This window comes from Vanacampus margaritifer, chromosome 1 (assembly GCF_051991255.1).
Source record: "Vanacampus margaritifer isolate UIUO_Vmar chromosome 1, RoL_Vmar_1.0, whole genome shotgun sequence".
Taxonomy (NCBI): domain Eukaryota; kingdom Metazoa; phylum Chordata; class Actinopteri; order Syngnathiformes; family Syngnathidae; genus Vanacampus; species Vanacampus margaritifer.
The window spans coordinates 61,023,241-61,167,419 of NC_135432.1; the positions used below are offsets into that span (position 1 = coordinate 61,023,241).

Sequence of the window (144,179 nt, forward strand, 5' to 3'; positions counted from 1 at the left end):
TCCATGACACCCTACCGCTTGCATCGAAACCCTATTTTAGAAAAACCTAGCCTTTCCTATCATAACAAAAAAAGTGTCTATTTGGGAAGAATTTATTGAACTTGATTACAGTATTGATAAAATGAACTAATGTGGTGCTATGTTGTGTGCCATTCTGGCAAGGTGCAATAGATAAATAAAGGAGGATATTTCAAGGTTGTTGTTTTTTACGACATTACAACTGTATACAATTATTGTAACGTTAATAAACAAGTGTAAATGTAATAAAACATTTTAAGAGTATGCATGGCCAAGTTTTGGCCCACCCTGGATATTCTGTGTTGACACTTGAGGGGCATGATGTGCATTCCTGCGCAGCACGCGCGATTGGCCCTCGTTCATATCAATCAATCCTCGCTACGAGCCAGACCCGCCTCTAGAGGCCTCAGCCCCGGACGCTCATTGGCTGTTCCATTAGCCAATGAAGGTACACCGGCCAATCGCAGGCGAGGAAGGACGGACCCGTTCCGGCGGAACAGTCCCTCGCGCCTACAGTGGAGGAATCGAACGTCCCCGAGCGCACACAGTCTCCACGAGCGAAAGGAAATAACGCTTTATTTTTTTCCCCTCCTCCGCCGCTCAGACACGAACACAGCGAGCCTGCAACTATTCGGGGAAACGGGGGGCATTCCAGAGTATTGTTCTCACGAGGAGAGGAGGAAAGCGAGGGATCCGCAAGTTTTTTTTTCTTTTCCCCTTTCTCGCTTTTCTTCGTTTCGCCCCCCACCCACCCCCGAAAAGAAGGATTCTGTGTTCGGCGGTGCTTCGCGTTCCGCTCTCCCCGCCGCAAAGATGATGGTCGGAGAGGTCGAAGTGAAGGAGCGACCGAGGCCGAGTCCCGACTATTTGATGCAATTGTTGAACGAGAAGAAGCTCATGACCAGTTTGCCCAATCTCTGCGGCATATTCACGCACCTCGAGCGGCTTCTCGATGAAGGTAAGCGGCGGCGTGGTGGTGGTTTTACCGGGGAGGGAGGGAGGGAGGCGACGTCCGGCGGCCGCACGGTTTCGGCTGGGTGACCGCTCTGCTGGCTATGCGTACACACAAAAACCACCCGTACTAACCATATCCTCCCTCGCTTATATATATATATTTAATGTACTATAATTGCAACATGTTGCAAAGAAGAGTCGCGAGTGGTTGGTGTTATCTGAGTGGCAGAGGTTAGTATTGTTGACTTTGTGACTAGACAAAAACTTTCTCTCACTCTGGTTTTCACTTTTAAACACGCCACGATCCGCGTGTTTGCGATTTAACGACCTCCAGAGTGCGTTTAATATAAACTTTGGGTCACTTAAGAGGCTCGTGGTATTTATTTAGCCGGGGCCCTGGTTCCACATGTTCCAGTAGTTTTAGCTTTGTGGGGGTTAGCCACATTTGCAAGCTAGCCACAACGCTCGACTTTTTTTTTTTCCTCACATGAAACGCGTTACAAACAGCCAGTTGTGGGATATTGGACTAGACGGAGATGTGAATGTGATATTTTCGCTTTTCTGAGTTCTTTGGAACGTTGTGAGAGTTGTTGCCCAGCGGGCGAGCTCAAACCGCGGAGGAATGTTGTGTGCGTCTTGCCCAAACAATGGCCAGTCGAGGCTTGGAAAGCCTCCGCAACTTCTCCTTCTTCTCTCTACCCGCATTCGTCCGCCAACTGCGACTTCAGATGAAGCCAAGCGAGGTTTTACTTATGTTTTTATTTCCTCCATTTAGCTGCGCCGTTCGTCGTAATAAAAAATAAAAAAAAAACCTTGGCTTTTTGTGTGCGCCGAAACATGCCTGCCTGCCATCTTGGCTAGTTGTTGTGATGTGTGTGTGCGCGTGTTTTTTTTCTTCACACAACAGTGGATTATTGGGAGCCCGATGTCGGTAGTATCAACAACCTAAGCCGGTGTGAGAGGCAGGGCGACGCGGGTTTTATGTAACCGAGCAGGGGACACTAGAGAGCGCCACAGCCCCCTCGTGATTGAAGCACCACGCCGGACGGTGACTCTTGGTGTTAAAACAGCTTCACATTCGCATACGATATAAATACACAAAACCAGCTTCCCGTTTCATTCTTTCATTATTATTATTTTTTTACACGACGCAGTCCGGAAATAACTAGCATAGTTTCAGAGTTGCCCGGGTTGCGTAGGCGCCCGGGTATGTAAGCAGCTAAACCGGTCTGCACAGATTCCTCATCTCCCTGAAAGATGGTGGATGATAAGCAAAAGTTACAGAAGAAGTTGACCTGCTGGGGAAAAAAATGTCCTTGTACGTGTTGCACAATGTAACAAGGTTCATACTGTTTCTCTTCGGTGTATTATTTATCATAGAAAGCTTGTGTTTTGAGTGTTTTGGTCAATACCTGCTCGTGGTGACTCTAAATTGAAAACCTCTCTACACACCCAAACTTAAATAGTATACATTAGGAAGTATAAGTTATTACTGCACTACTAAAATGTTCAGAGAAGATGGCATAATATAAGCTCAATTGTATGTTTTTTTAAGTAACTGATGGAGTAGTGGTATATTTGCCCGACTCGCATGCAGGCAGCGTGAATGGTCTGTCTCAATGTGTGTGTGATTGTCGGGCGACCAGTCCAGTTGTGAAATCAGCTAGGTTAGGCTCCAGCTCCCACCAACACCGCGCACGTTGAGCATTATGGAGAAGGGGTGTAAGTCCGTGTAGTTTGTTACCAGCGAGAGAGAGAATCAAACGTCAAATCGATAGCATTTAGGTGATGGGCGGGAACTCGCACACAACTCTTGATAAGTTGTCTACGAATTTGATGGAACACTTTGACAATTTTATTAATATATTGTTGATTTTGTATCGGCCAATATAACAATAACCTGTTAGCACTCAGAAGTGTGCGGACCTCCCACGGCCTACTTCTTGAGAAGCAGATGACAATGTCCAGATGTGCCTTGTAATTTCCCGGACTCTGCCTTTTACTCAGAATCCAAATCCTCCTAAATTAGCCCACTAGTTCTGGGTAGTTTATCTTCTTCAAAGAGTTATTTGGTCCTAAACCTGTCCTCTTTGTTCCAAGTTGTGATAATGGGGCAGCTGGGAATGGGAATTTTGCTCGTATATTTTTATGTTTCTTAAAATAATTTTCAATTTTACAACCATATTGTCATGTTTGTGGAACACGGTGGACTGTATGCACAAAAAAAAAGTTCTCTTCAACCTTGTTCAAGAAATAAATGACGCCGCATTTACCACTCCCAAGCCTCACTTTCACCCCCCTTGAGATGTGCTGAGGTTTACGAGGGGTTTCCACAGCACCAAGCCAAATATTACCCCAGCGCCAGAAATTACGTGTGCGCGCTATGAAAGTCACCCCGGTGCCGAGGAGGCCGGAACGTCTGGATCCCGTTAGGGGTTGTTTGCTTTTTCTTGCCCCGCCGTCGAGGGGCTTGCCGTCCTGGTGTGACATTCGGGCCTCTGCTCGCAAGCCGGGGCTCTGATGTAAGGAGGGCCCCGCCCATGGCGAAATGGCTTGTTTTTATATTGAGCACCAACTAGTTAACCAATTACATCTGAATCTTATGGTTACTTTTTTTTCTTCTGAAAGTGTTGGTCTGAAGTATGCTAGGCTGACAGCTGCGTGAATTCCCCTGCTTCGCCTGCCCGTTTTTTTTAGTGCATGCCTCCACAGCTGCTACTATGATGAGGGGGAAAGCAGACCCCACACCCTGCTCCAGCGGACGCCCGTCCATGCGCACCCATTTTATTGCTGACATGTATGTAGTGCCTCAAGGTCATTGTGGCAGATTGACAGACCCGGCCGCCCCCCCCTTTGGAACGGCCCTCCTCCCCCCTGCGTTTCCAGTTGTCCGTCTCCCTCAGGTGACACCTGTTTTGGTTTAAATAAAATAAAACAATCAAATATTTATCTTTACAGCCTGCCAGCAAACGGGCAGCTTCAAATCGATGCATTTTCACTTGGCGGGAGAAGACAGCCAAAATAACAGGCAGTGATGTTGGGAAGAGCAGGATGTTGTAAGTTAGCAGAGCATAAGACGGAAGGGGTTTTTGTTTTTGTGGCATTTTTCTATCATTTTCCAAAGACCCGTATTGATTTTGAATTGTTTAATCAAAGCAAACCAACTCCCCGGGGGATTGTTTTTAGATGTGTTTGTTTAATAGATCTCGTAGGCCGCTGTCGACTCGCGCAGCGGGCCGCGGCGGCGCAGCGCAATGTGCGGCGCCACTCGTCCGCCTTTGCATCTCCACTATTGCCTGCTTGTTTTTTTTCCTGACTTTCCCTGGGGGAGCTGTCGGCAATTGGAGGACACCTTTTTAGATGCAGGCCGTTCCTTCGGGAGCGCTTGTTTCGAGAGTTTGACAAACAGGACAATGTCATATGTCCTCCAGTTGTTTTATTTTATAAGCTTGCCCCTCATTACTGTCATCTAGCTCCAACTCTTGTTACGGTTTTCTACACCTCGATAGAGTGAGCCCGTTTTCTAGGTTAACTGTGTGTATTCGGCACAGGAAGAGACCCACTCTAACCTCTGACACACAATCAATGCAGTATCTATTAGGATAGAGCACCGCGCTGCTTAGTGCACCAATAGAGGCCGACAGAACGAGTCAATCGGGATATTTTGCCGGGCCATCGTCGCAAGTTGAAACCTGTTTTATCCGCCATCAAGCCCCCCCTTGCCCCTCCCCTGCATCATTTCCCCAAGCACCACTTTATAAGATGGGATTTAATTAACGAGCGCCATTCTGTGCGCCGGTTTACTGAGCCGAGGCTGCTATTGTTGAAGTCGAATATGGAGGCTTTGTGCCGGGCTTGTTCTGGCTCCTCGTGTTGCCCTGATACCAATATTTTAAGAAGTGTGGTCCACATGGAAACCTAATTGGTCTGCGGTCTCCATGAAACCTTAAATAATCCTTAAAAGCGTCAGACTTTGAAATACTGCCAAGGTAATGAATCGGTAACATTCGAGCACACAAGTATGATTGTTTTTAGTCAAACTTTACTAGACTAAACCCTGTACAGACGCTCCCCACCTTACGAACGAGTTACGTTCCGGACGATCGTTCGTAAGGTGAATTTGTTCGTAAGTTGCTTCAGTGCTATATTTTGTATTATAATTTATGTTTAAAGCCTATATAAGTATATTGAAGGTTTATATAAGTATGTTTAAGGCTTGTACAAGTAACCTGCATTGGTTTGTACTGAAAAAAACTTTTAATAAAATGGAGAGAATACGTACAGTACTGTACTGTACTACGTATGTTAGAGAGAGAGAGCGAGACACACACACACAGTATGTACATGTACGTAATAAGATAAATAAAATGAAGTTTAACTTACTTTTGGAAGTTGTACTCGATGCTTAAGGAGATGATGGAGGAGGAGGAAGAGGAGGATTTTATATCATGAGAGATTCTTCGTCGTCGCTGGAATCGGCTTCAAAAGTTATTTCCTCCTTCATGGGGACCGGCGTTTCTTCCTCCTCCTCCTCGACACGTTGCTGAGCCTCCAATGAGCTCTCACAGCGCCAAGCGTCGGTATTAGCGGCGGAAGGAAGCATTACGCGCAATACAAAATCTAACTTACAGCATCTCTTTCCGAACATTTTTCGACATACTGTACGCGCAAACATGTTCGTATGTACCGTTGTTCGTAACTCGAATGTTCGTAAGTAGGGGAGCGTCTGTATCTTGGAGTTCATTTTTCAGTTCTTCTATCATGCTTTCTCATTTTCCTCTTTTGCTTAGAAGTGTTTCCCCTGTCAAAGGGCGTGTACTCAAACATCACTAAGGTAAATGCAATAATAAGAAAATGTTGGCTAGAAAGCAGGAGAGCAGTTGTCTTATCCTGGTCTGTGGACTCTCATTCTACCTTTTTATATTCCATTTCCCTTGGAATTTCAGGTCAATTTCCTGCTTTGTTGGATTGATAATCCGTTCCAACATCAGTTGCACCACAGTGTGCTGTTGGGTATTTGCCAGACTTGTTCTTTCTTTGCATATTTGGAAACTTAGCAAAAAAAAGCAAGTCTTGCTTTTTCTGATACAGTGAGAGAAAAGCTATTCCACACATTTGCTATTTTAGTGTAATTGAAGCATAGTTGTTGGTGATGAAGGCAGGACTCCCCCTTTCCCTCGCCTAGGGGTCTTAGCGCCACCACATGGCCCGGTTGAGCTTTGGCCCCCGTTGCACCCTGATCCCCGGCATCAGCGATGGCACCTCCCAGCAGGTGCTGTGTGATAAAGTCATCCTACATCAGCTCCGGGGCTCTTATCACGGGCTTCAATCCTGCGAGTGCTGGGGCCTCCTTATCCACCGCCGCTTCTGCTCGGCCGCCTCCTGTCTCCGAGCGTCTTTCAGGGCTGCCTGCGTCTAAACGCTGTTCTGCTTTAAACACAACAACAATCAGGCTGACTGCTCAGTAATCCAGAGGAAATTTTGAGTACAAGTCGTGATCATCTGTCCGTCTAATATTGGGACAAGAATACAACTCGTATTTACGCCTTCACCACAAGCCGCTGATCCACCCCCCCCCCCCCCCCCCCCCGTCCTTGGCTAACGTCATGTCAGCATGTAAAAAAAAAAAAAAAGTTCTTCCGTTTTTATTTGCGTCTCATTGCGAAAACATTTACAGGAAATGACACAATTTGAGACTCTGGAGAAGCCTGTGGTTTGTTTTCCCTCTTTGGGAATCTGTGTGACAAGCGATGCCTGTTCTGCGCCCGCCCTCTCCCACCATGGCGGAGTTGTCGCTACAATTTCTTTTTGGCTAATTGAGATTGCATAATCAAGCGGGCTCTCAGCCACAGGTTTGTTTGTCTGTTATCTGGTGTTTAAGTTCAGTTGGTTCTTTGTACTACTGGGACCACCTTCCCACATTTTCCCCCCATCATAGTCACTACCTAGCATCTTCAGTTAACATTGTTTTTTTTTAAGTCACAGAGACTCTCGTGTGTAACGATTCAGTAAAATATGAATCACACTATTTGGCACCACTTCCTGTCTCCTCCCCTTTTATCGTAGGAACGAGGCAAGGGGGGGGAAAAATGAATGTCTCGCTGTTACCCGCCCAGCCTGGCTGCATTAATTTTCTCCGCGTCTGAAACAGTGGAGGACTAGGAAACAAGTTTTGGCAAACCGCTATGGAATTTCTGCTTAACATCCTGCATATTTGTTTGTTTTGCACAGCTGCGCTCTCTTTCGTGGCAGGTTTCACCACGGGTACTTGATATACGCTGACGTGTGTTTGGTGTTTCACAGCATGTCAACTCCTAGCTACTTAAAAGTCCACTAATGGTTCTCTAAATTTGTCATATGGCAGATAAATTCTATGTTAATCTGACTTCATCCCGGTCCAGAGTCTTCAGTACTTTGGCCTCCCTGTGGTTCGGAAGCCTTTGCCGCGGCGTCTTGCTCGCTTTCAGCTGGCCGATAAATCAAAGATGAATAATTTACCCGTCCTCGGCCGCTTGTGTTTTTTCTGTGAGACCTGGCGAGAGCATGCGGGGTGGCAGTCACCTTCTTCCGCGGGGGGGCACGGAAAGTGCGTCAGTTTGATTCGTCTGTTGCTCGCTGTCATCTGAATATGAAGCGGCGCACACTGTAACCTTGCTGTCATCTGGTCGCCTCAAAATCCGTGGCACCGCGTCACATCTCGTGTTTTTCTGCTCGGGGCAATCCATTGCTTTACTTGCAATTCAATTGGTGACGCTGTCAGTCCAATTTGGCCGTCAATCAAGCTCAGTACGGTGTGATTTTTGCTTTAATCCATGTCTGTGTTTGGACTGTATTTGGATTCACTATCAACATTCCATGCCTGGATTAACCAAAGCCTTGAGACTTCTGCTGGAGTTGTCTTGGGAGTCAAACAATAGTCTTGCAGCTCAAAATCTGTCGTGGCAATTGTATTTTTTTTCCCGTTTTGTTACTTTTCCACAGGCTGTCTGCATTTAACAAGCTTTATATCGGCAACGACTGCATCTGGACATTGTCCGTTTAGATTTCCACAGTGTTGCTTTGAATGAAATTGACATAGTGTGTGAAAGTCTTTCTAGCGTGACTGCCACCTTGGAAATTGCTCCTAAGCACTGAGGACGAAAGACGGACTCCCCGCAGATCTTACAAAGCCTGGAATTGACGGTATTGTTTGGTTCAGCATAGACGAACGAACCAGTGTGATTGTGGAGTTGTTACTGCAATGGAACAGTGAAGGGAAAAGAAGTATCTCAACAAAAGGGATTGGACGAGATACCCTTGTTCATTTTGGATAATGCCATCCTTATAAAAAAAAAAATAGTAGAGTCATAAAATATATGGTTTTGATTGCAAGAACTTGACTATAAAAATGTTGCTGGGTCACTGGTGAAGGTATTATTTGATTACTATATTAAGTGTAATCTTTGCGTGTTCAAAAATAATTGAAAAATGAGATCTGATGAAGAAGCCTTCTTTATAAAGAATTTATTTTAAGAGCTCTTAAAAGACACAAGAGTAAATGCCTACATTCCAAAGTGATGTTAAGCCTCGAGTGTGTCAATATGAAAACACACTGTCGTTTTATAGATGAAAAAAGCATACTCCTCCTCTGAGGCTGGACAAAGGGTTAGTAATTGTAATAGACAGACAAGTGATTTACTGACATGTTTACTCCAGTTCCGTCCAAAGCCGGAAATATATGATTAGACAGGTAATGCCATGCGACCTAGACTCCCTCAGACCCACAGTGTTATCACCATGAGAACTTGAGAACATGACTCCCATGTACATTCCTATCTCACCAGTTGGAAGGGAGTGAAAAGTGTTATTCATTACAATACACAGTTATATTCCAATATATTTCACACAAACATTATCACAGTTATATGGCATCTATATACTATAAGTAAATTCATAAACAGTAAAAATATGCATAGAAAATGTTAAATGTCTTCACTGGACAAAGATTCTATTAACCTGTTATCCTTCCAAACCGTCTCAGAAAGTTCATCCACTGTAGATGTAATGGTCAGGGTTCCCAGTACTTCGGCCCATGTACTTCAACTGCAAGACCTTCATTCAAATGCTTGTTTCATAGGCAAGTCCAGCATTTCTTTATAGATTTGTGGCCGTGTTAACACCTGCACCACCGCACATCACTTGCAGTGGTATCTAGAGAGAAAGCATGTGCAGATTTTCTCCCATTGCGCACACTTTGTGTTCACGCAGGTCATTAATCCACGGTCCCACCCGTCCAGTACTTAGTCAGCAATGTTTCAGTGGCAGCAACAGGGACTTCTCTGCCTCAGCAACGCCATCTCACACACACAGCTGCAAAGCACAGACTGTTTGTGTTTTACACCAGTTTCTCCTGTCTTGCAGTCTTGTCGTGCTGCAATACTAAACATCATACGCGTAGTAAAATGTTCCAAAACTGACCACGCAAAGGTAAACAACCTGTATTAAAAAGGGGTGTTTTTATCTCTTTTATTCATTAATTGTTTGACCAAAGATGCCAAAATGTTTACTATTCCCATAAACACCAACTGCTTTCTGAAAGATAATCTTCTAAATACTTGGTTGAAGCAGTGGCTCCTTTAACGTATATTTTTTTCCATCGTTTATCAGTTAAAAACTGCAAACGTGGCAGTTTTATCCCAGTGCTGCTGTTGCATGTCCCTGTTTGTCGTCTTGAGAGCTGCACGTTCTTATCAATGTAGATGTTGGGGGGGCAGGGGGACTGTAGTGCCAGAAAAAACAAAGGGGGGCGGGGGTTATATGAAGCGGCATTAATCGGCAAAACAAACAAGCCTATTTAGCACAGTTTGTGACATCGAAAGAAGAGCCAAGATCCGTTGCCCTTTTTATGAAAGTTAGTTCGCCCGAGCTACTCGCTTGATGAATTGTTCTCGCCGAAAGTCGGAAGGCGTGTCAGGCGAAGGAGGATATTAAGTATTATAAAGAACAGTGGTAGTTGTGGGAGGGGAAGAATTCCTCCCATGTGATGTGAATGAGGTCATCTTGTTTGCTATGGGGAAGGTTATTGACCCCTTGCTCAGCTCCACACGCCACCCCGAGTCCCAGCCTTCCTCCCCTCTACCAATGACACACACACACAATGGGCTTTTTTGTGCATTATTGGGCCAGACACGGCTGTGTGGGTCCTTGCACACAAGTGATGTCTATCTACCACAACCTGGCACATAACTATGCACGTTCGTCTCTGCTAAAGCGGGGTGCACATTTGCTTTAGCTACATTGTTGAGGAAAAATCCGTGAGTGAGTGCTTACTGTTCTTACAGTGTACTCGATGATCAACAAGCACACTACACGCTATTTCCTTCGAAAATGGAGTCTCTTCCCCCAAACCTGAAGTCTGGTATAGTACCAACACTGACCTGTGAGAGGCAGCGTGGTGCCGCATGGCATCCTTCCAGACTGCTTGAAAACACAAAGAAGAAGCAAGAGTAGGTGCAAGAAAAGCTAGTCTAACAGTTAGTTGGCTGGTGTCAAATCCAGGTCCAGAAATTAAAAAAAAAAATCCCGCCAGAGTTTGGCTTTAGCCACAGATGCTTCTACACTAACTGCTCCCGGGAGTTTGTTTACCTGCCGTTTGAGTGGAAGCATCTGTGGCTAAAGTCAAACCGGGGCAGGGTTTTTAACTTTCTGGGCTTGAATTTGACACCTCTGGTAACGAGCTCTGCCCGTCGTTTATATTGTGGCGAATGACTTGGGACATTGTAAACAAACACTCGGCACAACACAATTAGTGACTCCGCTGATTTTGTTTGTGTTCAGTTTCATGTCACAATCAGAGATTACATGACGATCTGCCATCATTTTTTATCAATTTGATCCATAGGGAGGAAAATGCTCAAATTGTTGTAGACTGCTTCATGGGTCAGAGCAGTTGGAAGGCGTCACAAAAACAAGTTAAGTATGGACTGTGCTTGATTACATCGGCTGGTGTAAATATTTCCTTGGAGGAGGTACATGTTATGACAAGCTACAGATTAAGCGATTCTGTCAGGAATAACATGGTATGTTTACTTACACCACTGGAAGTCATATTGCCTGAAACGAGTCCACTTACTTTGTGTTGTAGTTCTCGAGATCGGTCTTGGTCTCGAGTCAAGACCACCTTTTTAAGTGACTCAGTCTTGTCTCAGAATCAAAGGCATTTGTACTCGTGTCTTGGTCTGGGACAGGGTGGACTCGAGAGATTTTTTTTTTTTATCAAGACTGGTTGATCAGTACTACTGTGATCGGTGAGAAATGCAGAATGCAAGGTTTCTTTGTCAAATGACATAAGTATGATTGCATAATTTGTAGATGATGTAAAACCACTTAGAATTCAGATTTGTTTCATTGTACTATTTCGAAAACATGGCACAATTTGTTTTTGGTGCATGCATAATAGTGAAAAAGATACGGGTCATTTTGTTCTTTTTTGGACGTCATTTTCTTTGCGTCTGTCGACGCCCTGGTCTCAACACTCTCTAGTCTCCATAATTACAACACTAAACTTACGACACATGGTGTCCATTTGTCTTCTTTACTTGGGGAAAAGTGTTCTAAAAAAGCAAAACACAATCTTTGGGTGTTGGCTGAAATGACATTTTGCGAGATTGCGCCAACGTTACACATTTTGATGACATCTAAGGCCATTTTTGATACAGTTTCAACACGATTCGGGGTTCCACTTGTAACTAAGCAAAATTTGTCTCCAAGACAAAGGTACGTGCAGCTACGCACCGCACCTAGCCGCAGCCTGGACAGGTGCGCGCTGGCGCAAGCTGTCAAGATGCCAGATGCTGTCGACACCTTAAGGTGCTAAAGTCTTTCCAGAGATGGACTTGTCTCTTAGTCTTGCTGTCACCTCTTATTCGTCTTTCTCACCCATCACTTGCTCCTCGATTGTATTTACTCCGTCATGTTCACCTCCCCCACCCATTGTATACTTTCTAGAAACGACACAAGCCTTGTACCAGCTGGTGGGCACTGTAGCGCTCGACACGTGGCAAGTTCCGTCCTTGTCATCATGTTTTCCAAAGAAGACAATCAATGTCCCAAGAGTGACTCATTTTCCTGGCTTTGTCTTTGTTTTAACATTTGCACGTTGACCGGAACGACTCTCATCCCCCCCCCCCTTTTTTTTTACTCATCTGTCTCTTCATCATCTCTTCCTCTGCGTTTCATTTTGCCCTCTTCCTTCCATATGTTTTCTTTTTGCAGCCCCCTTTCTCCACTTGTGTGCGAGATATTCCGCCCCGAGGCTCCTTCGCCTCATCCATGTGAGGACCAGTGGTGACGTTAAAGGCCCGCAACGTGGCCTGTCGCTTCGCATCAGCCAGAGCGCTGGCCCGCCCGGGCTCGGGGATGCTAGCGATGCGCGTGGCTCTTGACACAATCACTCGCAGGCTTAAATGTTGCTGGAGAACAACACGCTGTCTGCAGTTTCCCTCTCGGATTTGCAAAGCTCTCGTGTCCAAGTAATACTTGGTGAAACCTTGAGCGTGAAAAGGCTTTCTTATGTTTTTCTTCAGCATGTCTTTTTTTTTTGACATTATAAAACGGCACTTTTGACCCCAGACTAGACAAAACCGACCCACCAGACAAAATATATGAAGATTAATTGAGGGAGGCAAGGATGTATAGCCTTCCCTTTCGCAATAAGCAACCGTTATTCAGCATCTTCCGAAAAAGTTTGTAGCAGTTCTCAGCAAAACTATGGTTTCTTCTAGGAAGGGGTCACTAACCTTTTTGAAGCCGAGAGCTACTTCTTTGGTACTGATTGATGCAAAGTGGACCAGTTTGATATACGTTCCTGGAAGAAAAAAAACTTACCTTAATGTTGTTATTAAGGGTGTGAATTGCCTAGTACCTTTCGATTCCTATCACGATTCATAGGTCACGATTCGATTCGATAAATTGATTATTGCGCGCTGTAATATCGCGATCGATTTTTCTCTACCACCCCTGGTTGTTATTAATTAATGATATTTATCTATTTGAAGAAACTGATCATGTTAATGATTCCCCACTAATAATCTTTTTTTATAGTAACAAGAGAGGAAATTGCTTAACATCATTATGCAACATTTCTTAAAATCTCCATGTTTACATTTTCAAATTACGACAACTACAATCTTCCTCGGAAATCACAATGCCCCATCTTCATTGAACTTCAGTGACCACAGGCACCACGTTGGTAACCCCTGATTTAGGATATTATACCTTTGACTTGTTCCCAATGCATGATACCTCTTCATGTAGACACTGCCATAGATTGCTATTAACATTTTTCAAGGCCGCTTTACTAACTGGTTGAGTAAATTCGTCACGGTCAATACTCATGCTAACATTAGAGTAAACTGTTAGCTTTAGACCGTTAGATGTAGTGCTTCATATTAATATGCTGTGCGAGTAGTACAGGCGCTCCCCAACTTACGAACGAGTTACGTTCCGAGCGATCGTTCGTAAGGTGAATTTGTTCGTAAGTTGCTTCAGTGCTATATTTTGTATTATAATTTATTTTTAAAGAGAATATGTACAGTACTGTACTACGAATGTTAGAGAGAGAGAGCGAGAGACACACACAGTATGTACATGTACGTAATAAGATAAATAAAATGAAGTTTAACTTACTTTTGGAAGATGTACTCGATGCTTAAGGATTTGATGGAGGAGGAGGAAGAGGAGGATTTTATATCATGAGAGGTTCTTCGTCGTCGCTGGAATGGGCTTCAAAAGTTACTTCCTCCTCCGTAACTTCAATGTAGGAAGAAGTTGAGGGTCGCGGAGAAGAAGATGAGGGTTGATGAGTATCTTCCTTGGAGGATTTACTAGAAACTGGCCGAAAGAAGCGATCAGATACGATTGCACAGTTTTCTTCTTTTTTCATCATAAATGATGCGGTAGCACTGTATGGCATCATTCAATTGATTTGCAACCTTTGTGCAACGTTCAATATTTGGGTCTTGCTGCTCGAAGAGTGCGATGGCTTTATCTATGAGCGACAGGCGTTTCTTCTTCTTCCTCCTCCTCGACACGTTGCTGAGCCTCCAATGCTGGGTGAGCTCTCACAGCGCCAAGCGTCGGTATTAGCGGCGGAAAGAAGCACTACAGTACTCGGAAAAAGGTGCGCAATAAAAAATCTAACTTACAGCATCTCTTTCCGAACATTTTTTGACATGCGCGCAGACATGTTCGTATGTACCGTTGTTCGTAACTCGAATGTTCGTAAGTAGGGGAGCTATATAGCAATATGTCTCGATTTGTTTAGTCCAGTTCTAACATTAAAGAAACACAGTAGTGTGTAAACACTGTGGTGCGAGTATCTGTTACACTAGAACCTAAAGACAGGAGCAGGAGCTGCAGGCTTCAACAGGCCTTGTAACGAGGGAGGGCGGGGGGAGCAAAAAACACGGTGCGAGCTCACACTTATACTTGTGATGTAACTTGTCTTCTGTCTAAGGCCACCAAGATGTACGCAATGAAGCATCGTTCCACTTGTCTGAGGGTGGCGGTTGACACGCTACCTCACTATTCAGGAGCAAACGTCTGCCCTTACACTCGTGCGATTTTGTATCTGTCGCAAAACACGACTTAAAACGAATTGCAAAAGGTGCGGGTAGCCCCCCCCCCGCCCCCAACCCCTCTCTCGCTTTTGTCTCCGTTTCCTGCCATCAAAGCGTTCGTGTAGTAATCGAGTGACCTCATTCCCTCGTAATGAGAGGGGATGAAGGGAATGCGCTCGTTCCTCATTCCGTCATGTTTGCTCACATTCTGTGCTGCACTTTTTGGCAGGCTGCCGGCGTTATTTGTCGAAGCATTACAATTAAATGTCACCAACCGCTGTCTGATTGACGCATTATATTTGTTGCAAGGGAATACAGTGTGCCCGTAAAAAGGCCGGACAATGGGAACAATTAGTTGCTGTTGGATGGTCTCTGAATGTATTAAACACCTGTTCTGATGCCGGTGTTGAATCTGTATGGTAGCTAAGGGTTATCATATCAGTATCAGTGTTGGCGCCGATATTGTGCATCTGTACTCATTTACAAAAAAAAATATTCTGAATCGGATGCCATGACAACAGATCAAATACTCTGATCAAGACCAGTTCTTGCTTCAATTAGTTTGACACCCACAATTGAAGTTTCCTATAAAACTACCGTACAGACGTAAACGTTGTGTATGTATCTAGACACATGGCTTCATCTTCAAGTCAAGGCATATTACAGCAGGTTTTCACATCAGCCTTCTTTGTTTTTTCTTTCATATCCGCACATTATATGCACGCGTCACCGCACCGGCTCCTGGAAGCCAAGGTGCACACAACAGAAACAGTACGTCGGGCTTATAGAGCCATGTGAGCCATACTTCAAGGTAAACATGGATGACAACACCAGAGCTGACTGCAAATTATCGCCTGCAAAATTGTCAAGAGGAGGAAATGAAGCCTAGCACTTTCAACACGCAAGCAATTTGATCAAACATCTGAAGAAATTCAATTAAAGACATACCTTGGAGAGACCACAACTGCTGTTTTAAAAGTGTGACGCGTCTAATTGATAGTTTAGTGAAGCTTGTGCCATGCTCCGAACAAAATGTTTTGTGTTTTTAAACAATGTGATGGGATTATCAAATATTGTTACTTTGTATGAGTTAGTGAGGACTCAAATGTGAGAAAGCCCCTTCCTGCAAATTGAGCGCAAAGTAGTTGCCACTGCCAACTAGTGCACAAGGTTTGCTTCAGGACAGGATTGATCAACAATCAATTTTAGAGTTACGACCCCTTATAAACACTAGTCGTTCTTAATGAAAAAGTGACAAATTAATTGCGGATACCTCGATGAACTCGTCTTTGTGTCAACCAGAGCTCCAAAACCTTATTAGGTGTAATTCTGGAAAAGGGGTATGGATATCCAGTAAAAACTCTTAAACATGACTTCTTCCACTTTGCAATCTGCATTAGACACCGAAGGGCTGGAGTTTGCAGTATCGACTCCAATTTTTTGAAAGTTTAGTCCGCAGATTCTTCTGCTTTTACTTTCATTGACAGTTACGGTGCTTTAATTTGTTGTTTGTGTGCGGACAGGAAGCAAAGCCGTTATCTTTGCCACCTGCATCCACATTCTGAGCTTTTCCTTCCTCCCCCCCCCCCCCTTCTTTCGTTTCCCCCTTTGACTGCTGGACCCTTCCGGCCATTGTTGTCCAACCAACGGGCTCCAACTATGTGCAGATGTTGTTACAACTGGGATGCATTTAGTAGCTTGGCCTTAGAATTGCACGTCAATCCAGACTAAATACTCTTTGGGGCTTCCTATGGCCCACAGGCTGTAGTTTCCCCCCCACCCCTGACCCGGTAAAAGAAAGACACCATCTCAGTGTTTGTGCCACCGGTCCGAAAACATTCCTCAGTGCTTGAGTTCAGCGTACAGAAAACGTGAACCCGATTTTCTCTTCCAATCCCATCAGCGCGCATCCTGAGTCTTCATCCTGTTATTCTTCTTCCTCCTTATCACACATTGTCACATCACATGGCGGGGCTTACAGTGTGCATCCTGTGCTTTATTTAACATAGCCATTGTTGTGTGTTTGGGGTGGTCTTTTTTGGAAGTGGAAACGCAAGAGAACGCCCAAGGCTGCGGCTTTGTCTGTAGTTGCTCGTGCTTTGTGTGTGTATCAACGAGCACTGACAAGTAAGTAGTGGGTTCAAATAAGAAGACGTGAGTAGCGCTTCTCAACTTTAGCCTTGCTTTTGTTTGTCTTCCCGATTCAACTGGCAAGTACTGTTAGTAAACGCTGCGTAGTAGTGACACTAAGTGACACTAAAAAGACAATGATTTTACACATTGACTCTTTGAGGTTAAAAAACAACTGCTGTGGTTACAAGTCTTACTCTACATACAGTACAATTCCCCTGTTATTGACTTGCACAGCACTAAATTATCTGTATGCGTTCGGAGGTCTGAGTTTGCTTTTTTTTTTTTTTTGTGCATTACCGTTTGAGCTGTGCCGCATGTTCTGGCGACTGATAAAGGTGCTGCATTTGCTGAACGCATCCGCCTGAACTGAATTGGTTTTGTTCACATTCATGGTGTAATTACCAAGAATTAAGAGGCTTACAGTAAATATACAAGTTTTTAAAAAATGGATATAGTGCTCCATCTTCTGATCCAATCTGTAATTGGTTGTTTTCTTTATTTTAAACTTATTGTGGCTGAAAATTCTTCCGTGTTAAAGCCCAGTAAAAAGCTTACTAAACGTATATTTTGCGTTTCTGTTACCTCTTCTGAATACTGCCATATTTGAAAGTTTAACGGCTTCTACGTATATCACGGAGATTTCGGCTGGCTTCAGAATTCAACTTTAGTTTCACAAGAGTGTTAAGGTAAAAGAACTGCAGGGAGTGAATTCTTGGGAGGCTTAACACATTGAAGGCAACACTTTGTCCCCTCTGCAACCAGCGAGTAATGACTGTTGCTATTTTCGAGAGCTATTAAGACGTCACAGTTCACTGTGGAGCCGGCTTTCCCTGACAGTTTTACCTCAGTCTATGGTGGACCCCACCGAGTGCATGAAACTGGCGCTCCTATGGCTCATTGAGCCGCCTGCTTCCTCCATAGCCAGAACTCGATCCTCATAGAGAGGTTGCGCATCATCGAATGTGATGAGTGCTAATTTTAGCGTGGGGTCTTAATGGCAAGGCACTTGTTTTGCTGTTGAGAACCGTATATGAGTGGGAAAGAAAGTGTTATTTTTGGAAATATTCAATAAACAAGACATGCACTTCTTTCCAATAAAGACTAATTTTGTTTCTTGAGCATCCTTTTCAGTTTCCGGCGCTGCTCTTAAATGTCCTTTTGTTCGGTGCGAGCCTGGCTGTGTTTCACCATGTCATGTTTGTCTTTCATCATCTTCCAGTGCTTCTCCTTGTCTGTCTGCATGCTCGGTTTAATCAGCGCACCGCCGGTGCCGCGGCACACTGCCGTAGCACAGAGTCACCGCCGCCACAAAGACGTTCCAGATGCCTTTTCACCTTCTCATCCCGCATGCATTGGCACTGACACCCACAGAAATTGTGCATTTACTATACGGCCTATGATTAATGACTTTGCAGATTGCTCTTCTGGGCCAAGCCATCGCACCCACACACTACACTGCTTTTCCAAGACGTGCTCTCTGCGGGCCAGTCACAGGGCAGCAAATTGCCGTTGCCTGATGTCTTGATGTTTACAACTCAATCCAACTCATTCGATTTCACTGGATGTTGATGGATGACGATTCCAACTTGGCTTTCCCTGATTTGGTTTCTTGTAGGAAATCAAAGCAATCAATAAAATACTGGTTTCTAACAATATTAGGTAGTTGCAGCCCTAAAACTATTTTCAGTGCTGTTTTCAGGGTATACGCTATGAACGTGTTAGCAAAGTCAGCCGTTTCATCCGTTTACTACTTGTAGTTATGATTTTTAGGCTGATTCATTTGCAACCGTACAGTTAATTTGCGACTGTAGCTTAGTGGTGAACAAACTTTTGTTTAATTGAACAAGACTAGACACAAAATGCTATGATGTACTGTTTTTGTTTTCTTCTTTAATCAAACGCTTTTATGCAACCCATAAAAGGCCGTGTTTTTCACATTGCTGTTCTCTTTAACTCTTTGACTGCCAGACGTTTTCAGAAACGGGTTGTCGCCAGTGCCAGCCAATTTAAGCATTTTTACTGATCTTTCAAGGTCCACAGAAAATGTTGTGTTTGGACTATGGAAACACACATACTACCAAATGAAAGATTGGACTCTCATCTTTCATCAGAAAAAAAAGTTTGTTTCTACCTTATTCCGTTCTTCAGTAATCAACAATAGAAAATTGTTACTGTCACCGAAATTCTCTGTTTTGAAACAAAAAGCGGAGAAAATAGCTTTTTGTGAAACGATGTTATTTCATGCACTCTAGTGAATTGTACACTTATTTTTGTCCATGAATGATGCCACAAACACCTAAATAGTGCTTTACTTCTGTAAAACGCTTTCACCAACAATGAAAAAGTGTTTTTAGTTTGCAAAATACGTTTATTTCCATTCAACAGTGTAACAATTTGACAAAACAATTTCGCAAACTATTTACAAATGTGTGCAACTGTTACTACTTACAATTATGTGGAGTTTTTCTTTTTGTAACGCTCTAAGGAGACGCCGCTGGACTCGTTTACAGTTTACTTTCGCATTTGTCCGTTTCGCGTGCAAACGTTACACTTTCTTGACGGCCTTTTTTTCCGGGGAATAAATAGCAAGTAGCAGACTGTACACACTCCTCCGATGAATATGCATTGGACTCGGGGCACTCTTCGTCGTCCGATTGAACTTCCGCCTGAGCGTTGTGCTCCGTGTTTTCTGGTGTCAGCATCGCTCGCCCGTGGACCTTTATAACGTCGTCATAGTCGACGCGTCAGCGCTTCCAACTTCGGAGTCACCATCATCATCATCGATGATGATCATCGTCGTCATCAATGTGCTCTTTATCGTTGGTCGATGTCTTTGAAAAAAACGACTCGACCGTGACCTGCTTGCAAGCGGCCACCATTATGGCTTCTTCAGCCAATGTCCCCTCAACACTCTAGCCCCGCCTCACGTCTTCTACTGACGCCCACCCAATCTTGTCAAAAGAGAGTTATCGCTGCCCTCTAGGGGCCAAAAATAGTCACTAGGCTCACGAGACCTGCTTGAAACTTTCAGGACAGCTCCGCAAGCCTTCCCAGCAACCGTTTCCCCAAAAAAAATGGGAGGACGTCTTTTAACGTCTTTGGCGCTCCTCCGTAGGTTTTTGCAGAACGTCATTTAACGTCTTTGGCATTAAAAGAGTTAAGCACTCAGAATGGAGGGACAAATTTTTGCGCTATTTGTAAGTCCACAAATTCCGGAGAATAAAATCTTGTACCACGCCCAGTAAGAGTGGTTTGGACCAATCACAAAGCAAGATTGTGTTTGGGGGGCGAGATATTCAGCTTTCACGAAAGTGCGGAAGCCGTGGGAAACAAACAAACCTAACATGGCGACGCCGGTGGACGAATGCATGGACGCTGCAATTAAGTTGTATTTTTGCAGAATTGCTCACTGTGTCCTTTTTGAAGAACAGCGAGAGGCGCTTCGTGCGTTGAGCTGGTAAAGACGTTTGTGCTTTTTCTTCTCCTACGACGACAACATTCAAATCCGTTGCCGTGATTGGTCAAAACAAAAGGTTTGATGGACGAGCACAAGTCCGAGCATCGTCCAATCAGCTTCAAGTATTGTCCAGAATGTCCCGCCCGCCTTTCTCGAGCAAATCAGAGTGGAGCAATCCCAGATTGATATTGTAGAGAACTCTCTTGATATCAATCAGGTTAACGAAGCCGACCAGGCAATTGGGATTTACAGTTTAACAGGCGACACTCATTCTTATGCCCTGTTGTGTTGAAATAAATTATTGCTTCCCAGTAAGACTTTTGTACATCTAATTATGTGATGGTGAGATGTCGCGTCGCTGGCTTAAGTGTAAAAAGCCAAAGCTCTTTTGGGTGACAATTTTTCAAGATCTCTGTGAGAAAGAGACTATAATAGAAATCAGCTGGCTGTCCTTAATCTGTTTTCTTTCACTTTCTGTGTCACTAGACTCACAATGAGGCCTGGGTTAGTGAGGCGAGTAAGAAATGAGGTGTGACTCTTTATTTCCTGCCAGATTCCTGCGATATTTGTTTAACAGATATTTCTCTTAGGCACTTTTTTTCGTTGGCTTCGGTCCCGAGGGATTCCTGCCTTCAAACACAACAGCTCATTAGCTGGGATGTGTGGGTGTTTTAATGTTAAGCTGGCTGTTTGCTTTTATATATATTACATTTAGTTAAGTTGGTACCAGGGCACACATTCCAGTGCGTTGCTTGAACTGTAGCTGAACTAAAGTGGAGTTTTGTGCGCGTGTGTGTGTGTGTGTGTGTGTGTTCTTAGTCTGCTTCAGCCTCATTATTGATGATCACATAGCGTAACGTGCTGCTTTCTGGGGCTAGTTGGCTGCAATATGCATGCACGCACCCGCTTTGTATACACTCAATGCAAATCTGCATTATAGAGTTGGACAAACATTGAGCTACCTCTGATTGTTATTGGCATTATTCTTCCAAAGCATCCATTTATTACCAAGGGAGGCCAGATGAGAGCACTTCCTCTTTGTCTTGTTTGCTGTGTACCCACCCACGTTATTACTTTCTTCACCTTGCTCCCAGAGGAGCGCATCCGGAAACCTTGTTACTCCACTCTTTTATTTAGTGGCCTATGTACTTAAATACCTGACGCCGGAGCTTTTCACCCAACATACCTTTGGAGAATCCCTGACACACACTCGCATATACACGCATCATAAATCTCTCCCCGCGTTTGCCAACAAACTGCAATGTCTTTCTGTCTGTCTAGAGCCGTTAAGGCCTTTCCATCTGGAGTGGGGATAGCACTTCTATCCACATCATTGTCGGGATTCATGAACTCCGCGGATGAGTCAGTATAGCAAAGCGACTACGTGTGTCACGGTCATAATTCCGTATGTTCACTAAAACAACTCAACTTTCAATAAGTGCAGCAGAAGCTCCTACGGTTTGGTAGAATTTGTTCTGGTCGACATCAGTTTTGTTTGGCTTTTAGGTTCTTACAATTAGTACTTATTAGGGATGCAGTGATGCACTTCATCGGTGCAAATATTAGAGACAGACCAATATGTTTTTATCAGGGCCGATGCAGATGCCGATTCATTAGTAGTCAAGGAGGCCGATAACCGATATTTATTTGGATATACATTTTCTGGAAAAAGGGGGCTAAAAATATCTATATTTTTTAATACAAATGCAAATCTTGACTTTGTTGCAATGCTTTAAAATGTTTATTGAACAATTTTTTTAGACTTTTCGAAATTTACATTTTTTGTTTTTAACTTGGGCAATAGACTTCATTTTAAATTTCAAACAAAATGTTCAGGGTGCTCCCAAGGTTATCAATACGTCTTAAAAAGCTAAATGGAAACTTAAACAAGTAAATATTACAGCTCTTTATAGTTTTCTACAATAAATATTTGTTGCCCCAAAATTTAAAAATACCTCAAATCTTTTACTTTTATTTGCTTTAATGTTCAAATAGCCTTCTCGAGGTCTCTAGTTTCATTTCTCATGAGCACAAAGGTCAAAAATGTAATAAAAGTGTATGAAAATAAGCAATTATTAGACAGTATTATCGTAACCAGGGAAGTGGTTTTAGCCTAGCTGCTAGCTAGCGCCGCGTCGGGCAACTCTTTATTTAAAACCAACCCGGATTTCCTGCCTCAAAACGTCATTCACAAATGATTTCTATGAATGTTGTGAGGATACGCGGTTCTGATAATGAATGGATGGATGGACATAGCAACCAGAAAAAAGTCAAAGTCCACCATAATGAACGCATGAATGAATGATGCGCACGTCATAACACGCCATCATACCTTGTCGTAGAAGCGCGTCGGCGGTCCGTTTATCGTGTTTGTAATCCAGAGATAATGGCGAGATCCTTTTCTTAATGAATCGATTTCTACCTTTAATCAAAACATTCACACTAAGGCATGTCACGATCCATTCATTAATTATGCCCATCCCAGACTTTTAGCATACTTGTTGTGATCATCAAAAATGTATTTAATACATTTGCTGCAGGCTGCTACTATTGCATGAAATACAGACTTTTAGCACAGTATGTTGGCATCAAAGTTCGCCAACGCAAACTTTTCCGAAGGCAAACTCCAGGGATGTGAACTTTACAACCTAATGTGGGATTTTCCTTGTAAGAGCTGCGATCCATATGCTGTTCTTAACTACGCTGATAGAACATCACACTCATTAAGGGCCCTGGAATAGTTTGTGCGTGAACATCAAACACTTGCGTCTGGTCTACTGTTAAATCAAAGATTAGCAAGTAAAAATAAGACACAGGCACAGAGGGTGGGAGAAATCCTTATAAAGAGAGAGGCAGGATGGGGAAGAAGGAAAAGGCAGCTGTGAATGGATGATAAGCCGCAGAAATGCATAAGTTTTCATGGCTCAGTCACCTCCACCAGTGCACACACTACCACTCTGCTCTTTGCATTAAATAAAGAAACTTCCCGTCTTTCACACGCCCGGCCCGTCAAACCCCTAAACTGTTCGAGTGCAGTGTTGTCTGGGATAAAGTCATCCGTGCCGCGAATAACAGCGCGCCAATGCATTAAACATCCCGATCCTCTCGTAGCCGCAGACTTTGTGATGGTGAAGTGTGCAACTTCTAAGTGAAAAGCCTTGTTCCTCACCTGTGTCTGTGATTGACCAGGTTTTGGAGGGGAAAAAAAACACGGGTGCGCCTCAAACCTTTCCACTGTACCATTACCCTTTTTAAGCCTGAACAACGGCAATGTGGTGGTTCAACTAGGGATGAGCATGACTATATTTTGCTTTTTGGATTTACAATTGTTTCTGTGGAATATACGCGTCCTAATGAGGTCATACAGTGCTACAGTATTTGTTAGTGTTCCTCTTGGATTTGACGATGGGTAGCAAGGTATAGCGGCATTTATGCAAAGCTCACAATGTTATCTTGATATCGCCATCATTTTATAGTTTCATCAGAAATGTAGCCATCAGTTTTGGATCTGCATGAATCATTCTGATTTGGGTGTTCACAATCATCTCAATTTGTTATCCAAGATTTTCAGTACAGAAAAAAAACCCTGTTGGTTTCTCATAGTCTTCTGAGTCCTGTGGCTTCAAAAATAGAAGTGAATTACAAAACACTACAGACATTATGTTCATGCTTTATGGTTATGTACTCCGGTTATGTATTTCTGGACTAAAGTCTAGAAAAACTTTCCGCTATTTTGGACTGTAGGATACCTTTATCTCCAAACTTGTGTTTGCTAGGTGACCTAACAACAACTGACTTACCACATAAACAATTTCAATCTACACTTGTAGCCCTTACTATCGCTAAAAAAACAATTCTTGTTAACTGGAAAAATAAACAAACTGAATATCGACCAATGGTCTAACCTCCTCATAAATCACATTTTAATGGAAAAAATATCTGCCTCAAATAAAAAACAAATATCAAAATTTATAGAAACATGGTCTACGTATATAGAATTTTTTAACCTAATTCTGGTTACTTAATTCTGTCTGTTAGCGAGAGCCACTACATCGTGATAACTTACATTGATGTTTCTGCATTTGGCAATTTATTATTATATTATATTATTAGTATGGGATTTTTTTTAATGGGCTTTAGGTGAACTGATGAATGCACATGCACATGCTCACCCACATACAAAAAAAAAAAATATATATATATATATATGTATGTATGTGTGTGTATATGTATATATATTTAAAAAAAAAAGAAAGAAAAAAAACATTTTATTTATTTATTTTTTTTTTTTTTAAAAGAACAATGATGATGTCAAATCGAATGAACAATACTGAGCTAAAAAAAAAGAAAAGAAAAAAAGACGTGAATGAAGGATGTGTGATCTGGTAAAGAGGTACACATTTAAAGGACGGTTCTTACGGCTGAATGGAGATATTTTATTGTTTATTTTATTTTTTTATTGCATAGGTTTAACGGCACATGCAGTATAGGAGAGAATGGAGAATCTCATACAGCATGCTTGAAAAGTTGTTAAACGATTTCATCTCACTGCACCCGTATGAACAAATGTGTACTGCTTGGATTCTATTTAGTCGTAACGAACCCTGTGCTCTAAATTGAGTCAAATTTATTCAAGTGTAACTGATTAAATTTGTTTACCTTTGTCAGGCTGCCCCCCCACTCCCCATCACTTAAGCCATCTTTGATCTCTCCTCCGCCGTACCGCCAAAGTTCATCCCGTCGAACTCTCCTCTATACTTCATCCTAATTTCAACCTCTCATTTTTTTCCCTTCCACCCGGTCTTGTTTATGATCACATTTCTGGCAGAATAAACAAAATCTTCAAACTCACAACGGTTGACTGCCAAAAGTGACTTTACAGGCAGGCGTGCAAGAGCGTTTAATGATGCGCTTTTGAGAATGTTCCAAGAGAAATGGTTTCTACTGCAGTTAAAGATGAAATCCACAGACTGGCATGTCCTTTTTGTCACTGCAGATTGGAGGCGATAGGGCAGTAATTGAGAGAAACAAAAAGATGAGAATAAAATGAGCAGTTTTAGCCGACGTTGAGGGTGTCGGCGGGGCGGGAATGAAGTGTGAATACAGCTGCAGTCTGCTTGCTCAGCAGTTCTTTTCTTCTTCCTCTGTCCCCTATAACCACTCTCAAGGGCAATTTTCATTTCCCCTCTCCCTCTCCTTTTGTCTCAGGAAAAGTGGACAATTAGAATGACTTTGTATGCATTTCGCCTGCCTCCCTTTTAGCTAAACAGAAAAACTCTTGACAGGAAAAGCAGTATGCATTTGAATGTGTTTGCAGAGTCAGCTCGCACGCTGGCACATTGCTCAGTTGAATAACAGGTCAGTTACGTTGATGGTACAGTACAACTTCCCAAGTTGGAACACTATCCATTCCTAACAATTTCTCATTCAGATCAATTCTATTTGGGATCATTATTTCAAACCTGTTCATTGTAAAACCCTTATTTACCATTTACACTGTAGCAGACATAAAACAGTCTTTACGGTAATGAAGATTGACGGGTAATCATTTTTAACATTGTACAATCATTTGTGCCTTTAATTCCTTCTGTATGTCTACTTGTGCTGCTGCTGCGTGTGATGTAGTAAGTACATTCTTGAATCCGATTGGCTGTCGGACGTTTGGAAACTAAGCCCATGGGCACTGTGACGTCAATTACTGTTAACAGCAGGTGGCAGTACAGGTCAAAATGGCTGCCCCCTTAGATGGCGAAAAACAGGTATTTTCCTGCTTAATTCAAATTCCCCAAACACATTATTCATCAGAATAGTGCGGGGACAACTGTAACCGTGGCCGCGTGTTTGAGACCCCTGTTTTAAAGCGTTGGAGAATTGAGGTATCACTGAATCGTGCCATCTGCTGCCAACGTTTTAAGAACATTGGATGGCCTGCCCTTGTCGGTTAATATTCCTTTTGTCTGTCGTTTGTCTCTTCGTCTCCCAAGATAGCGACTTTGGGTCCTCCCCTCCCTTATCTCTCTCGCACAATCAGCCTTTTCTGCCACGCCGGACAGCTAGACAAACGATTTTGTCACTCTAGTGAGGTGTGGGGTAATTTTTCGGTGAGTGCGGCGCTCCAGAAAAGACTCCCTGCATTGAAATTAGAGGTTGTCAAATGCTACACGTCTCCACTGATGGCCTAGCACGGCCCCTTATGTTAATGTGGCATTTCAGCAAGAGGAAATAGAAATAGGGGGCGGAGGGAGGGAGGGGGGAACTAGTGGTTGTTTTCACACTTTTCTTCTCTCGTTTTTTTTAGGTCCATATAAAACCATTTAAAAAATCTTCCTGCCCGTGTTCAATTTTACAGATCTTTCTTTATATCATCCGCTTTGCGTTCTCTTAATATTTTGGAATGGTTTCATTGAGGAAGAAGCAACGTACTGCTTTTTGTAAACACGCAGCGCAGAGGGAACATCTGTCCCGCCGTGTGCACAGCAACGATCAATCATAACAGCCACCGAAAATGGCTTTGTCATTTCGCCACTCTGCAGTCGGCTGTTTTATGGAAAGGCTTGTCGTAAATCTGTTCAACAAGGACGTACATAATGTTGCAAACCTTGGACTGGCATCAAATTGTACACCTTAAAATTTTGTCCTTAAGATGAACGTACGCCGGAGGGTTTTTGGTTTATGACGACAACGTAATGCAAATTGCTACGCAACTATGTTGACATGGTCATAATTACAGGCAATATTTATATGAAAAACATTTTTAGAATTAAGTATTCTACAGATTATTATTATTATTAGGCAGGGATTAGTTTCAACTTTTTGTTATCAAGTTACTAATTGTTTCAGCCCTAGTTAGTCTGTGCGGGAAGTTAAACTCAAGCATCATCAAACTTTTCACCCCATCCCTCGTTAGCAACCGCACAGATAGCGATGGGAAAGTGAGAACCAGGTTAACCAGGCTCTGAGCAAATGCAGTGTGTGTATATATATATATATATATATATATAATTTTTTTTTTTTAAGTGACTGACTAATTGCTAGCTTAAAAATAAATAGCAATTAAAAGTTATTCCTCCAATGGCGGAGGTAGGATACTCATAAAGTCTAATAGAGGTCTGCGCTCTATTAGTTTTACAATAATGTGAGTTTTTTTGGGGGGACTGAGAAAATCTGTATACCTGAGTGCTGACTTCATAAGGGAGGGTCCGAGGCACAAAACGAATACGTCCCAGAGGTGTTGTCTGCTAAAACTGCAGGCCAGATGTTCACGTCCGTCTTGTCAACAAGCTCGTCAATCACGTAGTCTGAAGCTGGAATTCCCCCGCAAAGTAACACTTTGGGTAATTCCACTCGTTGTTAGGGAATTATTTCGCTATCTAGCTGTAATCATAAAAGGGGGGCTCCAAAAATTTGTTATTCTAAACGTTTTCCAGAGTGTCCCCCTGCGAATAGGATAATTATATACATCTGACCCACCTTCCAAATGCGTTTCAGTGCAAGGTTAAGACTAGGAGGTACTTTTAAAATGTTATCTATAGCCAAGTGTCAAGTTCCCCTTCTGGAGTTTTAATATAGAGCTCTCCCAACTGCCCTGATGTCATTCCATGTGATCTTTCAAATCTATGTGGAATCCTCCATACGTCCTGCATGGCTTCAGCTCCAAATGGCTTCAATGGTGGCACAACAAGCAAAAGCGCATGTGACCAAAATGTGTGTCACTTAGCAATGGGTGTTTCAACTGCAGACATTGATCCCTCCGCAGCCCACCCCCCATCCCCCATCCCCCACCCCACCTATCCCTGCAGATTACTATTGGACTGCGTGGCCTTTTAGCCTGTCATTATGCAGCACGCTTGTCTCCATTGTGTACAGCTGCTGCTCTGAATAATTGCTAGCTGTCAAAATCAAGCCAACTTTGGTTATTCTCCCGTCAAACAGTTTTTATTTATTTTGTTTCAACAAGCTTTACCTTAACACACTTTGCCTCAAAGCCAAAAAGAATCAATAGGAGCGATACATCAAATAGCAATTTAAAAAACGGACGTGTGTACATTTTTTTCCTCCCCCATTGACTGACCATTCTTTTTGTGTGTGTTTTTTTTTCTTCCCCAGAGATCAACAGAGTGCGGAAACACATGTACAGCGACACAGTCAATGGCCTTGTGGAGAGACACCCCCTGGAGCTACCCGAGCCTATGGGACCCATGGTCTACCTGCAGGAAAAACTGTTTGTGCCTGTCAAAGAATACCCAGACGTAAGTACCCACATCTCTTCTCTTGTATCGCGGTTAGGGACGAAGGCCAAACTTCCCGCTATTTTTGGACTGTAGGATACCTTTATCTCCAAACTTGTGTTTGCTAGGTGACCTAACAACAACTGACTTACCACATAAACAATTTCAATCTACACTTGTAGCCCTTACTATCGCTAAAAAAACAATTCTTCTTAACTGGAAAAATAAACAAACTCTGAATATCGACCAATGGTCTAACCTCCTCATAAATCACATTTTAATGGAAAAAATATCTGCCTCAAATAAAAACCAAATATCAAAATTTATAGAAACATGGTCTACGTATATAGAATTTTTTAACCTAATTCCGGTTACTTAATTCTGTCTGTTAGCGAGAGCCACTACATCGTGATAACTTACATTGATGTTTCTGCATTTGGCAATTTATTATTATATTATATTATTAGTATGGGATTTTTTTTTAATGGGCTTTAGGTGAACTGATGAATACACACACGCTCGCACGCACGCACACACGCACATACACATACTCACCCACATACAAAAATATATATATATATATATATATATATATATATATATATATATATATATGTGTGTGTATATGTATATATGTATATATATATATTTAAAAAAAAAACATTTATTAATTTTTTTTAATTTATTTGTTTTAAAAAAAAAAAGGAGAGCAATGATGATGTCAAATCGAATGAACAATACTGACCTCTCCTGAGAGAGAAAAAAAAAAAAAGGGACGAAGCCATGAACCAGTTTAGGCTGTTGACGAGGACAGTGGAATGCTAGTGTTGGTGCTGCTGTTAAGGAATCTCCACAGTGCGTACCCGGGGCATAAACATGGAAGAGGTGGTTCCAGGGTTTTTCTTTGTACTCCCAGCAGTTTGCTCCAGGAAATGAAAAATAACGCAGAGGAGGTGACGACGGATAAGAAGCATTGAGGAGAGAGGTGCATGACCTCAACCAGGCATGGGCAGCGTTTTCCCCCATGAGAAACTTGATAAAGGCGAACCTGAGGATTGGCTTGAATCATTTTAGGTTTAGTCAAGCCTCTGGGCCCTCCATAGCATGCAACGTAGAGCCTCAAAAGCCATTTACGCTGCCGGTTATTCCCATAAGAAACAATGGCATTCAAAGCTGGAATTCCAAAACATTCAAATTTGGGGGTTCTGCTGTCACTGGTTATCAAATTAAGACTCATATACTTGTAAAATGAACCCCCACATAGTCACAGCTTGACATTCTCGAAGTCTTCTATTCATGATGATTCATTTGGCAACCAAGCCGTCATTTGCTGAAAAATACTATCGCAATGTCTAAAAAGGAATAAGCAACTGTGTTGAAGTGAGGATATTAACTTCCTTTAGTCAGGCCTTGTCCAATAGACAAAAAGTGATTTGCCGCCATTTTGTGGAATCCATATGGAATTACGAACCTTTTTGTGCACATGTGTAAGTCGCGGATTTTTGCCATGAGTGTCCTCATGTGCATAGCCTGGGTTTTCTATAATTAAGCTTCCTTGAGCTTGCGCTTTCATGGAATGGAAGAGGAAGTTTGAATGCATGTTGAGTGACTTTCACACAGAGGCGCGAATGCTTTGGGTCCTCAGCTGACCGTCATGCGTTTCCCCTTTTGCTTTGCTGCACTGCATTGAGCAGCGCCGTTAAGTCAGCATTGTTTACAAGCTGCCAGAAAAGCTACTAAATTAATTAGCCCCCCCCCCCCCCCCCCCCCAGTGGCTGAGATGATTCAGTGATGACCTTAGCAGACACGTACATTCATTCAAAAGGACAGACAACACAGCAGGAATGGCACACCTATCACTCGGATACTTTGTCACTGTAATTTTAGTTTGCACACGTGCGGCCATTACGTCCCCGAGAAAAGAGAAACCACCACATTGCTTTGTTATAAATAGGTGTGTTGATTGGAACCAGGGGAAATCAGTGGTAGGTCATGGAATCATTCTCTATTCTTAGAGAATATACCTTGAGCTTCCACATGTGCACTAGCCACGGTAGTCCATGTACAGTATCTTTTTTTTTTTTTTTTTTTTGCCATCGTTTTCTAAGTATCTGGGTGAAAAGTGAGAGGCCAGAAATGGTGAAGTAAACGCAGAAAATTCTTATCTCCATCTGGCCAGTGCTGAAGGAAACAGTAATGATGATCGGGGGCCCTAGACCAGGGAACATTTTCCACATCTCAAATTTCCAACTGATTCACCAGATTTCCCGTCATCCTTAATGGCCTGTTGGGGGGGGGGAAACGGTGGGGAATGGTGACGCCATTTTATGATCTCTCTCACACACCATTTCCCTTTGATCAGGGATGTCCAAACTACGGCCCAGGGACCATTTGCGGTCCGCTGTTCTTTTTTTAATGGCATGTACTAAAAGTAATTTTTGACATGGCTCGCAATGCTAACAAAATTTTAAAAAAGGGAAGGGGTTGGGGGCGGGGCTTATGTATTAGAGATTTAGCTTTATGTGTGTTGGGAGGGGGGATAATGATGACTAACCGTACTAATGATAAACTTTTTGAGATATTCAAAGACTCCGATAAATTTATTCATTCTACAGCTAAAATAGTAACAGAATTTGTTTTCATAAGAATGTGTATACTAAAGATAATCCAATTTCTAAAACAAAAATGGTTACCTGCACTTTCTGCTTTGTCTCTAGGTCAAATTTGTGAACACTTGAATGTCCTCAAATATGGTCACAACAAATTGCTTTTGTTTTGGTTCTGTATGTAGAGATGAGAATCAGCAGGCGGATCCAGTCATGTGTGATGCAGGGCCGAAGGCCACCCCAAAAACATAGAAAATAAATAAATAAACACATAAATAAAATTCTCAGCTATTTGCCTTCTTTGACTTTTTTCAAAACGTTTTTTTAAAAATAACTACAGGTATGTCATATTTAGACAATGTATTAGTTGAAGAAAAGAAAAAATGGCCCTTGCCTTTTTCTATTTTTCAATATGTAGCCCTCGGAGTATGTATAAAACACCCTACCACAGTATATGACACCAAACATCAAGTTGTGCTCTCCACCTGTGCGCCATTTAATTGCACATAATTAAATTGTCCTAGTGTGCCTGTTCGTGTGTAGTCGTGCGTCTCTCTCATCTGCCGTACTTGAAAGGCAGCAGTTTACCTGTGCCGTCAGCGGTGCACCGAGCTCTTTGGAGCGTCGCCGTAGCGACCGCATCTTGACTGACAGCTCAGTCACAGGCTATCTGATAGCGTCCACCTTCAATTAAATGCTATCTGGGGCTGCTGCGGCATCGCTTCTCTTCCAAGCTCACGCCGGCGTACACACGGGCAAGCCGGATGACAGATCAGAACGTCATTTGCGCTGACCTTCAGGCATCTTGATAGGATGGGCGTCGTTAAATATGGCACCCGTTTATTCCCTTTGTGTATATATTAGCCATTCATTGAACGTCCAGTTGGATTGAGGGCGGGGGTCGCTTTGGGTTCAAAACACTTATGTACAGAATCAACTGCTTTTACTCCTTCTCAGATGCAGTGTATATCCACCTTAATAGCTGAGTACATTTACTACAAAAATCCCCATAAATAAAGCAATGCCACATATTTTTAGTACCGCTACTTCTGCACAACTTAGTAGGAAGCAAACATTTCTCCCGAAATAAGTGTCCTTACTTCAAGCTGTTTATTAGTCACTCCTGTAAAATATGCAGCGTATGTTTGTATGTGAAAAGAACAAAAGCCCGACGAAGGAGCTGGCAGAGGACATCACCTAAAGCAGCATTAAGTCTAGTATACACAGTGTTTCCCACACCATGTTAATACTTGGGCGGGCCACCAAAGTAAACTTGCCACCACCCAAGTAGATCTCAAGAAGATTTAATAAAAAAAAATCTATTTTTTTTTTTAAAGTGTTGCGGCCAGATATACCGCATGTAACATTAGTTCGCCGTAACTCATTTGTGGATCATGAGATTAGAGGAGACGCAAGTAGCAGGACCGCATTAAAATTTAAGTGACTATAGGCTCTGTGTTCAATTGTGCATCCGTGAGCATTTAGATTGCGGAAACTCATCTTGAAGCGCCTCAGAAGTCTTCACATCTACCGCATTGCACAAAGTGCGGAAAAAAAGTAAGAAGTCAGGTTGGATGAAGAAGAGAGGATGTCCTGCGTCTTGTTGGGTCGGCGCTGCGAAATTACTCGGCCACGTCTCAGCAAAGGGAAAGTCATTAAGCTTGTTCCCATGGGGTGGGGGGGGGGGGGTGTCATCGCTTATCATACTGGCACCTGGTATCCTTCTGACCCCCCTTAAGTCATTAGCGGGCTTCCGAATGTGCTGCCTAACATCTCACCTCTGCACACTGTCATAGAGGCTGCAGAATTTCTATGGTGGATAGTTGACTGCGGACTCACCCATTCGCAATGACTGGCGACCGGTGTTTAGTCCGCCTTTCAACCTACTTGAGTAGAAATTGCTGTTTGATCTGGATCTGGATTTCAGGTCTGGCTGAGTCGTCAGTCAAAAAGTGTATAAGGATTTCTGGCTAGAAAATTGGAGATGAACAGTATCAACAAATTGCGTCATAAGTGACCTCTGTTTGTTTTTTTTTTAAGTTCTCAAACAGATTAAGTTACAAACTGGTAAGGTAAGGAAATCTTTTTTTTTTTAGCATTTTTTTGTCCAATAGATGTTAGAAAAATCTAAGTTTTGTTTTGAAAGCCACAAATAGTTTGAAACATGCACTACAGACACATGAAGGTCTAAAACTGAACAGCCATCACCCAAATACAATGAGCAGTCGATTTGTACTACTAGTCCAGTTTGTCCATATTTGTATATCTTTGACATTGTCTTCCAGGCCCTTACTTGTACAATACAAGTTTGAATTGAAAGTTATTATTTAAGCGTATGGCCAACATTTAACTGATTTGCTCCCAAACACGTATAAATACGTTCTATTTTAAAAGTGTCCCAAAGGCGTTTTTTGTTTATTTATGCTCGACTCGAGCATACATGAGTATTTGATGCAGCCTCTCAACTGCAAAAAAAAACAGTTGAAGAAATGGTAGTTATTACAAAAACGGCCAGCAGGTGGCAGCAGAGCAAAAGAGATCAACCAGGGCCATGTTGAAAAAAATTAATTAAAATTAATTTAATTAATAATTATATATAAGTAATTAATTTTAATTTACTCACAATTCTAAATATATTTGTGAATACATTTTCAAAAAAAAAAATCCCCGATGAAAGAAGAGACTCTAATCTTTCTTTTCCTGTTTCTTTTGTTTTTGTAGCAATAGAACGCAATATTCTGTGGGCCTTTCAAAATCAATCAAAATCCAGTAAAAGAGCCGCGAGTGAAGGGGGTTGCTTTAGTGAAAATGACTGGGAGTGAATGAGTAAAAAATTGAAAAGCTGATCTAGATTTGACTTGTAGGGTCGGTTCAACATTAGTTGTCTTACTTTGTGTTTTTTTTTTTCCACTCTTACTTTAATGTCAAAGTTTGGCAAACGGGGAAGCTGAGCCGATGTCAATCTTGAACGCTTTTCTCACTATGCCTGCAACCCCACAATAAATCCAAACAGAATTATCAAAGGAGGCCACGGATTAGGTGCTAAATGCTGGATGTGCTAAAATGAGAGCTTTGAAGTCTACGGGGCTTTCAGGCGAAAATGTCACCGTTGGAATCAAAACAAAATTTACCTTCCTCCATCACATGAGCCGAGCCCTCGTGCCCGCAGACCTTTCATGTAGGTTGCACCGCTGCAATTTTTGTCCACTCTTCATCTCAACTTTCCTCTCTGTCCTGTGCATATGAGCCAACCGCTGTGCATTGTGGGTTTGGGGGCCTCGAAAGATGAATGTAATGACCCGAGGCAGGCAGGCAGCCAGCAGGTGGCGTGTGAGCTTTCTGTGTTGTGAGTGACCCGATGACTCCAGGTATTGCTCCTCAGTTGAATAGAGTAGGTAGAAACACTGTTCTCTACCATGAAATATTATTGAAGGCATATGTAGAAGAGATTACTTTTAAATTAAAAAATTATGGAAACGTGATGATGTATTATTGTATGCATTATTTGCCACTCTCACAAATATCCATCTAAATTGCTATTTAAAAAAACAAACGAGTTCAATTGTAGTCCAGCAATATTGGTTGATTTTATACATAACTGGAAGAAGTGATGCGTTAAGTATAGAATGTTTTAGTGTAATGGAAAAATGAACTTTTGACCCCAGACCCCGAGGATTGGAATTGGTTAACCCTGGTTTGGAGTCTACATCATGATTAAACAAATAACTCTAATAATTCAATTTAAAAAAATTAAAATAAAAAAAGTTTTACATGGATCATTTTTCGTCACAGACTAATAATATTGCAGTCCCACCCAGCACTTCTTGTAGAAATAAATTGGCGTAATGGCAAGACAGCTAATCTCCGAAGTTTTTGTGCAAGGGAACATATAGATCTTAATTTAAAAAGCATACTATTGCTAGTTTGAATGTTGCCCGTCCAAAATTACACTCTCATTCGCTGGCACCCACATCACTCACCAACCCAGCCCTCCCCTCTCGTGAAAATCATATACACTCACAGGTTCTACACTAGCACGTGAGAATGGTGGATTAATTATCGTATCGACTGATGGAATAATTGTTAGAATACTGCACTCTAAGACTATTTGATAGCGGCGGCCCTAATTTAGATATCAGAAAGCAAGGAAGTGAGGTGGCATTGTCTGGAATAAGTGTCAATTCTACCTTGCTCTGATACATTGATGAAGCGGACCTCATTTCCATAAGACGGCGAGGCCAGCTAATATGTCATTGGTATTCTCTGCACAGCACCTTAAGCCCTACACGCACACACCCAGAGCCCTCGGCCTGATCTCATTTCCTGTCTCCACACTGCCACAAACAAACGCAACAATTGTCCTGCTTCTCTGGACGTTGTCGCTGCAACTGCTATTGTTTCATCACACACACACACACACACGCGCGTGACAATCAGCTCTGGGTGTCTGCAAGAGTTCAGGCCACATTGTGGTTTCACATACAAACACACAGACGCAGGCACAAGCATAGATATGCACACAACATAACCCGCCTGTGGTGTAGCGATAACTGGAGCCCCCCAAAAAAAGTCCCTTTAATGTCATTGTAAGCTCTTGTCCTGAAGGGGGTTTTGTATGCTGGTGTGCATTTGTCTGACTGTGTCTCACGCACACACACGTGGTGTGCAGACGCGCAGCAAGGCGCTTTTTCTGTGTTTGTATGTTACGGAAAATGGTGAAAACTTTGAAGTCATGAAACGGCACACAGTGGAAATGTTGGTCCAATAAGGTCCCAGGGCTGCACGTGTTAAAGAACTGAAACTGTGAGTGTGTGTTGGGAAAAATACACTTCAGGGCTTCTGCACACCGCAGATGTCAGTATTTCTCTAAAACCTCTTTATATGTGGTTTAGCATGTAAATGTCATTTTAGGTCTATGAAACTGGACCCTTTGGAAAACTCTCCCTTAGGTGATTTTCAAATGTGATATTCTCGATGTATATGCCCTTTTTTTTTATGCCACTTGTCATTTTTATCCTATCCCTGGTCCGGTCCCCAGTCAGTCAGAGACCACTATTCAGGATTTGCTTGTGTGCATAATTTCACTTTTCTTTCGTTTTGCCTTAATTCATTTGAACGCGACAGCCTTCAAATGCATGTTTTTGTGCATTGTTTTTGAGTGAAACGAAAAAAAACAAAAAATAGCCGTCTACACATGGACTAGTTTACATTGGTATTGGTCTCCTTTGGGTAGATTTTCTCAAATAGTGGCCTTCACTAAAGTAGGTGCCATGTCTCAATCATCTCAAGAATCTGCAGGTGCCGAATTGCAAGTAAAAATCTATTTCCGTCCGATTAATCAATGGAACAATCGGTAGAATACTTGTTTCTAAAAAAATATTCGATTGTTGCAGCCACGATCATTACCTCAACTGTTGGGCCTTGTTGCTAACCAAAACATCAGCAGTAGCACCTACCTATATAAGTAAGAGTCTCCATGTATTTAAGTCTTACTTGTGTATATTGTGAGTTGAGTTTCTTGTACAGTACTGTATTAGACTATTTTAAGATACGGGGATACGTGGGCACCGGGTCCCTCCTGTAGGTTACAAACATAGCGGTAATCTTTCTTGGTAACGTCACAAAAAAAGCTATAATCCAGGACTATTTCTACCATGCTATTTGTACTTTTCTATTATTTAAGAGCAAAATGGCAGCTCATGGAACATTCAGACCGTAAACAGCCAATGATCGCTTTTTTCAATGATACAAAGTCAGCCTGAGGAGTTGAAATGTGTAATAAAGAGACAGCCGCATCCATCATATTTCCACCGGCTGCAGTCAACGTAACGTCAGTGTCTCCTCTCCGTTGTTTTTAATGTAACGGGAGCACCTTTTCTAGAAAAATCAAGGCTTTGGGTTGAGGATGAAACATTAAGTGTGATTCCATCACAACGATTGATTGTGTTCTAAAATTTGTTGTCGGATGTCTCGAGCAGAGCTCATTTGCGGGCCCCTCCCCCCTCAGTTTGGTCGGTTTCATGTCTCAAGCAAGTATGTGTTTCCATAAAAACACATGACACGCTGGCCCACACCCGCCTGGTCAAACAAAAAGAATGCAGATGTGGTTTTGGCCTTCCTTTTGTCTTTTTTTCTTTCTTTCTTCCTGTAACAGCTCTCCACCGCTTGCAGCAAACAAAGATATTAGTGTCTTTTACCTTTTGCGCTTGCACGTCATCCACTCCTTAACCTTTTCACTCTTTATTTGTCTCGGCTCTCCTCCGTCATGAATATGTTAATGAGAGCGACGGGCTCTCTGTCAAGTACAATTGTCATCAACATATCCGTGTCCTCGGAGAGCGGCGAGTGTCACTGGGAGAGAGAGAGGAGCCGCCGTAATGAAATATTGAATTGCTCTTTCGCTGTTACTTTGGGGTTTGGCACATGAAATCTCTCCAACGGTTTCCAGTTTATAGTCCTATAAACATGCTGTATGTCCATATTGTGGTCTGTGATTTAGATAAATAGGTAATTTATTCATGTTTTTACATACCCCCCCCCATCCATATAGCCAGAAACATCCTATAAGGAATTATTTTATCACAAATGGATATTGTTTATTTTCCGCCCACCATTTTGACCTAAATATATTCTTTCTGTTCTCCTGTATGCACTATTAAAACCATATGTTGCTAAACAACCAATAAAGGCGTCTTTTGTAATGCCACATTTTTAACAAATAATGCAAATCGCCACCAGATAAAAGCTGATTGTCAACTGTTATTTTTAGAACCGGTTAAAACAATGTAGACAAACAACCGATTAAAACACATTTAATGATGCGTGTTTTTAATGAGCATCTCCATTGGCCAACGAGACGATTGCTGTTATTTGTTCAAATCATCTCAAACCAAGTGGCTAAATGAACAATCAAAATAAGAATGATCCTGATTCCAATGTCAAATATGAATTGTGGAAACGTGTACTTATATCAACATTACAAGCTTTTAGCGTGCATGAAAAACTTATAAATAGCCGTCCCATCGTCCATTATCACATTGACACTTTTTTTTTTTTTTTGGGGGGGAGAGCTCAGTATTGATCATTTGACATGTCATCATCATTGTTCTCCCTTTTTTTATATATATATATATATATATATATATATATATATATATATATATATATTTTTTTTTTTTTATTATTATTTATTTTTTTTCATTGACACATTTTATATGTCCTTCTGCAAGCACAGCTAAAACATTAACATACGTGTACAACCAAAATCAATTTACATTTTTAATTCTTAAACTCTCCACTAGGAGGCAGTTGTTTGTCTTCCAAAGACTCCAGTTGGGGTCCACAGTGTGTATTGTCGTACTGCTTATAAATAGCCCATTGCACTAGTCACCCCGACGATTAAAATAGGGCGTGTTTCCTATGTCCCATGCAAGCGTGAGGCGCGTCTTTCCAGCCACGCGTGTTCAAAAATGACAGCCTGAAGTTCCCGACTGTCCCCTGTCCTTGTGTTTGTTTACACGGCGCTTTCAATGTGTAATCCCCGTGTAATTAAACGTGACTCCGTTGATGGCCCTCTCGTACTTTGCAAGAGCCGCCGGTGCAGTGGAGTGAGTAAGCGCATGTGACTTGTGTTTTACGAATTTAATGCGTCTGTGTCGAGGCTCATCGCCGTAGCTCAAGAGACGAACGGCGACGGCGGCGTCGCGGCAAACGTGCACACCCCTCGCTCCGCCACGGTGCACTAAAAGCACTATCATCGCATATGAGCATGTGCGACTCGCATCTGCTCGTTTTAATCTTATCTTAATGCTTGGTTGCGCACCCCTCTCCGCTCCTTTCTTTCCGTTTTTTTAATTTGGGAAGAGAAACCCTGTTGGATTATTTCAACACATTTTCCTTTTATCCCATCGGAAGGCAGTTTGAAGTGGAAGGGATTACCTCCGTTTATCCCTTTCACAATGTCACAAAGCAATTCAAAAAACAAAAGGAGCTCTTGATAAGACATTTTATTTGCACACAACCTCGCCTAACCTCCGAACTCGTCTCTGCAGCTGCAGTCCCCGCCCCTTTTACACTGCCTATAGGAGCTGACATTTCCCTGCAAAATGGCGGTGACGAAGATGTCGGATGCTGGCTGTGCTTAAGGGAATTGTGTAACCTGGCCAACGCTCAGCTCTCCCGTTCTGTTGTGGCGATATTCCGCTTTATATCGGTGTGAAAGAAATTCGACTCCTTGGTCACATTTTCTTGAATTTGTGTATGGACATCATTGGTGCATTTTAATACTCCAGTTCCATTTCTATGGCGATGACGTCACCCAAATTTGTGTGGCGATCATTTGTTTGCCGTCTATCAGTAATGTACGCTAATGGGATTAAATACATAACTGCAGTAAATATTTGTATGAAAAACACTAATAAGCCGCACATAAAAAAAATTTGGGGAGAAAAACGAAGTACAGCTGTAAGTGCTTTTTTGTGCCACATGACCTCTGTGTGAACTTGTTCATTGTGTCCATTATTGGGTTACCTCGGACCACCAGTACAGACATAAATCAAGGATCTTGTCGTGTAATAGTTGCGTTATTTAATGGGAATGTGAATCTGCGCATTCCCACGATATCGCAGATATTTTCTGAAGTTTTTATTGCCATTGTCCCCGCTATTGCAATCGTTTTTACGGGTTTTTACTGCATGCTTGCTTTACTGTAATGCGCACACATGTGGGAAAGGAGAGCTACATTCGCCAATCCACTTTTCAGATGTTTATTAAACACCAGGAGAACCGTAAAGCACAAAAACACATGGCCACAGATCAAGCCCAGACGATCACAGACTTGCCCCGCCCACCAGGCCCCACCTCTTAAAGGCACATAGCGTTTTCAATACCTTTAATGCGTGTTCAAAAATACTTTTACAATGTGTTTTAAAGATGTCTTTAAATACTTAAGCCATGTGGGAGAAGTACAATTACTTTTTTAAAAAGCTGTCATATGGTCTCTCTCGTTTTCAGAACATCCCCTATAGCGAGTGGGTCCGGAACATATCTCTCTTGATGAACGGGCTTGCACCGTTTAGAGCGATGTACAACACTAGATGTTCCTATTTAACGTGTTATTTGTTTGTTAAATTCCATATTTTAATACATATTGCTTATTCATTTTCTCTATGCCTCTCTCTCTTTTGCAGTATAACTTTGTGGGTAGAATCCTCGGCCCGCGGGGACTCACGGCCAAACAGTTGGAAGCAGAAACGGGATGTAAAATCATGGTGAGAGGCAAGAGCTCCATGAGAGACAAAAAGAAGGTAAGCACCTACCGGTGTATTTTACCCCTCATTATTTTTTCATGGCGCCCTCCCTCTGCGTATCCGAAATGACAGGAGAAAAAAAAAAACATTTTGATCTTGCATTAATTATTGTTCTGCGCGGATGTTGGAGGTCAAGATTCCTTGAGGTATGACGCAATCATTCCAAAGTTCCCCTGGACTGCTCTCACACGAAAGCATCCTGGTCGCCGTGTGGAAATGCAACACGGCGGCACCCGGATGCCTGATGGCTGGATGCTGACATGTGATCTGTTTGCAAAAGGCTGTGCAGTGGAAAGTAAAGGAGGCGGGAGTAGTAAGGCAAGCAAGCAGGCAGACGGCCAAGGCCAAGGGCAGCCTCTATTTCTGGAGCCACTGAGCTGAGTTGGAGGCATAAAAGGGGCTAATGCCATGTGTGTTTATGTCCTGACATCCCAAAGCTGGACATAGTTTTTTTATTTTTTTTTTATTTTACCAATCATTATTATGCAAGCAGATTATAATGTATGCCTCTAAAATTCATTTTATCGCCATATCTTAAGTGACGTGAATGAAGATTGCTACTTGAAAATCAATTTCACTATTTTGACTTTGCCTTTCACAACCGTGGAGCTAAACAACAAATAATGATTATAATACAAGGTTTGTAATATCTTTATTCTCTGCCATTGTCCTGAAAAAGTTTAACCTTGTCTTACAACTGCCCCAACATAAAAGTTTTTGAGGTGCGAGATTTTGTCTTGTATTGCGAGCTAAAGTTTGACAAACAGCTGCGCTTCAGGCCGTCAAAATGTTAAATAGCGGCAGTGAACTTCACAGCAAAATCAATCGCCAACTGTTCTTTATTGCCACTAGCAGTTAAAGTTTACTATAAAGCCAAACATAAAACAAAGAATTGTGCGTACATTTTATTCACAAAAGCCTGTTAGCTTACTGGAAACACATAACGGAAAGCACCATAGATGGGCTAACAACTAGCATCAATGTATCAGTAGTTATAAAACAAGCAGCGGATATTTAAACAAATTTGAACACTAACAGTAAGGGCAACTCAATTGGGGCATAAAATCAAGATGCAAAAACTACACATTTCTTTACATTCCATTCAAATATGTTATTACTATATATGTATGACGTCCAATACTACAGAGAGCTATTTTTCTTATTTAAAAAAAAAAAACATTTTGGGGGGAATAGATTAATGACACTTCCATTGTCAATGGGGAAAGTTGGTTTTGAGTTATGAGTGTGATCTTGGACCTAATTCAGCTTGTATGTCAAGGTACCATTGTACTTAGACCACACTTGTATCATTCACTTAAAGGTGCCAACCCGATATGTTCCTTGACCTCTCAAAAGCGCTTGCCCCACTCGTCGTCGTTTTCCTTCAGACCAGGTAGATATCCTCAGAAACATTTTTTAGACAACAGCTCCGGATCCAAACCGTAAGCACACAGTGGTTCCCGAAAAGTTTTGGGGTTAAGTTCCTTTGGTGGAAATTACCTTCTTTTTTTTTTTCCCAAAGCCTCTCACACTGGGAAAGCACTCTATTGCACATGGACCAGGACTTTTGTGTGTCAGACAACAGAAAAAAGGCCTTGAACATAAACGTAGTTTACATTTTTGTTCATTTAAGCAATACCAAATATATTTTGATACATTTTCATTGACTTGAGTTGGTATTTATTTTTCCACTGTGCTGTGACGCTCGTTCTTCATTGGCCATTTAGTCCGTTAAAGCTAATCATGGGATGATCTTCCTTCATCTTCAATGTGCGCCTGCAGATTACACTTGCATAAATTGTTTTTGTCACAACCAAATCTGCAACTAAGCTAAATTGTGGCTGAATGCATCAACAAAAACGTAAATATGACTTTGGTTTTTGGGGGAATACTTCTCCTAATGTGTGTTTCCCTGCATACTCGCCAAAAAAGAAATGTACCTATTTGTCGCTTCTACAAGAATCAAATGGCCTGACAATACCTCACTATATTGCTGTGGCATCAGCATCATATCCATTTATTAGAAGGACGGATGCAAGTGTTTGTGATGAAAAATCTTTCCCCAGAGATTAGTAAATACCCTGCTATGATCCGACACGTCCATTCTCGACTTCTCCTCCATCCTATCTGTCTCCTTTTTTTAGTCTGCAGCTGTCAGCCAGGGATGCTTTTTTGTATTACATTTACATAAGGAAATGTATTTTATCCCTTTTCATTGTGGGAATACAACTTATCTGCACACACAAAGTCCACAGTGCGTCGTTACACAAACAATTCATGCTCACAGACGAGCACATTTTAGGCTGAGTCATAATCTTAGAAGCTCGCGGCAAACATATTTTTTTCCTCTCTTTCTCTCTCCCTTGTTTTGTTTTTATGGAAACCTCCCATTCTTATTTTAATTTTGCTCTCTGTGCTCATATCCCTTGGAGTGTGTTCATTAGAGGAGACAATAAGGGCACTAGGCTCTCTCGTCACAATTAGATCCACAAGTAGTTTGAGAGGAGCGAACATGTTCTGGCGCGTACACAATTCCCAATGCACACCACATTCCTGGATCCGTCTTATCTAATTACACAAACTTCTCATTGCCTTTCGGTGTCTTACTATTTTAGTTTATGGCATATGTGTATGAAGTTCACAAGTCATACTTTCCATGCTATGGCTATAGAATTCTTAAAGAAATACTGGCAGCCAAGATCCTTTGCAGCTCTTCATGCACATCTAAGAAATCACTAAGTTTGTTTAATGGTTGATTAATTGATCGTTGGGAATACTATCATGTATTTCTGGAACTGATTGAGGGTTAATAGTAATTTAATATCGTGATATCAATATTGTGATATCACGATATTAAAACTGCCACAACATTGTCGTTGTCATGTCACAATATTAAAAGCAACACATCTGTTAAGAAAGTCGGGTTGATTTCCATTTGTGCAGTGCTAGCACCCTCTTGTGGCTAGTTCCTTAGTGCAGTTTAATTTTCATAAGAGATGTTTTGGCCCTTCTATGTTTAAAATCCACGCTACTAGTCAGACAAATGAGAGCGTAATATGCTTGTGAACCGAGTCAATATGTTGAGGAATGCAATGTGTGCATGCGTTAGCAAGTAAGTGCCTCAATATTAACTCATTTGCTCCCAAAAACGTGTATAAATGTTCTATTTCAGAAGTCTTTGATGCAGCCTCTAAGCTGAAGAGAAAGCTTAAAGCAATGGTAGGTATTACAACATCGGAAGGCAGGTGGCAGCAGAGTATGAGATCATCCAGGGCCATATTGCAAAAAGGCTGTTTTCTCCAGTGTTTTAATCAGATTTTTGAGTAATGCTGAAACTTAGCTATATTCTAATGCTAATTGCTGCAAAACGGAAACGGATAGAAATATACTTTTTTTTTCCTGATGAAAGAAGAGACTCTAATCTTTCTTTTAGTAGGTTCCATATATTTTTTTTATAGCAGTGAGTGAATGAGTTAAGTGTTGTGCTGTTATGTACAAAATAAGAATATTGTGCTTTTTTCTTAATAGCGCCAACCTCCCCACAATATCATGATAATGATCGTATCGTAAGCTTCATATCGTGATAATATCATATTGTGATGTTTGGATATCGTTACAAACCTACTGTAAGCTGAATTACTGGTTGGCTAAACCATTTTGTCACTTGACCCTTGTAACTACGATGGCTTAAACATTCTGCGAGAGATCTTTATTTCGTAAATTTTTTTTGGAGGAGTTTTTGAAGGTGTTGCGTAATTATGGCTCAGTATCCGATGAAACCACGGCCCCCGGTTACCTCCTATATCCAGCATCCTCAGCCCTCCTTCTTCCCTTCATGCCCCTCGGCAGCCCAGGAAGCCACAGCAGCAGCAGCAGCAGCAGCAGCAGCAGCTTTAGCCAGCGTGTTTATTCAGGATCCATTAGCGGCAGCATTTTTATGCTCTCAATAATTCAGCTGGTTGCTCCTGGGCTGCGCCGGCTGACGTCGAGCGGGTTCACTGAAGCCTGCATGGCCGTGTGAGAGAGAGCGAGAGAGAGAGAGACATAGAGGCTGAGTGAATCACGGGTGAGTGGAGAACAATGGGGAGAGATGGAAAAGCAGCTCGGCTAGAAAATGTGGAGGAAGAATGAAGGTGAAGGGCAAAATGTGGTTATGCGTACTGGTCCGTATGCCGCGATTGCTTTTTTTTGGGGCTTTCCTGTTGCGGATGAAAGTCGCTTAATGGGGTTGGACTGTCTCCACTTTATTTCTCAGACAAACGAGCGCTGAAATATTACCCCTTTGCTAAGTTAGCCCAAGGGTAGGCAAGTTCAGTCCTAGAGAGCCGCGGTCCTGCATGTTTTTGGTGTCTCCCTCCTCGAACACAACTGAGAGGCTCCTGCAGAATGTAATTATGAGCTGATGATTTGAAACACCTGGGTTGGAGGCAGGAGACACAAGAAAACATGCAGGACTTCGGCTCTCGAGGACCGAACTTGCCTATCCCCGAGTTAGCCTCTTAGATCATTTGTCGTAAACCAGACGTTTGGGTCCCAAGCTCCCCCCTTACCATCTGCCTTGCCTGCCAAGTACAAAGACAAATGAAATGTTGTTGTCTGAAGTCATATTTCACATTAAAAAAAAATTGTTACTTAACAGTTGGTTTTGATTCAATTCGCCTTCATTTTGTGCAGACTGACAGGTGTCAGTCTGGTCTTCGAGGGCCCGATTATTGTGTGTTTTAGAGGTTTACCTCCTCCAACACACCCGATTCAATTATCTGGATCGTTATCAGGCTTAGTTAGTCCAGACCAACGAAATGGAATGTTACATATTTTTAGCGCATTAAGGTCACGTTTCAGATGTTTCGCAAATGTAAACACGGTGATATCGGATATGATTCACTTGAAAATGCATGTAAATGTAAAACTTGTGGTCCCAAGTTCGAATAGTGCAAATGCCATGTACTGTAAATCCAGCCTGGGGGGTCTAGATCAAGCGTAATTAATGAAGTGATCACTAGGTGCGTATTAATCGTTTACTTGGCAATCGTGATAACGGCTAAGTCCATCTGGGTTTGCGTGCGAGTGAGTCAAGTCCACCTTAAATAGGAGACAGAAGATATTAAAGGATAATAACCTATCCCCAGATTGCACTTAACACTGATCAAACGCCTCTCGCAACCTTTTTTCTTGTGACACATTTGTTCAGACAGGATGCGTTGCACACCAATTCCTCCGAGGGTGCTTGCTTCGCTATCAACACGGCACTCTCTTGTATGTGACGGCTTACTCTTCTTAGTTGTTGCTGGTGATTCTTGTCATGTCCTTAAGAACCTGCCCAAAGGGAGGAAGCAAGCGGGATAAGTTGTTATTGATGCTTCCTTACAAATAGCAGCAAGTTAAAAGTTATGTCTTCCGGTTTTCACTTAAATCGGTTGTAATAGCTTTTGAATGAAATGGTTTATTTGATCTACCACTTCCAACGCTTATGGGAGAACCATTCCCTAATTAATCTTTAAATGTTTTCCTGGATGTACACTGAGAGAGGGGCTATTTTTCAAATGTATTTACAAGATCCTTTCATATTGCCAAGCCAGCTTTTCATTCATTTATGAACACGTTTTCACGTAAAATGCCGATCTGGCATTCCAGCATGAACGGGACCAACAGAAAATTGTGTACATAATGTCCAAATATGGCCGATTAAATCTTTTTTTCACTAACCATGGTATTGGTCCGCCACAACGTTGTCTGTTATTTAATTTAATTAGTTTAAAGTGTTGAAAACGACTAACTCAGCAGTCCATCTTTTCCCTCACTCCTTGGCATAGCTCCAGTCATATGTGGTCATTAGTTTTCTTGGAACCTTCAGTCTTTGTACAATGTGTTTTCCTTGCTAAACATCGCTGCCTTCCGTGTACCCTTCAGCTCTGTGCTGCACCTGTTGAGACTGTTGACATTTAGCCTCAATTTAGAGCAGACGCTTGGCTCAAAGGGAAAAGTACTGTTCAGAGTTGAACCATTGCATTCCTTCAGTTCCACATGACTGCTACTGCCTCAAAGTCCAAAAAGCATTGTCGAACTAACCTTCACTCGTAATAGCGAGGACTGGATTGCACGCTCTTGTGTGTTTTCGAGCATTACCAACTGAACTCTTAACATGAAAAAGCGTTTCCGCAGCGACTAGAAACTTCTGCCTTGAACCGTCCGACCTCATATTTGTCACGTTCTGTCAGAAGGCACACCGTGACCTTGCCTTAGTTGACATATGCACACTGGAAGCTCTCAAGATTGTAGTTGACTTTGTGGCCAAGGATGGTATGTGAAGAAAAAAAGTTGCCGTATGCTCTTGTGCTTTTATATTTGAACCACCCTGTCCATGTCCCGCCTCGAATATGCCGAGTCTCCTTTCAGTCTGTGTCCCCTAATGGTCCATAAGCAAAACAGCCACGGTGGAATAATGGCCTGGGCGCAGAAACTAGGCCCTTCCCCCTTATGTGGAAAAAGGGAAAACGAGAGTGGAATATTGAACTTTTCTGTGCGTGCGTGCCTGCGTGCGTGTTAAAGAGCAGTGCCATGGTAACAGCTCTCTGTAGAGTAGAAAGCAAGTGGGTGGCACTCGGCTCCGAGTGTCTCTCCTTGGCGCACCACGACTCAATCCAAAATCACGTCAGGGCGCCACCGCCACAATGCATTGTGGCGCATACAATAGTGAAAAATGGCTGTGATCAGTGGCGCTGCTTTGGATTGATTTGGGCGATAATTGCTACAATTAAAGATTGAGTGGGTGAAATGCGCCTATTCTTGACAGCGTACGAATTTTACACAGCCGCCAACGCGATGTGTCTTTACAGCCTCAACTGATGCCGAGGCTCTCAATTTGAAAAAAAAAATTCCTCAATTCTTAAGTCTTAAAAGGAATCTCGACTGTAAACGCCGCCATTGTTATTTACGTCGCAATGCCTATGTGAAATGCTACCAAGAAAGCAAGGTAAGCCTCTGTAGCGTTCCTAAAGGGACGATCAAAACTCTTGAATGTGTCTGGTCAATGACGAGAGCACGGCATGGAGATGGGTGACTCTCCCGATCGCATACTACGAATCTTAACTTGCTTTCTTTATAAGCGTTTCACATTGCTCGGCAGAGAGCTAGCCGCCATGCTACGTCACTACGCACTGAATGCGTTGCGACATAAATAACAATAGCGGCGTACGTCCAAATAAAGTTTCTAGAAAATGTATTAAACTGAAAAGTATTTTTGAAAAATTTATCTCATAGTTATGTTAGTAACAACCAAATAAATAATATAGAGCAAACTTATCATGACAGTCGGGGTTCCTTTTTAATAATAAATAAAGCACAATGATAAAAATCAGGTCTTAATCGGTTCAATCAAACTTTATTTATATAGCACCTTTCATACATTAAAATGCAACTCAAGGTGCTAAACAATTAAAACCTCCATTACACAATCTCCCCACCCCCCAACACAAAAAACATGGCAGGCCACAGAGAAACCATGTGAGGAAACGCACCCAGGAAACACTGGAGCTAAAAACTAAAAGACAACAAAATAAAAACAATTAAAAGCCAAAAGAAAACAGAGTAAAAGGCAAAAACAAAGCTAAAAGGCAATATGAAATAAATAAATAAAAGGGGTTAAAAAGATCATTTAAATGGCTAACTAAAACAAGTGTGTCTTGAGCCTCCTCTTAAAAATATCAATAGTCTCTGCAGACCTGATGCCCTCCGGCATAGGTGAGGACCATAGTGGTTAAAAACAACCTCATCGTGTGTTTTGGTCCTCACCCATGGAACAGTTAAAAGGCCGCTGCCAGAGGACCTCAGGATCCGCGACGGTTGATACAATAAAAGCAGGTCAGATAAAGACCGTTAAGACATTTAAAGACTAAATTAAACTAAGTTAGCTTTTTTATTTTCATATGTCAACTTTCTTAGCTTCGTCATCAAGTTTTGAAGCATTTTTTACTTTTAACCATGCCAGTGGACTACCATGTTTTGTAAAGTTTTGAATTGAAACGTCACCTCTCAGTTAAATCTACAACTACAATTTGCCACTCTGTTCTTAAGTGCTGCCTTAGACAGCTATTGTTACCCGTGCACTATTCTCAGCAAAACCAATGAGTTCTCCATAAATAATGATGGCATTCTTAACTCCGGCTTCACCTGTCTCTCAAATTTTGACCTGTTCGTTTTTCACTGGTATTAATTGCTGCGGGGCATAGCTTTTTTTTTTTTTTTTTGTCTCGGTTAAGTGAGTGTTCTACTAAAGAAGGGTGTCGTTTCAAAGCAAACGCTTAATAGCTGACTAAAGGAGCGCTCCTGTCATCCCGCCTCTCTTCACAGGACCATGTCCTCCTCTGATGCGTGAGTCGCCGCCGCCGTGGCGCTCCGGCACACCCACGCTGTCACATTCACTCACGCGTCTATCTCTTTCCAGGAGGAGCAGAATAGAGGAAAGCCAAACTGGGAACACCTCAACGAAGACCTTCATGTCCTGATCACAGTGGAAGACACGCAGACCAGAGCCGAGATCAAGATGAGGAGAGCCGTGGAGGAGGTGAAGAAGCTCCTCGTACCAGCTGTAAGTACACGTGTGTTTCCTGGGCCCGTTCGGTTCGATAAAGATCAAGACCTGTGGGTCAAGGTGGCACAATGCTGGATTGAAACCCGCTTCTATTCTTCGCTATCTTGGTCTGAAAAACAGAGCTACATATGGTACACCGCTCACTGTTAGCATCCTGTTTATGAGCGTACATAGACCACGGGAACAGCTTGGCCGAGTGCTGGGGGGAAAAGAAAAGAAAAACACCTAGCGGCATTCACCCACTGTGTCTGCCACATTCCATCTCCGCTTCCCCTGATAGTTGCTGCCGCTATTGTGGCGAATGGCGAGTGTTTTCCATGTTGACTGTGGTGACCAGGTGGACGGGGCAGCTTGAAGGCCCAGATTTCTCATCAGGTGGCAGCACATAGTGGCGTGGTGGTCGTGGGAGGCTGGAGGCCAGTGAGTGCCAGGATGACTGGGTTAATGTGGTGAAGAAATGTGGATTTTAGATATTCTGTTTTTGTTTTGTTTTTTAGGAAGGCTAAGGCTTAAAATGTGTATAGAACATGTTGTTGTTTTTTTTTAACAACATGAGAGGCACATGACGGGCGGGGCCTGTATATTGGATTCATAGTCACCGTCTGTCATTTTAAACAGTACACAGGGATGTGATTTTTCCGCTAATTCGCGGAATTCCGCTGTTTTATCCCCACAACCCCCCCCCCCCAAAAAAAATTCCGATTTTTTTTTTTTTCTCATTGTGTATGCACATGACTCCGACAGATAACATCTTCTGCTATAACAAAGACATTTGTGGTATGCTCTAATATGAGTTACTTTTCATTTGGTCATGATACAATTATTTGTTCATGAAATTTGAACTCTTCAACATTATTTATGTGTTAACTTAGTAATCACATTAGTTAGATATGATGATATTCTCAGTGATAGTTTTTAAAAGCAAAGGCAGTCCAATGTTTTTGAATGTGACTGATTTTGAGTTGACTAAAACTGCCATTTTATATGGGATAGTTCAATATACATTGAAAATTTATGCTGTTGTTTTGTCTATTTCTTTGTCATGTGAGTGCATTGAAAGTACTTAAAAACACGGAAAACCCATGAGCTCCGGGGGGCTTCGCCCTTCGCCCTGGACCTAGCTGGGTGCCAGTGGCCCCCAGACCCCCGGCTAAATTTTCAGATAATTTCACTTTGGTCAAATCACATCCCTGAGTACAGTAACAGATTGGTACTCGTACTGGCAGATACTCAAAATCAAATGTGTAAAATATAATGAATAAAAAAAATCTTAATGCAAAAGGCATAATGTGAAGCTTAGCTTCTTAATATTCTTAATAGTTGCTTTTTGTCTGGGTTCATTCTTTGTCGCACCATCACAAAGACGTTCGCCAGACGTTTTAATGCTTGCAAAACGTTTTTCTTGTCGGCCAGAAATTTTGAACAGCCGGCAAGCAAACTCACTAAAGCTGTTAGTGAACGTCTGTGACGGTTTGCGACCTTGAACGAACCCTGACCATAAAAACAAATAAAAAAACATTAGCTACTTGCACACACCCTTTGCGAGCCTTCACTTTTCAGTGAGATACGGGCTTTACTGCAGAATTTTCAGACATATTTTTCCAGATCGTTTTTGTCACATTCAGTCTTTTATTTGGATCACAATCAAGTTTTGTGCGTTAGTAAATAATCTTCTTGTTTCTCTTCATTATAAAGACAGATTATAAAATCATTCAAGCCGACCTTATTATTGCAACCAATGGTACATACACTTACTGTACTCTGTGATAACACAATCGAAGGATGCCTTTTAAGATATATTGTGCATGCCTACACCTTTACAGTTATGTTGGATAATTAATTGCCTCGATTTTGTGAAACCTTTACTAGGAAACCGCTACTATTGTTTTCTGCTTCAGTACACAAAAGCTGCTGTGGCGTTGAAGCATCCTGTCCGGAATGTTAGTTTATCCCCTCCCCTTAGCCCTGCCAGCGTGGAAGTCACCCCGTGCGCTTTTTCTTGTCAGGACTCCTTGTCTGCATCCCGACCGCCAGTTATTTCTTTAGGCACTTGTTTTGTTTCCTCAGCGTGTGTATGCACACACAAGATGTTGACACGGTTGAACATTGTCGCGCGAGCACACTATCAAATGTGTGTGTGTGTGTCGCCACAACCCTCAGAATGAAGCCATCCTCTGCGCTGACAGTTGACTACTGTATGAGTCACCACAAACGCACACATACTGTAGTCACGTGTATGAACAACACACACACACACACACACACACACACATGAAGAGCCCCCGTTGGTGACCCTGTAAGTCAATGACAGCTCTCTAAAGCTAATACTCATCTGGATGGAGTGTGACAAGAATTGCAGGCATTTTTCTGAAAAATGTTCCTTTTTTATTATGGAACTTGACAAAGGCATTCAAGATGTTTGGTCATTCATCAGCAGAACTGTTTGGTAGGTTAAGAGCTTAGATTCATTGAAATATTGGAATAAAATTTGACTTTAATATATTTTTTTCCCCAATATGGTCACAAAATATGTTCAATATATTTTAATGTAAAGCTATTTAAAAAAAATATATTTGGGGGATTTAAAACCTGAATGAAATCTTTCATTTGCAAATCTTTTTGGACCATTAAAGCTTTCTAAATTTAAAGTATATTTTCCCAAATTAAATAAAACATTTAACAAATTGTCAAACATTAAGATTTAAGGATAACATTAGTGTGGTAGTACAGAACAAAATGACAAGTATGCAAACGATGTGAAGAGTCAAGTAGTGCAGTCCCTTTTGGAAAATATCCTATGATTTACGGTGTACGATTATATAGGCCAAACAGTACTGTACATGGTGCATTTGAAGTTGTTTTTTTTTATATATATATATATGCAAGGATGTGATTTTTCCGCTAATTCGCGGAATTCCGCTTTTTTTATCTCCAAAAATAAAAAATTTAAAATTTCCGATTTCGTCTCTACAGCATTCCATTTTAGTGTTTCCGTAACTGAAATGAAACGGATCTTGCGATTGGCTGAAGTGAAACGGATCTTGCGATTGGCTGAAGTGAAACGGATCTTGCGATTGGCTGAAGTCTCCGTGTTGACCAATAAACGCGCTTGTTATAAAGGCATAGGAGTATGCCATTGTTCATTTCTCACACGTTTTTGCCGGGTGTTTAAAGAAAGATGTCCGTGATCGAACGCAAAGATGCTCCGCGAGTTAAGGAAATTGACAAGATCGTAAAAAACAACTTTCGATGGGACTGGTTAGAGAAGGATATATCTACAAATGTTGGAAAGAAGACTGTGACGAATTTGTTCAGTGACTTTATTCGGAAGATCGATCGTGCCGGGAAAGCGCTTCGCATTTGGTGCCATGATACCATTGACTATGGTGGGAGAGGTTTCAAAGCTCTTGAAAGTCACGCAAAGAGCAAAAAGCACGTGAAAGAACTCCAGTCGCTGGAAGTTTCGGTGCCCAAACGAAAACTCCAAAACTTTACGGCCTCCATCCCTTATTGACATCACAATCGGAAGCGGTAATAGAGAGACGTGATCCACCCCAACAACCTGTACCAGTTGCTGATAAGAGTCGTGAATTTTGAGGTAGGTGGTAAACTTTTCAAATTAATTTGACAGTTTTCCCCTTTTTTTCGAAAATATTAGAACGTAATAATGATCATGTTTCAATATGTTGATATGCGGCCCCCAGACCCCCGGCTAAATTTTCAGATAATTTCACTTTGGTCAAATCACATCCCTGTATATGGCTTTTAACAATATACTAAAACCATAAACATGTCTGAGAAATCCATATTAAAAGTATGTGATTGGCTTTTAATGCATATTACCACAGCTGACACTTTGTCAAATGTAAAGGTCAATTGCTCTTTAATTAAACCAGAATAAGTGTCTTCGGTATATATCCTTGTTTGTCCGCTTGGTGTGTTTTATCTCCGCTTGAACCCCCGCCCGGGGTTACCACATTTTTGCCGTGTCAGTTCACACACATCACGAGTGGGTGGGTGGGCTGTCGTACTGGCTGGCAGTAATGCCCCCTTTCACGCCGAACTGAATTGGATTTAAGTGCAGCTTTGGTGCATAGGCATTGTACTAATGAAGGGCATCTTCCCCACATCTGGCGGTGTAAAAATCCCCTTTAGGAAAATCACACAGGAAACAAAATGAGGCCGTGCTTTTATTCCCTTTCAGTAAACATGCTTTAGGGAACAACAAAAATTACATTGCTCTTCTGTTTCCCTTTAGTTTTCTAGTTGCTGCTTCAGCCATAAATTAAGACGGAATCAGAAAGAAATGTCAAATGGTTAGGTACCCTTTAAGGAGGAATTAACACACTGCACTCTGGGTTGTAGGAAAGGGGCATTGGTACTGTAGTGGTTCGCACATCAGCCATTAATTCCATTTTTTTTTTAAATATATTTAATAAGTAAAATAATTAAGGTGAGAACATTTCACACTAAATGTGTAAGACGGCTGCGATCGCCAACTCAAGGTTACGTTACGTTAATCAATAAAGCCTACCACTGCTAGTTAGAATGCATTGTAACGACACAGCCAGCAAATAAGCAAGTCGTAAGCTCACTCGTACATGAGCTACAAATGAGGCCACAACTCCTCAAGTCACTCAACATGCCGACAGGCTAGTGCCGGGTGAGCCAGCTGCCAGCCAGCCAGCACTGCGCTCTCATTCGCTGATGCCAACGTCACTCACCAGGCCATGCCCCGCCTTTTAAACCCACCCACACAAACACACAAAGTTACAGATATAACTATTCAACAAGAATATTGTGACCAATCAGATTACATTAGAACGACAGACACTGTCAATCAATTTCATGTTATTAACTCATTCACTGCCATTGACGGCTATAGACGTCAAAAATTAAATTGAACTATTTCTATTAGCTTCACTTTTTTTGGTGTTACAACCTAGATTTTTTTTATTGTGCATTTAAAACGGATATAAAATAATAATAAAAATAATTTAAAAAAATTAATCATCTGACACCCCTAATTTTTAATAATCTTTCCTTTTCTTTTTCTTTTTATTAGGGGCATCAGGCAATTATTATTATTTTAATTGTAATTAATCACATGACTTCACAAGTTAACTCAAGATTAATCATGAATTTTATATCTGTTCTAAATGTACAGTAAAAAAAAAAAAAGGTTTTCATACTCTTGTTAACAAAAGTGGGAAAAAATGTCAAACTAATAGAAATAGTTCAAATGAATTTTAGACGTCTATAGCCGTCAATGGCAGTGAATGAGTTAGAGCCTCACCTGTGTCCTCAGTCGTGGTCTTTTGCTCCCTCGGTCCTGTGAACTTTTGAACCTCCACCCCACATTAACCTGAAGCCGGGATAACGTCTGTGAGATGAGAAAGACTTGGGGGGGGGGTTAGTCAGAGATGGCTGGGAGAGCATGAAAGGGCTTCTCTTTCAAGTGTGGATTTCATCTGTTGATCCTGCCCTCACACACACACATTCAACCATCCGCACTCTCAACCCGCATCCCCGTACGTGCACACAGACACACACTCTTACCCACTAGACTAAATTGCACTGCTCATCACTTGAGTCTTTGGTTGAGGACCTCAAACCGAGCAGAGGCACTCTGCACTTTGGGTAACCTCCACTCACATGCTTCTATAAAACAACAAGACAGACTCCAAGCTTACCTTACACCTAAATTTGATCTAATGGGAGCTTGAGGCGGCCTGGTGGACTCGTCGTGAGCCTCACAGTTGAGGTTTTATAGGTTCACATGTGGCCTTCCAGTGTGGCGTTTTCGTGATCTTATTTGAGCCCATGAGGTTTCCGCCCAACAGCGATGACATTACCAGTGTTGACGGTCTTACAAGTGTAAAAATGTGTTAGCTATCATTGATAATAATGATATTGTAAATTTACTATGGAGCGTTTATAATTTGATGCTAACGACTGCCATTTAAAGTCTGATCCCAAGATTTTTGGGGCATTTACAAGCAGGCCCTTATTCTCATGGTCACATGGGTTTTTAGGTTTCGGTTTTAGGTCTTCCACTACAGACGCTCCCCACCTTACGAACGAGTTACGTTCCGGACGATCGTTCGTAAGGTGAATTTGTTCGTAAGTTGCTTCAGTGCTATATTTTGTATTATAATTTATGTTTAAAGCCTATATAAGTATATTGAAGGTTTATATAAGCATGTTTAAGGCTTGTACAAGTAACCTGCATTGGTTTGTACTGAAAAAAACTTTTAATAAAATGGAGAGAATACGTACAGTACTGTAAAGTACTACGTATGCTAGAGAGAGAGAGCGAGACACACACACACAGTATGTACATGTACGTAATAAGATAAATAAAATGAAGTTTAACTTACTTTTGGAAGATGTACTCGATGCTTAAGGAGATGATGGAGGAGGAGGAAGAGGAGGATTTTATATCATGTCGCTGGAATCGGCTTCAAAAGTTATTTCCTGTATGGATCGAGATGCTTCAAAAGTTATTTCCTGCTTCATGGGGACCGGCGTTTCTTCCTCCTCCTCCTCGCCACGTTGCTCAGCCTCCAATGAGCTCTCACAGCGCCAATCGTCGGTATTAGCGGCGGAAAGAAGCACTACGCGCAATACAAAATCTAACTTACAGCATTTCTTTCCGAACATTTTTCGACATACTGTACGCGCAGAAATGTTCGTATGTACCGTTGTTCGTAACTCGAATGTTTGTAAGTAGGGGAGCGTCTGTATATTAAAAAAAAAAATTGTGATAGAAGTGCTCTGCTCCTAATGGTAAAATGCTAAAATAAAACATAAAACCCATTGGCACGCAAACTAGAAATATTGCATTCTACCAAAACCGAAATAATCAATGTGTGCCAATGGCGCTTGCATTTTGTTCACGTCTAATGTTGATATGATGAATAAAGCATATCATTTGCTTTGTAAAAGGAACAGAGAATAAATCCCTAAATGTAAATATAAACATGTTGCCCTGGAGACAATTTCACAGTGCGGCATATTTTGCTCACTGACAGATTAAATTGTTACGCTGTGGGGATAAATAGGCGTCGTTTGGAATTTCAAGTGCTTCAATATGCGTCATTGTCTTAGTTTAAGGTATAAATGGGAGTTTGTGATTGTCGGTATTCTGGAGTAGTACTTGTATATGTATAGCATTTATTAGCATCACAGACATGGTCTCAGGAAGTAAATAATGCAGAAGGAATAGCGCCCCGTTTAGACGGACAAGTCCGCACGGAATATTTCTCTTCAATAATCACGTGTTTTGTCTTTATTCTGTTTCAACTCTCATTCTCTCCTCCTCCTCCTCTGTCAGCGGTGTATGACAAATGAGTACAAAACACCATCTGGCCGCATCCATCCATGTGTGCCTCCCCAGTTAATGAGGTTTATTTTCTTAGGTTCAAGCCATCACTGTCATTCTCCTTTATTTACTCTTAATGTACCTCGTGCATGATATTTATTGTGTATTATCCGTGGGCGGGGGGGGGGGGTGCCATCAGGCTCAATTGAAGCTACAGAATTTGCTTATCCTAATTCAATTTAAAGACGCTATTTTATACACTACAGTGTAATTGATCTACCGTCAACATTTTTGCTTGTTTGATGATAAATGATGATGATGATGGGAAATCCTTGGGAAAGGCTCTCTCGCTCGTTATCTATAACCCAACGGGATGCAATTTAGTGAAAGCTAGGCTATATACTGTACATTTGGCAGTACCTTTCCAAAAAATGCAATGAATCATAGGAAACCCGCAGCAAAGCATTGTTAATCTTGCAAACTCTTCATAGCCGTCAAATGGCTGACCGATTTGTGCATTGTACTGCCTTAAAATGGACTTCATGTAGCTGGTTAGGCCTTAGCTGTCTATTCTCTATGAGAAATTATTAGGGATGTTCGACAGCCTTTTTTTTTTTTTTTTTTTGACCAATACCGTCACTTTTTGAGAACCAATACATCTGGTACTTCTGATGAATAAAATGTCATTTAGCACAATGATTTAAAAACAAAAGGTAGATGTTAACATCCATCCATCAATTTTCGATAGCACTTAGCGTTAAGCCGGACTCTAGCTGCGCTAAGGTAGATGTGCTCAATTGCAAACAATTGTACATTTATGTTCAGAAGGATCTTCTGGTTTAGTAAGTGTGACAGCAGCTGCCGTATTAGTCAGAAAACCTTGTGTACTGCATACTGTCATGTTTGCGCTATTCAGTCTTGGCAAGGAATAAACTAAAAGGACAACTCTTAGTGTTCCCCTTTTTTTTTTTTTTACAGTCACATAGACCACATTACATTCCATTTTAATATCCCCTTTTAATGAATATAAAGAACAAAAGTGGAGTAAGGCTGTGGATTGGTGTTTTTCTGCCAACTTGGCAGCACGTTTCCCTCCAGACTGTTATTACCTTCATCAGGCTAATAAAAGAGTTGCGCTGGATCATATTAACCTGAGGTGATTTGCACCTCCCAGGATAGCAACAGGCCTGTACGGGTACGGCGCATCACATTACATTACAGCACAGTACGTGTGCGTGTGTGTGTGTTAATCATGCTTTTAATTTGCCTTCTTGACTCTGCGCCCTCTCCATGAGATGCAACGTTCCTCCTTTTCATACTTGACAAGGCGTAGTCGCGATGACGTCCTTGTGTGTAATCGTTTTAGCGGCGCTATGATGCTCATTTATCCAGCCTTCATATTTGCGGTCGTATATGAGATGAGCAATATCTTGAAGTATGCTATGGGGATGGAAACAGAATGTTAGACACCACAAGATTGGCCACAAATTGTTGCACTGGAACCTCCAAGTTGTTGTCATTTACAACAAATGCTCCCATAGGAAATGTAGTAATTTGTTGCAGGCTCAAGTTGTCACTATTGTTCAAATGTAAGGCAATGTTTAAAAAACATTTAGCATTCCTGTCAGACAAGTTTATGGAGCATTTAACCGCTGAATAATAAAACTTATATTGATGAATTGACCTCTTAAGAAATATTTCTTGTGCATATTTCACAATAGATCCTGTTCAAGTTCTATCATCACACTTTTCCTTTGTGCCAGTTGTGTGGCCAACCTGGGGCCCTTTAAGTTTGCAGGCTCCACTTTATTAGCATTTGTGACAATTCAAGTTTGCCAGCATAGGTGTAAAATTTAAAAGGTAAGCATGTGAGTAGTGTTTGGTGATTTTTTTTTTTTTTTAACCAATACCCAGAATTAAGAACAAATACCCAAGAGTGCATTTTTAATCGTTTCAGCCAAGAGTATTTGGCCAGCCCTTAATACAGGTATACCTGGGCGACCTGCCCAACACATTTATTTGTACAATAGGTAAAACAAATCACAAAAAAAACACAATACCAACTACTTAAAAAAAAAGAGAGAGAGAGAGATTATTAGTTGCATGTATGCCAATGCCTTGTTGCCAGCACGCATCCAACAGGAGGGACTTGATCAGGTCTTGGCTGAAGGAATCTTTCTGCCATTTCCTCCCACCACACTCTCCATCTGCCCATCCCTGCTTGTATCGAGCTTTAATGGCCTCCTGTGGGGCAGCCAGGTGGCTCCCGTCCTTAGGAAACAGAACCCCTGTGGAGATAACTCTGACCCCCGTTACAATTGAAATATGAGTACATTTAGACACTGTGCTTTATTATGCAAATTTTGTATCGAAAATCTACATTTACTGCAAACACAAGCAGATTGTAACAATTCGTAAGCATCTATAGCATCATGTATTGATGTCACTCCAGCACAATTATTTATTCAGTGATTAAGCAAACCCAAACTGTTAATACTTCCTCTCTCTTGCTCTCTCTCCTTGTTTTACCTTGAGCTCTCATTTGGTAGCAAATTGATCTTTTCCATCAGGTATCCACAGGAATTAGTCCAGCTTCTTTTTTCCATTTCTTTCAGGTTTTTCAAGTCAGCTACAATTCCTCTAGTGAAACATGTGTCGTGTGTACACAAAACCTCAATACCAGTGGCAAAATTTACCTTCGCTTGCCACACTCTCCTGTTATTTTAGTTTCCCTCAACCACAACGTTCCTAATCCACCTGGCCTGGTTATCCTTCAGAGGCCTCCTCAAGTGGCCCAATACAATCGTCAGTTAGTAGAAACCGGTAACGAGACTTGGCTGTTTTAATCTGCTATGGGTCCCCCAGTGGTCATGTGCGGAGGACCCGAGCGCCTCCTGGCCAATCTTTGTGCCTTGCTTTGAAGCTCCTCCTAATCCCTTTTACTGAGTCAACGAAATGCTGAAGACTGTGTTTGTGAGCATATATATATATATATATATATATATAAATGTTCGTGCCTTCATTGTGTTAGAGCCATAATTAGCACCATTCATCACAAAGGGCACAGCAATAGGCATATCTTTGGTCCAGATGTCTGTTCAAGGGTAGCTTGTTTCAGCAAGGCCAAGCTCTAACATCTGCAATGTGTAAACACACACATGCAAGCGTACTTTGATCTTTGCACCCCCAGTAACCGTGTTTACCAGTGTTCACGCACGGAAATGGGATTGAGGCGAGCTTAGCATTGGATGACCTCCTACAGTAAATCAAAGTTTCTTTCTAAAAGATGATGAAGTCTGGCCACCTCCAACATTGATGGCCTCATAGAAATATAAGATTTTACCTTACTTTACCATCTTCCTTTATAAATTCAACATGTTTCTAAACCTATTCTGGTCCTTGACGTCCTTGGTTTACACTCACAATAGTGCAGCATTTAACCATGACTCATGAGAGTCACTGATGTTTGTCAGTGTCAAACAGAGAAAAGTGTATTCTTAAAACTCACGAATGTTCAAATCGTTGAGTTGTATGTGTTTAGTGTTTCGTTTTTTTAAATCAAAGGTTAAATTTATTGTGTTTTAGGTTGTGTGAATATGATAATGATCTGAACAGAAGATGTCAAAGTGCTGCCTCGTCTCCACTTTTTATTTTGCATTTAGAGCGTTTTTATCAGAGAAAATCTGCATGTATACAGAGACGCAAGAGTGTGTGGAATTTTATTTTATGTCCGTGCACCTGTGTATATTCTCCCTTCATCTTGATCTGTGTTCTAACTCAACGATCTGTGCCGCAAAAAAACAAAATTGTGATGACTAGCCAAAAAACCTAAAAATCTCAAAAAAATTGTTGGAAGGACTGTTGTTGTGTTATTGAAGCAGCCAGAGCGGCTTAAAGGGCGGACGGACAGACGGATATAGTTAGACATGTTTTTTGCTTCCCTGCACTGGCACAAATATGTGACATAATCGTGTACGTGACGTGAGCAGAGTTTTGTGCCGTGTATATGGGAATGCAACGGCGGAGCGTAATCAACTTTTCCACTCTGGGGGGCGGTTTCAAATTTTTCTTATTCAAGCCCCCAAAACGCAGACGTCCAAACAAGAGCCCTTATTGAAACCATGTGTCACTAAGCGTCTCATGAAAGTGTCTAAAAAAAATTGGTAGCCAAGACTTTCTTGAATTTGATAGTACATGACCAGGCAGGTTCCGAGTCCCACTTCCTGCCAGAGGTACTTTTCATTTCTGTCCTTCGCTAAAGCTGCGGTGATCATCTCTGAGTCAGGATCTCAGAATCTGATGCAAATCCTCTGCCAGTATTTAAAGCTCCCCCCAAATCATCCCTAGCCAAATCCCCTCAAGATATTCCCCGCTCGATTGGAGGGCATTAAAGGATCGCGAGTGACAGAACAATACACCGTCTGGCAGCCTGGTCGAATAAGGGATAAATGCGAAGGGAGAGGAGAGAAAGAATCAGTGAGCGGATGAGGGTACAAATTTGGCGTAAGGGCTGGAAGGGGTCAACAGGGAACAAGAGTCGAGGGACAGATGCTTGCTTGTTGTACAACTACATCATCCTGCCTGCACTTAGTCTGCTACGTCATCCGTCCAAACTGATGCAGTTCCACCAGCTGGAATAATCGCGCTGTTAAATCTGTATATATTTTTCAAGGTTATTTATGTGGACTCTAATCCAGTCTTAATGCTGTTATGTTACATGAAATGCCAGCCCGCTTTGCGAATAAACATCACTCAGAATTTCTGCTTTTCCTCTTTTAGTTGCTCAGAATATTTTTGACAAAAGACACTTCTAAGTCTATTTTTGCAAACAAAACTGCAGAAGGCTAAAGCAAGGCACTTCAAATAGCTGAATGCTTCTACATCAGACTGATCTTTTGCTCTAAGCCTTGGACCTGGTAAGCTTTGTAATGCAGCAGGAAGTAAAGTATTAGCATGAGAGCTAACTCCTGAATTTCAACAGTACTTCACTAAGCCGCTTGATTGACTGTAATGGGGAGGAGCAGCTGCAAAGTGTTTGTAATAATCTGACTGGAGTCAGGTTTGCGTATATGCTAATGAGCGATGGTGTTGGCGCTTTAGCATGACTAATGGCGCTCGTCGCTAACGGAGCTGTCTCGGACTGAGGATGCGAGCCAAAGGTGCAAAGGGGAAATGAAGAGACTTTGCTGGGAATGTTTTGAAGGAAGTCACGGCCGAGCTTTGCCAGCGATTGCATTGACTTGGGCATTTGGGAAAATAATCATTCTGTCAATTCTGTTAGCTTTAATGGCGTATTCTCGCACTGACTCTTGAAGGGTGCATTTAGTATGACAAGAAACCATGTCGGTGTCATGCGATAATGCATGTTGTCTGTTAATCTGTGTGTTAATTGTGTGTTAAAATGTCCTTGAACGGGACGGTAATCCCCCAGCTGCTGGTAGCCAACGCCAATTCATGTGTGGATGTGAATAATTAAATGAGACATAATAGAACAATCAATTAAGAATTTTGTGGATTGTTTGAAATTGGTTGTTGATTAATTGCGTTTTGAAGCCATGGAGGCAATTTGGAGTGCACTACTTGCCTGTAAGGAAACAGGCGCTATTGATCAACAAAGTAAAGTTGAGCTACACACTCTAATTTAAACTTCAGGTGTCCTTTGTTTATGATGATACCAACATTAGCTGTAGGACGTCTCAATGACAATGTCTTGCTGATGGGATTCCGCTTTTTTTGCACTTTGGTTTAAATGCAAGTTTGATTTCAAAAAATGAGGGTCTGGTTTGTAGACACTTCCGGTTTCTGTTTCTAAACCAAGACATCCCGCAATTTTGCTTCAGCCGCCCCAAATTGATTAGCCTCGTTTTGTTTATTTTGGTGTTGAGATGTTTTGAGGCTCATTACAAGTCCTCATTTCTTCTTCCTCCCCTTTAGCACGCCACTTTTCCTGTCGAGTGTGGAATTGTTGATTAGTCATCTTGGCAGTGTGGTGGCAGTAATCATTTTCCTCCAGATGTTAGTTTGAGAAGAAACCAAACAGAAATGGGAAACCGGTTTGTGTGTGTGTGAGGAGGGGGTCGGGAGTAAAAACAGCTGCTGCCGCTACCGGTTCCACCCTTCAACAGCTCATGAAGTCATCCACTCCTCCCTCCTGTATGATCGTCCCTCCCCGCTCATTCCCACATTCCACCTCACTCCGAATCCCAGGAGGCACTCGGGGGCATGCTGTGTTTACCTCTGAGGTAATTGTGCTGGTTTGGAGAGGCTGACCCTATCCCTGTTCAGGCCCGAGATTCCGTGCATGCGGTCAAGTGTGTGTGGATTTGCAGTGACTGGCAGCGAGGCCAATGATGGAAAGCAAGCATCAGCCAGTGTCAGCCCACGAGGGAGCAGACAAATTGGTTTTCACTGCGCTGTCTCGTACTCTCTCCAGGTATCTCCCTCCTCCTGCATCGTCTCCTCCATCATTTACACTTTCTCAATGTTTTTCTATTCCCGCAAAGGCGTCTCTCTGCACACCCGTTATTTAATCTCTCCAAGCTGTGTCGCCGTATGGAACGGCTGTTTTGAGTTTTGTGAGAAAATACACCCACCTTGCATCTTTGGTCTCTTGTAGAAAAAGACACCGCGACTTAATAAACACTCAGAAGACAGTCAGACAATCTGTTGCGTTTTGTTGCAGAGATGCCAAGTGTTCCATTTCTATGTATTTTGTTCGGGCAGTTGTCATATGGTCCACAGTTACAGATAAGTTGGAAAATTTCTGGACTGTTTGCGTACTAAGTTCACTTGGGCCTAGAGTGGTACGAGAAAGAAAACTAAAAACATAAGCTAATTGCTTACTTTGTTTCCATAAACCAAGTGCTGAGAACTTTGAGCAGATGACTGAAAATAAAGGTATGGTTCCGTATTTGATCACATGATCAGTATTTCGCTTGGGATCAGAAGGATATCTCTATTGAAACATTCAAAAAGCACCGGAACTTTCCATACCTTGAACCAAAACGTGTAGCCATCAAAATATGAACTACACTGGTTTGAATATATGATGCAAGCCCAGACCGTGCCTGTAAAATCCATTATTTTTCCACAGGAATTCCTGGTGAATACTCCGCTTTGGCCGTTGTATCAGAGCTTTCAGACGGGTTTATAAATGGTGATACTGGAAATCAAATCAGAGATCATGTCCTCATCAGTTTGCTCTACGGAGGCGCACACTTTGGCGTCAATATTGCTTTTCCTTGAGCTAGTGTAAAGGCAAAGACCGATAAATGCCAGGCTCTGATGTGGCAGCTTTCCAGGATCTCATTGTGAAAAAGGTTTTTTTTGTTAGCCATAAACGTGAACCTCACCAAAAATTCCGGGCAAGTCCAGATGCCAACATGATGATGTCAACAGGGAGACGAATGATTCTGGTGTCAATTCAATACAATAAGCGTGACATGAATGGTTGTCATCATAAAACAACCATAAGCTTAATTTGCCTGCTACCGTTTTTGCGGATTCATTTAAGCTCAGGTATTTTTAAGAGCGACGGGAGTCACAACGCCAATTTAGCATGCATGGTGTGACCTCATTGCAAGGTTGTCAGGAAGGCAGTGGGACATGGCTAACCTACTTTATCTCATCACACTGCTGTCTACCTTCAGTTCCCTCCTCCTCTTCTTCCCCCCCCCCTCCCTGTGTCTTGCCTCCTCCCTGATAGCTTTTACCGCTCTGCTGATCGCACAAATAGGCCTCATTGATTGAATCTGATTCTCGTGGATAGAGCAGCTTTATTGAGTGGCGTTCCACCCCTCGCTGATGGACAGGAGAGGGAAGGGGAGAGGGTTGCTTGTACATGCATACATGTGTGCATGGTTTGGAATACGAAAGGAAAACTTCCTCTTCTAATCTGGCTGTCTTGCTAGCTGCTATTCCTTACTGCTCTCTCGGGCATTCCCGCTCTCAGATCATTAAAGACACACACTTCTTTTTGCGTGAATGTTTTATAGCTGGTGAATCCGTAGCGAGGAGTCTCTTAATTGTGGCAAGATTAAAGTGTTAAACTGTGCTCCCTGATGGCGTTCATCAAACATTGATCCAAGCGGCGTCTGCGGTCGGGAAGCATTCGCAACACTACATGATTTAAAGCGATCCGACTCCGCTCCCAACGGTCCCGGTCGGTATTATCTCGGTGCCCCCCAACCCCTCCCTCCACATCTTACAGCCGACGTCTGCAGACATTGCCGAGCTGTCATCTTTCCTGTCTCGAGCAAACTGGAACACTCACACTGCCAGGTGTACTCACTGAGCTTTCATGGAATAACGCTGAAAAGACAATCTGGAAAGAAGAAAAAAAAAAGTAGGTTTATGGCGCAGTGGTGAATCGGTCAAATAAGATTCTGAGGTTGGGGCTCAGTCAGCCTTAACCCTGGCCACATTTTCTCTTCACTGTCAATGGTCAACTATGCAAAGTACAATTTCATCTTTCCCGTTCACCTCCCGCAAACACGCCATCGTAGCGCACATACACGAGCAGTCTAAGCATCCATATCCCAGCATGAGTTGATTCTAAGCTGCAGCTTGCCACTGAGCTCGCTGAAACACTCGCATGCATCTTGAGAGAGACATAAAAGCAGCTGCTTTAATTTGGTTTAGTCATTGAGGTTGTGCAAAGATAATGAATTTTGATTAAATGGTGTCTACTTTGCAGTCTTTCAGGTGTTCTCGTCTGCTGTTGTTTGGCCTTGTTAATTAATATGTGCACTTCAAGGGTTGCAAAAAGTAATTAGTAATGATTTGTTTGGGGTGGGGGGGGGGATGCTCTTCATTGAAGGTTTACTTTGTTAGTCAATGACCTGATCCTTGTTCAATTACTCCACTGTGGTTATTACTGTCAACAATGCATGTAAAACATCAGCTCTTGGGTTCTAAAGAGGGAGATGCTGATGGAAAGAAAACATAAGTCAGCACGTTAACATCAATTGTATGTGCCTATTTGGTGCGATTAAAGGCCTAGATACACCAATCAGACGTCGGCACCTCACGGTCGTCACGTAGAGAAATGACGTAAATACGCAACGCGCCGACCCCGACTATTACACACCTTCAGCGCTTGCACGAGAAGTAATTCCCCTCCATACCATTGGCGGCAGTAGTCATTCCTAAAGGCATCCGGAAACCTCTTTACAAGGGGCGGGATATACAACGTAAACCATGCATACCGGTTACAATGTCCTCCCGTGTGAATTAAACCCTCCGGCTCTTTTGCACAGTATCGTATAATTCTGTCATTGTCAACCCTCGCTCTTGTGATTGTACGAAGATTAAGGTATCAAAGGCGCAAGATAAACTGTACAAGATACTCCAGCGACCTAAACAAGGAGCTTACCCGAACCTTTGTCCAGAGCTGATTCGCTAGCTAACAGCCTATCACAGTGATCAAATGCCCCAACGTCGATTCAACATGTCGAATTTGCTTATTACAACAGATTTCACCCCGATCACATGATTTGCAACATCAACAACATCCGAAAGAAGCGCTGACGGGTTGAAGCTGTGGCTTATTGAACCCCCTACCCTGAGAATATACCACCAGTCCTCGAACTTTTCTGACACTGATAACTTTAGCCACAATTTGTCTGTTGAGTGTCTACGAAGCATTATAGCGCCGAGATATATGATCTTTTTTTTGCCATTTCACATTAAAACTGTCACTCGTGCCTCAACTTTGAGATGCGTTCGATCGTAATTAAATTCAACTAATGTATGCCGCGTCGCCACTAATTGCATCACCACCCCTATCCCGTCTTTCGCTTCATCTTCATAGGGAAACGCGTCGCAGCTTGTAAAAAGTTGCAGCCTTTAGGGGAAGAGACGGGTAACGAGTGAGGCGTCGTCTGTACCGAGAACTTTCTTGTCTTGTTAATTGGAAGTGCTGCGCCACTAAACGTGCACACATTCAGGACTGCAACTTCTCACTGCCTTACATTTAGTCAAGAGAGACCAACCTGTCACTTTTTCCTCTTCCTTAACCTTGCGCACACTCACTGTTGCCGCATTCAAGAGGAATCTCAGGGGAAGGCTTAACTCTTCACCCTCCTCCTTTTTATTCCCCGTCTTTCCTTATCAGCTCCTCAATAGAGCAGCAGACTGTTGCCCAAAGTGTTTTTCGAGTCCGAGAATTAAGTCTGCTCGCTTGTCTCCGCTTCTCCTTTTCACGGCGGGGTGTTACTGTGACGGCGCGTGATGTGTTTACATGCAAATAACGAAGCGCGGCGATGAATGCACTCGCTCGTGCTGGTTTTACAGCGTGCAAATTGCACTTGGACGTGGGATTAACGAATGGTTACTCTTGACTGTTCATTCTTATTTCCTCTATTTAAAAAAAAAAAAGTTTCCATGATGATACGTTTGTTGCCAAAGTCATGATGGATCAATACATCAACCCGGGGGTCAGCTAAGCGCCAGCGCACCCTCCATTTTGACGAGTAATTTACCCTGACCCCTCCTTGAATGAAGACGTACTACCTGGCTGTGGCTTTTGTGTCAACACTGTTATTGAGTGTTCAGCGGCTTGAGGGGAAATGGAGTTTGGGTGGGGGAGCAGGCGGTGGGTGTTTTCAGAGGGGAGGGGAGGGGAGGCACTATCTTAATTGCTTTCCGTGAATAATTTGGGTCCCCTAATTTAGCCGTAATGAAAGTGGCTGCCGCTTTTTGTATTTATTTATCCAAAAATTAATTGCCAGGAGTGACGTTCGCCGGCTGGTTATTGCGCACAAGGGAGTCAAGAAAATGACTGTAATTATCCTTCTGATATGTATTATGAATATGCATTCATACAATTTGATGTCTCTTTTGGCATTTTAACTACAAAGTACACAACCTATTCTTAAGGAGCGCCGACTTCAATCAGCTTTCTTTTTATAACACCACCTACACGTGCAATTTAGTAAAATGGTTGCCATGGTTTTTGCTTTTACCTGCAAATGTGGCCTCTGCTGAAATAGACGTGTCAAGGGTTTGACTACATTTCTTTGAATGAAAATTGAGATAGTTACTGATTGCAAGAAATCATTTTTAATGGGCAGAATCTTTTAGAGCTTTTCACGTAAATCAACTTTTTTTTTTTGCTGTCTCCATTTTGTTCTTCTTTAGACGGTGACGTAATTGAGACAATCAAAAGCGCCTCTGCTACGTGTAGCCAAGCAGTGTACTTTATCTTCTCATTAATCAACAATGAGTTCCTCAGAATTGCTCTTTTAACGATACGTGGCAGTACCTAAATGTTCTGAACTCCTGCTTCGACGTCAGCGTCATATTGAGTCGAACAATGTTGTGCGTGTTGTGGAGGTCCGCATCAGAGGACAGACGCTCCCCAACTTACGAACGAGTTACGTTCCGAGCGATCGTTCGTAAGGTGAATTTGTTCGTAAGTTGCTTCAGTGCTATATTTTGTATTATAATTGATGTTTAAAGAGAATACGTACAGTACTGTACTACGTATGTTAGAGAGAGAGAGCGAGAGACACACACAGTATGTACATGTACGTAATAAGATAAATAAAATTAAGTTTAACTTACTTTTGGATGATGTAGTCGATGCTTAAGGATTTGATGGAGGAGGAGGAAGAGGAGGATTTTATATCATGAGAGGTTCTTCGTCGTCGCTGGAATGGGCTTCAAAAGTTACTTCCTCCTCCGTAACTTCAATGTAGGAAGAAGTTGAGGGTCGCGGAGAAGAAGATGAGGGTTGATGAGTATCTTCCTTGGAGGATTTACTAGAAACTGGCCGAAAGAAGCGATCTAACGACGATTGCACAGTTTTCTTCTTTTTTCATCATAAATGATGCGGTAGCACTGTATGGCATCATTCAATTGATTTGCAACCTTTGTGCAACGTTCAATATTTGGGTCTTGCTGCTCGAAGAGTGTGATGGCTTTATCTATGAGCGACAGGCGTTTCTTCTTCTTCCTCCTCCTCGACACGTTGCTGAGCCTCCAATGCTGGGTGAGCTCTCACAGCGCCAAGCGTCGGTATTAGCGGCGGAAAGAAGCACTACTCGGAAAAAGGCGCGCATACAAAATCTAACTTACAGCATCTCTTTCCGAACATTTTTTGACATGCGCGCAGACAGGTTCGTATGTACCGTTGTTCGTAACTCGAATGTTCGTAAGTAGGGGAGCGTCTGTACTTCCCAAAGCTGACGCCATGTTTTGCTGCTGTAGATTGCAAACTAGGAACAACCGACAGAATTCGAGGAATCGACGATGTGTTATAGTTGAACAGGTATTTATTAACGTTGCGTTGGTCTTCCGCAGGCGGAGGGCGAAGACAATTTGAAGAAGATCCAGCTGATGGAGTTGGCCATTCTCAATGGGACATACCGAGACAACAACATCAAAGCGCGTAAGTGAACTACGATTAACACCACTAATATATATATATATATATATATATATATATATATATATATATATATATATATATATATATATATATATATATATCGCACATTTCATGATAGGACACATTTTTTACCTCCATGCTCTACATTCAATTAAGACCATTTTACTCAACTGACTTCTTCTTAACAGTATTTGCTACCACGGAATCAATGTTTAGTCAGATGGTCCGTGTACGTGCGTGTCCATGAGCGCACCTCTCAAGCTGACCAAACAATTTGTTTGTTTGCCTCCTCCACCACGAGCATTTGGAGACCTTCCATTTTGTCCTCCCATGTTCTTTCCCCTCCATCCATCCTTTCTCCATCCATCCTCTTCCTGCAGCCGTGGTCGCTCGGTATCCACTTGCTCTTAACTTTGCAGCACATCGCTGGAGCTCACTTTGCTCAAGCTCTGCATGTCGCCATCTAGTTCACACATCTGCTCACTGGAGAAGCATCCGTTGATCAAACAAGCACGCTAACAACCAAAAAAATGTGCTCTTGGAATTCAGCTTTGAATGTGTTCAATGTCACGGTGACCGCAGCCTTTTGTTGAAATCATTTAGCTGTTAAATTGGACAAAATGTTCGGGTGGATAAAAGTTGTTATTCAGGCATTTTGACTTCAGTCAATTGCCATTTACAAATATCACTTTTTTTTTTTCATGATGTAACACATGCAAACTCTTGAAATGTAATGTTTGCTAGCATTTTATTAGGGATGCACCAATTAACAATTAATTAGCCACATTTGACATACAAATTCAGACTTTGTATGACAATTAGCGTTTGTATGTCACGTGTAAAACAAATATTTTAGTAGTCATTGTGTGCACGTATAGTATTGAGTGTGTTCCTAATCAACACGCCAGCCTTCAAATGAGTTGGGTAGAGCACACGTGTCAAACTCAGGCCAGCCACATGCACGTTTTCTTCATATTAATTGTAGAAATCTTTACCAAAATAGCAAATTGTCCTCACTTTTATTAATGTTGAACAGATATTATCAAAAAAAAAAAAAAACGTTTAAAATCAATTGATCAATGCTTGACCAAATTATTTTCCTTGATTTGATATTAAAAAAAAAAATAGTTCCCCATCAGTTTGATGTTTATATGATGACGCGAGATACATTTATATGGCTCGCAGCCCTCGGAGGTCATCTATAACTACAACCAGGTCCACGAGAAAAAATGAGTTTGGCAACCCCAGGTAGTGAACATTTCAATTGACAAGAGTTTGTATGTAATTATCCTTCATTGTGGTAATCATATTGGCCTGTTAAGTGTGTCACCTCTGCCAAGTTAGCAGTTCAATTTGGATCCGTGTGTGTGTGTGTGTGTTGTTCACGTCATTCCTCATGCAATTTCCAGTAAATGTTTGAGCCGCTGGCCAGGTGATTTTTTTTTTTGTATGCTTTGCATTGGGATGACCGCAAGCTTGTTTTGGTGTGAGGGGTTATTTTGTTTTGCTTTGTGGTCCACCACCATGATCATTGCATGGACTAATTTTGACCTTTTGCCCCCTCCCTCTCTCCCTGCCAACTCTCTTCTTTTCCTCCTTTTGTATTTTCACCCTTCACTATTCATCTGTGATAACCATCAACGCCACTCGGCTTGACCTCTTGTCCTCTGTCTTCTTTCCACTTCTGTCCTTCGCTCTCTTCGCTTATGGCAGCCACCCTTGCGTTCTCTCTTGCAGCGGCGGCGGCGGCCGCTCAGGGACCCCGCCTCATAGCGGCACCCACAGGTCAGGTGTTGCCGGCCCCGGGACTCCGGCCCCCGACTCCCGGCGGGGCCCCCATCATGAACCTCATCCGGCCCACTCAGATGGCCGCCATGCTGTCCAACGGCACGCCCACTCTGGTGCCGCCCACGCCGGACGCCGGGCTCATCTACACCACACCTTACGATTACCCCTACGCCCTGGCGCCCACCTCCCTGCTGGAGTACCCCATCGAGCACAGTGGGGTTCTAGGTAAGCGGGCCTGGGGGAGCGTGAGCGCGGCGGGCACGGCGGCCCACTTTAGCCAGCCCGGACAGGAGGGCAGCTTGTTTTACCCCGCTCTCGGGTTGCTGGACACGGCTTCCATGAGCCACAGTCAGGACTTTTTGAAAGGTAAATATGTTGTGTCCACATGAGGAAGTAAAACACTGTCAGGGTGGATGAAGGCGGTGAAGCTCTGTGGCTAATGTGGACATTTTGATTGAACATCAAAACTGGAGAGGGGAAAGCCTAGCCTCTTGACGACGAGAAGGTTCGGTTCAAGTTAAATTTCGCTCCACGCTTCCAGGTACGCAACCGCCTCGACTCGGCGAGGTTTACACGGGCGGACTCGGCAAAGTCTGCAATGAGGCAGCCCGACAGAAACAAGCCCGCGTACACGGCAGCCCGCTCTCTAACCCTTTCATGCACCGGCCCGGAGGCATATTCAGTCTGGCAGGAGATCCCTTCGGATTTCTGCAGCTTCTGAAATGATTTTTCTGTGCTGCAGGCAGGCCTTGATGCCTGCAGATAGTCCCTCTGTCACTCCCACTGGGGATGTTCATTAAATTCCTCCAGTCGTCCTTTATTTTCTTCTTCTCCTTCGCCTTCCTTTGTTGTTTCAGCTTCACCCCTGGTGAACCCGAGCTTTTGTGCTAATACTCGAGATTCCCCTCCATTCGTAGTCCAGTTCGCTACCCGGGCCTACGTGTTACATGCGTTCTCTGTGGTGCTTTTAACTGACCCAAAGATACAAGTGATGAGCATCTGTTGAATAATAACAATCCCAAATTTGACCCCAAAACATTTGACAAACCCACAAAGCCATCCCCCCCCCCCCCCCTCGTTTTAATTTGACACACTTGTGATGTTGTGCGAAACGTGTTGTTAGCTAGCCTCGCATGTTGCGTCTGCCTCCGGGAGTCATGTGCCGCATCTTTCGCTTTAACTTGCAGGGTTACACCGGCTTAGTGCATTTTATTTACTCACTCTATCGATCGGTGCCTTCAGCAACACGGGGGCCCGCTGTGGAAGGCGCACACTGCCTTGCTCACACATTTCCATGCGCCCGCCTGCCGCCACTACTTTATCTCGCCACCATTGGCTTTGTGGACAGCAGGGAAATGTTGGGCCATCTGGCGCTTCAGAGTCGTGTAGGTGGCGGCAAAGATTTTTGCCAACACTCGCCACACTGAATTTGTGTGCTTTTTCATCCCTGCATTTGTTCGATTTCGCAATACAGTGGAACCTCTCAAGTTTGAACCCGGTTCGTTCTGGGATGCTGCTCGACCTCATTTGAAACAAAATGTTCCCACGGGGGCTAATGGGGGGAAATTAACTTAAAAATGTGAGCAATCGACACCCCCCCCCGAAATAAATGAAATATTCATAAAACTATAAATAAATAGCTGACTTACAGGTCATTTGATTTCTACAAACGTTCTTTCTAGACACGCAAGCGTTAAAAAAAAAAATGAAAGAAAAAAATCCACATGTAATATCTATATTAACTCATTTGCTCCCAAAAACGTATAAATACATTCTATTTTAAATATTACCAGTGTCCAGTGTTATGTTGTTTTTTTTATGCTAAAGCATACAGAAGGCTTTGATGCAGCATCTGAACTGAAGAGAACGGTTGAAGCAATAGTAGTTATTACAAAAACGGCCAGTAGGTGGCAGCAGTATAAGAGATCAACCAGGGACATGTAGCAAAAAAGCTCTTTTCCCCAGTGTTTTAAACAGATTTGTGAATAATGATGAAATTTAGCTATATTCTAATGCTAATTGCTGCAAAACGGAAACCGATAGAAATATACTTTTTTTCTGATGCAGTATAAGAGATCAACCAGGGACATGTAGCAAAAAAGATCTTTTCCCCAGTGTTTTAAACAAACTTGTGAATAATGATGAAACTTAGCTATATTCTAATGCTAATTGCTGCAAAACGGAAACCGATAGAAATATACTTTTTTTTCTGATGAAAGAAGAGAATCATCTTTCTTTCTGTAGGTTCCAAGTTTTTATAGCAATATAACATAATATGAGTAACTGTAAATATACAAACAACAAACATACATTTGTGTCCAAAATATTGAAATTACGAATAGTACACAGAGGTTCCACTGTATTTGAGCATAAACGAGGAAACAGCCCCCGTTGGGCTGATTGGCTTGCGAGAAAAATGGCGGCGTTGGAGTGCGCGCGTGCGTGCGTGCGTGCGTGTGGCAAGAGGCAGGTGGCGTCTGGCGATATTCAATTACCATCAGAGCTGTATTGGATTCCCCCACCTCTGAAAATAAGGAGACAAATTTCTCCAAATCCCCTCTCCGGACCCCACGGGAAGAATCACATTATTTTTCCCAGACAGCCATGCAGCCTCACCTACCCCATGTTTTATTCCCCATCCCCCACCCCCACCCCCCCTGAAAACTCTGAGCACTGTGGAATTGAATGACTTAACTTATGCATATTTGAATACTATCCCGAAATAGGTGTATTTTTTTTGTTCTACTGTATTATTTTCTATACAAGCTTATGTGATGTGCATATGTGCTATTATCTAGTGAATTGTTGTAATATCCCCGCATTATGCTAACGGTTAAAAGAATAATGTGAATGTTGAACGTGAATGGTTTCTAACCTTGTGGACCTGTTACAATCTAGGTGCAATGGCTACTAAAGTGAGACGGCATGACACGCGGGTCCATCCTTACCAAAGGATTGTGACCGCTGACAGAGGTCAGTTTAGTCTCTTAGCTACACTCTGATATCAATTGATGCATTTTAGTCATGATGATGATGATGATGCCTTAGTTGGGACTTTCTACTGTGTTGTCTGTATTATTGTACGTGTTTGTGTTTCCTCCCTACGCCGCACCCGTATATTGTCCACACGCCAGCTAAATGGTGCGTTGTGGTGTGCACATTTTGTTTACATTCAGTCCTTAGCTTACAAAGAGCTCATTTGCAAAAAACTAAAAAAACACGTTTTTAAGAGGGCTTAAATTGGATAATAGTGACAAGAATATCCACTTAAATAAAACTTACCTGCAACTCGTACTTTGCAACCTGCAAAAAGTTTTGCTCTTTTGTTAATTTTGTCCATCCTTCTTCGGCCTCATTTTTTTTTTAATTTAAATACCGTATATTGTAATATTCTTGTGCAAATGTAAAGGCCCCCTCTCCTACGAACTCACGGAGCGCCTTACCCCTTATAAATATCTTCTTTTTTGGCCCTCTCAGGATACCTGCCGCCTTGTCCCGACACTCACCTGGTCATTTCATACACACCAATTATTTTTCTAAAGGTGTTTGCTAACCAAAAGGGGAAAACCCCCACTCAAGCATGTAAACAGCCGATTTATCAGCCCTATTTGAAAAGGCCTTTACAATGCAAATGAGCCCTTCACTAAAGGATATGTACACTGTGTATATTTCAAAAGCTCAGGCAGAAAGTGATCTTAGCAGCTTTTTTTTTTTTTTTTGGTTCGTGCAGCTGTGAAGCCAGTGCAGGTCGTACTTTGCAAGCAATGATATAAGACATTCCTCTCAGCGGGAGATTGCCGCCTAAAAAGCATCTCCTGGCCTCACAAGTTGTTATTTTTCTACTGAAATTCAAGTCACTCAAGACGCCCGATAGCTTTAGAACGCTTGCATTCCCTCCAGTGTACCGCGAGATATATAACGTTAATATTTCACCTGTACACGAGGTACTGTCATTTTATATTGGAGCATTTTTTTATATCAAAATGTATTTATGGTTCTTGTGTATATTTATATTATATAAAAGTATACTGCTAAATAAAGAGGAAAAGAACAAATCGGAAAAAGGTCGATTGGCTTTTATTGCATTTTTAACACTAGCCGTGTAACATTAGTTTTTACTACACTAATCACAAAAAAAAGACACTTGAGGCCATGTTCACATGTTTGCGGACATTTTGGAAAGACAAAAAGAAGATATTTCATATCAAGGCCAAATAGAAATAGGCTTGTTCTTAGTCGTCAACATATTTCTTCTGTGTTTGAGAGCATTTCACTTCAAGCATGTATTGAGATTTTATTACTGATGACGAGCAAGCCTAAAATACAACATATCATCATTTCATAGGTGTCAAAATGCACTCGTTGTATTTGATCCCGGCTGACCTCCGGAGGCAGCGCCGCTCATTTTGGAATCCCATCGAACCGTAGTCGCATTCGTAACGTTTGTCGTCGCGGTTTGTTCACGTCACTTGTTTGAAGAAAGTGCAATCAGCCAGTCAAGCCGCTATTACCAAACCTGAGCAACTATTTGATGTCACCCCACACACACTGACTGCTTTTCTCAACACTCCCACTTGACCTCACCCAAATCTGTAAAAATCGCACGTTTTACAGTGGTCTTTATTGTGGCTAGCATAAGGCACACCTGTGCATTGGTCATGCTGTCTAACCAGCATCTTAAAGTGGAAGTCAAGGCAAACATTTTCTTTGCAATATTAGTCTGATTTCTGATTAATATTGCATTTGTGGAATATGAATTAAGCTTTTATCCATTTTAGGGCAGGCGGAGCGGCCATTTTGCTATTTGTTGTCAACTGAAGATGACATCATAAGTTGCTCAGGTAACAACCAATTACGGCTCACCTCGTTTCTGGGTCCGGTCACGTGACGTTCAAGTTGAGTCGCGATTGGGCGTCATCTAAGCAACTTATAACGACTGCAAGTGGCAAAATGGCCGCCCCCTGAGAATCGTAGAATCGGTTAATTCCACCAATGCAATATTAATCGGAATGCCGTGTTGAGACTATTGTTGCCGTCTGTTCTGCTTTCATCCATTTACTCAGACAAGCTAGCCTTTTTTCATACTAGCGATGCTTGATGCTAACGTTAGCTGGTGTCTGCTCGCTGCAACCGGCTTCACGTGGTGTGCAATAAAATGTCCTCTCCACGCTTCCATCGGCCATTTTCCTTTCATCCCAACAAACCGCTGGCCGGCCAATCCGTTGCCGCTTCATCCATTGTGGCGTTATTAATCCCAGATTAACGTTTTCTAGGCGCGCATTTGAAATGGCACGCGGCCGTTTCTGCCGTCGGCGTGTGGACATGGCCTCATACAACTAGTTGTTTATTTTCTGTTTGTCTGTCCATCTCTTTTGCTTCTATGTTTTGGTTTTGCGGGGCACGTGGGCGCTAAAAACCTGCAACAAGCAACCGCCGCCGCCGCTTATGGGGTGGCGCTAGCGCTGAGGGGGGGGGGCGGGGGTCCACACATCAGAGAGATTGCATTCATTTTTATTGTTCAAAATGATGTCATTCCAGTCTCTTCCTGCTGACACTAATCCCCTTCTATCTTTGTTTTTTCTGTTTGTTTTTGTTTTTGTTCCTAACCACCTATAGCCGCCACCGGCAACTAACATGAACCTTCTGACCTCTGAACTCTTCACCCAATGACGAGCCGCCCCCCAAGCCTGCCTGCTGATCAGTTAACTGGTAATTTGCCTTTCGCTAGCCTCTCTCTCTCCCAGTGACTAAAGAGAGAGAAAGAAAGAGAAGGGAGGCGCCAACCCTAACACGCCAACAAACAAAAAAAAAAAAACTTCACACCAACACGAAGTTGTGTCCTACTCATTTTTCTTCTGTTCATTGAGTTCCGTTCCCATTCTTTCTCTTTCTTTTTCTTCACCAGTCACATGCCGCGGGTGGGATTGTTTGTGGTGTTAATCATACATGTGCACTGACGTTAAATAGCAATAAGATGCCAACCAGAAAAACCCACCCGCCCCCATCAGCCCCCCACTATTTTATCATATGTGGACGCCAAGCATTTGATTTTAAGAATGACAAAAAAAAAAAAAAAAAAAATGGCGGGGTGGTGTCGCCAGTTGCCACCCCAAAGAAAAAGAAACAGAAGGAAAGAGAACATCAACACTCACCTTAACTTTGTTGAAGTTGTCATGACGATTTGTAATTCTGACACATTCTGGGTGTGCTGCCCCTTTTTTGCCCCCCCCCCCCCCTCCGCCCGGCCCACAACCCAACAAAAAAAAGCTTCTCTGTCTTGATTTGTTTTAAAACCGCATGGCTGTAACGATTGCAAAACACGGCGCTTTTGGTTTGTTACGTTTTGGGTTGCTTTTTGTTTTGTTACAGTTTGTATGTTTTTTGTTTCTTCTGTTCTCACGTTTTTTTTTATTATTATTATAATTTTTTTTGACTAAATTGACGACAAAATCCGCAGGCTGCTAAACAAACCTTAGGCCGGGGAGGGGCCTAACTTGGGATGAAGGGTTTACGTACGCGTGTGTGCTTTTATTCTTTGTGTTTGTAATGGTTGTATTTCTCGAAGTACTCCCAATGAAAGTCGGGTGTTTTGGGGGCTTTTCCCTCCGCGCGACATCCACGTTACAGTGCCTGATGCGTTTAGAACAAACTAGATCTCAATGAGTTTGCTGAGCTGTGATCAAAAAAAGACAAAAAAAAAAAGAGGAAGAAAAAAAAAAACATGTATTACGTGTGCGTATTTAGCCAAAGGTTTTTTTCCGATGATTTTAACTACTATTAAGATGAATTATCTGTCGTTATGCATCTGCCTCGCACGGAGGGCCGTTTGAAAAATTTTGGAATTTGTCGTGCCTGCCTTCGAAGCCAGTCAAGTTAGCATTTTTGACTTTATTTTACTTTTCATTGTTTTTCTTTTCTTTTTTTTCTTATTCCTGAGGAGGGAAAAAAAAAACACTAAAACAGCTCCTTGGATTATCATGGAAATGAAGGGTCCCAGCCACCTTTTGCCAATTTTAACTTGTTTTTAAGGATTACTTAGTTGGCCGTTTTGTGTCCCGCCAACGTGCAAGCGCATCCACAATGTGTCACATCTCTCGTATCTTTTGAGCTCTTTTGTTAAACTCTCTCAAGAACAAAAAAAAAATAGGATGTGAAAGCCATGCCTGCCTGTTCAAATTGCTTTATACATACGTCTTATATATATATATAAAAATATAAATATATATAAAAGTGTACATAACGCCATTGCATATATAAATACATACACAGAAGCGAACAAAAAAAAAAAATGCTAATTTTACAGTACAGGGTGCTGGAGTAGAGGAAAAAATGAATTCTATTTTTGCCAATTTTAGCTTTTGATACTTTGCAGATACAAAATCTGATAATAAAAAAAAAAGACAAAACAAAAAAAAAATAAGTGGGTGAGTACTGTTGGCCTGGACTTGACTGGAACGAAGAGTTTATATTAAAAAAAAAAAATTAAAAAACAGGAAGGAATCAAATAAAAACAAAAAGTGCCTTATCGAGAGTGGTGTCAGTTTTTGCGAGAAGTGTTCCGTAAGAAACGAAAAGCCAGCACCCACCCAAGATGGCGCAGAGCGGAGCGTGGCGTTGGCGGCCCGCGTGAACTCTATGCAACCCCAACTAGCTGACTCAGCTAAATATGTGCCATGTTTTTTTTTTTTTTGGTCTTCCTGAGATTTCTTTTTTCTTTTGACTCGACAGCCCTTTACTCTGCCGTGTGAGCAGGCTTTGATTTTCGAGATGTTTGAGATTTTTATTTTATTTTTTTTTGAAGCGTGCATATGCCGTTACTTCCTGTCGGGACGAAACGGCGCTGCCGATAGTAGCAATGCGCTCGGACGCATCGTGAGCTGAGAAAAATACATTTACCATTTGTTCAAATTCAGTAGCGTCGGTTTTAACCAACCGCGATTTGACGACAAATAAACCACCGTTGCGTCGTTTAAAAAAAAAAATCAATAAAAATAAACCAATCAATAAAGTTGTCGTGGATAGAACGGCGCAGCTGATGTTTGGCGATTCCGTTCATGGCTTTCTCATCGAGCCGAAAAAGGTCAATGAAATTGTTTTGTTTTCAGTGTTACTCTTATTATTCGTACTCTTTCTTGTTATTTAGACAATTTGAAATGCAATACAAGTGGAAATGGCTGTACGGCATTTGACAGTATTACGAGAAGTCCCTCCGCAATGTTACGCGCTACATTGTGTGGCTGGGTAAAAGTTGGGGGAGAAAAAAAACAAACGAAAAAAGCGTATTCTCTCTGGCCTGCCTACTATACATGTATGATAATGTAATTAACAGCCATTGTTACAGGTTTATAATGTATTTTTCTAATCTCATTTTCTATGTATATCAATCATGTTTCTGAGTGCTTTTTTATGACTCCACCCGACTCTCCTCCCTTACCCCGCCCCCCTCCCCCCTTCACTTTTACACATCGGGAAGTGTTATATTTTGTTTTCATGCCCAGCTTGTTTAACTCATGAGCTACTTTTATTAGTTTCTCTTGTCATAAGTATTTTTACATGCTTGCTATTTAGTTTTACATGGTGTATGCTGTTATTTTTTTTTTCTCCTTATTAACCTCTTGGCATTTATTTTAATAAAACATTCTTAGTAAGAATTTTACTAACGCGCTGATATTTTTGTCTTGTGTTTTTAACCAGTCTCATGAATGTATTGACTCGGTCTGGTTCACGGACTAACAGAATTAATTACGACTGGTGACTCGTGGACGCACACACACACGCGGACGTGTTCTCATGAAATTTTTGTAGGAAATCGTACAAAATGATGGATAGCGTATTACCTTACGATTTTCGAACCCTGTGCTACAGTATAGGGATGTCTTTTGCCAGCTGGGCAATTTTAGAATTCAGCTATAAAAAGGAATTTGCTCTGTAATTGTGCAGATGTGGTAAATAATGAGAGATGGCAATATTTCGCAATTGCTCCTTACTGAATATTAGTGTGCCCAAAAAAATCAGATTCTCATTAGAATCGCGATTCTCATTTAGTACAATTCAGAATCCATTTTAAATGTCCCAAAATCAATTTTATTTAAATTATTTTATACCGTCTTGCCTTTGTCTGTGTGTGCCTTTATTTGGAGCGCTGTTCATGTTGTACCTGGTTTGGCCACTGAGGGGCAGTGTGGTTCCACACTGTTAAGTTGTAGCCACATTACAGAGTAGAAGGAAAAAGTCACGATTCAGTTATTCCAATTAAAAAAAATAAAAATTCCCAGCGTGGAACCGTTCTGAGTGATGAAAGTGCTGCAAGTAGCGCGCTAATTAGCATTAGCGAGTCAGACTGGAGAAGATCAGTACAATTCCTTGCACATCTATAGATTGAAGCAAAAATCATTGTCAATCAAATCATTTTGAATCAAAAATCGCTCTTAATCGAAAATCGATTCTGAATCGAATCGCAGGCCCCCCCAAAAAATCTGAATCGAATCGTGAGACATTCAAAGATTTCCATCCCTACTGAATAATTAATCCTCACTGAATGGTAAGTGACCCCCAAAAAACGTAACACAACAGCAAAAGAAGCCTTTGTGTAAGGATTCTCCGTTTTTTTGTTTTTTTTTGTAATGTCAAAATGTACCAATTATTCCTCAAATGCGAGCCTTGACGTACAAGATCCTACTAAATTGCCATGAGAACAAGTTTGACTGACAAAGACGACACCAGCCACCTAACTGGAAAGTGCACGAGTTGATACTCGCTCCTGCTCACGCATTTCTCACCTCTGTGCTCAAAACGTGAAATCTGCTGACACTCTTCATACCTTTTGCCCTCGCCAACAACGCCGCCGCTGTGTCTCCACTCCAGATCGCTCTTCTTTTTGTTGTCCTTCTGTGTCTCACGCAACCTTGGGAGGTGGCAGGACGCCGACTAGCTTCCCTCGCTCGCTACTAAAAGTCACAAACACGGCGTAGCCCCAAACCCGAAACGAAGAATTCATTTCACATATCGTCATCGGTGGCGTCATTTTTAAAAGGGAGTTTTGTTATGCCGGCAATGCAGCCGTTTCCCGTCCGCTTGAACGTTTTGCATCATTCGCATTCTTGATAGCGAGACAGCTAATACCTTTGGGGAGCCTCCCTCCATAACGCTTAAAAGCAGATCAGGGGTCAGTAGCGTATCTGGGATTATTTGGAAATCCAGTTTCCCTTCGGATCAGTCAATTTGGTAGACATGTCCGCAAACACATCTCAAGAACCCGTGGCGGCAAAAACGCACACAAAATTAGCAGTTTGGTAGACGTGCCTAGCTCTAGGGATGTAGCGATTAAAAATAATAATAATAATACATTTAAAAAAAGAATAATAAATCCTCACAATACGGTGTGAAAACTCACGGTATTGCACAAAAATGAATTTGCTGGTATGACGGATTTATATGAGATAACTGCTGCAATGGCCAAAACATTCCTAATTAAAATTAAACTGCACTAATAAACTAACCACTAGCGGGTGCTAGAACGACACAAATAGAATACAAGCTCACCTTTGTGCTGCTTTTAATATGGTGACAATATTGTGGCAAATTTAATATTGCGATATCATGATAATGCCATAATCGTTACATCCCTGTCGAACATGAGTCCACCCAGAAAAAAATTTAATTCAATCTCAGAAGATTTCAAGGGACCATTGCATTCCATTTGTGCCATTTCCAGGGGGTCCTTTAAGGACAAACCTTTTCTAGAAAATATGTCCCACTGATGGATATGCTAAATTGTAGAAATTGAGGGGGGGTTTTTTTTGGGCCTGTGGGCGGAGCATGGCATGAAAGCTAAAGCGCTAATCAGCTCCACATAAGGTCAAAGTTTGACCAAAAATAACTCCTGAAGCTCAATTTTTTTTTGAATCAAATATACAGTATAAACGTAAACGGCTGTAGGTTCAAACGGCAGCGTGGGCCAGTAAATGAAGTAGTTTGGGATCAAAACGACCATTTACCCCCCCCCCCCTTTTTTTTTTTTTTTAATAAAATCCCAATATGGATTCCAGCTAGCTTGTATTTATTGTTGAGTGGAAGTTTTTTAGTTGTCTCTTTGTTGTCTCAAGCACTGCCAGCGTGTCGTTCTACTGCCGCGTCATCCCTGGCTTTTGAATTCTTCCTCCTCCGCCACTCGACATATTGTCACGACGCGCGCGGGAAAAGATTAACTTCATTATTAATCCTTATTATCATTGCCAGGGACGCCTACACACTTTGTTACCTCATTTTTCTTTTTGGGTTAAATCCTCAACGGCAAAAAAAAAAAAAAAAAGAAAGGAGGAAAAAAAAGAGAGTGCTCAGTTTGTCCTCTTTAAGCGCACAACAGGGATTAAATGTGTCGAACATCAGCGTTAGCATCTTCTTCATAGGAAATTAAGTGAATTATTAAGAACTCCTGTCAAGACTGGATTAGTGGAAGGAAGCACAAAACCTGCTACTGTTTTTTTTTTTTTAGGCGTCACATTTCCTCAAATAGTGGCTTCACTGTGTGTATATATATTAGGGGTGTATATATTAGAAAAAATAAATTTGTCAATATAGCGCGATATTACAGCGCGCAATTCTCGAATCGATTCGATATGCGGCCGGATCGATTTTTAAACATCAATTTTTTTATGGAACTATTCAACAAAACTTCTTCATCGTAACATCCCTAATTTCTATAAATAAATGCCACTATTGGAGGAAATCTTTTCTTTTTGCAGAACCGTGACCTTGAACCACGACCTTGAATGTTAAGCGAGGTTTCCGTCTAGTTGAATGTTGAATGCATGTTCGATTCCAGCGTCAAGTTGTCCTCCAAAGCACAAAACGTTGCTGCCTTATTTTGAAATTCTTACAAAAGTGCCTTTTTCGTGATGTTTTTTTTTTTTTTTTTTCTCGCCAAATACTTTAAATGCAACTTTTCTCTAATCTCATCAAAAGCCTTGATACGATGATGCACTAGGAAATGATCGATTCTCAACTTTGCGCCTCTCTGATTGGACCGGGCTATATCTCCATTGGCCAATGGCATCTCGCCCCCCCCCCCTCCCCCGCCGCTGTCGTCTCTTTGTGAAAAGTCTCGAGGCGTTGAGTGTCTTTTTTGGCCTACTAACGTTTCCCATCTGTCCATCTTGACTTGTTTCTGGCTAACAAACATTCCTTCAGTGAGTTTAACGGCAGGTCGGTCACACTCGACAAAAAAAAAAAAAAAAACAGAAAAAGGAAAGAAAAAATAGCCCCACTGGATTTTTTTCTCTTTATTTCTCCACTGTGTTATGCTTTAAAAGTAGAATTGACTATTATGATATATATTCACTGTAAGTTCCTTATCCGTATTAGTGGTGCACTAAAATGTGTGATATATATATTTTTTTTAATTTACTTTGTTTTGTGTTGATTTAACAATAAAGGGCCTAGACTGAGAATTTTGAGGAAGTAAATAAACCATGTAATGAAACGTTTTGTTGCTCACGCCAAAAAAAAAAAAAAAAAAAGTCAAAAGGGAAAAAAATGTGTGCAATAAAGAACCATGTGTGAGTTTCATCTGACTGCTCAACTGGACTGCTTGTTTTTTTTTTTTGTTTTTGTTTTTTGTGCCTTTTCTGTGATGCCGTGGTGACATTTTGACCTTCAAGGTCGGTCACTGGAGTGCCTGCAACCTGCCAGAACTCAAATGGTGAAGTTCTGATTTAAAGAAGTGCAAGAAGATGTCATCTTCGAAGTGCAAGCTAGTAAAGCTACATTTTTATTTTAGCTTCAAAAAATGAACAAAAAAAAAAAAGTTCTTCATCAATCATTAGCAAAATTATTTGAGCTGTGACCAAAATGGAAAACAAAATTTAATGATGCATGATTTTATTTTCCAGAGATTTTTCATATTTAATCCAGAGGCTAATCACCGGCTAATTTAATCAAAATGAAGTTTGTTTTGGCTAAAATGACAAAACACAATTTATAGATTTTTTTTTTTTAAATAAAAATTAAGTTTGATGATCAATGCAATACAGAGATGGGATGCATTCTTATCTTTTTAGTATATTTGTATTTTAATACTGTTAGAGTAGTGAGCAGGTTAATTTTGCAGTTAAGTTTAACTAAGTGTCAAACAACTTTAAGCATTTAAGAATTGTTAGCTACCTATCAAACTGCACCAAAAACATATATATATATATATTTTAATACTGGGATGAATCTCATTCAAACAATATAGCATGCAGAGAAAAAGTAGGCAAAATTGTTTAAGGTTATAAAAAAAAATGAAATGGGTAAAATTTTACTAATAAAAAGTATAATACACTAAAATACATGATTAATTCCCAAAGTGGAAATTCAACGTGTCTGGTAGCAAAAAAAAAAACGACATCCATTCATCGTACACAAAATAAGCAAGTAAAAAGCCCCAACACATAAGTTTAAAAATAACTACCAATAGTACTTAAGATCCGTCTGACAAGCCGTCATCCACAACATGAACAAAAGTATTGGGACGGCAAACCATTCTACCGACACGACGGCTACTCGGGAACGATTTGGGGATGAATTTTCGTCAAGAAGTCGTCTGGGAGAAACCAAGTAAGTGATCGACACGAAACACGAAATGGGAGAACATCTTTTTTTTTTAAAGTCATATTTATGGCTTTTTCACCTTTTTATTTGTTCTTTACCTGGTAAGTCACTTTTCTCAATGTGAAAATCCTGATTTTTTTTTTTTTTTTTTTTATATAAGGGGTGTGTCGTCTTCTTGGTTCTTCCCATTTTTATTTAAATGTGATCATTATATTACTGTAGGCTTCTATAAATGTGCTTCTTTCTCACACTTGGTGGGCTTTGATGGCATTTGTGAATTTGGGGGGGTGAGAAGGGGGGGGGGTGGTATTAAGAGATCGGGAAGTCAAGAGGAAGTGATGTCGATGGCGGCTTTGGCCTCCAGGAAGGCGCATCAAAGAAGCATTTGTCGCCGAGCCCAGCTGTGTGTTTGTGTGTGCGTGCGTGCGTGCGTGCGTGCGTGTGTGCTTGAAAGGCTGGAGTGGAAGGCTTGCATCAGTGGTGACAGATGAAGCGGCTTCCTGTGGAATGAATGTAGGGCATTCATCACACTGCAGCTGTTTCTTTCTGGCTTTGTGTGGCGCCGCCATTTGCATGCCAACGCTATTGCGGGCAACTTTTTTTTTTTTTTTTCAATCAATCAATCAAACTTTATTTACATAGCTACCTTTCATCAGTGGTGGCTGGTGGCGTTGTTCTCCACAGGGGGTGTTCTATCATAGTTGAGAAAATGTTATTTGTGTCACCGAGCCAAGAAGAAGACAAGGCTGCACGCCGTTTCATTCAAGATGGCGGAGAGCGGCGAACCTTCCGGCATGGATTTCGAACCAAAGTCCGACCTCACTACAATGTCGTTTTGTGAGACATCGCAATGTTTGGATATTGTTACATTCCTAATATATATTTAATATACATTTTGTAGATCTTACCCTCTTTTTTTTTTTTTTTAAATAATTGAGCCGTGACCTTATTAACTCGTTTGCTGCCATTGACGGCTAGAGACGTAACAAAAAAAAATCATTAGTTTCACATTTTTTTCCACTTTTTAAGAGTATGAAAACCTAGATTTTTTTTTTTATTGTACATTAAGAACAGATATAAAATTTGTGATTAATCGTGAGTTAACTATTGAAGTCATGCAATTAATTATAATAAAAAAAATTAATCGTCTGATGCACCAATTTTTTTTATAATATTTTCTTTTTGTTTAATTAATTATTTAAACTCACGATTAATCACAATTTTTTTTATATGTACAATAAAAAAAAATCTAGGTTTTCATACGCTTGTTAACAAAAGTGGGAAAAAATTTGAAACTACTAGAAATAGTTCAAATGAATTTTTGACGTCTATAGCCGTCAATGGCAGTGAATGAGTCAACAGCAGCAAAGTGAATGTAACTTAAAAGGTTTTGCGATGGCCCGTTTCCATTTTAGCTCCGGTAAATACACCGTTTGATTATCGTTTGTCCTTTAAATGGTGGCAAACGCTCTTCCTTTTGCTCCCGCAGGAGAAGGAGAAGTATTTGTGAACGGAGATAATTGCTGGCGGCTCGTGCGTGTCCACCAGGGACAACGAGGCCACGGAGGACTTGACCATGTCAGTTCTTATCAACTTGGACTCGACTCCACATGGCCCGTCAAACTCGCTTGTCGGCCGCCGTCATTCGCAACCGCCGTGCTGTGGGAAATCATTTCATCAGGCCACAAATGATTTAGTATTTGCTTCAAACGACGCCTCTTAGATGCTAGCGACACGAGAGAGACCCGCTGAATGATGAAATATTTCTTCACTCGATGGCAGAAGGCATAATTCGCCTCCGTATGTTGACGTCGGCTGTCAAATGAAACGTAAAAGCAGACATCGACACAGGGGGGGGGTGGAACAAGCACGTAGCTTAGCCTAGCTTAACGCTAACGCTAAATAGCATCTATGTTGCAGTGGTAGCCTCAAGGCAAGTTTTGTTTCTCTGAGAGTCACGTCAAGAAAAATAAAAGGAAGGAGGTGCCGGTTTGAATTCATTTATTTGACCTTGTTATACTCAATAAAACCAATCGAGCAATTAACACATTTGGGGAAAAAAACTGCTACGTCAACGCTTTCTGTTAAATGTGATTAGGCAAGTCATTCAGGATCTGAATTGTTTAATTGAATTTTTTTCTTCCCAGTTTTGCGTCCATCTCACTTGATTGGCTCCGCCTCTCCGCTGAGCAATCTCATCCAAATAAAGCGCAATCTGTAATCAGCTGACGGACCTGAAATTGAAAATCTTTTTGCTCTCCGCACAAATTCTGTTGCGATTTTAGCTGTAAATTTTTTGCATATCTGCAAAACCTTTATTGATCATTTCCGTTTTACTTTACTTGTATTTTTTTTTTTTTTTAAACTGCCACTTTTTTTCTACTGGTACGCACGAGAAATGCCCTTTAAGGGGAACGGGGTAACCTATGTGAGACCAGAGTGGATTCGACACGGAAGCGGCCTTTGCAATGCATGCAGAGCACTCGTTCACTGACCTTCTGGTGGAAGCCAAGAAGTGTGCGTGCGTGCGTGCGTGCGTGCGTGCGTGCGTGCGTGCGTGCGTGCGTGCGTGCGTGCGTAATCTAAAGTTGACAGAGCTTGTGTTGTTTGGGAACAAGAAGTAGTCTGTTTGCTGTGAGCAAGCGATGTGATCAAATTGTGGCGTTTACACAAGTGGGCTGCATTTTCATAATAATGGCAACAAGCGCGCATAAATTACAGCATTTTTGAAACATTAAAAGAAGACCGAAAACTAACAGACAAAGGTAATCATTTTTTCAAATGCTTTTCAAAACACGCAGGACGCTGCAGATGAAAAAAAATGATTCAAAAGATTTAGTGTGACAATCAAAAAATGAAAAAAAAATATATATATACCTTTCATAACACAAGTACTATATTTACTAAAATAAAATACAAATAGAAATTGACCATATACAAGAATACAATAAAATTGACATGCAACGGTGTTTGGAAATAGAAAATATTTCAGAAAAATAATTAACTAAATATCAATAGATAGGTTTGTGTTGAGTTTTTAAAACCAGCTTGAAAAAAACACAGAAAATCAAATATAGAAATCAAATATTGAAATGAAAAATTATTAATTAATTAATGTATGTAAAATGGAAATGGGTGGTAAATTTAATTCAGAAAAATAAAATGATAAAACTCATAACTAATAAAATAATTCAAATGCTACATATTTTTTTTAAATAATTCGTGAAAAAGTCAAAGACTAAAAGAAGCGATAGCTCTCTCTCTCTCTCATTCAGTGTTGTAAAAGCCTTGGGCGACTTTGGGCTGCGTTGTGTGGTATTGCTTCAAAGCCATTAAAGTGCAGCCCCGCTAATCTAAATCCAATCATTTGCGTCCTTTCCCCTCCCATCGCTGGCATCATGCTTCCGTGTGCTTCCGTGTGCTTCCGCGTGCGGCGCAGATTGATGCTGTGTTGTTTGGACAGGGATTACGCCGATCGTGGCGGCTTAGACCAGATGACATAAAGACTCTTAATCAAATTCTAATTTAAAAACAAACCAAAAAAAAAACATCTCCAGTATGCACAGCATCTTTTGATTGTACATCTTATCTCCTTTCTTCCCACTGGCGTCCTCCATTCTTGTGGCCTTAATGGATTGTTACCCGCCTTCAAGCGACAAGCGAAGAACACGTTGAGTGAGTTCGCCGTCCGCCGTCCGCGAGGCCTGCGGGTTCACGACGCCAATACAAAGCTTCTTGAATTCTAAGGACGCTCACTCCATTGTTGTGTACGTTCTATCAGGAGAGACTTGCCGGATGTATTATCCCCCCCCCTCCAAGTATTTGTAATAAGCTTGATTTTCACTATTAAGTAAGCTGGAGAGCAAAGCTTGTTAATATTCCTTCTCAAAAGTCATTGATTGAATAAACGTAGAAAAACATCAATTAACAGGCACTAATCTGCTTAGATTGTTGTAAATTTTTCCATTTATGACACACACGTACTTTTATTCTGTGAATTATATATATATATATATATATATATATATTAGGGGTGTTCGAAAAAAATTGATTTGTCAATATATCGCGATATTACAGCGCGCAATTCTCGAATCGATTCAATATGCGGCCAAATCGATTTTTAAACATCAATTTTTTATGGGAATATTCAACAAAACGTCTTTCTTAGGGTTAGGATTCACACATTAAGCATGGAAGAATGTTCTATTAATGGAACATTAAGCCTTAATATTTGATTTCAGTGCTGTTCAAACATGCAACAGACTGTAATAAAACTGGCGAGAATTATTAATGTCATCCTTAACTCATTCACTGCCATTGACGGCTATAGACGTCAAAAATTCATTTGATCTATTTCTATTAGTTTTTTTCCCACTTTTGTTAACTAGAGTATGAATACCTAGAATTTTTTCTATTGTACATTTAGAACAGCTATAAAATTTGTGATTAATCGTGAGTTAACTAGTGAAGTCATGCGATTAATTACGATTAAAAAAAAATTTAGCACTTGACGCCCCTAATTTTTCATAATCTTTTCTCGCTTTTTCTTAATCGCGTCAGGCGAATACTTTTTTTTAATTGTAATTAATTGCATGACCTCAATGGTTAACTCACGATTAATCACACATTTTATATCTGTTCTAAAAGTACGATCATTTTTGTCTAGGTTTTCATATTCTTGTTAACAAAAGTGGGAAAAAATGTTAAACTAATAGAAATAGTTCAAATGAATTTTTGACATCTATAGCCGTCAATGGCAGTGAATGAGTTAAGAATGACTAATAATTCTCGCCATTTTTTTTATTGTTTTATTATTCTTATTATATATATCATACAATTTTTTTTTTCACAGTCACTTTGTTCAAACAGTAAAAAATATTTTTCATGCATATGAAAAAAACCTAATACTAAAAATGTTTTATTTTATTTTTATTTTCTATGACATTTTGATGCCTCGCAAGCAAGAATTGTCTTTTTATTTATTTTTGAAGCGGCAGACTGCTGGCTATCTTAGTGGAAAGTTTAATAGCGATCATGCAGTAAAAAATGAACAGGGTCACGGTAGTTTGCGAAAGGATGCATTAATGAGGGACCCTCAACAAAAGAATGTTGTGTGCGCGTGTGCGCTGGAGCCGCTACCTGCTTGCTCTCCCCGAATAATTAAGACGAGCCTTCCTTACAGTATCTGCACTCCAATTAATTTCCCTACTTGAAGGGGCGAGCGGAGACTCGTGTGCGGGCGCTGATGGAAGATTAGCGTAAACTCAATTAAATATTGATGGCTATAAATAAACACGCCGGTCTGGCGATGCGCCGCGCCGCTCCATCACTGCCGCTTATCAACTGGGCAAATGTTGAACTTGGGTGGAGGTGAGAGCAAGGACAACAATTCCAAACGACATGCAAATCAGCTGGATTGCTATGCAGTGATTGGCACGTATGAATGCGCATGGTTTCTTCTTATCCATCCATCACATCACTTTGCATAAATTTGATATTTTTCACATTGTTTTTTTTTTTTTAGCTTTTTATCCCCCATTTTTATGTTTTAATTATTATTTTGCTAGTTTTTCATTTCATTATTTAGCTCTGTTTTTCATTTCTAAACCTCAAATTAATTTTTGGAAAATATTTTCAAACGTTTTTTTAAAAAGTTTTTTTCACCTTTTTAAAAAAAAAAATATTTTAGAAGATATTTAGGGGGAAAATATTTGAAAATGTATGCATGTTGCACCCCTCCACACACACAGATTTTTACAAAATGTTTTCTAAAAGAAGCAAATGCACAGCAATGATGACTAGCGTGACAAAAAAAGTTCATGTACTGCCAAACTAAGCATTTTTATATATGATTTATTTCTGATATTTTTTCTAATTTATTTCTGTTTATGTAATGTTTGTGCTTTTCTAACTCAGATTTTTTTTAGATGTAGTTTTTGTAATATTCCTAAAAATTTATGCTTAGAGAATTATTATTTTTTTTTTATTATTATTATTTTGTGGTGGGGTCGTTTTTTTTTTTTTTTGGTATTTGAGCAATTGTGCTAAAACTCTGAAAGGATATTTAAGCCTCCACCTCTTATTTTCATGGATCATTATTCTATATCCATGATCTATTACCCGAGCCTCTTATCCTCGAGGGCGTGCTGGAGCCTATCCCAGCTACCTGTCTTCAGGCAGTAGGCAGGTTACACCCGGAACTGGTCACCAACCAATCACAGGGCAACGATTATCGTTCATGTTTTCTTTTTGTTTTTGTTTTTTGGTCTCATTCCAAGTATTGTCTTTATTGGGTTTAGACCGGAATACTGAGGTGTTAATGTGCAGTACAGATTTTTTTTTTATTTATTGTAAAGTCAACCATATTGAGTTTGCCAATACAAACACACAAATGCACAAACAGTAAATATTGTACTCAAAACGCAACCAAATGTTCAATAATTGCAAACTTTGCATTTTTTGTGTGCATCCTACATTGGTAGCAGTCTCTCAATTCAGTCACATAATTGGCCTCAAATTCCAGAAGTCAAACTTTTATGTGGCCGCATTGCTCCCATTCCTCTCCGCTCGGGTCTCCTTTTATTTCCCGAGGGAAAAGGCGCACACTGTTTTTAGGAAGGGGGTGGGGGGGGTGGGTATTATTTTATCGAAGGCAAAAGGCAGTGAGCGAAAAGCCTCCATTCACGGCTCCATAATAGTCTATTCATGAAGACTCTTGTGCCTTTTATTATTTCAAACATTCTGCCAGCACTTACAAGTCCATCCTGTCTCTTTGTGCTGCCATCGTGTGAGGATGCGCTCCATCCACACAAGCCCCAAATACCCCCCCCCCCCCCCCCCCAAGGTATCAGTCAAAGGAATAAGGGGTGTCTTTATCCTGTCGTGGTGGTTCGGGTCTTGTCAGAAACCAAGCACTCAGTTCCTAGCAATTTGTTACCTGAAGAGTTTCCTTAGTTTTGTTGTAGACTGAAAAAAAATCGGGACGTCAAAATATGAGACGAGACGAACATGACAGTTGCCATCTCAAGAGTTTTGTCATCTGGATGTGACACGCAATTTAGATGATAAAATTAGTCGGAACAAAAATAAATGCTCAGGAGATTTATTCGGCTCGTTTCAAATCTTCCCGATTTAGTCTTTTGTGTCCTTATCTTACTTTCTATAACACTCAATCATTGCCAATTCAAAAAAATTTTTCAAAATTAACCTGAAACAAAGAACGGAAGAAATAAAAGAAAGTAACAGTACCTATCTGTACATTGTTAGCTAACAAAGTGCCAGGATCTGGTTTAGTGGCTCATCTCCTATTGTCGCATCCCAAATGAAGCACTTTGACTTTGCGTGGACTTGACAAGACGCGGCCGCCTCGGAGGAAAGACAAACGAGCCACGTGAAAGGATTAACAGCTACCTGTCACCCGGCCGGCATGAGCGCAATCACGATGAAGGAGCTAAATAGCAGCAATCAGCGGCGATGCATCGCCGCCTCCTCCTCTTCCTCCTCTTCGGTGTGCCAAGCGATGCCGCACGCTGCAATTATGCAGGCGTCAGCCTTCTGCGACAGCCACCTCGTAATTTCTCCCCAATTTGGCTGGCGAGGCTTTGAAAAGGGCCCGTAATTTGGATCCCTTCAGCTTTATGCTAATGTCTTAGCACTGACGCGCGCAACTTTGTGCTAGCATGTGTTGAGAAGACGAGCGACCATGTTGACGTCAATGAGACAGATGATGAATGGCGAGTTATTTTGGTGTGCAACAGTGGTACTTTTTTTTTTTTTTTTGGATTCAACTGTGCCCAAATTGGTTGTGAATCCAAAAGAGAATTTTTTTGAATTTTCGAATGAGAAACAATCATGCATATTGTCCCCCACTAGTGTCACAGGAATCATTGAAAGTCATGTGAAGCACATTCTTCAAGGCACAACAGCCGGAAGTGTTTGCACGTGTATGGGAATGTTTAGCCGGCTAACAAGTATTAGCTTAAATGAGTAAATTAGGTAGTCGATATAGCCCATTCCTAGCAGGAAGGCCGCTTGCAAATTTGAACGCTGGAGCAAATGGACGTACCCTCCCAGATTCGTTTAGCGCAAGCTAGCTGTTACGAAGTTTGTGCTTGGCAAGGCCAAGATTTTTAAAAAATGACCAAATGACAGCTAACTAATATCTCCAAAAACTTGGAAGGCAGCACTTTATATACTAAATGTTCTGGTCAGTTTTGAACTTGGCCAAGAACATTGTCATAATAATTGTCGAATTGCGAAGTACGAATTTAACAATCAGTCAGATTATCTTAGCGCTAGCTAGCGGCTACGACAGAACAAGTTTGCGCTTGCAAGGTCAAGATTTAAAAAATGGCAGAATGACAGCTAATATCTCCAAAAAACTCGGAAGGCAGCTCTCTATATAGTTTGGTCCAGTCAGTTTTAACCTCGGCCAAGAACATTGTCATAATAATTGTCGAATTGCGAAGTACACGTTTTCAGCGAAATCAGGTGCAGGTCTCACGGCTCTGTCGAGGCTCCCTGTGACCTCTTAAGACTTCTACGCCACAATTTTGTACAATTTTTTTTTTACACTATTTGTGTAAAAGTGTCAAGAAAGCAGCACTTTTTTTTTTCTTCAACACATGCTCTTCATTGCTTTGGACTAATTACAGCACGTCAAGCTGAATAGCTCACTGCAGCGTTAGCGGCCTAACGACTCCAGAGGTCAACGCACCATCAGTGCTTTTCTTTTGTAGCGTGAAAGAAACGCAGACACGACAATAAGGACATGCTATAGAGCAACACACACACACACACACGTTCAATGTAAGGCTTTGCTATAAAGGCTAACCTGTCCTCCTTTCTCCTCCTCACGCCTTTCAAGGACGCGTCAGCTTCCCGTCCGAGCATCACGTTTCGCCACCGCCAGCCACCCGCCTTCTTTTTTACCCCGCCGCTCTTTTTAACTGTTAATTCCTGCCTTCCGACGGCCAGGACAGCTTAATTAATCACTGCCCGCCTCTAATGAATTGACCAGGCGGGGTGTTATTGATCCCTGGGGTAGTCTAATACCCCCTCACTGAGCTCACGGATCAAACGCATAAGGGAGAGAGAATATCAAATATTCCACCTAAAAAGCGAGAGAAGGTTAGCATCAAAGAAGTCTCAGCAAAAAAAAAAAATTTTTTTTTTTTTTTACAGCAGGCACATCAGGTTCACTCTGGCTTGGGTTACGCACAGAAAATCGCATTCCTCTCAAGCGTTAGATTTCAGCTTCTCAAGTCCACAGGACAAGCTTCACCGTCTCATTAGAGACGATATGGCAATGCCGCCGCCGCCGAGGATGTCGAGGGATTTAAATTGATTTGGTACGGAACAAGAATTGTCATCCCCTCACATTCTAGCCACTGCTCCAAGAACAAACACAAAGCAGCTCAGTGTTTGGCTAGCAGCCGTTATGCTAGCAAATGTCATGGCTAGCAGCCGTTATGCTAGCAAATGTCATGGCTAGCAACATTCGTTTGGGTGGCCGGCTACAGTCATTTCAAGGGTTCAGGACGCAGCTAAACCGCGAATAATGAAAAAACCCAAGAAATTAACGACTTCCTATAAATGTTTAGCTTAATGGATTTTATATACAGTTGTGCCTTGAGATACGAGCACTGTACGGTCGTAGGTGACTCAAGTCACTTCACAAGCAGTTTGGCAGATATAATTAATACATCTTTAAAAAAAAAAAACAGGATTAAAGTTGCTTATTGTCACTCTCAGTTGAAAATAAAACAGATTATGTATTTAAAACAACCACGTAGCCTTTGCTATTTTAATGCTAACATATGGGAAACTCCAAAGGCGGGCTAACAATTAACATGCATGTGACATAGTGTCATCTTTTATCCTTTAAGATATACAGTATATATGAACACAAACACTGCTTCAAAACATATACAGAGATAATACAAGAATACTCACAGGTCACTTCTCATTGAAAACCACATCACAAACATTTTTTGTTGTTTTTTTGAGCGAGATGTAAACGAATGAATGGCATTTCCATTCATTCAAATGGGGAAAGATGGTTTGCGATACAAAGTGTTTTGTGTCACTGACACCATGCCGGCTGTCAGTCTACATTATACGAAAGCAGCATGTATCGACGACAACAACATTTTGCAATCATTTTCTCTCCAAGCAGCAAAAGACTCAAGAAGGCTTTTGGCACGACCGGAAGAGGAATTTTTGAAGAGACATTTCCTCAAAAGTTCAGAGTTAAGAACAAGAACGCTAAATGCGCTTAAATTGTCCTATCGAGCTCCAAGTAGAATTCTTGTCAACAGGATGGCAACAGAGTGCTCACTTAGAGTTGTGAGGATTTTTTATTTTTATTTTTTTTTTAAGTACAGGAATCATTTCTCAGAAGCAGAAAAACAAGAACGCATGGCTGAAGAGATGTTTGAAGGCAAGCAAAAACATGACAGCTAAAAGAGCTGTTTAGCAAGTTTTTTGGCTCGAATTAGTGGCCTAAAAACAAACTTGGTGTAAGAATTTTGACAACCACTCGGCAGAGGAACCACATGCTGCTTCATCAAATCTGAAGATAAATATATCAAATGTAGCAGCATCCTCTTGTGTGTTTTCCTGACAATTTGTGTCTAGTTGGATTGAAGTGGCGTGGTCGCTCTACTTACTGTAGCCGATGTGCGCAACGCAGAGCATTTAACACAATGTGAAGTCTATCCGAACCATGGACCGAATCACTCTCGGAGATCACGCGCGCGCGCGCGCGATCAAATGCTTCTTAACTTGTCTGAATGCCAGAGCGTGACAACCTACCCCCACTTTCCATCCCTCTCTCTCATGGGCACAAGGGAAGGAGGGAGGGGGGGGGGGGCTTATATGCGCAAAGGCTGCTCACAACCCTCTGCCACCGCCCCACTCGTCCGTCTGCGTGCCCGACTGCATTAAACATAAGCAGCTTTACTTGATAGGGCGACATCCAGCTTTAATTACCGTAAAGTCTGCACAACATGTGAGGAAAAGACCACTCGCCTGTGTGTGTGTGTGTGTGTGTGGGGGGGGGGGGGGGTAGCGTGGCAAGTACAACGTTCTGTTTCTGATTTTTTTTTTTTCCACAGGCCATGATTTCAAAATGTTATTATCTCAGTAGGCACGCATTCTTCCATTACTCTGTGAATTGTGTTTCTCCCCGAGGCCCCGTCTTCTTACATGGTCTGTCAATGCAGAAACTGACAATCATTGTTTGTATATTTAAAATATATAAATATATAAAGTCCAAATGAAAAACAGTAGGGAAATTGTAATGTTGTGAAGAAAAGTGTCAAGTTCAACCCAAAAATATTTTAAATGGATAACTTAACTAATTCAGCCATTTTCAGCAGTAAAAAGTTGAAAAGATTTTATCTACAATTAATTTGGTAACTTCATTATTTTTCATGTACAATTAATACCTTTAAAAACACTTTTTGCCACTCGCTGTCAACTGGAACAGCTAACGACTAATCACAGCTCACCTGGATTTGGTCATGTGACTTCAGCAAACTAAACCATGATTGGTCGTTACCCGTTTCCTTAGCACGCTTGATGTCGTTTTCCGTAAAAGGTATTGATTGTGCATGAAAATATTATATTCTTACTGCTGAAAATAGCGAAATGAGTCCAGTATCCTTTTAGGTTTTGTTGTTGTGAAAATTGCTTTCCCCGCATTGCGCAAGAAAATAATAAGAACTCCAAAAAAAAAAAAAAAAAAGAAAGAAAATAATAAGAACTCATTGTTCTTTGTACCAATTGTACCAATTCAGCCAACTGTTTCGGAGCAAACAACTTCCTAGCTAACTAATATTCTTGCAAACGTGCCATAAATGCCGCTAATTTATTTATATATATATATATTTAATTCAACTTAAATGACTTTTACCCCATACATAGTTACTACTACTACTCCACACATTAGCACTCGTAGCTTTGTGTTTCTCCACAGAGTGTCCTCGAAAAACCTGAATGAACGGAGTTAAGAGGAGCGACTTGACCACATTGTAATTGCTGAAAGGATGTCACAGTGCCGTGCCATAAATTAATTAGCCTAAAGCGCTTAGAGAAAGTCGCTGTAATGGCTTCCACTGGAGAAAAAAAAAGGCCAGCGGATGGAGGTGTGAGCTCTCTTGAGGGTTAAAACTTGATGAACAGAAAGTCACTTAGTTGTGGTGACATCAAGGAAGAATGAATTTTAAACCTTTAACGACGTTCGCGTCTTCTGCTTAAATCATTGAATATGGCCACTTTCTACACTTTGGTTATTCAAACATCAGAATGTTGGCGCACTATATCAAGATCAAAATTCTGGTGAGACTTTATTAGCTAGTAGCTAGCACCATTTACAAAAAAAAAATATTTTTGAAACAGGATGAATCACCTGTTAAGTCTATTTTTTTTAATTGTACGAATTGTGTCATAAAAGTTCCAGGACTGGTGTCGCAAAAGGATTTAGCTTGATGTTGTCAATTCATTGAAAGTCGACAACGTGGGGATCCTAGAAGAAGCCTTTTGTGACTCCAAAATGAAAATTTGCTGTCTCCAAAGTGTCGGACTAAGATTTTGCTGCAGATGGATGGACGGACGCTGTAAAAAAAAAAAAAAAAAGCCAATCACGGGGGAGAATTGCACCAAGCACCTTACAACTGAATGTGGAATCAAGAAGCCTAGAAATGGAAAGCAGCAAGCAGGCTTCCCACAAAAGGCTGCAGCTCATCAATAACTCGGACATGATGGGAAATGACTCCCCTCGACCCGACTTCCTCTCCACCTGTTTCTGGGTAAACTTTCACATGTGGCGCAGCTAAGAAATGTTCCATTTTGAAGCAAATGTCATGTACCTAAACTCCTCTTGTCCAAATGTGATTTGTATCCGCGCCGTCTTCTCGTTACGAGTCTGCTGATTGATGGCTTTGTGCTCGTAGCGCAGGCACATGCTTGCAGTTAAACTGCGGGGCTGCCGGTCGAAGTAAGCGCAGCTCGTCACAGAGAAACGCGCGCATTTCAAAACTAAATACGACGACATCGGAGCTATCTACTGTACGTGCGCTGAGGCAATATCATGACATCATTGATGCCCCGCCCATCATGACCTCATTGGTAAAAAATAGAAAAAAATAGAGGCAGTATTTCAGAAGCAAAATGTGCTTTGTCTAAGAAAACAAAAGGTTTTTGTATTTTCTGGGGGGGGGGGGGGTTATTACTTAAGGCCATTATTTTAGGAAATATTAAAAATGTCAACAAGAAATTGAAAAAAGTTCTTTACTTGCCTTTTTCTTCATTTAATGATTTTATTATGTTGAATTTGCAATATGAATTGAATACGAATTTGAATTGAATATGCTTTCATTACAACAGGTGTGGAGCTAGGGTGTTGTGGCTAGGCGAGTGACGTATACAGTAAAGGGAAAAAAGTGCAAAATTACAATAAAATTTCATTTTTGAGAATAAGAACATGAAGTTATGCAGCAAAAACATTCATTTTAAAAAAAAAAAAAGACATTTAAAAAAATATATATTTTTGGGGATTATCATGATAAATGTCTATCAAATTTAGAAGAGTAGTCGCAATCTTTTTTTTTTGCTTATTTGCTGACAGCGCAGTATTATACATTTGGCAGCCTTCCCGAGTGTGTGTGTTTGTGTGTATGTGTGTGTATGCATGTGTGTGTGTGCTCTTTAAATCACCTGAAACTTGTTTCAAATCCATGACCCTTCACCTTAACCGGATATTTCAGAGTCCTGCCAGAGTCATGAAGTTGTCAGGAGACCAGGGGAAGGATCAAAGGAAAGAAAGATGTAGTCGCAATATTACAAGAACAAAGGCGAAATTTTGTGAGCATAAAATTTAGTTTTCATTTGATGAAAATATCATATTATAGTTGGAATTAGTCACATAAGCAAGATATTTTAATTTGATGGGAAGTTGTTAAGAAAAAAATTGGGGGTTGATAATAATGTCAATGATAAGGTAATTAGCTGCTAAAATGGTGGCAAAGCACTGCTTTTTTTTTTTTTTTTACTTTGATCCGAACATATGAACAGCAAACAATTGAGTATACAGCAAAATCTGATCTCCCATTTTTGGCTTCTATCCTTTTTTTTTTTTTTTTTTTTTTTTAAAGACACGTTTATCGATTCCCCGTCATTATTGAGCCCCTCGCGGCGGACTTCCATTGCAGGATGCACAAACACACAGCGGCTTCTCTTGGGTATTCGGGTGCAGTGAATTTTCTCCCGACAAATTCTCGACCCCGGTCCCTCCCTTGAGGTTTCGCTCCACTGCCACCGCCACATCTCGCTGGAAAATTTTCTCTATTTTCACCTCGTGTTCCCCCACTCGACACGTTTGTCCTCGCAAATCAATGCGAGGACGTGTTTCTCTTTTTTCAGCAAGCGGCCGATATTGTTTTTTGTTTGGTTTCCTTGTTTGTTTTTTTTCCTTTTCTTTTTTGTGCCCTCCCTCGTCACCTTCACACAAAGCAAAATTCAATATGAATGGCTGTGATTATTGCAAGGACGGACGCAGAAAGAGAAGGTGAGCCAGGACAAAACACACTCACACACACACACACACACACACACAAGCCAGGTGGAAAGGATGGAGAAAAAAAAAAAAATCTATATTCGTGCCCTCTAATGTTCCACAGATAACTGCAGCGGCTCCTTTTCAGACTCGTCTCCATGCCGTCGCTAACCTGTCAATAAAACTTTTCTTCTTTTTTTTTTTTTTTAACCGCCTTAAATAAGCAGGCAGGAGAGCTCCCGAGGGCAGCCGCTTTCACCTTACAGTCCGCATCACTCACTGATTATTTGAGTCCAATGACGTTTAAGGTAGTTTAGTTCAGCAATGACTCGGAGGCAAGAAGGGAAATGGTGCGAGGAAGACAATAAAAAGCAATCGGTCGTTACAGGCCGGAGAAAAAAGTCAGGGAGAAGCGCGCTGGAAACGGTATCTCGTTTTTAGTTAAGAAAAATTTCTGAATGAGGACATTTTGCCGGAGATTCATCCAGAGACAAAGTGAGGGTGGCGTTGAAGTCAAATGAGGTCACGACATTACATTCCACAGACTTTGTACAAAGCTGCCTCAAAAGTTGTGCAATTTGGAGTCGGACGAAAAATCTCCCAGAAATAATATGCTCCAAACTGGCGCCATTTCTGACCTCAAGGACTTCATTTCTACCAGCATCAAAGGATTTACTTTACACATAATTTGGATTTTAATTTTATTCGAATAGCACAGCCATGACGCATCCAGGATGAACCCAAGAACTGCAGGCCTCCCTTGCATCAGTTACAAGGAACAACTACAGTAACGACAAGTTTGTAACAAATAAATCATAAGAAAGCAAACATAACTATGAGATTCATTTTTCACAAATCATTTCCGGTTTAAGGCATTTTGTAGAAACTTTACTTGTACATACGCCGCCGTTGTTGTTTGCACAGTGACGTAAAATGGCGGCCGGCTCTCTGCTGAGCAATGCGAAACTCCGTAGCGTTCCTAAAGGGACGATCAAAACTCTTGAATGCGTCTGGCGAATAACGAGAGCACGGCGCGGGGGAGGGCGACTCTCCCGATCGCATGTTGGTTCTTTAGGAACGCAACGAGGCTTGCCTCGCTTTCTTTATATCCGATTCACATTGCTCGGTAGAGAACCGGCCGCCATTTTACGTCACTATGCATTGAACACGCAGCGACGTGAATAACGATGCGTATGTAGAAATACATTTTTATTAAACTGGAAATGATTTTTGAAAAATGAATCTCATGGTTATGTTAGTAACTCATTCACTCCCAGCCTTTTTCACTGCAGCAACCCCCTTCGCTCCTAGCTGTTGTACTGGATTTTGACTGATTTTGCAAGGTCCACAGCATATTCTGTTCTATTGTTATAAAAACATGGAACCTACAAAAAGAAAGATTAGAGTCTCTTCTTTCATCAGGAAGAAAATGATTTTATATCTGTTTCCGTTTTGCATCAATTAGCATTAGAATATAGCTAAGTTGTATGCCTAACTGCAAAGCACCTGGCCCGGATGGTTATCCGGCTATATTTTTTAAGCACTTCTGGTTAATGCTTGCTCCACTATTCTTAAGAGTAGTAACAGAAATTAAAACTAATGGTTACATTAATAACTACCATTTTTTTAAGTAACATACATAAAACAAAAAAAAGTTAAAAAAAAAAAATGTATAAATATGTTTTGGGGAGTGAAGAACAAATTATATATAAATAAAAATAAATAAAAATTATGTTTTTGGGTGTGAATGAGTGTAACAAACAAATAAATCGTAGACAATTTTTCAATATAGTTAGTGTTCATTTTAAGGTAGGCATCCATGAATCAACAATACGGAAGAGACTGCGCAAAAATAAAAAAAAATAAAAAGGTAGGAATCTCATAAAAAGAACATTACCAACATTTAAATGTGATAGCTATGATGGATGGGATGATGAATTCTGTTTTTTACCAGAATATCCTCAAGGAGAATTTGACCACCAATAATGTCGGACCTTGATACCCTTTATGACAGTAACATTGTTGAATAGAGGCTGAAATCGAACCTAATAAAATCCAACATCCACAAGAGATAGACTGTTGGGAATAAATTCTGGAAAATCATGGAACAAATATTAGAAGTTGGGCTTCTGGTAGTGTTCAACCCAGCAGAGGCCCCCCCGGCGTTGACCCACCACCTACTGAGTTACAAAAAGCACAAAATGAATACAAATCATCAATGCCGACGCCCTCCCACGTTTGCGACCGCCAGGGGAGCCCGGCAGATCAATAAGAACTTAAGTCATGGAGACCAGCGCATATTTATTACAACCGCCGCCATCTTCATCAAACGACGGATGTGCAGATGGCGGGTCGCGCTATACCTTTAAATACCAATGTTGTGACAGGGCAGCCGCGGCGCGGGTCAGAGCGCCAATGGAGAACAGATGGGCCTGCAGCGGTGCTGCTGGGAAACCCCTCCTGGTAGCGCCCCAAAAAATAACACCAAATTCTGACGCCTCCATTTGACATCCAAAAGTGTTTATTGGAATAACGTCTCCGCTTCCATTTTTGAAGACACGTCTCGATGAGTCACTGGAGAAACATTACACATAAATACTTATGAAAGGAATAGAAAATGTAAACAATAGCAAATCGATTCTGTCAACTGTGAGGTACTTTTGTTTGGACAATTTCTCACTTAACTCTTTGTAGAGTTGTCTTGTCAAACTTTTGTGCTCACATGACCGTGGCCACATCTGTTTGGTATTTACCTTCACGTCCAGGGAGATGTTGCTCATGGGGGGAGGCAACGGCTAACAGATGTGTCGAGCGCCACATTGACACTTTACATCTACAATCATAAATGCCGTTGACACATGAATGCTACTTTTTGGGGAAACATATATTATTTAACCCTGGAGAACCCAAGAACCCTTTTCTTCTTTGGAAAATTATGAATTATACATTAAATGACTGCTATAAGTTCACTGAACACCAAAATATCTGTTTTTTCAATTTTAACCCTTGTTTTTTGAACTAGCTCAGAGTTGCTAATTTATCAAAAAATATATATAAAAGATACTCCTAGGCTTTCTGCAACATGATATGAAATAGATTAACAAAAAAAAAACACAATTTTACCATCTGATGGTTTGCTGAGAAGATGGTTTTGTTTGGATTGATTTCCAGCCATCTTGTCACTACCACTCTGGCTCATGTAAGTGCAATATTCATCCACTAGATGGCCCCATGCAGGGGTCAGAAGTGGCACTCTGGACTTTTGAAGTTAAATTTGTAAAAAAAAAAAAAAAAAGGTCTTTGTTATTTGAGTAGCAGAATTTATAGGGGCCAAATTTGACCCCGTGGGTTGTCCAGGGTTAAAAAAAAAATTGTTTTTATTGTGTATTTATTATTTTAACCCAATCCCATTTTTGTGGAAAAGGCGTATTGGGGGTTTATCAGTGTTTTTTCAACAACAACAAATAGTTTATTTTTTTTATAATAAATTTGATAAAAATCCTGTGAATAATATGCCTCCCAAATCGATCCGCCGATCTGTTGGTATCCTTTATCATCAGATTGAATAAAATAAATGAATACCGATTCAAAACATTCTAATAAAGTATGAATGCTTTTAAATCCATATTTATTGGACTTTGGTTTTAAATGCCTTCTCTCTCTCTCTTTTTTTTTTTTAAACTGTGTTTGTGTTGTGCTCTAAATTAGTGAATGTGTAATTGTAATGTGTTAATAATTATATTATTAGTATGGGATTTTTTTTTAATGGGCTTTAGGTGAACTGATGAATACACACAAGCACATGCACATGCTCACCCACATACAAAATATATATATATATATATATATATATATATATATATGTGTGTGTATATGTATATATATATATATATATATATATATATATATATATTTTTTTTTTTTTTTAAAAGAGGGAAAAAAAACATTTTTATTAATTTTTTTTTAAATTTATTTGTTTTTTAAAAAAAAGGAAAGCAATGATGATGTCAAATCGAATGAACAATACTGAGCTCTCCTGAAAAAAATAAAATAAAATTGTGAATGTGAAGCATTTTGAGTAACGTTGTTTAAGAAATGTGCAATAAATCAGTGATTCTATTTATTTATTTATTTATAACAGGGACTGGTCAACATCTAAACAATGTGAATTTTATATATATATATAAATATACACACACACACACACACATATATATATATACACACACATTTATAACCACACACACACACATATATACACACACACACACATACAGTATATACACACACACACACACACATATACAGTATATACACACACACACATACACACACATATACACACACATATAAATATATATATATATATATATATATATATATATATATATACATACATACATACACACACCAGCTCGATTGGTCAAATTTAACCCTTCTTTCGGTAAATCTGTTTTTAGGGTGTAAACTCGGAATTTTCAATGCGCTATTTGCATGCCTGCCCAGTCGCTGTCCCTTGCCAATAGCGGTGGCACACGCACTGTGTACATGAAAAACATCAGATATTGGTACTAAATCAGATATGGGAAAATGTATCCATGTGTGAAAGTGAGAACATCTTGTTCAGGAGACGTGACATCGTGACCCAGACGGAGAACACAAGTCATGAGATTAGTCATTTTTCAGTGGAGGGGATTGGGAAGGGGGAAGGGGGAAAAGGGGGGGGGTGCAGGATACATGTTTCAATCGATGAAAATGTCACCGGGGACAAACTATTTCCCTCAGTCGAGTTGTAGATAAATATTGTCCAATCCGCCGCTGTCAATCCGCCTTGGCGTCCAAATGGAGACCCGACCACACCGCCAGCCTGACTGCACACGCACACACATACACACAAACGTGCCTCAGATTTCATCAGAAACAAAACACACACACACACACACACACACACACACACACACACACAGAGAGAGGGTCGACGCGGCCGCTTGTGGCGATGGTGTTTTTTGTTTTTTTTGTCAGATATGGATTTGTCAAGTTCTGATGAATGACGTGTTCTCAAACGATAACCTCCATCAATCCTCACACGTCTGCTTTTTGGACCTGACAAGTCCTGGAAAAACATCAAATTCATCTCACACGCGCACACAAATACACACAGTGGAGGTTGACACAAATGGATATAAAGAGATATGCTTCATATTTGCAGCTGGCTGCTTTTTTTTTTTGCCCCCAATAAACATCATCGTCAGCTGGCGGCTGCGACGCGTCCAAAAGAGCATGCGGCAAATTAAGCAAACGGTTTGCTACGCTTTGAAAACGTACAAGCAACTTGACATTTTAAACGCCGTGCAAATTGAGATGCGCTTTGTGTGCCACCGCAGCGTTTCGGAAAATTTGATTAGCATATTTTAAGAAGACATAGTATGCCTTTTTACCCCACATTTTGAAATCTCTTTGGCATGATTTTGTAAAAAAATAAAATAAAAACAAGGATCAGCACATTCTTGCCTTGCTGAAATGAGCCCATTCTGGATTTTTAGCAGGTTGGATTACTTTTATCCAAGGTTGGGTTCATTATTTTGAGCCAGCAGATTGGGTTGAAGATTAGATTTGGGCAAGATGAAGAACAAAAGTTGAGTTTTGGTGTATTGAAGTTTCTTTTCCCGTGTATTTGTCTCCCCCTGGCTGTTATACTGTTTTGCATTCTTCTTTGTTAAATGAAATTAAAAAATTAAAAAAATTCATTTGAACTATTTCTATTAGTTCAACATTTTTTTCTACTTTTGTTAACAAGAGTATGAAAACTTATATTTTTTTTATTGTATATTTAGAACAGATATAACATTTGTGATTAATTGTGAGTTAACTAGTGAAGTCATGCGATTAATTAGGATTACAAATTTTAAATCTGCTGACGCTCCGAATTTTTCATAATTTTTACGTCGAGTCAGGCGATTAAATTTTTTAATTAAATCACACATTTTATATCTGTATTAATAAAAAATAATTCTAGGTTTTTAAACTCTTGTTAACAAAAGTCGAAAAAAATGTTAAACTAATAGAAATAGTTCAAATGAATTTTTGACGTCTACGGCCGTCAATGGCAGTGAAAGAATTTGCTCTCCAAAACAGAGAAAAACGTTCTATTTTAAATATTGCCATGGTCCTAAAAACATATTTTTCATGCTATAGCATACAGAAGGCTTTGATGTAGCCCCTGTACTGAAGAGGTCACTTAAATCAATGGTAGTCATAACAAAAAAAACGGCCAGCGGGTGGCAGCAGAGTATAAGAGATCGGCTCCATGTTTTTATAGCCATAGAACACAATATTCTGTGGGCCTTGCAAAATCAGTCAAAATCCAGTAAAACCGCCCGGAGCGAAGGGGGTTGCTTCAATGAAAATGGCTGGGAGTGAATGAGTTCATCAGGATACCATGTTTAGACCTCAGGTGCGCCGACGCCATCTTTCGCTCGACGTGGCTGGGACAGAAAATGACCAAGTCATTCAGAAAGCAGGCGTGTGCGTGTGCGTGCGAGCGTGCGCGTGTCCCAGGCAGGTGGCCACTGCTGGCACGTCTGCACACATTTGAATAGAGAAGGCCGTTGTATTTTTGGAGGGTCCGCATCTCTTTTGTGGGCATCTGAGAAGCCATACAGATCCCTGCAGGCGCCCATTTCCAGTGTGTGTGTGTGTGTGTGTGTGTGTGTGTATGAAAGCGTGCGAGCTGGCATGGCGCGACGCCTCACTTCCTGTTTCACACCAGCACAAGCGGACGGGAGCCAAGAGGAAGAATAGAAGGAGGTCAGAGGGGCGCGCAGACGGAGGAAGTGCTTGTGGGGTAATGAAAGGACGGCGGAACAAAATCATCAGGGGGCTCCGTTTGCCAGGACGACATAAACAAACGCTCCCATGACACTGATGGCCATTGATGGGCAAATGTGCTGTGGATTGCGTTCTTCAAAAAGATCATTTTCGCAGATGTTTTTTTGGGATGTCAACATCTTTAGTCATTAATGCAGCATTGTTCCCTTCCCCGACAATCGCCACTTGTTTTTTTGACCGGCTGCGCACCGAGAGACATGGCCGAACGTGACTGAACTGTCACACGTTGAGCGGGCTTCTGCAAATAGTTTTTGAGAGTGGCTGACCACCAGCAACGAGTTTTGCAGCAATTTGAATCGCAGGTAAAAAAAAAAAAAAAGTGTCAAAACTAAGTTAAAACAGATGTAGAACTACAATATTGTGTAACGTAACCCTGTTAAAAGTGTATTCAGGGATCTTCTCGAAACGTCCGCAAGCGGAAGACCATCCTACCAGTTTACTCGATTTTTTTCAAGTAAATCCTGTTGGGAACATGCAAGCTCATCTTCATCAATATTTTTTTTAAATTGTTTTAGGTACGCGTTTACTTCCGCTTAATCTGGCGGCCGGTGGTAGCGCTAAATAGCTTTAGCTAAAGCATGCTAAACACTATTGTTACCTCCAGTTCAACAGCAAGTAAATACACTTACCAGCACTCAGTATGCTACTTCCTTGTTCACCATTCGGTCCCGGCTGGCCGTGTTGTTGGGCTCCGTGTGACCACAGATAGGACGCTGTGTGTGTGACGTAGCCCGTGCTTGAAGCCGATTGGCTGCCGCAAGGCGAAGCGCAAAAAAAGTTCAACTTGCGGATTTTTGCCTCTCCGCACCGCCTCCCACCGCTCCAAACGTGGAGGACTGCCTTGCGTCCTTACTACAATGTAATCGCGCCGCCGGAAACATCTCCCTCCATAATTACATTGTACAAGTGTGCTTCACAGTTTCGTCTTTGATTCGATTGACAATGATTTTTGCTTCAATCTATAGATGTGCAAGGAATTGTAATGATCTACTCCAGTCTGACTCGCTAATGCTAATTAGCGCACTACTCGCGGCACTTTTAATCACTCAAAAGAACGGCTCCACGCTGAAAAAAAAAACGATGTTTTATTGGAATCACTTGATCGTGGCTTTCTCATTCTACTCTCTAATGTGGCTACAACTACAACAGTGTATTAGACCGCGTGAAACCACACTGCCCCTCAGTGGCCAAACCGGGTACAACATGAACAGCGCTTCAAATAAAAGGCACACACAAAGACAAGACAGTATAAAATAATTTAAATAAGATTGATTTTGGGACATTTAAAATCGATCCAGAATCGTATTAAATGAGAATAGCGATTTTTATGAGAATCGATTTTTTGGGCACACCCCTAATTAGAAGCATTTAAATAATGGCCAAAAAAAAAAGGGAGAACAATGATGATGACATTTCAAATGATCAATACTGAGATCTCCCAGAAAAAAAAAAAAATAAAAAAATAAAAATAAAAAAAAAATAATGGCCAAAGCAAGGCACTTTTTCGATAACATGAATGGTTTTGTTGACTTTACCGAGTCAACGATGAAGTGGCATGTTCATCATCTCTGCAGATGAACTACAGAGCAAGAAAACACAATGACACTTTAATTGGAAGTGAAAATCAAGGCTGAGAGTCAGCGCATAAGAGGATCCTGTTAGCGGCTACGGGAAGTTCTTTGCATCTTTTGTTTTCACCGTCTGCGTCAGCACTTCCCCCCGCCCCCCCACTTGCCTTTATTTAGGCAGTTAGCAGCATCATTAGCAAGCGTCTTGGACAGCGCGTGACCTTTCCACCTCCTCTGCGCTTGTGCCCGTTCTAAGCTGGCTATCAAGTTTGGTCACGTCCCCGGCGGTATTGCTTTAAGTTCATTAGCGGAAGGTGATGCGACAGCACATTAAATGCCAGGAAGGCACGACGGAAACGCACTCAGCCCGAGTCATCCGTTTCGTCACATCAGCACATTGTTTGTATTGTAATTACGGTCCATTATAATGTTGTTTGTCGTTTTTCACTTATGTGCGGCTAGGGAAGCTCCATCCGTGGGATTAACAAGACAACAGTTCTCTGGATTTTTCAACATACTATTTAAACTTCTTAGCAATCATTCGTCATCTATTATGGCCCCTGATTATCTTCTTTTTTTTTTTTTATTATTATTGTTAACATGGAAACATAGCTCTTCGGTTTGCATGTTTACATAACCCTGTAGCTACGATTGCTTTTGGGGATAATGGATCCACTGTTATCATTAAACAAGATACATAATAATCAGCAAACAAATCTTAACTTGCGTATAAATATTCATTGGTTAGCCACAGGTTTCTTTTATTGCTCCCTAAAAGGGCAATTCCCCCAGTCACAAGCCGTCCAAGAAACGTAATAACAATCACTAACAGAAGGAGACATGAAAAAGTAAGTAGAAGAGGGAGGAGGAAAAGAAGGCTCAAACTCTTCTACTTTAAAGGGGGCACAGTATGAACCTGGAAAAACCTTATACCAGAGCTCAGGAGTCATATGAAATGTCAGGTGGTTGCTTGTGACTTGCATAGCACCCGTGGGCCAAATTTGGTCGCAATAGTATGAATCCCGAAGAACAACCTTTGAAGGGCCCGTGGAATTGACCAAATCCACCATTAATGACGCAGAAGTACTGTGTGAAGTACATTTTGGGGTAGGCCTCCTAAACATACCCACAATAAATGTCGGTACATTTTGACAAGGGTGATTATGGCTGCAAAATGTGGTGAGTTTGTGCGCATGGGCAACCCTCAAAAAGTGATTTAGTTGACCTAAGTAGTAAGGAAGCCATTTCAAGATGACCAACCTGACCTCAAAATGGCTGCTTCAATCCAAAAATGCCATGCCCTTTTCAAATGTAGGATCTTGAGACTTTTATGACACATCTCTGAGTTATTGCTAAGGATTTTGCTCCACAGATCCTCAAAATATTACATACATTCAAAAGCACTTGTTACATTACGGTGTGTGTGTGTGTGTGTGTGTGTGGGGGGGGGGGGGGTGCTGGGGGGGTTGGCAAGGTGTTGACTTTGTAAAAACTGACAGGAATAAGGTTCCCCATCCCTGATCTAAAGGTTACAGCTGCTTTTCCCATTACTCAACTCATCGATGCCTACAGAACGAGCCAAATCGATGGATACATTGTCAGCATTTAACACTCGGCACGATCCAAACATGATCCATTGATCTGTGAGTGTGTCGCCTTTTTGTGTGGAACTGTGCCCACTGGCTCGTCGGTTTGGTGGGTTCAAACAAATGCCGATAAGCCAATCGTCTCTAAAGATTTTCATTTGTTTGTCTCCTGAATAGCTCTTCTCGGCGGGGTAAAAGCAAATCTTTATCTAAAGCAACAATTTGGATTGAATCTTAGAGACTATGAGTTTGGTTCTGACATTGTCCATCCAATGAGGGAGCTCTTCTACTAAAATGGCTGAATTATTGCCATGATGACCGGGAAGAACGTCATTAAACTTCACAGCTATGCCCCAATTACATACGGTGATCATTACTTGAAGATTTGTGTTGCTTAGAATGAGAGAAAAAAAAAGCAAGCATCCAAAAAGACAATAAAAACATTTTCACTGATGGTGGCTGCAATTCAAACACCACAACTTCAATCAATCCAAAAAACAGCCGCTTATCAGAGGCTAACGCTGCTAGCTAACGCTAATCTGCGCATCCAGCCAAACTCAGTGCAGCGCCGTTTACCTTTAAGCAGATAGAGAGCAGTTTTTGTTTTGTTTTTAAAGCCAATTGTTACATTCCACAATTAAAATCATTAAAATAAATTATTATTATTGTTTGAATAAACATTAAACAAATAGCATCACCACTTAAACAAACATATATACAATTGCACTAGCGTGATGCTAACATTATCATACAAAATTAGCAAGACTAGCAATGTTGTTTTGTCTGTGTTTGCTGTCTTATTTTTTAATGCTATAATATTACATTTAACAGCATATACAAATCAAGAAAGAATGGATATTACGAAGGTGATTCAAAAAAAGAATGTTCCTTATAAAGTTTTGGGCAAAAAGTCAAGAGAGATAAGAATGTTATGCCAACTGAGTGCCACCACCAGGAGATACGAAGTCCAGTGGACACTGAAGCCAGTCCAGGCATAACTACAGGTGCTTCAATTAGAAACTAAATAATGAAACAGAACGGCGTGCGCCTGCAGCGTAAAAAATAGAAGCGGCGAGCAGACGGCGGGCAGAGGAAATGGTTCTTAATCTTCGCTTTGTGCCTCGAAGCATGGTAGCTTTTTAATGAAGGAATGCAAAGCAATCACCAACGCTGGCGCATTCATTGTGCGGTGCGACGGGTGACCTTTTGCATTTGAACTAAATTAAAAATTACATTGCTTGAACCTATTTCTTTCTACCTGTGAGGTTCATCCGGCAACCCCTCGCAATGCTTGGCCAAACGCCTCTCGCGTTCTCTCTCCCCGCTGGTGGCTCGATGTGATTTTGTTTTTCACCCCCCAACTGTGCCATTTCCAATTTTAATAGAAGTGCCTCTCTGTTCACCTGTGTCGAGAATTAAAATGGACTTGTTGATGGGTTGGAGGTGCGCGTGCGTTCATGGTTGAGTAGCCTCTCATTTTGAAGGCTCTCCAGCTTGAAGGTGAAGAGTGCAGCGGCGATGTAAACTCCTCCAAATGACTTGTAAGAGTTGTGCTTTTTCTGTTGTTTAAGGTGAGTGCCAATTACAAGTCACCTCAATCTCTAAAGGGAACATTTTTTGGAAAATTGACTTTTCAATGTTTCGTATACAAACACGGTGAGCCCCGTATTAGGCGTTCTTGAATTTGCATTGTTTCTAATTCTCTATTTATTGTTTATGTGCTCGGGTCAAAACCATGTCTAATATGCAAATATTGCTTTGGTGATGTCTTATGGCATTTTGATGCCAAGCAACTATGTTGAATTGAGGGGAGGAGCTTCATTAAGTCAGGCCGTAGCCTTTTCTAATAGAAAAAAGTACTTGGCCATAATTATGTGGGCTATATAGGCAATTGCAAACCTTTTTGGTGGCTGTCATTTAGATTTCGATGCCCCATGTAGTTGAGTCTCTTGATTTTCTGCCTACTCTTTTTCTTTTTTCTTTTTTTTGCCTACTCATTTTCTATACGGTTTATCGTCTTCGGGGTAGGAGGGGCGGGGTTGCTGGAGCCTATCCCAGGGTACTCTGGAGTACACCCTGGACTGGTTGCCAGCAAATTGCAGGGCATGTACAGTAAAGAAAAATAATTATTCACACCTTGGGACAATTTCAAGTCTACAGTGAACTTAATGTGGATTTGAACCCACGACCTCTGAACTGTGACGCAGAGGTGAGAACCAGTCAGCCTCAAGAATTGAACATGCAAATGACGTCATGTAATATTTTGTCTATTGTCCAATGTAATGATACAATTTGGAGGTCGAGCAGGATACCCTCTGCTGACTATATGAAAATATACTTTTAAATGTATGAAGTGAACACTCCCTCTGCTGGCTGTATTAGTGATAGAGGATTTAAAAATATATATAAAGTTTGTCCTGAGAATATATAAAGGTTTCATTTTTGAGGTGCTCTCACAGCCTGTGCAAACAAGCTGAAATTCGAAGAGTTAAAAATCAAAATGAGTGGATATTTTATATTAATGTCAAGAATCAGCTTAATGCTAAAAAAAATGACACATATCCTGGCCATGAACAAGCTGAAAGCGTAGTAAAATTCAACAAGGCCTGAGGGTTATTATATTTAACTTGTTGATGTTAAGTAAATGGCAAAATAAATCGTATATAGGCACTAAATTGGAAGTGCAATGTAAATCCAGCCGTGGAGAGCTGATATCAGTCATTAAACGAAAGGTTGCATTGCAGATTTTCAAGCAACATTATTGGCTCCTTTTATTTTATTTTTTGGAATCAAGGTCTTGTATTTCTGGTGTTAACATTCCGACACATGCGAGGCTTTAATGAGGAGGTGCGCAACCGTCTGTCCACTCACTACTCGCAAATATGGAAAAATAAGCATCTTCCCACTGCATAAGCTTTTCCCCATCACGTTAACACCGTTCAAACCGTTCGGGTCAAACTGGACCTCTTTGGACATTTGACAGCAATAAAAATAGATTTTTCCACAATCATCACCATAGGTGGCTTCAACCCAAAACGAAACCTGTTCACGAATGTCACAGTCCGCCTCCCGTTTGCTAATGACTGGATTCTTTTTGAGGGCGGGGGGGCTGCGTGCGTGCGTGCATCATTATGGTCCTAAATTAGCATCTGCCAGTCTTGAGGGCCTCGCGCTGATGGCTCGTCATTCACGGTCGGTTAAACCCGACTGGTCAGTCAGGCAACGCGCGGCTTCCAGTTGCATTCACCCTTGCTTGGAGACACATTTAACCACAGGCTAAATAGTTGCCACCCTCTGCTGTTAATGGCCGCTGACATGACTCCGTTATATTTAGCACATTGCAACATTAGGGATTTTATTGTGAGTGGATCTATACTGTCAAAAATATTTTAAAAATCGTGATTAATCACATTTTAGAATTTTAAAAAGACTTTTTTAATCAACATTTTTTGCCTGCCAAATTTAAAGAGCACCTGTTATGTGTTAAATATAAATCAACATAAAAATTAAAAAAAATTCTTATCAGTTAATTATATACATAATTTAAAATGGAGAGAAAAAAAACATTTTGACATCAACAAATATTCTGAATGTTTTTTTTTAAATGTTTTTTTGGTGGGCTTTTGGAGGGTGGGGGAGGGGCTAGTATTAATCTTAACGTGTGACTTAAAAAAAAAAAGGGATCATCCGGCGAGATGGCCCATATTTCACTCACTCACTCATGTGTTTTTTTTTAAATTAGGAAAACGATATTATCATGCATTATTAATGTCAGTCGTCTGTTTTGCTAAATCCGTAAATAATATCAGTTAAAGTGGGGATCAGACGAAAGTTTTCCATTCAAAATCATTGCACACACTGTACATACATTGCTAAGAATTTCCAAAAATCGTCTTTCAATACGGACCAACATTACCGTGGCCAACTCCACCTTATGCTCACTTTGACCAATCATCAAACGATTAGCTTCTCCACATCTGATTTATAAGAAAAAAAAAATCATTTATTTCTATAATAAATTCCCAAGATATTAATGAACGCAATGCAATCAATGCTTTCCAATAAGTTTTTCTCAAACCGAATTGTTTGCAGGTTTTAATATATTACATTTAATCTATAAAGATTAGGACTTACTTTTTAAACACGTCTAGTAGTCATTCATCCATTTTCCGAACTGCTTCTCCTCACGATGGTCCACACAAAGCTGGAGAACCTCCTCGCTGGTGCTCCCTTGTTCCGGCGCTCCAATGTCCAGCAATTTTCTGCACAAACTCTTCTGACTGATGTGCTGAATGAAGTCAAAAATCCAATTTTTCGACGGCGCGCGCTTCGTTCGGGTGCTGTTGTGGAGCGCTCTAGCCGACAGTTGACGCTGTCGAAGCGGCCACGGAAAGCGCTGGAACGACGCTGAGCTGCACGACTGCACTTCTATACACTTGTGGCCTTAAACATTTGTGGCAGAAAGACAGATATTTTCCCCGCGATTGCTGCATCGGCGGCGGCGTTCGAGTTTGGTTGCTGCAGCCCAAGGCATGTTAGCTAGTAGGCTAGTAGGCTACTCTCTAGTTCATGTTTTTTTTTTTTGTTGCCTATAAGCTGCGTTGGCGCAGTGCTGCCACCTATCGGCTTGGCAGAATAAGATATGACAGACTCATTTTAAGCAGCCGGTGGTGTCATCACCTCACAACAAATTTTGTCAAAAGATTTTTTTTTTTTAATCAATTTCATTTCATATTTTTTTGTGTGTAATGCTCCATCTTAGTGGAATGGATTGCGATTCAAAGCCGAGCGTTTTAACATCAGCAAAATAACAAAGCGGCATGAAGGCGGGTGTTGTGGGTCATGAAGCGGTGAGTGAGGAGGTGTTTGTGGTGGAAAGGTAAATCAGAAAATATCAAGATGCCATATCGGAAGCGGCAGGAGCTTCGTGTTGACGCGGCAGGAGGCCTGCTAAGGGGAAATCGCGTTAAGGAGTATCACGCTGATACAAATCAAATCGCCAACTCCTGCCTGCGACGGATGTGCCAACCTTCTGCTACCACCATCTATACTGTACACCACCCTTTCCTTTTCCGAGACATTTCTGGCCTTAACGATGAGAGACGGACGAGGTCGTATCTGCCACTGAAAGTGGCGGAAGGGGGATTAGCGGACCGGCAGAGGGATTGAGAGGCCTCCCCGCAGTGGAGGAGCAGCTGGTCAGCAGGCTGCTACGGTTCGACTCCATCTGCTGGTCACCCGCTGCACCTGCACGGGGACATCCTTTTCAACTCACTTCCTTTTCTCAGATTATGTCCTTAAATATGGATTTTGTCACTTGAGTGTTTTTTCTTTCGTTATACCAAAACATGAAATACATGTAAGTCAGGTCACTCGTTATTTAAAGGCAGCCGTGTATTTTTGTCACCATCACCATTACCTGAACTAAATTGAACTGAGCAGCTTGATGGAATCTCGGCAATGGGAAACCAAAGTCTTCTGTACCATTTGGGAGAAATAAGATCGCTCAAAATCCAGTTCTGTGCCGCTTGTTATTTTCTCATATATAATAGAAGCAAGTCGACTTTTGATTTCTTTGCCTCATCTTCATCTCATTGTGTCCTGCTGTGCCACCACGTCTCCTCGCGTTGTTTCATCTTCCACTTCTGCTTCTTCTGTTGTCATTGATGATACACCCGCGTGCATCAACTTCCTGTAACGGGCCCCGAAAGTCTGCACTTGCCAAAAAGAAACAAACTTTAGATTTAATCTGCATTCGAGCACTTTCACTCATGCAGAAACATCACAGCAGAACCTCCAAAGTGGAACACTGTTATTTCCATGACCCTGGTTGACTTCCAAGTTGTTCTCTTTACAACAGCAATTTTTTTCCCATAGGAAGTAATGTGGCGGGAATGTATTTGTTCCAGGCTCTGTCAACATCATAAAACTTGTGATAATCGTACAGGTGATGCTTTATATCCTATTTATAGACTAGAAGTTAAATCCATCTTAATAAAACTTCCTTGAAGTAATACTCCTCCTGGAAAAGGTTTTGAATAAGTTTTATGTTTCTTTTTACTTAATAAGTAAACTAACTTAATTACTATTAACTAATTTGCTCCCCAAAACGTATAAAAACGTTCTATTTTAAATATTGCCATGGTCCTAAAAACATTTATACGTTTTCGATGTATTTTTATGCTAGAGCAAACATAAGCCTTTGATGCCAGCCTCTGAACTGAAGAGAACACTTAAAGCAATGGTAGTTATTACAAAAACGGCCAGCAGGTGGCAGCAGAGTATAAGAGATCAACCAGGGCCATGTTGCAAAAAAGCTCTTTTACTCACTGTGTTAAACAGAGTTGTGAATAATGATACAACTTAGCTATATCCCAATGCTAATTGCTGCAAGACGGAAACAAATAAAAATTACGAAAGAAGACACTCTAATCTTTCTTTTGTTAGATTCCTTTTTTATATAAATAGTAATAGAACACAATATTAAAAAAAAAAAATCTGTCAAAATCCAGTTAAACAGACGGGAGTGAAGGGAGTTACGTCAATAAGAATGAATGAGTTAATACAAACATATTTAAACACTTTCAACATATTGACAAGGATCAACAGCAATGAACAAAAATATTGTGCAAACATGTAACAGTGTACCGATCGCTCTCTGTGTGTAAAGTTAACAAATTAATTTCCACCCCAAACCAATTAACTACCATCTCACATAGTAAAAGAGTTGGACATAGTAAAGCGAACCTACAGTTGTCGCTTTCTGTAGGAGTAAAAAGCAGGATTACACAGGATGACAATCATTTGTGGTGAAATACTTCCTGCTTTCGTTCTTATTCTTCCAAATGTACACCAGTTCCAACTAAATAGTGTGAGTTATTAACTTAAAAAAAAAAAAACGTGAAATAGTGGGACAACCCGCAACCTTTTGGGAACAGATTGACTGCATTTCGATTCATTACAATTAGGAAAATGTATTTTATGTCTGAACGAATATAGCTAAATGAAACATGTAAGTCAAGCCACTGAAAATTGAAACGAGATTGCAATTATTTTAGTTACATATGTTTTGTACCTATTTGTTTGGTTTTGTGCTCTCTGAAATTTGTCTAACGTAAAATATGTGCCTTGGCTCACTAAAAGTTGAAAAGAACCATACAGTGTGAAGATGTTTTGTTTCTAAAAAAAATGGGAGTAAGTGTTGGGGCAATCAGACGTGACTAAGCCCGGGTTAAAAGTTTAAATGTATTTTCAAATCCCTCATTAAATGTGCTTCTTTGAGATGACTATTTGAGAGCTTTCCAAGAAACGCTTTTCCCCAAACCTTCAATCAGCCTCTTTCTGTCACAGCTTCCTGTTTTATGCTTCGTCCGTACCGGAGTCAGCGAGAGAAAACAAAATATATTTCTTTCTTTTTTATTCGCCCTCAACTCCAGACGACGTTGCATTTTGCGTTTCTATTATTTTTTTCTTGCTGCTGAATGTCTCTGACAGCTGTTGTGGGGTTCCTGTCAAAGAAAAAAAAAAAAGTACATTTCTTTTTTTTCTTTTCCTTTCCCCCAACAGTCACAAGAACAAGACGGGAATAAACAGAAGCTGGAGTGGAGATGCGATCCGCTCCAGAGAGTCAGGCAGGCGTTTGGAAAGGTTAAACATTCTGACTGGATTTTTTTCTTCCCAACGCTCCTTTTCTTCCTAACAATAACAGTCGTCAAAATGATGTTCACCTTAAAAGCTATAACGTCTGATTGCGGGAAAGCCAATTACGTTTGATTGACCGTGACCGTGATTGGCAGGAGTGTGCCTTTGTTGTTCTCACGCTGGAGTTGTAGCAAAAAGCATACATGCACCATTTGAGGGCGATTTGAGGGCGGAATTCGTCTGCTTTAATTGGCCTTTTGTTAAAACACCCACCTCCACTTCTCACCTTGGTTACTGTTGCTATACTAGAAATATTGTACAGTTAAGATTAAAAAAATAAAAATAAAAAATAAATTATATACGTATATATACATATATATATATATATATATATATATATATATATATATATATATATATATATATATATATACATACAACAGTAAAATGTGAAAATGTGAAAGGGCAAAAACATATCCAATTTAAAAATTATCACATTGTTGTGTTTTGATTGGCCAGGCTGCATATCTCGGTGTTGAAGCAAAAATATTGAACTGCATTTAGTGATGTACTGAAACATGTTTTATATTTTGTTGTTCTTTTGTAGCTTCTCTCTTTCTCTCTCTCTCTCTCTTGTGTTATTATTGTTGACTCTCCAGCGGGCGCTTTGTCAGCCGCACTCATTTGCAGTGGTGATTTGCACCGCGGGACTCTCACACATACACTGATTTTTTGCAGCTCTCAGTGTGATTTGATGGGCAAAAAAGCTGCCTGCCGCCTCATCACCTGCCACATTTCTAATCTGGAAAGCACTCAGTGGCTGCCTACCTTTTGCCAAGGCGCCACAATCACCCAAATCAGTTATTTCAAGGAATTTTTTTTTTTTTTCACTGTGCATCTGCTGCTGGATCGGCTTCAAATCAACACAATGAGAGGCAATCAGCGCAAAGAATTGCCAGAGAGTTGGTTTTTTTTATGACAGTTGGCGGCAATGTCCTAAAATGACACATCATGTGAAGATTCTAAAACGTTGATTTTACTTCGGCTGTGTCCGTGAAATACAAAACAAAATCTTCCATTGAGATCAATTAGATTGGGCAATCATTTGTTAAACACAAATATAAATTGAAAACTATCAGTAATGTAATGTACAAATGTTAACCAGGACGTATCGTAGCAAGCGCAAGAAGCTAGCATCGCACACTGAACAAGAGTCACTGACGGATAAGGATTTTTACCACACCCAGCGCATGATTTATTATAAAAACACAAAGTATTTTTTCTATATTATAATTTACTATTATCTACAATTTAGGACACACAACTATCATGGAACGCTTTCTAACTTAAACCAAAGTTATAAGGCTAACAATTAGCCAAACTAGACAAAGCTAGCTAGCTAGCCACACAAGAAAAAATTGTAATGAAAATATATATTTGTTGGAATTGTTTTGGTGTTTTATTTTTCAGGTCATACCACATGATGTCCAAATATGACCACTTGATAACAGTCGCTTCATGGTTAGCTTCCTTACATAGTTGTGAGACAAACCATAAACCTCCATGCTGTAGTTACATGCAAACAAATAGAAAGCCAAAGCACAAACTGAAGAGCATGACAGCAATTTTCTCAGTATGTGAATATTCTTTATTCATGATTATCGGCTATATAAATGAACCTGACTTGATTTGACACACTGTATAAAGAAATATGAAATGTCAATAGAATAGACAAGCAGAAAACACTGCAGAAGTGATGTGAAGTATGTTCTAGTAAGAATGTCCCTGAATCAGATCTCTTGTTTGTGCACACGTGGGCATGAGAACATATACGCGCACATCCAAACACACACACGCGCACCTCTAAATACAGGGCAGTTGGTCTCCCTGATCGATTGAGCCACGCGCTGCTCTGACATCTGAGAAGGCCTCAAGACGAATGAGCTGACCTACGAGGGAAGAGAATAAAGAAGAAGAGCAACAGCAAACTTCAGAGGTTTTGTGTCAAAGTGGAGTTTCCTTCTTACAAAACAAACTTTCCCCTTGAGATCAATTCACGAACCGTTGCCAACATCAAACTTTTATTAGCAGTACAGGAAGTGTTTTAATTAGCATTTGGCTCAGTCCTATCAAGCCAACGGCATGAGGCATTAAAGGGTTTCACACATTTTTGTCAAATATTACCCTTTTCCAAAGTAAAATGACTGATTTTTATTTTTATTTTTATTTTTATTTTTATTTTTATTTTTATTTTTATTTTTATTTTTATTTTTATTTTTATTTTTATTTTTATTTTTATTTTTATTTTTATTTTTATTTTTATTTTTATTTTTATTTATTAATGAAGGCTGGGGCACAAACAAGTTGTTGTAAATAATCTTCAAATGGTTTTGAAATATTTTCAATATATTTCTAAAATAAAATAAAAATCAATTGAATTAATATAATTTAAAAATAATTTAACAAATCTAAATGAGTAGCCTGAATGATTACAAGACCAAGAGTACGTTTTTCTGTATATTTGATGATGTTTTAACTATATCTCAGCTCAAGCTCAGTCCTGTTACCTAAATATATATATTTTTTATTTATTTAAAAAAACGTATTATGTTGACTTTCATATGGTAGGCTATATACAAATATATGATAAAAAATATAGCACAATGTTTGATAATAAAAACACATTTTTCTTTTTGGTTTTGATTTAAAAAAAAAACATTTGGAAACACGTGTTTTCTTGGATAAAAAACAATATCTACATTGTTTCTAAAAATATTCAAAAAACAAATTTGTATGGTTTGCATTGGCCTTGTCTTCAATCCACAGTCTGTACTGAACACTTTATTACCATTATGCATTTGAAACCTGCTAGCCAAACACTCTAGCTCCTCAGCCCTGGAAAAAAAACAAAAACAAATTATCACCTCTCTGCTGACATTCCGGCAGTGGCCGCTTGTCACTGCACACACACAAACACACGCACACACTCGGGAATGACTGTTGTGCACTGAAAAGGGCACATCGACCACTAATTGGAACCGTGCCCATTCTGAGCTTGGGGCTAATTAGCAGTGTATCAGCAGGATGTGAGCCACATACTAATGTAGCAATAAAAGCATACTTTCTTAGCGGCGTTTCATGCTTCAGCCGGCACCTAGCCCACGATGCTGATCACAAAGTGTTATAATCACTCCCAGGAATAGTCAGAGATGCTTTTAATTTTGTATGCAATTAGCAAAGAGAGCAATCAATCAAATTCATTATGTCGTTTGTCAGATGCTCTATTTCCCTTGCATACAGATTTCATTCAAGTACGGATTCAAATAGCTATCCAATGTAAAAAATTAAAAAAAAAAAAAAAAAAGTGCATTTTTAAGTGGTGGCCATAAAGTGCCATGAAAAAGTATTGGACCCTTCTAAAATTCACTTTTTTTTTTTGCATAGTGTCCCCACTTTAATGTTTTAAAAACATCATGCCAACAGTCAAACATGAAGTGTGACGGTTTGGGGCTGCTTTGCTACTTCAGCACCTGGATGACTTGCTGTTATTGATAAAACCATGAATCCTGCTCTCTTACCAGAAAATCCCAAGGGAGAATGTTTGGCCATTAGTTTGCTGAAGTGCATTTGGGTTCTGCATCACGACAACAATCCAAAACACATCAGCGTGTTGACTTCTAAATAGCAAACAAAAATGAAGGTTTTGGATAGGGCGCCGATATTGGGCATTTTGACACATATCAGTATCGGTTATCAAAATCTGACGGCCGATAAAAAGTAAAGCAAAATTCATTTGAATCTCAGGGAACTATTTGTTGAATTTTTCTATTTAATTTTACAAGAGACGCTGGGAACCTTCTGAACCTTTTTGTTTTTGTTTGACATTTCAACAAAGAAATGTGAAAGTTAAAGATTTCAGTGAAAAAACAGAGCTATGGTATTTACTTCTTTAAGTTTTCATTTCATTTTTGAAGACTGACTGACAAACCTGGGATCTCCCTGAACATATCTATTTTTTTTACATTTCAAAGGAATTATATTGTCTAAGATTTAAAACTTCTACATTTTGAAAAGTTTGAATTTTTTTTAATGCTTTAAGACATTACAAAAAAGTCAAGATTGGCATTTGTATATTAATTAATATTTAATTTATTTTATTTAATTTTATCCCCCCCCCCCTCTTTTTTTTTTTTTTTTTACTGAAAATTAATATTGGCTCCAAATATTGGTCATCGACCTACTTGAGTATTAATAATTGGCATCGGTATCGGCCCTGAAAAGAAAAAAAGTATTGGTCGATCTCTATTGTTTTGAAGTGGCCGGACTTGAATCTGATTAAAACGCTGTGACAAAACCTCTTACTTACTCTACTTGGCCTTCATGAGCAGTTCCCAGAAATACAAAAAAACAAAACAGCGCCAGCCTTTTGGTCTGCTTTTGCACTAATGGAGCCTCATTGGTGCCTGTTGAGTTTGTGAAGAGTTTTAATGGATTGTCAAGTATTTGTCCGTGTCTGCTACCAACATGTGCTCCAGCGTGTTCTGCCCAAATAACTCAAGTGTGCTGAATGGTGCTAAATGGGGGGATTGTGACGTTCCCACAATTCAAACAACATGCACATATTTGTGTGTAAAAAGGACACGTCTGTAGGTTGCGATTGCATCACTGCTCTTTTTCGATGTGCTGGAACAGGCAGTTAGTCTATGATTAGATGTTGCTGGGAGGCACTCCACAGGGCTGCTGATCTACTTTTTGCAGTGTTTAACTTCCAAACTCCGCTCTTTCCCTTCTTTTTCGCCACTTTTGCAATATCAGTGATACACATTCATCAATAGCAAGAATCCCTATTGTCTTCATTCCTCCTAATGGTACGTATGGATCCCTCGGTTGCGCTTATGCAGACACCAGTGGTTTTCTTTGACTGATGAATTCATCGTTCCTTGACAAAAGGACAAATACACCATGAAATGATTTATGTCGTTTTAGAAAGATTTGATTTATTACTATTGTAGTTCAAGTGATATTGTTGGGCATCGGATAAAGATGCACATTCCCATTTTACATTTTGGTGTATTTGATATTCATGGAGTACTCCGAGTATTTTCATTGAGTACTCAGTGGTCTTTCGGTGCTCTTACCTCAGTACAATTTTGAGTAAATCTCTCTGTGCCTTATTATTATTATTGTTATTTACAATCAATTTAAAAATGGCCAAATACTTTTTCACACCCTCTTTTTTTGACATTACTTATTTCTGATAATTATTATTATTTTATTACCGTATTATTAATATTTTATTACACTCTAAAAACAGCTGGGTCAAAAATAACCCAACTATGGGTCAAAAATGGAACAATCCTACTTTGAGTCACAAAATGGGTCTTTTAGTGTAAAAAAAACAACTCATAAATGTTGGTCAGAACCTTTACTTGGGTCACAAAATTGGGTCATTTTGTATAAAACAACCCAGAAAGTTGGGTCAAGTTTAATCCATAATTGGGTTACTTTTGACCCAACTGTTTTTAGAGTGTAATATTTTATTACCGTAATAAGCTATTAAAGTAAGAAAATAATAAAAATCTTTCTTTACAATTTTTGTTGTTGTTATTTATGGTTCTTGGCGGGGACCTCAAGAACGCGACCTGAAAGTAATCCTGGACTGTAGTACCACATCCAAGTATATCAGTCACAATCTACAAGAATGACGTGAAAGCCGCTCTCAGGTAATAATATCAAAATCACAGTGTAGCGCTACACCGGGATGATTGCCTTTTCCCACGCAGACTACAAACTGAGTTTCATTTTAATCTCCTCTTGCAATCTTACGGCGTTGATTTAGTGAAACTAAATGAAATAAATGAAATGAAGTGTTGCTTTCCCACTCGCGTGACGCAAGAACATCTGACGCAGGAGTAATTGAATGCCGTGCAGTGTTGTTTTATTTTGAACAAAACAAACGCAATTGCTTATGAGAAGGAGAAAAACACAAAAAACAATAGGTGCACCTGAGGGACTTGGGCTTAACCACAACAGCTTTTCATGAACTGTTGAATCACAGATAAGCTGTTTTATTTAATTGAGTGGGATGCAACTTTGCTCATTTGTTCTTATAGCACTTGATAATCTGCTCACTAAGTGTTTATCTGTGTTTGCTTAATTCACCAGCAAGCCCTCATGGTCATTTAACGGGTTTGAAATGGTAAGAAAGTCACCAATGTGTGCTCTCGGTTATTTGATAATTAGCTTGTGTTAGTCAACATCAGATGAAGATCATGATAACACAACAATACATTGTTGCAAATATCATGAAAATGATTATAGAAAGTAGGGCCTACTCAAGTAAAAAAAAAAAAAAAAAACATAATGCAGTAAAATATAGTTACCAAGATGGAGACAGACAGATAGACGACCTACATACAATTTAAATGTGTTTTTTTTTTTTTAAAGTTATGATTAAAAGTTATGGTGAATCCTCATGCAGGAATTATTCTGATAAATTGTGAGTACAAATACTGTACATTAGCATGCTAGTCACGAGGGGATAAATAAATAAATAAATAAATAACATTCATATTGAAATTTATACAAATGAATGCAAATGTAAATAATAAAAACTACACTCCTGTAAACAGGCCTACTTGTTTATAAATTTTAATTACATGCAATAAAAAAACATACTACTGATAAATCGTTAAAACAAACAATTAAAAGAATCATTAAACGACAAAACATGTTGACATTTTTTTTTACAAATGAAATGAAATTTAAAACAAATGGATTTGTAATTATGGTATATTGATGCTGTATAAATATTCTCTGATAGAAGTAGTCAAATCTTATATATATATAAATTATATATATAAATATATATTTATTTTACATAAGTAAACTAGTAAAAGTAAAAGACAAATTACTTTTTGCATTTTCACACACGTAGAACATTTTATTCCATTTAAATGATGTATTTCATTTTATTTATTTATTTTATTCTTTAAAGAAAAAAAAAAGATATTAAAGGAGGCAGAAAGAAGAAACTTATAACATCTGCCCCTAATTAACACAAAATGAATGGCAGATATGGTCAATGTACACTTTCTTAGTTCCTAATGTATATTAGAGAGTTAGTTTATTGTAAAACAATGAATTAATCCCACGATTAAGGTAATGTAACCGTGTTATAATGTAATCATGGCCTTCAAATCGACATTCTCGCTCATACAGTACACGCTCTAATGCTCGTCGACAAGCACACACACGCACACTCACTTGAGCCAGACATTTGGTTGTCAGCAGAGTCACGAGGGCTGTGATGATGGATGTGTGCACTTCCTGGTCCAGACAGTCTTGTCTGCGGAGTGGACACAGAGGCAGTGAAGGTCGAAGGTCAACACACATTTTAGCCCCTATTTTACCTTGGACGTGTGTGCGTGTGCTCATTCTGTCCTTCGTCCCGCCTCCCTGCCTCAGACCGACGCTGTAGGAGGATACTGGGTCTCGGCCTCCCTTCCCATCTGCCCCCGGCACTGCCGCCACGTCCCCCAAGCTTGTGGCGCTGACAGGCCGGGTTGCCACGGTGATAGATGACCGTGTGCTCAGTTCTGGTGTCACAGTCGTACACCTCTGCTGCCTGCCTCGCGGGTCCCCGTCAAAGACTTCCCTCCAGGTCAGCCGCACTCCTCTTAATTTCTCTTCTTTTGCTTGTATGTACTGTTGCTCTTCATTCAGTTTTTCCTTTATTTAGCTCACAACTGGGACGGGAAGGCAGAAAAATCCTCAAAAACTTCCATACCATATTTTATGTTTTGGCACCCTCCATTGGTAGCAAACGGAGAGCTAAGGTTGATGGCTAAAAAACCTTGGAAAGAGCAAACAAAAAAAGCCTTATAGATTCGACCCAACAGGGAAGAGTTTAGTTAACAAGCCTGCCAAGTTTGAATGGTTAAAAACATATTAGTATTAGCTTTAATTATTTTTATATAGAGTAATATGAAGAGTATTTCTCGATTCGTCAAAAATAATGATTAAAAAAAAAGGCACTGACATATTGGACGACCTAGCCATGGTTGAGCGACCTTAGCTTGTTAGCTTGCTAGCTCATTAGCTTGTGGGCTAGCAAACCAAATAAACCTCAAAAGCGTCTCTGTTGTGTAGATCTACACCCGCCGCCGCATGGAGACAGGCTGAGTGGTATTGGATGAACCAAAACTTTTTCCCCCCTTAACTCATTCACTGCCATTGACGGTTATAGATGTCAAAAATTCATTTGAACTATTTCTATTAGTTTAACATTTTTTCCCACTTTTTTTTTTAACAAGAGTGTGAAAACCTAGATTTTTTTTTATTATACATTTAGAACAGATATAAAATTTCTGAGATAACTGGTTAAGTCATGTGATTAATTACAATAAAAAAATGTAATCGCCTAAAATTTGTAATCGTAATTAATCGCATGACTTCACTCACGATTAATCACAAATTTTATATCTGTTCTAAATGTACAATAAAAAAATTCTATGTTTTCATTTCATCTTTTAATTTTTTTTTTAAACTAATAGAAATAGCTCAAATGAATTTATGGCAGTGAATGAGTTAATTTTCTAACAAGATGCCATCATAGCGTTTGTGCTTGGCAGTCTGCTTGTAGTTCCTTATAAACTATACTTTTCATGCTTCAATTTTCACCATGGACTCCAATAAGTCCGTTTCTGCATCCAAATTTAAAGGGTACGAGAAGAGCCATTGTCTACCGGCTTTGAAATTTGTCGGCCGTGGTCACGCCCACAACGGCGCAATCACAATCCTATGCAGATATTTAGACCGCATTCATCAGCAGGCTTGCGCTGGGCACGAAATGAAGAGCCAAAGGAATGCCAAATCTATTGATTACGTGATCACAGGCTTTTGCCAGCACGTGATCATTAGAATCAGGCCTTTTCAAAATATGGATACAAATCAGACGTTTATCAGATGTGAGCAAAAAAAAAAAAACTCTGAATATCGACCAATGGTCTAACCTCCTCATAAATCACATTTTAATGGAAAAAATATCTGCCTCAAATAAAAACCAAATATCAAAATTTATAGAAACATGGTCTACGTATATAGAATTTTTTAACCTAATTCCGGTTACTTAATTCTGTCTGTTAGCGAGAGCCACTACATCGTGATAACTTACATTGATGTTTCTGCATTTGGCAATTTATTATTATCTCATTCACTGCCACTGACGCCTATAAATGCCCAAAAATCATTTTAACAATTTATTTTAGTTTAACATTTTTTCCCACTTTTGTCAACAAGAGTGTGAAAACCTAGAATTTTTTTTATTGTACATTTAGAACAGATATCACGTATATGATTAATCGTGACTTAACTATTGAAGTCATGCGATTAATTACAATTTTAAAAAATGATCGTCAGAGCCCCCCCTAATTTTTAATAATCTTTTCTTTTTTTTTTAAATTAGCAGCATCAGGCGATTAATTTTTTTTAAAATTTTAATTAATCACATGACTTCACTCGTTAACTCAAGATTACTTACAAATTTTATATATGTTCTAAATGTACAATACATTTTTTTTCTCTAGGTTTTCATACGCTTGTTAACAAATGTGGAAAAAAATGTGAAACTAAAAGAAATAGTTCAAAGGATTTTTTGACGTCTATAGTCGTCAATGGCAGTGAATGAGTTAAATTATATTATTAGTATGGGATTTTTTTTTAATGGGCTTTAGGTGAACTGATGAATACACACACGCTCGCACGCACGCACGCACACACACACACACACATGCACATACACGTACTCACCCACATACAAAAAAAAAAAGTATATATATATATATATATATATATATATATATATGTATGTGTGTATATGTATATATATATATGTATATGTATTTAAAAAAAAAACATTTATTAATTTTTTTTTAATTGATTTGTTGGTTTTTTTAAAAAAAAAAAAAAGGAGAGCAATGGATGATGTCAAATCGAATGAACAATACTGAGCTCTCCTGGGAAAAAAAAAAAAAAGATGTGAGCAAATGTGAATGCAGAGCAGATGCACACGTCGGATATACCTTGTCACTCTTCGCCATAGACTAAATATCTGAATTGGGGCACTTCGACCTGCAGTGTCGAGCCAGCCTTATGAAACGGGCCTCCCATAGCGTGACCCCAGTTTGACGACACGCATTCTAAGCGCTGGTCTGCTTAAATGAGGTCAGTGCGCGGGGCGCTGCTGAGCTTTGGCTATGAATGGAATCAGCCAATTAGTCCGTTCTTTATTAGAGAGCAACATCTTCCGCTACCAGGGACTAGTTAGCGTCTTCTAATGAGCCTTTAGTTTGCCACCAGAAGAGTTTTATTTTTTTTATTTTTTTTTGCACAGGCTTCCCAATCTGAACACATTGAGATATATCTGCACTGTTAATTCAGCCTCACATTTAATACAGCTACGGCAGGGCTGTTGTTTTTCACCAGACCTATCTGCAATACATAATAATAAGTCGCGTTGCTGCGACGCGCTGTAAATATCCTCGGGCTGTTTTTAAAAATCACATCTTCCTAACTGAATTTATCACACTATTAAAGTGTCAGTGGGAACAAGGCGCGTTGAATCGTTTATTCTTTACGAGGCAAGCAGAGGGAGCATATTTAGCACTCCGTCAGCACGCCATAGAAATCCACGTTTGGGCGTCAGCTAATGACAGTGAGAAAAAAATGTGACAGGTCGCTTTAATTGGTGCGGGAGTTCCCTCAGCGTTCACGTGAACAAAGAGATGGCGGCGGAGAGGAAGGCGCAGGCTGTCAAATTTACCAAATAATTAAAAAAACACAAATAGGGCACAAGTGATACAGCGCGCAGATCAAGACGGATATAAATATTTATCTCATGCAAGCGGGCATGTCACAATGATCATTTTAACTCAACAAGATGCACTGAATAGATTAAGGGGGGGAATATTTTGGAAAATGTACTTATACAAAAACAAGCCTTTTCAACTTTGCGTTATTTGCTGAAAAACTCACCTATTTGCTGTTTTATGCTCAGGCCAAATCCATATCCAAAAAAAACAACAACATGGCTTTTGTCACCAAGGAACTATATTGACATGAGAAGAGGAGCTTTATTTTTGTAAGGTCATGGATTCGTCTAATAGTACTCTATTGGCAATTACAACCCTCGTGGGTGGGCACCAGTTGCTCTTTTGCAATTTATGAATGGACTCGGTCCCTGTCTACACCAAATAGTCCACTATAGTTGGGTCCCTGGAGTTCCCGCCCACCTATCAAGTGTTTAATTAAACAGTAAACAACTGTCCAAAATGATATGAAATTGTTACCTGTCCACAGTGATATGAAAATACAAACAAAAATTTGTGTTTAGGTTTGTGCCACCAGATATACTGATTTTCTCCCCACCCCAAATTTTGAAAATCAAAAAATCCTAAGAGTAAATGACCATAAGATTCTCAGTTGAACTATCTACTGGTTGCCAGAAAGATTGAGTCCGCAGCTATGGAGCCTTTTCTGCTGGATGCGGAAGAGGGTCTAATCTGTCCAAACGACAATCTGTATTTGATTCAATTTAGCTGTGGAAATGTGACATTTCGTCTCCCCTCCAAGCAGTTTCTCAGAAAACATCTTCTGTTCGACTGACATATAAGCATTTAAACTACAGTGGTGAAAAATGCTAATATCATCATTCATGTCATTTACCTTGCCTTGTTTTGTAAAATGACCTCCTGGGGTTTGTTTACTCGTTGCGCCATCAGAAAAAAGCTCAGTCAGAAATACCTGTCACGACACGGTGAAAAGGTCTATCTGTGGAAGTCAAAAATAGTGTGAATTATAATTATTGAGTAGCAGGATGGAGCTGATAAAGAAAACCTCCTGCTGCTCCTCCCGGCAGATTGATTTTTTCGACTGTATGGAAATTCCGCTTAACAGCAGTCAAGACCTCGCTGTGAAAATCACCTGGGATTCTTTTACAACGACCCATCTCCCTCGATTCCTCCTTGCACTCCTAGTTCCCACAAGCCTGACTGACGCCGTCACATCTTTGGCGCAATGCGAACGCACTTCGGCGACAGCAACGGAAGACAAACTACGAGTAACAATGGCAGACGACAAACGGAGGCAGCGTACGGTAGCTCTGACACTGTTTACGTTGACGGCAGCGAACATGGAAGGCAGATTCACAGTAGGATGTCTTGAAGTCGATGGAGAAACCGTAAGGAAAGCTAAGCTGCTTTTCATCATGAAATGGCATCCAGTGGGGCGCAGACCTCCACCAGGGAAGCCCTAAATTGGATTATCATTAACTCATTCTCTGCCATTGACGGCTATAGAAGTCAAAAATTATTTTGAACTATTTCTATTAGTTTAACTTTTTTTTCACTTTTGTTAACAAGAGTATGAAAACCTAGAAATGTTTTTATTGTACAGTTAGAACAGATATAACATTTGTGATTAATCGTGAGTTAACTATTAAAGTCATGCGATTAATTACAATTAAAAATTGTAATCGCCTGCCGCACCTAATTTTTAACAATCTTTTCTTTTTTTCTTTTCTTAAAAAAAACCCGATTATTAAAAAAAAAATCTCGGTTTTCATACTCTTGTTAACAAAAGTGGGGAAAAAAATGTTAAACCAATAGAAATTATTAAAAGGAATTTTTGACGTCAATGGCAGTGAATGAGTTAACCACCTTACTTCTTGCATAGAGTAATCATTAAGATGCATGCATTAATGCATTGAAAAATTAAGGAGAATGATGAAAAATTATCAAAAAAAAATATTTTTAATTCATTAAAAAATGTATGCCTTGTAAATTAATGGGGGTTCGTTTTGCAATAAAAATTAATTGATTATTAAAAAGATATGAGGATAAATGCAAAAATAACAAAGGCTATCAGAGTTGGCTAGTTTATATAGATTACAATTGACATTACCATTATATTTCCAATTGGCTCACAGAAGAACAATTTAGGGACCGTAAACAGACAAGCGAGCAGTCTGAGCGACGGAGATGAACTTTTTCACAAAAGACGTCAAGAAACAAACAAAAGCGTCGCGATTGGAACGTATGAGCGGCAAAAAAGAAAGACTGACAAGCCAAGTGTGCCAGCCTGATATTATTGTCATTGTGTGCTGCGGTACGATGATGACAGCCTCCGTTTGAGCGCTACAAGCGCTCGCACCCCCACCCGCGTCCACACAATAGCCATCTGATGACAGAGTGATTGGAGGAAGAATGAAGTGAAATGCAAAAGAATAACACAAAAAAAAGCTGGTGATGGAGGGGAAAAAAAGGGTGATGAGGAGGCGTGAACAACACAGCCTCAATGTAGCTGCAATTAAGGCAGCCATTTTGTTCCTGTGAATATGGTAATTTGCCCATTTTCTATGAGGGCTTGATTGGCCTTTGCAATGCGCACCGGGCCAAACTATATATATATATATATATATATATATATGAATAATTTTTTAACACTTTTTTGCAGCTATCTCGCTTCACATGCATTTATTTGGCACAATTTAGCAGACACCAGAGAGCTCATTAAAGCTAATTAATATACACATATGACCTTTAAATACAAGAGAAGTAGCTCCCGTATTCATTAGGATCGTCATAGTTAGATGTGATAAAGATAGCAAAGATTAATCAAACACGTCATTATCAAATCAGTCTAAATTAGACAAAATCTGACCCCAAAAAAACGGGGTGGGGGGACGGGGGGGACATTTGTTTGATTCAGGCACTTTCATGGACAGCTAGGGGTCCTTTATGGATATTTGAAAGGGCGTTTACAAGTGTAAAAAAACACACACACAAAAAAAAAACAATAACTTAGTAAAAAGTAGAAAGATAAAAAACAAAACCTATTCATCTGACACAGGTGGCAGGAATTTGTCTTTGACGAGGCTCACGGGGCTCACCAGCAAAAGTTTATGATCATATTACTGAATTGGAAATTCCTCTGGCATTCAGTCCTGTGATTCAGATGAATGAAATTGTTTTTAATCGTGATGGAAGCTTAAACGCCAGACAAAGCCTCTTGGTCTCGAGATGATGCGGAGAAAGATCCAGATTGCTATTGGCAATCGCGGATGTTAATGGCTGATCATCTGCTAATGGCTACTGGCTAGCTTGTTAGCATAAGGTACAGCTAAAGATAAAGGGCTCCATTTTCATGAGTGTCACTCTAAATTTGAGCAGAGGCGGGCTAGACTTTGTTTCGGTATTTTCACAGATCCACGGCGTTTAAAATGGCCGTCGTGTCTTTGATGACATCCATTTTCTGCACTAACCATTATATGTCAATTAATTGCCTTCATGACAAACATAATGTGCCCGTTTGACCCCGGTGCACTCAATCGAGTGAAAGCGCATATAATTAAAATCAATAAGGTCCTTGCCCTGACTCGGAATAATATGCATACTTGTCAACAGAGCTAAGCATGTGGCTGCCAAAGCGCCACATACGTCCCTAGATTGAGAGCGATAACAGAGCCGAGGGAGGGCAGGCTATTGGACTTGGTGGACTCACACTTAATCCACGCTTAACCGGCTACTCAGCATTTTTCATTTCTTGTTGAGGGCGCACAAAAAGTCAGCAATTATAAAGTAATGAGGAACAAGCTAATACCTACTCAGCAGGATTGGAGCAGACACATAAATGCCAGGTGATGTAGGAATGATTGTAAAATAACGAGGCAATTCTCAGCGACTACTTATCACTGGGGGAGGGGGGGGGGTGCAAAAAGAGTCTAATCCTTGTTTATATACAAGCATGAAAGATTGATTAGTAAGTGTTTCGTGGCTGTTTTTATGGTTAATGGGAATGTCCCAGAAAGTCGATTCCCAGATTTATGAGCACGTCATTTTGTAAAGCTTGGCTTGATGGTAACAATTTGTTCGACATCTGCGACTTCTCAGGCGGCCTGTTAGCACTTAGCCTATTTTACGCAGGCATTCGACAATATGAACATAAATGTGAGCGACTCGGCCACAATCAAATGCATTCAAAAACTTGCTCGGGTTACCTGGAGTGGTTGTGTAAAAAGGGTGTTGACATTGTTAACATTTTTTGTTTTTATTTTACATTTTACCTGTTTTCGATTTCATTATAGATGTGTGGATGAAGGTGTAATTATGTTGACCTAATATAACCTGATGAGTAATGCTTTTAACATTCTTGCTATCTTTTCTACTGTTTTCCCAGACATGAGAAAGTTAATATGTTTCTATGTTTATCTAAGAAGTCTGGTTGCTGTTCGTCAGAAATCCGGTTTTTAAAAGTTCAAGGACGATCTCGTTTACTGGGAAAATGCAAACTCATTCTGTAGCGTTTCCTCATGTTTTGAATAAAGAGGCTGTGTGGGCAAAATAGGACACACATTGGATGACACTGCTTAGGTGGTATGCAGTTGTGTGACCAGAGATCTCTGTAATAAATCAACCTTGCAAGGGCCCTCTTCACCAGAATCTCATCTTGGAATTATTTGAACACGCAAAAGATTACAATCAATGGTAATTCCTTCAAAGGCTACAAACATGCAGGTAGGTGCTGATTTTTTTTTATGTTTAGGTCAAATTATACAGTATGTTATAGTTGTAAGGCCCCCGAGATTTGGATTTTAATGAAACTTGGTGTACTTGTTGATAGTGATGGTAGAACACAAAATCTCAAATTTTAGGTCAATCAGAGCAAGACAACAAGGATTCTAAATCTGGAGTCGTTTAGAAGATTGGTCAGTATTTTAGAAACCTTTGACCTGTCTCTCCTTTGGTCCCTTGAGGTTTCCCTAATTTGTTGGAATTTAGATGTTTCTGGGGTTGGTGAAAGACTCTGGTTGGTAACCCGGTAGGTGATGTCTGGTCGGTGCTGGAGTTCACTTTCCTTTTTATTTTCTTTCTTTGATCCTTCCTCGGGTCTCCTGACAACCTCACGACTCTAGCTGGATTCTGAAGTATTCGGTTTAGTTGAACGGTATGGGATTTTTAATAGGTTTTAGGGCAATTAATGAGTGCACACTCACACGCACGCACACATGCACATACTCACGCAAATACAAAATAAAAAATTAATAAAAAAATTAAAAAGAGAGAGAGCAATGATGATGACATGTCCAATCGGTAAAATTACTGAATGAACAATACTGAGCTCTCTCAGAAAGAAGAAAAAGAAAAAGAAAGAAGAAAAAAAAAGAACCTTCTGACCTTGACCACTTGATCTTTTTTTTTTTTTTTAATCTGAGAGAGCTCAGTATTGTTTATTCGGTAATCTTACCGATTCGACATGTCATCATCATTGCTCTCTCTCTTTTTTCCCCCTCTTCTTTTTTTGTATGTGCGTGAGTATGTGCACGTGCGGGTGTGTGTGTGCATGCGTTTGACCTCAAATCTGAGATTCGGTGTTGTTCCATCATTATCAACAAGTACACCAAGTTTCATTAAAATCAAAATCTGCTTGGTTAAACTCAATATCTATTCCAGGGTTGACCAATTCCGGTTCCCCGAGGCCAGGAGCCCTGCAGATTTTAAATGTTTCCGCCTACCAACGCACCTGATGCTAATGATCAGGATCGTTATTAGGCATGCTGATGAGCTGATTATATGAATCAGGTGTGCTAGCGAGCGGAAACATCCAAAACCCGCAGGACTCCGGACCTCGACGACCAGAATTGGTGAACCCCGGTCTATTCTGTTCCGGGTCCTGGCTGAGTCTATCCTAAGTGACTTGGGGCGAAAGGAGGAGCACGTGTCAAGATCCGGCCCTCGAGTCCTGCATGTTTTCGAGGTTTCTCTACTCCAACGCACCTGATTCAATGATCAGGATAATTACCAGGCTCCTGCAGAGCTTGCTGATGAGCTTAAATGTGAATCAGCTGTGTTGAATGTGGGAAACCTCTAAAAAAATGCAGGACTTTGACACCACTGCCCTACAATGATCACATATCATTCACATCATCACTGAACGGTAACAGGACCCAATCAATCGTGTCGGGTAAGTGAACCACTGCACCATCAGTAAAAAGCACCAAAGTTCTTACTTTTAAAGCTATATAATGAAGCCGTTTTTGTGAGATCACAAGCAAAAAAAAGTGACAGGAAGTGCACTTTCCTCTAAAACTTTCCTTTAATGGTTATTTCTATTGTACGGAATTGTGATGAATTTCATTGGAGTGTTTTTTGTTGTTGTTGAAAAGAAGGTAATTAACTCTTTGACTGCCAGACGTTTTCAGAAACGGGTTGTCCCCACTGCCAGCCGATTTAAGCATTTTGAGTGATCTTTCAAGGTCCACAGAAAATGTGTTTGGACTATGGAAACACACATACTACCAAATGAAAGATTGGACTCTCAGCTTTCATCAGAAAAAAAAAGTTTGTTTCTACCTTATTCCGTTCTTCAGTAATCAACAATAGAAAATGGTTACTTTCACCGAAATTCTCTGTTTTGAAACAAAAAATGGAGAAAAAGAGCTTTTTGTGAAACGATGTTATTTCATGCACTCTAGTGAATTGTACACTTCTTTTGTCCATGAATGATGCCCACAAACACCTAAATAGTGCTTTACTTCTGTAAAACGCTTTCACCAACAATGAAAAAGTGTTTTTTGATTGCAAAATACGTTTATTTCCATTCAACAGTGTAACAATTTGACAAAACAATTTCGCAAACTATTTACAAATGTGTGCAACTGTGGTACTACTTACAATTATGTGGATGTTTCAAATACAGTTTTTCCTTTTGTAACGCTCTCCTGCGTGCAAGGAGACGCCAGGACTCGCACAACAGTTTACTTTCACTTTCACATTGGTCCGTTTTGCGTGCAAATGCTACACTTTCTTGACGGCCTTTTTTTCCGGGGAATAAGAAGCAAGTAGCAGACTGTACACACTTCCTCCGATGAATATGCATTGGACTCGGGGCACTCTCCGTCGTCCGATCGAACGTCCGCCTGTGCGTGCTCTGTTGCGCTCCGCGTTACGACACCGTCATAGCCGCCGCGTCAGCGGTTCCAATTTCGCCGTCAAGCTCGGATTCACCTTCATCATCATCGAGGATGATCACCGTCGTCATCAATGTACTATTTTAGCGTTGGTCGATGTCTTTCGTCTTGTAAGTGTAGAGCTGCTTGCAAACGCTCGCCATTGCCCGTTCCCTCCTCCATCTAGCTCCATCTAACGTCTTCTACTGGCGCGTCAATGCTTCCCAACCACGGAGTCACCACCCTCATCTTCATCATCGATGATGATCATCATCGTCAACAATGTGCTCTTTCAGCGATGCTTTTGGTCTTTGAAAAAAACGGCTCGGGCGTGAGCTCCTCGCGACCGGCCGCCATTTTTCCTTTGTCTTCCATTCTCATCTCCTGCTCGACGCTCTAGCTCCGCCTCTACTGACGCCCACCCGATCTTGTCAAAAGAGAGTCATCGCTGCCCTCTAGGGGCCAAAAATAGTCATTAGGCACAACAGACAGGCTGGAAACTTTCACCAGACATGCGGAAGGGTTTCCTCTACCCGTTTCAAAAAAAATTATAAAATCATTGGATGACGTCTTTTGACGGCCTTGGCAGTGCTCGGTAGGTTTTTACTTGACGTCTTTAAACGTCAGTGGCAGTAAAAGAGTTAAGTCAAACACCCAACCCGAGCTCGGAATGATTTGTAAAAAGGGAGAAATGGAATGAGGCCTGTTGAAGCTCTTCTGTTCAAGAGAGTTTGGGCAAAGAGGCTCCGACTTGCTCCATCTCCATCTGGCAGCCAGAAGAAGGAGTCGGAGCAGCGGCCTCACCTTGCACACCCACTCAACTCCCACGGCGTCACGAACATACTCGCGTCCATTTATAACTTAACTTGAAATGTACTTTAAGGGTGACACTGAAAACCTTGCCTAAAAGATCATTTTAAGGCTATTTTGTCTGTGAAATTACAATTTTGATTTCTAAACCCCACTGACTGGTGTTGTGCTATTTATACATAAATCAAGTTCCTCCTGTAAATCCATGTTGCTTTATCAAGAGATTTTTGCAAGCAACTATAAACACAACTGTACATTCTATCATACTAAAAAAGTGCATGTCATGATCAAGAACGTGCAAAGGATAATCAAAACGCCTCCCGATAATCGTGACATACATGACCAGTCGTTAATGTTGCTTCACTCTCACGTCAATCTAATTGAAACACTTAAAAAGCAAAGCGAGGGTATCGGGATTGCAAATGGAAGCGCGTCCGCATTGGCCGACGGTTGTTTCACCCTCCGGCTCACTAAATTAACTCCCAATCCATTTACCAGCATTGCAGCTTAAGTCCTCCAGTTTGGCCGTAGTCTTCCTCCTAATCGAGTTTCTTGTAATTACCACAAGGCTAATGCATTGTAAGGACCTTCTAATTCAGGGGTAAAGATTTTATTTCAGTGTACGGCACGATGAAAACAACATACGTAAATCCTTAAGACAAATCTTTCTCCCGATCCCACCACCCTCTTTAACTTCGCTTTTAATCTGCGACTTTGATTCAGGATGCCGCGCAGTGGTAACCTGTCTGACATCATGCACCGGAGCGCTTTGATTGCGGACGAGTGGGCTGCTTGGATAAACACACGCACACACAACCAAGCAACCTTGAGGTGAGAGGCAAAGAAGAACTTTCAAGCCTTTCATGATATTTTTTTTTTTCCCCTAGCGATGTTGTTGTGGTGGTCCGTGTAGATCGAGGGCGACCTTGCAAGATACACAAATAAGCAGCGTCTTCTGAAGACTCCTTTAATTAGGCTTTAATTGCCTTATTAGCTCCTGCTATCGATGGCAGAGCGAGGTGAGAAAATGGGTCAGGCAATGGAGGCGCGCCAGGTTGTAACAAGGTGGAAATGCATGCGATGCTAACGTGTCTGTTGAAGGGTCGCCCCTTGGACGGGGAAAGGTCACGTCTTCTGCCATGTGCGTCAATCGCTAATGCTAAATGCTATCTTGGTTGACTCTTCAACATTCAATGCAGTGCACTCACCGTTATCCAACCTGTGACTGCAGTTCATACATAGTAGGACTACATTTCCCATGATTCTTAGATGCAAAAGCAGGAAGTAGTTGTAGTTCCGGTCACCACCTCCTTTTTTTTATTTTTTTGGGTGGTGGCGCTTACTCTGGCCGATATTTATTTACAATTAAGCAAAATGTTCTTTTTAAACAAAAAATGCACACAAAAAATCTATACTTCAGCATAATATGTATTATTTGGACTATTAATGGGCCGTTTCATACAAGTTTGATAGCACAAGATTAACATTCAAACCTAGAAGAAAGCGCTGCACTTTTTGAAAAAAAAACTGTGACTGCAGTTCATACATAGTAGGACTACATTTCCCATGATTCTTAGATGCAAAAGCAGGAAGTAGTTGTAGTTCCGGTCACCACCTCCTTTTTTAATTTTTTTGGGTGGTGGCGCTTACTCTGGCCTATATTTATTTACAATTAAGCAAAATGTTCTTTTTAAACAAAAAATGCACACAAAAAATCTATACTTCAGCATAATATGTATTATTTGGACTATTAATGGGCCGTTTCATACAAGTTTGATAGCACAAGATTAACATTCAAACCTAGAAGAAAGCGCTGCACTTTTATAAAAAAGATATGGGAAAATCCCTCCCCCTTTGAGCCAATTAAAGGAAGCAACACTTTGCCACCCCAACAAGGTCTTCAAGCTCCAGGTTCATTTGAGATGGAAAATTAATAATTCTGTTTGACAGTGATGGAGCACTGACCATTTGCTGTTATTTGGCTTTCAGTAATAAAAAAAAAAAAAAAAAGGTAATTGAATGTATTATTGGGCTTCTTGTTAATAAAGCTTGTAATAAAATAGAAAAAGAACTATGAACTTGTTGTATAAATGTTTTGAATTATGAACTGAAGTACTTCATTTTAAAAATTGAGAACTGAACTTGTAACTAATTGGCGTAGAAAATAAACTTTCCCAACACTGGCGTCGCCATTGCTGAATTTCCTTACACACCGGTGCTGTTCTGCCTCTGATTGTACGTCCCAAGGTGGAAAATAGCAATGTTGATCCCCCCACTCCATTTCAAGTCAGGGCTGTTTATACTGAAGGAATTGTATGATTACTATTTTAAGTGTAATCTTTGCGTGTTCAAAATCATTGTATCCGAGATCTGATGAACAAGGTTCCTTGCAAGGATTTATTTAAAAGCTTCCAAAGACACGTTAGGACACCACATCTGAATGCAACGTGATGACCCCAAGAGTGTGACAATTGTATGAACATCGACTCATTTATACAAAAAAGATAAAAGGTTCCTCCTCCTGACTCTTGATTGAACAAAGGGCAGACATGTCATCTCCTAGTGACCAAATGTGTGATGTTATTAGCAAGCAGACGTGATGTTATTAGTAAGCAGACATTTACATACAGTTCCCCTTCTTGACTGGGGGAGAAATGCAATTAGGATCTAACCCCAGACTTTTAGACTCCAATGCCAAAAGGCTCTAAATAACATCATGCACATTCCTATCTTCAATAGCTTTGAGGGTGAGAAGATAAAATAAAGTTCACAAAATCATTACTCCACTGTATTCTTTTTAAACACTCATGATTATATCACATTGATATGCCTATAAGTAAATTCAAAAACAGTAAAACATCAAATTGAAAATATTAAATGTCTTCAATACCAAACAGCGAAATGGTGTGTTTTCCTTACATTAATTATATTAGTTAGCGATGGGGCGCTTTGGACCCGCATCAAGCACTGTTCTACTTTGCAGCTTGCATTTTACTGACAGTGATCTCGCAAAGCGTGTCACGCACACAGAATTGAATCTTTTCATGATTAGTCTGTGGCTTTCATAGACAAGTCAGAATGTAATAGAATGTAAAAACAACAAAAAAAAAACTTTGAAGATGTGAAATCTCTGCGGAGTCAAAGCGCAGCGAGCAACACATCACAGGACTAAAACTAACATCTGCTATCGAGGCCCGTCATTAGCATAACGTGCCATTGTCCCTGCGGAGGATTTATTTATTTATTTATTTTAACCAATCCATCTGTTTTTTTTTTTATATACACAACTCCATCTAGTGAAGTGATTCTGTAAAAGGAGGCAAGTAGGAGTGCAGCATTCTCTTACCAGAAAACCGTATACACTTCCATCCCCTTGTCATCTTCCACCCACTACTATAGCACATTGTTTATATTTAGTGTGAGAATCAGAAAGCAAGGTTTTCTCCATTCCATGCCTACTAATGTGATTGCGCACCTTTGCACTGTTAAAAGCTCGCCAGAGAGTGTGTGCGCGTGTGTGTACGAGTGTGTGTGTGTGTTCGCTTGGAGCGCTGGCGATTCAATCCATCAGGGGTAGTCGGTCGACGTCTCCCTTTTCCCCGCGTGTTGTTCGCCAGGCTCGTTAGAAGCCATTCAGTCAAACAAGCGTGAATCCCCCAACAAAATGACATGCAAAGTGTGTTGTGCGGGTGTAATTGGCCTTGCCGGAAGTGATTTTTTTAATTTATTTTTTGCTTTTTGTTGTTGTTTCCTCACATTGTGCCTCTCATAGAAAGGTGTACTGCTCAAGAAACGTAGCTGGCTAAAGGAACAGGATGGAGAGATCAAGTAAGGAGGGATGGAACTGATAGATTAGACTCATGATTGAAATGGTAAACATTAGGGGGAAAGAAAAGAACCTCGAATTTGAATACGAGTCGTAAAATTTCACATTTTACCAAAATATATGCCTCGAAAGTCAAACGAAAGGGTTTTTCTTTCTTTCTTTCTTTCTCTATTTATTTATTTATTTATTTATTTATTACTGGTGCCAGTGGGGAAAAAACGTCATTGAAGGGTGGCATAGGAGGAATCCATAAAATGCTTTAGATCAGCAAGATTTATTTATTTCAAAAAATGCTGATAATTTGCTGTGTATAGGTTCACGTTGGATGCAGAGGTTACAAAGTGTTCAGATTTTTTTTGCCTACGTTCTCATGACGGGTTGTTTGTGTGTGTGTGTGTGTGTGTGTGTATGTGTGAGAGAGAGGGAGAGAGAGAGAGGGAGAGAGAGAGAGGGCGAGAGAGAGAGAGAGAGGGAGAGAGAGAGAGCGAGAGAGAGAGAGGGCGAGAGAGAGAGAGAGAGAGAGAGAGAGAGAGAGAGAGAGAGAGAGAGAGAGAGAGAGAGAGAGAGAGAATGATGTGAAACAAACATGCGTTCTACCAAAATGGCTGTTTGTGTTTGTCATCCAGCAAGGGCATTTTGTGAGGGCACTTGGATGAGGGTGGGCGCGGAGGTGTGTGTGTGTGTGTGTGTGTGTGGGGGGGGGAAATAATCAAAGCAAAATGTCTGACTTGGCACTTTCAGTGATGGAAAGCAGGCGAAGACGCTAAACTGCATATCAGCAGTCAAGTAGCGCCATCTAGTGAGAGTCAAGCTTTATTGCACTAGTCGATGAAGCTAATATAGTTTTAAAATAAAATTAAAAAATATTGAAGAAAGAATAATTAAAAAATATTTATAGAAAGAAATATTTTTGAAAAACATTAATACACAAAACTAATATCAGTTTTTTGATATTAGTTTCTGTGCTGTTTATTCAAAACAGCGACACAGGGGAAAAAAGGTGGAAAATTCCATCTTTTACTGGCATTATAAAATGTCTTTTGGTTCCAGTATGTATTTATCCGTCCACCTTTCTCTGATCAGTAGGTTTGTAAAAGGCTCAATTGATTTAAATTGGGGTCTTTTATGAGACCAACTTGGCTTTTGCAGTTTGACAAAGATTTAGAAAGACCAAATCATTCATCTCACCTGGTGGGCGCCCTCCTCCTTCCATCTCTTTGTCTCCTTTTGCAGTTTCTTTATAATGCAATTCAATTCTAATCCCCCCGAATAAGATGCTTCCCTAATTGGCTGCTGATAAAAAAGACACTTGATTGACATGAGAGTTTCGCTAAATGACCCCAATTGGCTCCGTTAGGGTCATCCGTGTAACATTTTTGTCAAATAAGCGGCTTACAATCATATCACAAGCATACCTAATGTGACATTTTGAAGTGAGTTCAGTAATGACTTTATTGTGTGAGATTAAAAGATGTCACGCATCTGACACGACGAATAAAAGATGACACAAGTAGCCTACAATACAGCTCAGTAGAACGTCGTAGACCTCCACCAAGGCCAAACAATCCAAAAATGAATCTTATCAAACATTATCAAATAATCCAGGGATGGCGCTAAACCGGGGCCAGGTGTTGCTTTAGCCCGGGAGAAATCTGAGCGGTCCCTGTTAAGCGTGTCCAGCATTTTATTTGATATTCTAAAATATATTTATGAATTGTTTTTCCAGCCCCGCTATTTATCGCGCAATGTGAGAAAAATACTTTCGACAATCACTTCCTGCATATGCCCAAATTTGGTCATTAAAATAAGTTGAATGGCGAGTTGAAAAAAAATGGTGTATTTCCAAAATTGTTGATTTTTTTGGGGAACGTATCCTCTGTTTTTAGCTGAAAATATTTCCTGATTTTGTGCTTCGTACTTAGCAATGACAGTATTGTTTTGTTTTGTTTTCCTGAGAAATTTGATGTGCCGTCTTGATGCCAAGGAATTACAATATGAAGTGAATTGAGGAGCTTCGTTTATAAATTGCCCATTGTCACTATCTTGTGTGACCTTGCTGGCAATTAAAAACCTTTTTAGGGGGGCAGCAATTTCTGCACCTGTATTTAATCTCAAATAAAAATACTTTAAAAACTATATCTTTTTTTTGTTATTTATGATTCTAAGTTGCATATTTGCTTGTCATTTCTCGGAAGTAAAACCTAGCCTACTTTGTATAGGTAATGATATTTTTTTTACCTCAGCCTTTCAAAAATGCAACATCATGTGTTTCTATGTTCTCACCGTCGTCTGATACGCACTTGAGTTTGATAGCAGCCAATTAAACTTGATTGGCCATGACAAATGAGTTGAATCCTTTCAGGCTTTGCAGTTTTATTTGTGGGAACTTAATAGAGCACAGATGAGCGACACCACGCGGGATGTACAGTGAGAATAACTTTTAGTGATGCTGATGGGTTGAATTGCCCGTAAAAGAGCCTCTAGCTGTTTTACAAGTCATAGATTATTTTATATGCACGTGAAGATGGGTAAAATTTTTGAGCATCGTTGGCTGGATTGTAGTTTTTGTGCAACAGCTTAACCTTTACAAATATATTCAAATTTGTGATATTTGTAAATATTATAAAATACCATAATAATAATAATAATAATAATAATAATAATAAAACGTTTTATTTTCTCTTTGAAACACCAAATGTGAAAATGTATTAAAATCTAAACAAATATTTCACAAAAGAGAATTATGGAGGTCATCTGGTTGTCTTAGAATAAAAAAATATTTGAACCACGTCTCTTTATTTTGATAAATGATCTTTTATTGCATCTACTGTGCTTACAATCTCCCATTTGAAAAGTCAAAATATACCAAAAAACACACACAAAAAAACAAGTTTGTTGTCAAAACTAATGTCTAATTCCATAGATTGTCCTTGTTCTTTGGCTCCGCCCCTGTGAATCCAAAATGCAAAACAACAGTTAATGAAAAATGAACTATTGTACTGTATGTGCAACCTGTTACGAGTGGATCAAAATGGAATTGGTTTTCCTCCAAACCTGTTCACACTAAGGGGTAGCTTGCTGCTGTAGAAATCCCACACTGGTTGCGTTTGTTCCTGCTCATCATGATGTAGCCTTTGTCTCCCCACTTTAAACCCCAGCTAGAAAACAATTACAGTAAGAATTAACAATGTTGCGTTTACAGGCCAACCAGGATCATGATCATAAAAGAAAGATTAGAGTATCTTCTTTCATCAATAAAAAAAGGATATTTCTATCTGTTTCCGCTTTGCAGCAATTAGCATTAGAATAAAGCAAAGTTTCATCATTATTCACAAATCTGTTATGGAACTGACAGGTTGTTTGCAATATGGCCCTGGTTGATCTCTTATACTCTGGTGCCACCTGCTGGCCGTTTTTGTAATTACTACCATTACTTCACCCTTTCTCTGCAGTTCAGAGGCTTCAAAGCCTTCTGTATGCTCTATTATTATTATTATTTATTTTTTTATATATATATTTTTTAAAACGTATAAATACGTCTTTGGGACACTTAAAACATTTAATGTAACTATTTTGGGAGCAAATGAATTTTTAAAAATCCATCCATATCAGGGAGTTTACCTGTTCTTGACCAGCCAGTAGTCCCGCCCATTGTCAGTGCCGTAACCTACAGCCAGCACTCCGTGGTCCAACTGAGAGCTGCTGCACTCTGGCTCATCGTACACGCCTGTCAACAAATGCCGGGATATTCTCACATCAAAGTATTTTGTATTCATCACTTTGTTGAGGCTAATGTCTGTCACCTGATTCATACAGTTGGAACGTTTCATGTGAAGCGTCAATGGCAACCGACACAGGTCCGATGGTAGCCACAGCCTGCTTCAGAGCCCTTTCGTCGCCTTTTTTCACGTCAACGTAACCCGTGCATGTGGCGCCGATGTTGGCTGGGTCGTAGCGGCATTTTCCATCCTATTTGTATGTAAGGTACAAGCAACTAAATCCTCCTGTTACGCGCTCCTGTTACTACATCTCTGATATGGACAAGCTAACTTTGCACTAAGCACTGTGATCGACCATTTCAGTTTACCTCAGCCTCATAAGGATAAGACTCCTCAGTGTTAATTCCCCCGTTTTTCTGAATGTACTGGAAGGCGTTATCCATCAGGCCTCCCATGCAGCCCATGTTCCCAAAGTCGCCAGAGCAGTCTACCAACTGCTGCTCGCTCAGAGAGACCAGCTTGCCTGTCTTTCTGAAGGTCTGACCCTCCAAAGACCCCGTCTGAACAAGGCGACAAACATTTAAGTTAATCATCAATGATGTGGCAAAAGGCAATATGGTACTGTATGGAGGACCAAAAACTGCCAAAATTTTAAATGAATAAATGACTAAATAAATAAATGAATAAAAAAAAAATAAAAAAAATAAATAAAAATAAATTACAAAATAATAATAAAAAATTAATTAATAAATTAAAAAAATGTTTTTAAATGAATAAAAATAATAATACATTAATTAAAAATAAATACATAAAAAATAATAATAATTAAAAAAAAAGTGAAAATAAGAACGGATATAGAAAATATAATTTGAAAATTAAATCCCAAAAAATTTATATAAATGGAAATACAAATAACAAAAAAAAAAAATATATATATATATATATATATATATATATATACATAAACAAATACATTTATATTAATTTTTTTAACTATATTTTTTATATCTGTTTTTATTTTCACATTTAGTCATTTACTTATTTATTTAGTCATTTATTTATATATTTAGTCATTTGTTAATTTTTTTTATATATATATGTATTTCGAATTATATTATTTTATATCAGTTTTTCACTTTTAGTCATTTATTTATTTTGAGTTTTGGTCCTCCATAATATGGGAGGTCATGTACATACTGTGCTGAAGGCCCAACAAGAGCCGCACTCTTTCTGATCCTTGACATCAGTGACGTATCCCTTGTCTCTCCAGTCCACGGTGTGTGGTAGGTCAGCTCCGTTGGACAGTGGCAGGAACGTGGAACCGCCCCGAGGGATAGAACTGTTGAAATGCAGCAGACATCCCTGGGAAACCAGCCGCTTGTACTCCTGGTTTTCCTGTTTAGGAGGGACACTTTTAGCGGTCGCTACGTTTAGTTGTAAGAGTTCAGTCAAGACAAAACGGCCAGCTAGTTTTCCTACCAAATCGGCGAAGAAGGTCATGCCAAGGCGGTAGGACTTGATGCCCTGATCGGCCATGATGTTGTGCACAAGCACCAGTTTGCGATTGCTCAGCCAGATGGTTCTTCGTTCAAACT

General features: G+C 40.5%; 2 protein-coding genes across 7 annotated transcripts in view; one reads left to right on the forward strand and one right to left on the reverse strand.

Moving 5' to 3' along the window:
* The first annotated feature begins 531 nt into the window (after nucleotides 1-531).
* qkia (QKI, KH domain containing, RNA binding a) lies at nucleotides 532-82,975 on the forward strand. 6 transcript variants are annotated; one of them, XM_077559620.1, is made up of 8 exons: nucleotides 532-976; nucleotides 28,267-28,409; nucleotides 40,183-40,299; nucleotides 48,746-48,889; nucleotides 68,520-68,607; nucleotides 70,321-70,761; nucleotides 73,294-73,368; nucleotides 76,012-82,975. In XM_077559620.1, exons 1-8 carry the CDS (start codon nucleotides 832-834, stop codon nucleotides 76,026-76,028), a joined length of 1,170 nt encoding a protein of 389 aa, XP_077415746.1. In that variant the 5' UTR covers nucleotides 532-831; the 3' UTR covers nucleotides 76,029-82,975. The 6 variants fall into 6 exon arrangements, with proteins under 6 accessions (XP_077415746.1, XP_077415772.1, XP_077415739.1 ...); XM_077559646.1 differs by having other exon boundaries at nucleotides 70,321-70,620; XM_077559613.1 differs by having other exon boundaries at nucleotides 73,294-82,975.
* Nucleotides 82,976-141,665: 58,690 nt separating this feature from the next.
* Nucleotides 141,666-144,179, reverse strand: part of ctsl.1 (cathepsin L.1) — a 3,869-nt gene continuing 1,355 nt past the window's right edge. Inside the window, exons 3-9 of the mRNA XM_077580515.1 lie at nucleotides 144,064-144,179; nucleotides 143,782-143,979; nucleotides 142,953-143,144; nucleotides 142,669-142,834; nucleotides 142,487-142,592; nucleotides 141,920-142,023; nucleotides 141,666-141,814 (exon numbers count right to left, since the gene is read on the reverse strand). The exon at nucleotides 144,064-144,179 is cut by the window's right edge and continues 27 nt beyond it. Coding sequence (XP_077436641.1) covers nucleotides 141,924-142,023; nucleotides 142,487-142,592; nucleotides 142,669-142,834; nucleotides 142,953-143,144; nucleotides 143,782-143,979; nucleotides 144,064-144,179 — 878 coding nt within the window. The 3' untranslated portion in view covers nucleotides 141,666-141,814; nucleotides 141,920-141,923. The remainder of the gene's footprint in view (nucleotides 141,815-141,919; nucleotides 142,024-142,486; nucleotides 142,593-142,668; nucleotides 142,835-142,952; nucleotides 143,145-143,781; nucleotides 143,980-144,063) is intronic.

Bases quoted from the DNA above. Each gene is read 5' to 3' on its own strand.
- qkia (XM_077559613.1), top strand. From the start codon at position 832: ATGATGGTCGGAGAGGTCGAAGTGAAGGAGCGACCGAGGCCGAGTCCC. The intron at 68,608-70,320 runs GTAAGTGAACTA...CGCTTATGGCAG, and splicing joins AGACAACAACATCAAAGCGC to CCACCCTTGCGTTCTCTCTT. The intron at 70,762-73,293 runs GTAAATATGTTG...GTTACAATCTAG, and splicing joins CAGTCAGGACTTTTTGAAAG to GTGCAATGGCTACTAAAGTG.